The 144179-nt window shown below is 46.3% G+C and overlaps 2 gene segments (V, D, J or C); both read left to right on the top strand.

Annotated features, from left to right (window-relative positions):
• Positions 1-7701: 7701 nt before the first annotated feature.
• LOC137535945 (T cell receptor beta variable 10-2-like) lies at positions 7702-110495 on the top strand. The segment is given in 3 exon segments: positions 7702-7713; positions 106084-106115; positions 109385-110495. A coding segment is annotated over 1 exon segment (261 nt).
• On the top strand, positions 79733-82286 carry LOC137535943 (T cell receptor beta variable 29-1-like). The segment is given in 2 exon segments: positions 79733-79797; positions 81286-82286. Coding segments are annotated over 2 exon segments (396 nt in total).
• Positions 110496-144179: the final 33684 nt, after the last annotated feature.

Genomic DNA, 144179 nt, shown 5'->3' on the forward strand with positions numbered 1-144179 from the left:
CAATCTTGGGAGTTGATGGCAGGTGCCTTCTGAACACTGTACTTTGGTCCAGGGCCGCACAAAATCACATCAACACGACCTTGAACAGACCTGCCGGATGGCCTGCCTCTGCCTTTTGTTTTGTCCATATTGGGGGGAATGAAGTAACAAGTATATACTGACTTGACTAATACAATGTGCAGTCGCACAGATGCAGTGAAAGGTATACACTGACTGCTGGTATAATACAATGTGCAGTCACACAGATGCAGTGAAAGGTACTGACTGCTGGTATTATACAATGTGCAGTCACACAGATGCAGTGAAAGGTATGCACTGACTGCTGTATAATGATGAGACAAATACACTTGAAATCTTATAATGAGAATCTGTTATGGAGGGCAAGTCTGCCATCCATTCAAGTGAAAGGTATGCACTGACTGCTGGTATAATACAATGTGAAGTCACACAGGTGCAATGAAAGGTATGCACTGACTGCTGCTATAATACAATGTGCAGTCACACAGGTGCACTGAAAAGGTATGCAGTGACTGCTGGTGGTATGATACAATGTGACACAGGTGCACTGAAAAAGGTATGCAGTGACTGCTGGTGGTATGGTTCAATGTGACACAGGTGCACTGAAAAGGTATGCAGTGACTGCTGGTGGTATGATACAATGTGACACAGGTGCAATGAAAAGGTATGCAGTGACTTACTTCTGGTGGTATGATACAATGTGCAGTTACACTGGTGCACTTAAAAGGTATGCAGTGTCTGCTGGTGGTATGATACAATGTGCAGTCACACAGGTGCACTGAAAAGGTGTGCTGAATGTGCTGGGCCTGGCACAGTATAGCAATTAGCAAGGGCCAGCTGCGACGAACAGGGCTGTATATGCAATGTCAGTGGGCCACACAAAAAAAAAAAAAACAACTACATCACAAGAACATTAGCTCTCAAAAGAGCTGTTTTGGTGGTGCTTTTCAGCAACAAATTTTAGCAAGGAGCAAGCTAACAAGAGCCTAACTAAGCTTTCCCTATCTCTGCAGCAACCGCTCTCCCTTCTCTCACTAATAACAGCAGCAGGCAGAGTGAGAAAATGGCCAACACTGCTGCCTTTTATAAGGGGAGAGGGCCTCCAAAAGGGAGTGCAGCCTGATTGGCTGCCATGTGTCTGCTGACTGTGATGTAGAGGGTCAAAGTTTAGCCCAATTATGTTATATAGAGGTGGGTCAAACGCGCTAAAGGTTCACGTGCGAACCGTTCGGGCCGTCTCTACTGTCCAAATGAAGGAGCTATTATGGAAGAAAAGTTACCTACAGATGTACTTGGCTAGTTTGCTGACATGCTTTAATCCTTACTTGCTAGCAAGCTGCTCCTGTGTGGACAGATCACAAGCAAATCATTCCAGCCCTCAGCCTGTGTCTGATGACTCAACAAGCAAGGGGATGGGAAAGAAGCAGGAGTAGGGTTGAGCCGAAATTTTCGAAATTTCGCATTACTATAATTACGCATGCGAAATTTGCTATTACGATGCGAAATTATGGTAGGGTAATTGCCATTAAAATCGTAATCGAAAATACCGTAAGCGTAATTTTCAACGCGTAATTTCGCGTTTCGTTCATACCGTAATTTCGTGTTAAACCATAACGTAATTTCGCGTTAAACCATCCCGTAATTTTCGCATTTCTTCATAATTTTGCGAATTTCGTAATTACTTGTTAGCTATAAAAAAATTACTTGTTCGCATTAGCCAATCAGAAGCGAATCAGCGGTAGTCAGACGAACGCTAACATATAAACGCTTTTTTGCGTTAAATAATGTATAAACTAAGCATGCGCAGTTCAAGGGTGTAAACTACGCTTACAAACGTAATTTCGCGATACCCACCGTAACGCGAAAACGGCGCGAAAATTAACACTTACAGTAATATGAACTATCGCGAAATTACGTTATGTAACTACGCTTACAAACGGTTGCATGCAAGGCAAACGTAATTTCGCAATACCCACTGTAATGCGAAAATTACGCGAAAATTACGCGAAATCCTTCTTCATTACGATTATGTACTTACAGCCATAATCGTAATTACACTAATTACGCGAAATTTCGCGAAATCGTAATTAAGTCATTACGCTCATCTCTAGGCAGGAGGGAGAGAAACACTGTGTGTGTGATTCCTTATCTTAGTAACAAGGCATTGCTGGAGGCTAGAGCTTGTATTTTACAGATGTGAAGTTTTGAATAACATCATTTACTGGCTAATTTAAAAGAAAAACAGTAATCTTTCAGCTAGTAAGCATTCTTCAGACTCTATTCCTGTTGACTGTCAGTGTGGAAATACACAGAAGAAGGTAGAGATATTTTTTTTTCAAATATAAGTGTCATCCACATACATTATTTTACAATCCAGATACATTAATTACAAGGGATCTTGCAGGGATTGTGAGGTATTTATGGCAAATAGATAAACCTGAAAATAGTTAACTGTATGTTCCTCAGCGAGGGAGGGGGGTACTCAGAGGGGCACAGTGATTCCCGGGGTGGGCAATGCCCCAGCATGCCCCAGCGTAGCGCCGCCACAGTTGCTTGGCTTACCACAGTACTAGTGAACCTACATTAGGAACATTATGCATCAATGTTGTATGCTCTTCAAGGTTGTTAGTGTTCTAATTTGGGATATTAAATTCGGAAACCTGAAATGAACAGCATACTTCAGCACCGGAGCAAGTGGACAGGGCCATGGGACAATAGTAGTACAGAGGCGCCAACAGGGTAAAAACAATATTTCTTTAAAATGGATAAAATGAAGTAGGTAGTGGTGGTCGTACTCCTCCAAAACAGACACAAAAATTGCAGTTTTAAACAAAAATCAGTTTATTTACATACAACAAACAAGGCGTTTCGCGGGTATATCCCACTTCCTCAGGCAATAAATTGGAGCATATCACCAATGCGGTTCGGTACGTAGCCTGGCGCCGCTGACATTGGTGATATGCTCCTATTTATTGCCTGAGGAAGTGAGATATACCCGCGAAACGCGTTGTACCTTGTTGTTCGGAGTATGTAAATAAACTTGTAAACATTTTTGCTTAAAACAGCAATTTTTGTGTCTGTTTTGATGGGGTAAGCCCACCGCTACCTACTTCATCTTATCCATTTTAAAGAAATATTGTTTTTACCCTGTTGGCGCCTCTGTACTACTATTGCAGTTGTTTCCACCCCTGGTGGATTGGAATTCTTCCTTTTTCCCGATCTACAGAGAGCGACTTCTTAATCCTGAGTGGGGACAGGTCTAATCTCCTCACCTGCCTTCATAGTGGTTACCTGGACGGTAACCCTTGTTTGTGAGTATAACCTTCCTACACTTACCTTCCATACCCAATTTACAATACATACTACACTATACTGGGCTCTTGGCGTCTTTCCTTATATTAGGGCCATGGGACGTTCACTTACTTGCACTTCACGGCCTGCTTCACATGTGTGGTATTCTCTGTAAAGTAATATAGAATATGTGTAGTATGCAGTATATACCTGTAAATGTATGTAAGTCTAAAAATGTATCATCATCATCATCATCTGTTCTACTTTAGCTCCCAGTGGAGCATAGGACATCCATGAGGACACACCTTCCAGATTTAAAAGGCAAGAGAAGCAAGAGTGATATGGAGGCTGACATATTTATTTCCTTTTTCACAATGCACATCGCCTGACTGTCCTGCTGATCCTCTGCCTCTAATATTTTTATCTATAGACCCTGAACAAGCATGTAGCAGATCAGCTGTTTCTGACATTATTGTCAGATCTGACAAGATTAGCTGCATGCTTGTTTCTGGTGAGATTCAGTCATTTCAGTAGCCAAATAGATCAGCAGGGCTGCCAGGCAATGTGTATTGTTTAAAAGGAAATCAATATGGCAGCCTCCTTATTCTTCTGACTTCAGTTCACTTTTAAATGTAAAGGTCCACTGTCATGGAAAATTGTAAAAATTTTAAAGCAATCCTAAAGCCAATTAAAAATAACAACAACAACAAAAAAAGAAACAATGAAGAGGGAAGCTGCACAAAACAGCTTTTATAGGAATTTGATGGACCGCTGAAGCATCTCTATAGTCTGGCACAACAAATTAAAAACTTGTTTTCCAACTCGTTTTGTTATTGACCAAATAGTTATCGTATCTGCTTGTAATTTACAGTAATGATAAAATTACGCAAAAGTAAATATGTTTTATTTAGACTGGCGATAAGCAAATTTTACTGTTTTAGCCACTTGCCGACCGCGCACTCATACCGCGCGTCGGCAAAGTGGCAGCTGCAGGACCAGCGACGCAGTTCTGCGTCGCCGGCTGCAGGCTAATTAATCAGGAAACAGCCACTCGCGCGAGCGGCTGTTTCCTGTCATTTCACAGCGGGGGGCTCCGTGATTAGCCTGCGGGCCGCCGATCGCGGCTCGCAGGCTAAATGTAAACACAAGCGGAAATAATCCGCTTTGTTTACATTTTTACAACGCTGCTACAGTAGCAGCAATGTAGTAGATCAGCGATCCCCGGACAATCAGCGGCCGGGGATCGCTGTCACATGACAGCGGGGAGCCTGTTAGAGGCTGCACAGGACAGATCCGTTCCTGTGCAGCCTCCAATCTCTCGGGGAAGGGAGGGAGGAGAGGGAGAGGGGGAATCCTGAGGTGGAGGGGGCTTTGAGGTCCCCCCCCCCCCGCCACCCACAGCATGGAGGAGCAATCAGACCCCCCCAGCACATCATCCCCCTAGTGGGGAAAAAAGGGGGCGGTCTGGTTGCTCTGCCTGTCATTTGATCTGTGCTGGGGCTGTAGAGCCCACCCAGCACAGATCTGAAAAAGCAGCGCTGGTCCTTAAGGGGGGGGGGGTAAAGGCTAGGTCCTCAAGTGGTTAACATTTGACTGTGTTTTTGACGATATTAGAATTTGACATACGTACTTTGTTGCCTCCCCCTAAGCCTTGTTGGATCTCACTGGTTGGGAAGTAATAGTATACATTTTAACCTCCTTGGTGGAATGATTTGTTCTAGATTTTAGTGTCTAAAAGTGCTGTAATGTTTTATCTGGAAAGAATCAGACCACTAATACAAGCAGTTATAAACAGCTTGAAACTGTAGAGCATTTTAGTGGTAAAAAAATCAGTGTATTTTTCAAAATTAAAATATAATTTTTTGAGATTGTGTATTGTGTATATGGTGTAATAAATTACTTCAGAAACAAGCAACACCCCTTTCCTTACCTCTTTTGGTGATCCTCACAGCCTGGGGCCTATCTTGAATGGGTCAAAAAAAGTGTGGCCATCATGATTTTCACACCCTATAGGATAGCCACATGATGAACACCTGATCTAAAGCTTCACATTATCTTGCCTTCATTGTTGTTGCAATTATTTTCTTAATTTATTGAGAGGAAACTTAAAGTAAAATAAAAGTGGCCAGTTTAACTGGCCAGCCCCCTGTAGTCATCATCGTTCTGCTTTGTTCTACTCCGCCATTGTGCCCCAAAAGCTGGCCAGCTAGGCTGGTGGCAGGCTACTGTACATGCAGGGCCCTGGGAACTCCTCGGTTGTGCTCCCCTGGGCGGGAGAGTTCGGGGTATGCTCAGTATCATTTTTTACGAATTGCACAAACGCAGCACCTTCCATGGGAACATGAAGGGTGTGGCCGCTTTCAGTAGGGAACAGCTGCTGAATTGTTGAGTGTGAAGAGAGTCTGAGAGAGACCAGGGGGATTCCAGGGGCTGTAAGAAGCCTCAGTTAAGTTAAACTGGCCACTGTTATTATACTTTTGGTTTCCTTTATGCTGGGGATACACGGTACGTTTCCCCCTTATCAATCGAGCCGCTGATGGCCCGATTGATAATTTCCGACAAGTCCGATGACCCACCGGATCGATTCACCGTTTGATCCCCGCGGGCGGACAATAGCGGGGAGTCGAGCGGAAGATAAGGAAGCGCCCGCGGGGACGAGCGGGAATCGATCCGAATGGCGGCATGGACGTGGCGGGAGTCGATCCGGCGGCTAATCGAGCCGCCGGGTCGACCAGTATATTCCTACCATTAAGGTCTTCTGTTATTTTAAATGAAACTCCAGTATTTTCTCTGCTGACTTTCAGACTTCTTCTACGTTGCTTGAAGAAACTTGTCAACCAACATTTTCTGTCTTCAAAGTACAGCATTCAAGTGATGGAGGGTCAACAGCTTTGAGTGGGCATGCAACCCTATGTATATGGCCACCCAAAGAGTGTAGCTGCAGCACATGAATTGTTCTTCAAGAGGAACTCAGGTTCTCTGCAAAATGAGGATGACTCACTGTGAGGTAACTGCAGTTCAGCCATATGAAAGTCAAAGAGCACTGTCAACGGACAATGTAACCTTGGAACGAGACCTATAGATTTGAAGAAGAAAAGCGCCATATTCCAGATGAAATCCGGTACTTTTACAACTTTTGTAGATAGTAAACAAACTGTGACTGTGTGAAGGAAGTTCAAGTATATTTTATTGAAGTTTCTTTACAACTATCATGATGACTTAGCACACAATCACCTTTTCCACAGTTTCCTCCTACATCAGAAATGGTCATAATTTCTATGCCATTACCAAATATAGCAAACTGGATGCTGTATAATTATGATCCGAATACTGCCACACTATTTTCTGTATTTCTGCCAAAAGGGTCATTGCATGCCTCTCAGTGCAAACATGACCCCTATTTATGCATCTTAGTTGACCTTCCTAGGGAGCCCCCAGCACTGTAATTTACAAAGTAAGTAATGGTTGGAGAACCCTCCAAACACTAGAGGTCTCTATGGGAGTGAAAGTAGCCTACTAAGTGGTCTGCATGACCCTTTTACAGACTTATAAAACAAAAGCCAAGAAATGTTGATATGAATTGAACCTTAAAAGTCTGTAATTTATGACCGTAATCCAAAATGGAACTCTGCATATTTTATTAGCAAGCAGTTGTCATCCACTTTTTAACTTTTAATTTTATTTTCTTTGCTTTGGCATTAGCTAAATAAGAACCTTCTACATAAAATTTACAAATGTCTTCTTACACAGATTTAGAAACACGATTGTGGTTAGCATTGGACTGGCAAAATAAACCTATAAACCTTATAACCACCAGTCTGGCTTCTCATTGCAGGTAATACTGCACTGCCTGGCCAACTGCCACCCACGCTTCCACATTCATTGCCGGGGAATTAACCTGTACCGGCCGGGTACACTCCTCTCCCAGTGCCATTCCATCTGCCTACATTGCAGTGGTGTAGTAATAGGAGGTGCAGAGATTGCAACCACACAAGGGCCCTTGAACCAGAGGGGCTCCGAGGGACCCTCCCTCAACTGCAGTATTAGCTCTTAATTGGCCCTGTGCTGGTAATGATCCCTTCTATAGATGCTTTGAATAGTGGTAATTATTAACAAACTGTTCCCCATCCCCTGCTTGCACCTCTGACACTGCGGTTGTCCTTGGCAGGTTTTGGTGCGCCCAATCAATTGTTATGTATAGAGTGCTTGGGGAGCCCAATGTAAAACTTGCAGTAGGGCCCATAGCTCCTTTGCTACGCCACTGATACACCGGATTCGATGATGGAATACCCCCAAAGATTTCTTCAACACATTACTGAGGACATCTCTTCAGGCCAAGTCCCCATCGCAAGTGGAACAAAAGTGCTACAGACCTCTATGGGGTACCCCAACATTAATCACCAGGTGAGACCTCTTCATTTGAACCTTGTTTGGTTTCATCCTCATTCACAGTGTGCTGCTCTCCTTTTTTTCTTTTCTAAGATTGGACTTTAACACTCTCACTGTGTGTATTACTTGCAATGTTAACGTTGACCTTAGTATTAAGTTAGGATCACTATTATTATTATTGATTTATAAACCGCCAACATATTCCATGGCACTGTACAAAGTAAGCAACAAACATGGGGTACATAATGTAACGATTGCGGAAACGATCTCCCCGGTCAGCGCACAGCGTGTACGCTGACTCTGAGGAGATCTCCACAAGCGTTCAGACAGAGGAGCCCAGTAATGGTGGAACACACCTGTGGAGGAACAAACCCATCCAGCAGGTGGAGCTGTGGAGCACAGAGAGACAAATCCTCTGAACAGTCCACAGATGACAGACAAAAATTGCTCAATGCGAATGCAGCAATGAGCGAATACATTAACAAGACAGTAACAGGAACAGATCTGCAATAGGTCAGATGAATGTCTGTCAAACTGATAGCAGACTTTGAGGGAACAGACATTCATTCACAGAGCTGTTTAGTGCACAGTAAAGTGGCAAATGCCACCAAGACGGTAGCCCCAGTGGGAGGAGCCCACTGGTGGCAGAGAAATACACGTGTTTAGTGCACAGTAAAGTGGCAAACGCCACCAAGACGGTAGCCCCAGTGGGAGGAGCCCACTGGTGGCAGAGTATTCAAACAAACAGGCGTTGAACACACTAATGCAATAATGAAAATAACAAAGAGGCACCAGTATGTGTAGTGATTGGTGCAAACAGTAACTTGCTGATAGAGGCTCAGCGGTAACCTCTCCAGTGGCGAGGGCCCACTGGTGAGTGAGGATAGTCAGACAGATCAGGTAGGCAACAACCGAGCAGATAGAGGTACAGAATCGTAAGACAGGCTCAGAGTAAGGTTTCAGGCAAGAAGTCGGAAACAAGGTCAGATAAGCAGAGGTACAGAATCGCAAGGCAGAAGGAGCAGTCAGAAACAGGCAAGAAGTCATGCACAGATAAATACAATTGATATGTAATATACTATTGATTACAGCTATCAAAGGTCAATTACAATATACACAATAATATACAATAACTCTAGCTATTTGCAAATATGCCGGGGTCCTGCCGGGTTCAATGCACTAAGATCTAACTGAAGTCTGACCCAGGAATTGCAGTCCAAAGACTAACAAAATGTCGGGCGGGGAAGCAGGAAGTGACATTTATGGATGAACGCACCAATCAGAGACAGACCTGTAAAAGGACAAGGCAGCAATCTGCATTCACTTAGCCTGCATCTCATAAGTTCATGCATATCCATGGAAACAGCATAGCACTTGGATTCAGAATAACAAGCCTCACCACAATGGAATGCGAATGAAATGCAAAATGAACAGATCACTCATTGTGAATGTCAGAAAAACTCTGCAAACAGCAGCCAGCAGAGTCTGGCTGCAGTAGTGTCTGAAGACAAAACAGACCCCACAGAGGAGAGCTTTACACATAATAATACAGACAATGGTGTACACCAATATACAAGATAAATAATTAGTGAAAAAAAAACTAAAAATGATACAAAATATAGAATACAAAATATAGAATTGGTAATGACAGTGATAAAAGTAACATGATGAATAAAATGTATAATGATTTCCAAGATACAAAAGGGGGAGAGAGCCCTGCCCTTGCGAGCTTACAATCTAAAGGGAATGGGGGGAAACAAGAGGAGGGGTAGTACACAACAAATATATAGAGGCTGTGTGTTTTAGGATATCTAGTAGGAGTGCAATTTGGTCTTAGGACAAAGGGAAGTGGCTTAAGGTAGCGCATATGCTTGTCGGAACAAATTAGTTTTTAGAGAGCGTTTAAAGGTAACAAAGGTTGGCGAGTGATGGATGTGTTGTGGGAGGGCAGTCCAGAGGAAGGGTGAAGCGCAGTATAGTAAACATTCATCATACCATCATTATAAAAAAAAACTCCTCTAAAGGTAACTTCATCAATAAATTACATTATGAGCTCAGAAGAGATTTGAATTTTTATACTGAATTCAATCCTGCCTTTTCAAGGTAAGAAACTCAGTTTAGGCGAGCTAGGCATACCTAATTAAATGTCTATTAAAAAAACAAAACACCAAATAATTTTGCTGCTTTAACCACTTGAGGACTCCCTAGTGACCAGGACATTTATTGCTAAAATGGCCACTGCAGCTTTAAGGCCAAGCTGCAGGGCCGAACAACTCAGCACACGAGTGATTCCCCCCATCCTTATCTCCCCACCAACAGAGCTCTCTGTTAGTGGGGTTTGATCGCCCCCCCCCCCCCCCCCCCAGGTGTTTTTTTATTATTTTTAAATATTTATTTTATGAACTTTGTAATAAAATTTACTATTCTTTTAATTTTTCTTCTATTCTTCCCTCCCTCCCTCCTCTGGCCAGCCAATCACTGCGATCGGCTGTGATAGGCTTCAGCCTATCACAGCGGATCGCTTCCCCGTGTCCCAGGGGGACAGCTGTGTCACACGGCTGTCCCCAGTACAGCGCTGCTGCAGATCGCAGCGCTGTACAAAGTAATTCGTTTCACCGTCTAACAGTCTCCCGAGCGGTGATTGCCGCTCGGAGACTGAAGGCGGGGTGGAGCTCCGCCCCAACAAGCAGGAGATGCGACCTCCTGCTAGCCCCATAGACAGCCGTTCATGCCAATCGGCGTGGACCAGTGCTGGGGCTGCCACACTGCTCACGCCAATTGGCGTGGAGCAGTCGGCAAGTAGTTACATTTACACCACAAAGATGAATAAAGTATAGTTAAGCATGATGCTGAACATCACCCTTTAATCTATTGATTATGATCAACCTTGTGGCTTTACTTTATGTAAAGCAAACAAGGTTGAACGTGATGGACACCACAATCTAGGTAACTATGTAAACTGATTCCTAAAACCTATAGGTTTTGATGACCTACTGATAACCTACAGGTAAACAAAGGGGGAGGCAGAGCAGCGACATAAATTGGCCCCTGCATGTGGCACCCCAGCTACAGCCTCTGGAATTAACAACTGTAGAGAGCTTTGGGGGCCACCAGAAATGGCTTAATGGACCACATTTTGCCCTCGGTGCAGACCCACCAGGCTGTTCCAGCGCTGTCCTCTGTAAGGGCTTGTCGACAGCTTGGACTTCGGCAGAAATAACCAAACCCCTGAGTTGGTCCGTGCTACTGCACAGGCGCAGTATGGGCTTGCTCTGGAAAGGCTTGGTGGAGGACAGGGAAAGCCTCTGGAGGATGCAGAGACTTACCCCTCCCGAGGTAAGTATCTCATTTTCTTTCCCTAAACCTCATTGGTTTGTAAGCAACTGACGCAGAACTAATATGTAGATCTGGTGCTTTCACTGTGCAGTCAGGGGCGTAGCAGGAGTGCAGAGGTAGCGACCGCATCGGGGCTTGGGCCAGAGGGGCCCCCGAAGGGCCCTCCCTCAACTTCAGTATTAGCTCTCTATTGGTCCTGTGCTGATAATAATTACTTCTATAGATACTTTGAATAGTGGTAATCATAAACAAACTGTTCCCCATTCCCTTCTTGCACCTCTGACACTGTAGTTGCCATTGGCAGGTTTGGTGCACTGTATCAATTGTTATGTATAGAGTGCTTGTGGGGCCCCATTGTAAAACTTGCATCAGGGCCCACAGCTCCTTAGCTATGCCACTGTGTGCAGTAATCTGACGACACTAACCTCGTACTTATTTCAGGTGTTGTAGCTACTAGCTGGGCCATAAAACACAACAGTATCTCATTACAAAAATAACTTTTTTTTTTTCGCTGGGATTTTTTTCAATAATATAGTGTAGTAATGATTTTGCAGTTATTATTAAAAGCCATATTTTAAATGCTTGGTTGGAATATAATGTTTAGGTGGCCACATTAAGCAATATCGGTGTAGATTTACAAAACTACAGTAACATCTATGTGCGCCCTTTTTTTTTACCCTGATTTACACTCTTAAATGTATCACCGGTGTCGACATGTTTACTGCTGGCAACGTGGAGTAGTAGGGGTGTCTCAGCACCCTAGAGAAAAAGACTCTGGAGACAAAAAAAAAGGCTCCCTTTGTTGATCGGCTATTTGCAATTGGCACTGTTATTGGCCTGAGGAAGCGGGTTTAGACCCGTGAAACGCGTTGCCTGTGCTAAATAAATATTTATTTGTCTATACAAAGATCTCATCATTTAGGTAAGCCACCTCATTTTTTTCAATTTTATCTTGTTTTTAATCCAATTTTATTCACACTGGGGTGCCTCTTTATACAAATTGTGCTTTACTGCTGGCAAGATGCATCACTGGGGAATGTTTATTTGTTGTGTGTTCCGTATGGAGCAGAAAAAACACCTGGTCTCCCAGAATGCACTGGGAGGAGAAGGCTTGGTGACATCATAGCCTAGGTTGAACATCACTGGAAGGGTGGGTTTACATACCAATAATATACAGCAATATACAGGATAAAGGAATGATGTTGAAACCTGGATAATTAAAGAACCCCTAATCTGAGAGGGGGTTTGATTATGCTAGGTGCTGTTGTTTGAATGGTGTGGTTACACATGTCACTGCACCATTCTCTCAGTCCAGCGCCCCAGAGGTCCCTGTTCTAGTCAGCCGAAATCTTTGATTGACTAGAACATTGAATATGGGTGGGGAGGAAATGGCAGTTATCCTTTCCAATCATGCCCACTTATACCACCAACCTTTTAAGACCTGCAAAAAAAAAAAAAAAAAGCACCACCGCACAACTCGCCTCCTCCTGGATCTCTTTGCTGTCTTTCCGTCCTGTCAGCTCTCCCATTCCGTTGCCATGCCTTCTTGTATCTGCTGGTGCTGTGTCCATTTGTTCTTCCCTAAATTTTTGCGCTGCCCGCATGCGCAGTAGGATTCTGTCCTGTCCTTACCCCAGAGCCCATGGCATCCTCAGTCCTGGATTTAACTCACAGGAGCTTATAGGCACAGATGCTCTGGCACCTTTGACTTCGCCCTTCATAAACCTACAAACTCCGCCGAACCACGTCACAAGTGGCCCAGCTGTCACTTCTCACTTACTTGCTTTGCCTGTCATAGGTAGCTACAGGTGCCCCTTAGTATTAGGTAGCCAGAAGCACCCTCAGTATTAAGTATTGGTTGCTAGAGGAATTAAGTAGTGCCCCTGACTGACGGGAGATCTGGTCTGTGGAATGCAGAGAGCAGGGTGAGTAACCGCTCATTCACACACTCATCAGGACTCTGCATAGGGAAGGAAGGAGGGAGGTGCTCAGGGAAGGGAGTGTACCACCTTTCCATCATTAGGCGCCTGTACGCACATGCCTACAGTGCCTTATGGTAAATCCATAGAAGAGAGAGGTCGGAGCACCGGCTTATGCACATAGGAAATTTATTGGTGTTTGCATAGGCAAAAGGACATTTACAGCAAGCAAGGGAGGAGATACCGGCCTTACAGCCGTTTCATGGCAACTGCCGCTTCTTCAGAGACCAGAGGGTAAGGCCGGTATCTCCTCCCTTGCTTGCTGTAAATGTTCTTTTGCCTATGAAAACACCTATAAATTTCCTATGTGCATGAGCCGGTGCTCCGACCTCTCTCTTCTATAGCCATACAATATCGGATCTTCATGAGCACAGCCATAATAGGGGTGAAGCATAGAAGACGTCAGCCGGCATCTGGTGCCTACCTACTCAACCTCCATATACTTATGGTAGGCTGACCATGTGTCCTCTTTTGCCCGGACAGGTCCACTTTTTCAGACCTGTCCGGGCTGTCCTCCTGGATATTTGATCTGTCCGGAGAGCCGAACACACTTGCAGAGATCCATTGAGGCTGAGATGAGCCGAACACTGCGAGTCAGTGGCAGAAGAACAGCTTGCAGAGATCCATTGAGGCTGAGATGAGCCGAACACTGTGAGCCAGCAACAGAAGAACTGCTTGCAGAGATCCACTGAGGCTGAGATGAGCCGAATACAGCGAGCCCAAGGCAGAAGAACCATTTGCAGAGATTCTCTGCAAACGGTTCTTCTGCTGCTTGGGCTCGCAGTGTTCGGCTCATCTCAGCCTCAGTGGATCTCTGCAAGTGGTTCTTCTGTCGCTGGCTCACAGTGTTTGGCTCATCTCAGCCTCAGTGGATCTTCTCTCTCTGCAAGCTGTTCTTCTGCAGCTTGGGCTCCCAGTGTTCGGCTCATCTCATTCAGCTCCTGACTCAAACGGCTCTTCCTCGGGCTAGGCAGTGAGTCAATCCCTTCCTGCTGCTCTGCTCCACCTCCAGCCGCCCCCATCCACTGAGACAGAGCAAATTGCAGAGCAGAGGGGTGGAGACAGCCAGAGACAGCCTGAGTTCAACGGGACTCACGCTGGGCTGATCACTAGGGCTGTATGTGTGTGACATGTAGGAGCAGCTCAGCAGCACAGCCTGAGCCCTGAGTTCAGTCTGTCAGTGTCAGTGAATTGATTCAAGTCACGCTGGTGCTGTGTGGCCAGCCTGTGGGAGCATAAGGGCCTGAGTTAGCAGTGAAGTCACTCTGCTGTGTGGCCAGCCTGTGGGAGCATAAGGGCCTGAGTTGTTAGCAGTGAAGTCACTGCTGTGTGGCCAGCCTGTGGGAGCATAAGGGCCTGAGTTAGCAGTGAAGTCACTCTGCTGTGTGGCCAGCCTGTGGGAGCATAAGGGCCTGAGTTGTTAGCAGTGAAGTCACTGCTGTGTGGCCAGCCTGTGGGAGCATAAGGGCCTGAGTTAGCAGTGAAGTCACTCTGCTGTGTGGCCAGCCTGTGGGAGCATAAGGGCCTGAGTTGTTAGCAGTGAAGTCACTGCTGTGTGGCCAGCCTGTGGGAGCATAAGGGCCTGAGTTGTTAGCAGTGAAGTCACTCTGCTGTGTGGGCGGCCTGTGGGAGCATAAGGGCCTGAGTTAGCAGTGAAGTCACTCTGCTGTGTGGCCAGCCTGTGGGAGCATAAAGGCCTGAGATTCTAAGCTATACTGGGGCCATATTCCTATCTAACCTACACTGGGGCCATATTCCTATCTAACCTTTACTGCGGACATATACCTTGTCCGCACATTTGTGGGGAAATCTGCTGCCAATCTCATTGCATTTTGTGGGAAATTCTTCTGCAAATCTGATTGCATTTTGTGGTTGGCCGGCCCTTCACCATGTGGTCTGGAAAAAAAAAACGTCCCTCCATGCCCACGAAGTTGAACAGCACACTGCTAAGGTCTTGTATATTTGGCCCCACCCATGACCACGCCCACGTGCTGTTGTGATCGTCCTCTTTTTTGGAAATCAAAATATGGTCACCCTAACTTATGGTAAATCCGCTCTGGGCGTCCTAGAGGGAGAATAGTAATCTAGCCCCCCGAAAATGTGCCACTGAGCATGCGCATGAAGGCATCACAATCTGAAACACAGCACCGGCATCTTCATCACTATGATGCTCACCCAGAAGTACTTTCAGGTTAATTTCTGTGTCGGCGTCAAAGCGGTGAAGATGCCGGCAGATATGGGGGGCATGGCGGTGTCAAGGGAGAGCTGACAGGGCGGATAAGATAGCAAAGGGATCCAGGAGTAGGTGAGTTGTGCGGTGGTGCTTTTTTTTTTTTTTTTTGCAGGTCTTAAAACGTCGGTACAGAAGTACTTTAACGTAAAATTGGGTATCCTAAAAATGTATTACATTCTACTGTACGCTGTTGTGATGCATCTTTAAACCCCTTTGACACGATTACCTGCTATTTGTGTAAGGCGGATTGATTTACATCAGCATTCATTCCAGGTTTAATTATTACCAGAGGGCCTGGAATGTCCCCAACTTTCTGAGATGATGGAATGCATTACAAATCTACCATACCGACCGTGCTGGTGGCAAAATCACATCATTTCTGCCTGATATGTATTGCGTATTGGAAAGTTCTGAATTAAAAAAAACAAAAACCTCACATTCAATTTCTGGCTTTCAAAAATCAGTTTTGTTCAGGTAGTCCCCGGTTAACAAACAAGATAGGCACTATAGGCTTGTTTCCAGGGCCGGGCCGAGGCAGAGGCGAGAGAGGCTCCAGCCTCAGGGCGCAGTGTAAGAGGGACGCAGTGATCACTCAGCTATCATTCCCCTGTTGTGTTTGAAGCAAAGAGAAATAAGGAAAGGGGATACATGGCAGTGACTGCAAGTCAGATAACTAGAGATTAAGATGTTGGGGGGTTGGGGGCCCGGGGGCACCTCTTAGGCTAATAGCAATCAGTGTGTGATGGCTGTTGTGGGAAGGATGGAGGGGTGCACTTTGGTGTCTCAGCCTTGGGTGCTGGAGGACCTTGTCCCGGCTCTGCTTGTTCCTGATCTAAATCTGTCTATAATTTGAAACACTGTGCCATCTCTGTCACTTATGCCTCCTCTATGCCCCCTGTGCATCCAGTGTCCCATTCGGTGTCACCTCTGCCCCCCTGTGCCCTCAGTGTACTGCTGCAAAATGTACTTTAACCCACAGGGTTGCATTTACCATAAGGCTCTGTAGGCACTTGCCTACAGGTGCATGATGGTGGAAAGGCAGCCTTCTTTCCTCTCCCCGAACACCTCCCTCTCTCCTTCTCTATGCAGAATTCTGATGAGAGGTTACTCACCCTGCTCTTTCCACTGACGAGATCTCTCATTAGCCAGAGGCAGCTCTAGCTGCTTAATCCTGAGGTTCCTCTAACTATCTAATGCTTGGGGGCACCTCTAACTACTTAGTATTTGACAGCCAGAAGTACCCTCAATATTAAGGTGCACCTGTAGCTACGTATGACGGGGAGGGGAAGCAAGAGAGAAGTGACAGTTGGGACATCTAGAACTACGGTTCGGCGGGTGTTTGTACGTTCATGAAGGGTGAAGTCTAGGGTGCTAGGTCATCTGTGCCTATAGGCTACTGTGAGGTAAGTCGATTTTCTCATAAACTACATGGTCTTTTTGAATTATTTTTTTTCACATTTCACATTTTTGGGTAGTTCCTTTGAGTGAATTGTAGATCGGGTGTTGATAAGTCAGGGACTACCTGTACTTTAACTATTCTATTGATGCATACAGATCTATAACAGACCCTTTAGTTATTTTAGCCTTATAGCTTTAGATTTGTGGTACATCGGACAATAGTTTATGCAGACTACCACCTTCCACCAGTAGATATGAGAACTTATATCAGCAGAACTTTTGTCTAATAACAATCACACTCAGGGCAGTATCTAGGCTAAATTGTACCCAGGGCAAGGGTGTAAAAATTGTGCCCTGGAATTGGACTCGAGAATGTAATTTACAATGCAATATTTAGCACCCTGTATAGGTAGCAAGATATAGGTGCCCCCAGTATAGGTATCCAGGTATAGGTGCCCCAGTATAGGTATCCAGGTACAGGTGCCCCAGTATAGGTTAGCCAGGTTTAAGTGTACCAGGTTAGACAGGTACAGGTGCCCCAGTATAGGTTAGCCAGGTTTAAGTGTACCAGGTTAGACAGGTATAGGTGCCTCCAGTATAGGTAGCGAGGTATAAGTGCACCAGTATAGGTAGCCAGGTATAGGTGTCCCCAGTAAAGGTAACCAGGTATATAAGTGCACCAGTACAGGTAGCCAGGTATAGGTGTCCCCAGTATAGGTGATGTGGGGGGAGCTGCAGGCACACTGGGACTCAGTCGTGGGAAGGGGGACCCGACTCCTCTCTCCCTCTTCTCAGGGCCCATCTCCGTGCTCCCCCCTCCACATACTGTATATATATATATAGAAATAATTCACCTACTTCTGGGCTCCAAGCGAAGTTCACTTGCTGGGACTCCTCTGTCTGCGACACCGCTTACTCTCACTACTTCTACTAATGAGGAAGTAGTGAGAGTAACGGCATTGCAGACAGATGAGGCCTTATTCGGGGCTCTTGTGTAATATTGTATTTATAGGCAACAACTACAGCTTGTTTCTTGTCTAGACAGACTCTTCTATAGTGGCTGGATAGTGTACTGGTTAGTGGCTCTGACTCTGACAAAGGAGACCAGAGTTCTAATCTTGACTCTCCTGTTCAGTAAGCCAGCACCTATTCAGTAGGAGACCTTGGGCAAGACTGCCTATAGAGCGCGCCTCAGTGGCTGCTGCTCTGGCGCTTTGAGTCCGCCAAGAGAAAATCCCAATATATATGTTTCGGGTCTTGCCTTGTCTCTTCTTCAGGCTTTAAAGAGAACCAGAGATAAAGCACCCTCTTGTATTTTACCTTATAAATCAGTGGGAACATGACAGTAAACACCTAATCTGCTCTTTGTTTCATTGTTCTCTGTTTAATCTGACTGTTATCACCTCTGATAAGAATCCCAGACTGAGCACTCAGTCTAGCTTTGCTACAGAAAGATTATAGCTGAGTCTGTGTTCTCTGGTGTCTTTTCAAGCCAAAGCCTGCCCCCTTGTGGCTCTGCTATAATGACTCAGCTATAATTATTCCCTGCAAAGCCAGACTGAATGCTCAGTCCGGGATTCTTATCATAGCTGATAACAGACACGTTTAGCAGTGAGGATGAAACCCTGAGCATGGTAAGTGTTTTCTCTAATGTTCTTACTGATATATATGGTAAAATACACAAGGGTGCTTCGTCTCTAGTTCCCTTTAAAGAACTCTTGCACAGGACAGAAAGAAAACATAGAGAAATGCACCCTGTATATATTTAGAGAGTTTAGCTTGTCTAATTCACCCTCATCTATGACTAATCACAAGTTGTAATTTAATCTCTCCCCTATGTCAGCTGACTGCCATGGCAGATAAGCCCATTTGAAAGCACACCTTCTTAACAATATGCCTGCTTCCATGAAAGCAGGAAGTAGAAACAGGAGAGATTTATTGCAGGATTTGTATCAGCTGCAGCAAAAAAAAACCAACGTTTTTCTTTAAAGATTATTAAGCTCTTGCATATCTTTTAGAGCAGAGAGGAAGTTCTGAGTTCAGGTCCGCTTTAAAGTGAACCTGAGGTGAAAATAAGCTAATGAAATAAACAAATGTTTTTATCTTCGTACCACTAATAATGACTTTTTTTAAAAGATAAGTTATTTTATATTTAAACATTTTCGAAGTAGATTGAATTTTTTTCTTGTCTCTGTTCAATGACAGCCTATTAAGAGTCCCAGAGTTAAAATCCATGAACTTTTGACCTAGTTCTATCTCTGCTCTGTCCTCACAAGTTGTATTCTGCCAGGGCACCCTTGAGCACTCACCTAGTGCCCAGGGGTGCCCCGGATCTCCCAGGATCCTAGCAATACCCCTAGTTTACACATTGCATATTGAAGAAGACTTACTGTATATACAGGTAGTCCCCGACTTACGAACGCCTGACTTAGGAATGACCCGCTGATACGAACAGCGTGGATTCTGTGTTTCCATGGGAACAAGCCAAACATTTTTTTCAAATTGAACTTGTAGTTTTTGAGAAAATCGATTTTAAAAAATTCATAGAAAAAATGGCTTTTAATTTTGTATAAGCAGGTACAGAGACCAGATGTGACACAGAGGGGGACACTGGAGGCACAGGGGGGCACAGAGGAGGCACAGGGGGCAGAGATGGCACAGTGTTCCGACTTAACAACAGATTCAGGTCAAGAACAAACCTACAGTCCCTATCTCGTTTGTTAACTGGGGACTACCTGTATTTGCATATAAGCCGACCCACATATAAACCGAGGTACCCACTTTTCCCTCAGAAACCAGGAAAAAGTGATTGACTCGCATATAAGCCTTCTCCCCAGTATAGCCCCTCCACAGCAGCCAGATGTGCCCCCAGCACAAGTCAGCCCCCTCCCCATATCCAGATGTGCTCCAAGGATGATACAGTTTTGTCTCAAGACACCACTAGATAGCATCATATATATGAGACACAGCGATTGCCACACAGGAAGAATCCCCGATCATTGCACCGCTGACATGTTGCTTGCACACTCCGCTCCACAAGCCAGGGGACACAGGTAGTCTTGAGTAGCACACTCCGCACACTATGTTGCAGGGGATGGAGGCCATGGAAACAACAGGGAGCCAGATGGCAAGAGCAGGATCACTAGTGCACAATCCCTACGCTCCTCTGCCAGTAACAAAATTTGCTCCACCATCTGTTCTGCTTCACTGACTCACATATAAGTCGAGTGGGCAACTTTTCCGCATTTTTTGTGCTGAAAAATTAGGCTTATACTCAAGTATATAAGGTATCTGTGCTATAAAAATGCCCAATGTACCTTGACCAAAGCTTGATTGTGGCCTATCCAACATGCTGTGCATGTGCTATCATTCCCCCCTGTGCCAGCGGCACATCTCACAGCTAACAGCTAATTAATCACATCTATAGTAAACAGGGAACTGTGCGTAATAAGGGTTAAAGTTGTGGCAGGAAACTCTCTGCAGGATTGCATAGAATTGTAATTAGCTGAATCTTTAATTAAATATGTGACACAGGAGAAACAGGGAGAAGTGCCTATTATGCAGCAATAATAGAATAACGCCGCTTACAAATAAGATCTGTGATCCAGGAAGTGCTGGAGTGACTGATGTGAGGTCACAAAAGAGCTTTCTGGGGACAGAATTAGAGAAGTCTTAGGGGCCAATCACACTGTATGTCATTTCCCACTTGCACAAATCTGCGCTATTACACAGGATATAATGGTTGCAGCTGATCATAGATGATCGGCTATAAATAGCAGTCGGTCAGGTCCCGTCCTAAGTGGGTAGGAGGGGTTAGCATTAGGCACTGGGGGGAGATAAGATTTAGACATAGGGGCCTCGGGGGTAGTTTTAGTTCAATGACATAACAATTGCCCCTGCGAGCAACAGCAGGGGGGGGGCAGCTAAGGGGCTCAGCAGTGGCAGCTCCTTGTGTGTGCTCGCTCCCACATGTCATGGAGTGATGGGAGGGCCGCAAGTTAATAGGCTGCATGTCACAGCTACACGGAGCAGTGAAGAGGTCCTGTCCTGACAGAATTAGGCAAAGTATATGCTCCGGTGGCTGCTGCTGCTCTGAACGTTCGTTGGGGGGAGGTGTTCGGGAGGGGGGGCCCTACTTGTTTTATTTTGCCGGGGGCCCACGCTGTGTAAGTTATGCGCGCCTGTTTTTTGGCCGCTAGGATTCAAGTGAGAATGGATAGTGCATAGTAAAATATCAGTAATGTAAATTACCAAAATGTTTTACTAAATATTACTTTTTGAGTTGTGGAACCGCACTCAGTAAACCATAACCTTTCCAAGGGTCAGACGTGCAGAGCCTTCCACCTGGGTACCGCCAGGATCCACAAAGCAGCAAAATACACTGAGGTCCGCACTGTCTTCAAAGGCTATCAAAACTTTATTGTATCAAAAATAACAACACATATTACTGCTGTCCTACAGCAGTATGTTTTATTATTTTTGATACAATAAAGTTTGTTAACCTTTGAAGACAGTGCGGACCACAATCTATTTTGTCATTAAATAATACTGTCACTAAGCATTACTGCATTCGGTAATGCAGAAAACTGCTGATTTTGCCGATCACCTTACCAAATGCCAATTCACTAAACCTATTACCGCACTAAAAAGTAAAATTACAGACTTGTGATGTAAATGACTGACTTCTGTGGTAAATACCTCAAGAAATGTCAGGAAATTGCAATTCATAAAGATTAAAGCATTCGGTAAATCAAACAAAAAGTGTTCGGTTTTAACCTCCAGCTCTGCCCAGCCGATAACTCACACTCTCCATGCAGTAACAATGACAGATGTAGCAGACAGCCAATAGGGAGGGTTTCCGTGTAGCAGCTCCTTATTACAGCTTCTGGGAAGGTTAAGTGCGTCTGGTGGGTTCAGATGCCCCCCATTTTTTGGCTCTTCGCATGATTGGTCTTAACTTCCCTTGGTTGAGCTACGCAGAACTGGGTATTACGGCCTGACGAAGGGCACATACAATTCTATACAAAAGCCCGAAACGAACATGTGTCGTTGCCTTGAAGTTTAAATGCCCACAAAGCTACAACCAATTGTTGTTTCATACCAACCAATGTGCTTTTTAGACCTTGTGATATTGAAGAACCATTTTTCTATTTTTTGTACGTGTGTCAATAAAGTTTTTTCAGAGACTTTCTTTGCCTATTTGAGATTGCATTTTAGCATATTTAGTCCTTTTTAAAGGTATAAACAAGTGTTGAAGGGCAAGGTGGATTGCCCCCAAAAAGGACTGTGTTTTTTGATCCTCCACCATATAAAGGATCGTATCCCAGAATTTGTTTATAAAACAGCCAATAGGGAGAGCCAGGCAGCCAATAGGGAGAACCACACAGCCTTGCTTCTCACCCCATTTAGGGCCCTTTTCCACAAAACGCATGCGTTTGCTGATTCTTAGTGCTAGTTCACACTGGGCGATTTTTTAGCGATTTGCTGATCACTGGCAATCAGAAAAATGCTGCTGCTCATGCAAGTCAATGGCAGTGTTCACACTGTAGCGATCGCCAGTGATTAGCGATTTGCTGAAGGTGCAAGCGATTTTGGAGTGATTGCATTTCAATGTTATAGAATCACAAAACGCAATCACTCCTAAATCGCTTTCCTGTACAGTGAAAAAACAGCTTTTTGCTGATCGCCGGCTAGCAAAACGCTATCAAAGCGCCCAGTGTGAACTAGCCCTTTAAGAGAAACTGTGACCAAGAATTGAACTTCATCCCAATCAGTAGCTGATACCCCCTTTTACGTGAGAAATCTATTCCTTTTCACAAACAGACCATCAGGGGGCGCTGTATGACTGATATTGTGGTGACACCCCTCCCACAAGAAACTCTAAGGACCATGGTACTCCTGGCAGTTTCCTGTCTTTGAACCTTGTTGCATTATGGGAAACAGCTGTTTCCAACTGCTAAAAAAGCAAGCAGCAGCTACATCACCTGGCAGAAGTAAAAATGTCACCATGTGATAAATGTCAGAATGTAAATCAGGGATTTAAAAGATTTTACAATGGGCAAACACTGACTAAATCATTTATACATAATTATTGTAAAAATGAAGCACTTTTTTATTACATTATTTTCGCAGGAGTTCCTCTTTAAGTGCAGCCTGTTTAAAATAAGAAACTTGGGTGGCCTTTTCCACTGCTGCATTCCTGAAAACGCATGTCTGTGCGATTATGATGCGTTTTGCGTTTTATTGTAAAGTATAGGAACGCATGAAAAACGCATCAAAATGCGTTTTGTATTGATTTAACCCCTAGTATCTATTTTCAAAAATCAAGACAACAGTTGTCAATCAGAAAAATGGCAACACAAACGCATAAAAAAACACACAAAAAACGCATATCACAATAGGTGAAAAATGCAAACGCGTTTTGCCCTCTGGTAATCTGGAGGGCAGAATGTCAGGACTGCAGAGCAGAGGAAGGAGACATTTTACAAAGCTTTTCTGCATCCCTTTAGCTGTATACTGGTATACAGAAGAGCTTCCTCTGGTGGCTGCAGTACATCTAATGGGATGCTGGGGCTGCATTGGACAGAAAATACTGACTATGCACACATACTCATAGCTTCCTGTCTGACCTGCTCCACAGCTGGTAAGTGACGCTTACCGAGCAGGGCTTAGTGAATTGAAGCATGTTAGTTCAGTAAATTACCAAAAGTCTGCCTCATGTGGGAAATCTTAGTGAATCTGGTATAAAAATTTAAAATACCGAATGCGGCATTTTACCAAACTAAATTAGTTTACCGAGCTGCCTTTCGTGAATCTATTGCCATTGTCATTAGTGATAAAATATTCTCAAAAATGCAAATTTGCACCGACTTGAGATCAGAGACTGAGCCTAGTAAATCTAGCAGTTGCCTCAGCTTCTGTTGCCCAGGGTTATGACAGATTTGCTTGACTAAGAGAACCAAGACATCAGTCATATGAGCTCATATGGGCAGAGCCCTCTCTCCCATTGTTTGCTTTAGCTGCAGATTGTTTCGTTAGATTACCGTTTGATTTAATTACGGACGCATTTGTTTTTTATTACCCTCCGGATTACAGAGGTTTATCGAGTTATATAACAAGGGCTGCTTTCATAATCGGGGAATTAGAGGGAATTAAGAGATGTGACATAATAACAGAAACCCTGATGGGGAGATTGCGGGCCGGTACGCCCAGCAGAGAGCGACTGAGAGTAAATGCAATGTATAGACACAGCTATGCTCATTATGTCAGGAATGCAGCCTGTAGTGTAAAGGTGTGCATAATAAGCCGCTGCAGTCACTCATACACTTGACTGCACTGAAATTTATAGCTGTCCACCGACACAACTAATTTACACTCAGTACAACAAGAACTGGAACAATACAACTAATAACAGGCTCATGATATATAATAAACAAAGAGGGAGGTGTTATCCTGAAATCAGTGTCCATTCTTTGCCATCTGTATCTGTAGATAGACGGCTCTCAGAGCACACATGAGCCACCTGCTGGATACATTGGGGTAAAGCAGGGAAGGCTCCCTGGAGGTCCAACATAATTTGCCTTTTTAAAACAGAAGGCATTTGCAAGCTTGAAAGTAACACTAAAGTGAAAAATAAACTCGTGATATAATGGATTGTATGTGTTGTACAGATAATGAATAGAACACTAGTAGCAAAAAAAAGAAAAGAGTCTCATATTTTTATTTTCGGTAATATAGTTTTTTTTAAAATAACATTTCATCATTCTTTAATAATGGCAGTTTACAAACTACGCTCTGTATTCTAAATCATGAAACAGAGCAGGGATAATGACCCTTTGTACTTCCCTGCAGTAAAATCTTATCTGAAGTTGTACTACACATACAAATCATTATTTCATAAGTTTATTTTCACTTCAGATTCCCTTTAAAAGGAACCAGAGAAATCACTGCCCCCCCTGCAAAAATTTGGATGGGCCCTCCACCCCAGTTACAGGTGCCGAAGCAGGTGGTTTCGGCACACGGAGCTCACCGCTGGGTGCCCCCAGCACAGATAGCCAGGTATAGGTGTCCCCAGTATAGCCAGGTATAGGTGTCCCCAGTATAGCCAGGTATAGGTGTCCCCAGTATAGCCAGGTATAGGTGTCCCCAGTATAGCCAGGTATAGGTGTCCCCAGTATAGCCAGGTATAGGTGTCCCCAGTATAGCTAGGTATAGGTGCCCTCAGTATATCCAGATATAGGTCCCCTCAGTATAGCTAGGTGTAGGTGCCCTCAGTATAGCCAGGTATAGGTGTCCCCAGTATAGCCAGGTATAGGTGCCCTCAGTATAGCTAGGTATAGGTGCCCTCAGTATAGCTAGGTATAGGTGCCCTCAGTATAGCCAGGTATAGGTGTCCCCAGTATAGCTAGGTATAGGTGCCCTCAGTATAGCCAGGTATAGGTGCCCTCAGTATATCCAGGTATAGGTGCCCTCAGTATAGCCAAGTATAGGTGCCCTCAGTATAGCTAGGTATAGGTGCCCTCAGTATAGCCAGGTATAGGTGCCCTCAGTATAGCTAGGTATAGGTGCCCTCAGTATAGCCAGGTATAGGTGTCCCCAGTATAGCTAGGTATAGGTGCCCTCAGTATAGCCAGGTATAGGTGTCCTCAGTATATCCAGGTATAGGTGCCCTCAGTATAGCTAGGTATAGGTGCCCTCAGTATAGCTAGGTATAGGTGCCCGAAGTATAGCCATGTATAGGTGCCCTCAGGGTAGCCATGTATAGGTTCCCTCAGTATAGCTAGATATAGGTGCCCTCAGTATAGCCAGGTATAGGTGCCCTCAGTATAGCTAGGTATAGGTGCCCTCAGTATAGCCAGGTATAGGTGTCCCCAGTATAGCTAGGTATAGGTGCCCTCAGTATAGCCAGGTATAGGCGCCCTCAGTATATCTAGGTATAGGTGCCCTCAGTATAGCCAGGTATAGGTGCCCTCAGTATAGCTAGGTATAGGTGCCCTCAGTATAGCCAGGTATAGGTGCCCTCAGTATAGCTAGGTATAGGTGCCCTCAGTATAGCCAGGTATAGGTGTCCCCAGTATAGCTAGGTATAGGTGCCCTCAGTATAGCCAGGTATAGGTGTCCTCAGTATAGCCAGGTATAGGTGTCCCCAGTATAGCCAAGTATAGGTGCCCTCAGTATAGCCAGGTATAGGTACCCTCAGTATAGCTAGGTATAGGTGCCCTCAGTATAGCTAGGTATAGGTGCCCTCAGTATAACCAGGTATATGTGCCCTCAGTATAGCTAGGTATAGGTGTCCCCATTATAGCTAGGAATAGGTGTCCCCAGTATAACCAAGGTATAAGTGCCCTCAGTATAGCTAGGTATAGGTGCCCTCAGTATAGCCAGGTATAGGTGCCCTCAGTATAGCTAGGCATAGGTCCCCTCAGTATAGCCATGTATAGGTGCCCTCAGTATAGCCATGTATAGGTGCCCTCAGTATAGTCAGGTATAGGTGCCCTCAGTATAGTCAGGTATAGGTGCCCTCAGTATAGCCAGGTATATGTGCCCTCAGTATAGCTAGGTATAGGTGTCTCCATTATAGCTAGGAATAGGTGTCCCCAGTATAACCAAGGTATAAGTGCCCTCAGTATAGCTAGGTATAGGTGCCCTCAGTATAGCTAGGTATAGGTGCCCTCAGTATAGCTAGGTATAGGTCCCCTCAGTATAGCCATGTATAGGTGCCCTCAGTATAGCCATGTATAGGTGCCCTCAGTATAGTCAGGTATAGGTGCCCTCAGTATAGCCAGGTATAGGTGCCCTCAGTATAGCCAGATATAGGTGTCCCCAGTATAGCCAGGTATAGGTGCCCTCAGTATACCTAGGTGTAGGTGCCCTCAGTATAGCCAGGTATAGGTGCCCTCAGTATAGCCAGGTATAGGTGCCCTCAGTATAGCCAGGTATAGGTGCCCCCAGTATAGCCAGGTATAGGTGCCCTCAGTATAGCTAGGTGTAGGTGCCCTCAGTATAACCAGGCATGGGTGCCCTCAGTATAGCCAGGTATAGGTGCCCTCAGTATAGTCAGGCATGGGTGCCCTCAGTATAGCCAGGTATAGGTGTCCCCAGTATAGCTAGGTATAGGTGCCCTCAGTATAGCCAGGTATAGGTGCCCTCAGTATAGCCAGGTATAGGTGCCCTCAGTATAGCCAGGTATAGGTGTCCCTCAGTATAGCCAGATATAGGTGCCCCCAGTATAGCCAGGTATAGGTGCCCTCAGTATAGCTAGGTGTAGGTGCCCTCAGTATAGCTAGGTATAGGTCCCCTCAGTATAGCTAGGTATATGTGTCCCCAGTATAGCCAGGTATAGGTGCCCTCAGTATAGCTAGGTATAGGTCCCCTCAGTATAGCCAGGTATAGGTGTCCCCAGTATAGCTAGGTATAGGTTTCCCCAGTATAGCCAGGCATGGGTGCCCACAGTATAGCCCGGTATAGGTGCCCTCAGTATAGCTAGGTGTAGGTGCCCTCAGTATAGCTAGGTATAGGTCCCCTCAGTATAGCCAGGTATAGGTGTCCTCAGTATTGCTAGGTATAGGTGTCCCCAGTATAGCCAGGCATGGGTGCCCACAGTATAGCCCGGTATAGGTGTCCCCAGTATAACCAGGTATAGGTCCCCTCAGTATAGCCCGGTATAGGTGTCCCCAGTATAACCAGGTATAGGTCCCCTCAGTATAGCCAGGTATACGTGTCCCCAGTATAGCTAGGTATAGGTGTCCCCAGTACAGCCAGGCATGAGTGCCCACAGTATAGCAAGGTATAGGTGCCCTCAGTATAGCCAGGCATGGGTGCCCTCAGTATAGCCAGGTATAGGTGCCCTCAGTATAGCCAGGCATGGGTGCCCTCAGTATAGCTAGGTATAGGTGTCTCCAGTATAGCCAGGTATAAGTGCCCACAGTATAGCCAGGTATAGGTGCCCTCAGTATAGCCAGGCATGGGTGCCCTCAGTATAGCTAGGTATAGGTGTCCCCAGTATAGCCAGGTATAGGTGTCCCCAGTATAGCCAGGCATAGGTGTCCTCAGTATAGCTAGGTATAGGTGCCCCCAGCACAGATAGCCAGGTATAGGTGTCCCCAGTATAGCCAGGTATACGTGCCCACAGTATAGCCAGGTATAGGTGCCCTCAGTATAGCCAGGCATGGGTGCCCTCAGTATAGCTAGGTATAGGTGCCCTCAGTATAGCCAGGTATAGGTGTCCCCAGCATAGCCAGGTATAGGTGCCCTCAGTATAGCCAGGTATAGGTGCCCTCAGTATAGCCAGGTATAGGTGCCGCCAGTATAGCTAGGTATAGGTGTCCCCAGTATAGCTAGATATAGGTGCCCCCAGTATAGCCAGGTATAGGTGCCCCCAGTATAGCTAGGTATACATAGCCAGTTAGGTGGCCCAGGGTCGCAGCGCACGAAAGGAGAGCAATAGCTACACAGAGAGGCAATAGCTACACCTCGGGCTCGCCCTTCAGCGCTCTCCCCTCCAGCAATAATCGGCAGCACAAGTGGGCAGGGAACAGGGCAATCAGACATTCCTCTTCTCTGCATTCCATGCGACGGAGGTCGGGTCTATAAGCTTTTAATAAGGTGAAGTGGAGAGAGGTCAGAGAAGGTGGCAGGTGGGCCTCTTGACTCACACTAGGCCACAGGCACACTAGGCCACAGGCTGCCATATTTATTTCCTTTTGAACAATACCAGTTGCCTGGCAGTCCTGCTGATCTTTCTGGTAAGTAGGGCCTAAATCACCCACCTGAATAACCTTGTCAGATCTGTCATAGACATCTGAGCTGCATGCTTGTTCTGAGTCTATGGATGGAAGCATTAGAGGCAGAGGATAAGCAGGAGAGCCAGGCAATGAGCATTATTTCTAAAGAAATAAACATGTCAGCCTCCATATCCCTCTCTCTCCGGATTCCCTTTAAGTGTGCAACTGTTGTTTCCCATGTTGCATCACTCCCAAATATGTAAATCCTCTATGGGCCTGAAAGCCAGGCACACATCCAGAGCTTACACATTTCACAGAGCCACATCAATCCAACATGCATACAGCCTGGTTCTGACTTGATGGCTCTGTAACATTTATAAGCTATAGGCTCACTATACCCCCGCCGTCCGTTCTGGATGTGTGCCTGTTTTTCAGGGCCATAGATCTGATTTGTATATTTGAGAATGATGCATTGTGGGAAACCATAGGTGCTCATTTAAACCAGAATTATTGCAAATCTCTTCTGTTTTAAAGTGAATCTGAAAAAAACAAACAAACTGTAACGGTTGGGTGCCGCAACTCAGACGTCTGATTATTTGGTGATCTGCAGAATCACCAACAATACAAATGCTATACCTGATTATGTGTGATCTGCAGAATCACCAATAATACCAGTATAGCTTCAAGGATGATATGAGTGTTGTGCTTGGTGCAACCGTCACTTTAATAGTTAGCAAGGCCTTACCAGAGGGGCTGTTAAGGCACTAACAGTACACCGACTGTACAACTATGAACAGACCTTCCCTGAGGACTGGAGAAGGTACCAACAGAGAGAATAAAGAGATAGACTGACTATTCCTTCCCAGAGGAGCTGGCAAGGAATTAGTAATCAGGTAGCCAGAAAAGCTACGCTAGACCTTTCCAGTGGAGCTGGAAAGGTAATACAAGTGACTCGGATAGTTTCCGGAGGAGCTGGGAAGGTGCTATCAGTCACTACGCAACACCTCACCAGTGGAGCTGGTGAGAATAATGAATAAATAACAAGTGCTCATCAGTGGAGCTGATGAGCCTCAGAAACCAATCAGGCTAGGCCCCTTCAGAGGTGCTGGCTGGCACTAGCTGAAACTAATAAAGGCTAGGCCCCTTCAGAGGTGCTGGCTGGCACTAGCTACAAGGTACTGCTAAATACGGCTAGACCTCCAGGGGTTCTGGGAACGTACTAACAGATACGGTAACTGTATAGTTTGGCTAGCACCTTGTCAGCTTCTCTGGGAAGGTCTATCAGTTACAGAAACTATAATAGAGAACAGTAACTAATAGTTTGGCGAGACCTCACCAGAGGGGCTGGTGAGGTCCTATCAGTACGTACAAGAGTACAAGCCCCAGCAAGCTAGAGATGCAGATACTGTGGAGATAGAATCTCCAGAGGAGTGGGTGATTCAGACTGTACTGCAACCTAGTGATCACCTGAGGAGCAGGTGATTAAGAGTGTACTGCAGCCTAGTGATCACTTGAGGAGCAGGTGATTAAGAGTGTACTGCAGCCTAGTGATCACCTGAGGAGCAGGTGATTAAGAGTGTACTGCAGCCTAGTGATCACCTGAGGAGCAGGTGATTAAGAGTGTACTGCAGCCTAGAGGACACCTGAGGAGCAGGTGTTACAAACAATGCTGCAACTAATGATCACCTGAGGAGCAGGCGATTAAGACAATACTGCAGACTAGTGAACACCTGAGGAGCAGGTGATTCTATACTAAGAATCCCTCACCAGAGGCTAGGCCCCCTGGTGAGGACAGAGTGGTCAGACAGGCAAAGTTTGGTAACAGAGAGGTGAGTATCAGTACAGAAATCATAAGGCGGAAGAGTAATCGATAATCAGGAAAAGGTTCAGCAACTTTAAGGCAGATAGGCGGAAGTACAGAATCAGTAAGCGAGATCAAAGTCAGGGTATAGCCAGAGTCATACACAGATATCAATAACAATTGCAATATAACAGAATCCTAGTCTAGGTGTGAAGTCCTTGGTTTCAACACCTGGGATCTAGTCTAAGGTCTGAGCGCTAGCACATAATGTATTCACGACAACAGACAGCGCCAGACTGAAGCCCGGAGGCTTAAGAAGCAGAGGAGACCTCACTGGCACGCCCCCTGCAGTCAGCCAATCTGGGGCGCCGTGAGGCTCCTCTGACGTCAGCTGACCAGCAGGTCAGCTAACAAGCCTCCTCCTAGCATAAAGGTCCTGTCTGTGCGTGCGCCCGCGCGACACAGCGACCTTATGGGAACAAGACAGTCTTGTCCCCGGCGTCCTAGACGCCAGAGGGACGGGCAGGGGCACAGAGGCAGCCGCAGCAGCGGTACAGTCCGCCGCGGCTGTACTCATTACACAAACAAAAAAAGACAGCCCCTGGGGGGTACTTACCTCAGGAGGGGGATACCTCTGGATCCTAATGAGGCTTCCGACTTCACCAGGCATGGTCGGAATAGCCGATTTCCGTTACAATTCCGCATTCCGACATATAGAAATTCCGTTACCGTTCCATTCCGACGGTATACCGGGGCAGTTCCGCGGAATTCCGATTTATACGGAATTCCGTCGGAAAAATCTCTCTCTCTCTCTCTCTCTCTCTCTCTCTCTCTCTCTCTCTCTCTCTCTCTCTCTCTCTCTCTCTCTCTCTCTCTCTCTCTCTCTCTCTCTCTCTCTCTCTCTCTCTCTCCCCTCCATCCCATGCAGTAGGGAATTGCAGATTTTCAAAACAGCTTATATACCATAGCTGGGATTTGAACCCAGAACCTAGTGTGTAGTAGGTATCTGTCTTACCCTCTAGACCATGACCCACACTACATGCTAAAGCTGGCGGTAGCATAAACCATACTTCCATTATGATCAATTCGATAGAAAAAGTAGCATGATTAAGGATTTGTACTTTTTGAAAAGCATGCTTATATACCATAGCTGGGATTTGAACCCAGGACCTAGTGTGTAGTAGGTATCTGTCTTACCCTCTAGACCAGGGGTCCCCAAACATTTTGGGTTGAGGGCCGGGACAACATACTTCAGACCGCTGGTGGGCCGGAGTAAACATAAAATGATGTAGAAGTCTTTGTGGACCAGACAGTGAAGCATACCCAGGTGACAATCTGCAAGCCAATTGGACAGCAGTGTCACCTGATGTGGAATTTGATTGGAAACCAGCAAAATTTCTGCTTTCTGGCTTCCATGTGGATGGGGGGTGCTGCACTGCTATTCCATATGTGGACCACCAATATTTAAAGATGTAGCTGACTGCATTTATAAGCAATACATTTTCTGTGTGGGGGGCCGGTAAGAAAGCCTTAGGGGGCCACATTCGGCCCGCGGGCCTTAGTTTGAGGACCACTGCTCTAGACCATCAACCACACTCAGGGCCAGGCTTTAGCATGTAGTGTGGTCAGAGGTAGTGGTGCTCAAATACCCCTTTTTAAAATTCGAGTTTGGTCGAATTCGAATAGTAAATTATTCGAGGTCAGTCGAATATTCTAGTCGAATAAATTTTACTATTCGATTCGACCTCGGACTTCGAGCTCACTATTCGAGTCGGTATTCGAGCTCATTATTCGAGCTGACTATTCGAATTGGCCTTAAATAGCTTCCCAACACTTGTTTTGAGGGTGAATGATGCAAGAAACATATTTTTTTCCAAGTAACAACAGCAAGTGATTATGTGGGGATGTTCCTTTAAAAAAAAAAAAGGTGAAAAGAGAAGTTGTGTCCAGAATTTTGTTCAGTACTGTATATACTTCTTCTTCTTCTTCTTCTTTATCTTCTATATCTTCTTCTTCTTCTTCTATATCTTCTTCATCTTCTTCATCTTCATCTTCTTCATCTTCTTCTTCATCTTCTTCATCTTCATCTTCTTCTTCATCTTCTTCATCTTCATCTTCTTCATCTTCTTCTTCTTCTTCTTCATCTTCTTCTTCTTCTTCTTCTTCTTCTTCTTCTTCTTCTTCTTCTTCTTCTTCTTCTTCTTCTTCTTCTTCTTCTTCTTCATCTTCTTCATCTTCATCTTCTTCATCTTCATCTTCTTCATCTTCTTCTTCATCTTCTTCATCTTCATCTTCTTCATCTTCTTCTTCATCTTCTTCATCTTCTTCATCTTCATCTTCTTCATCTTCTTCTTCATCTTCTTCATCTTCATCTTCTTCATCTTCTTCTTCATCTTCTTCATCTTCATCTTCTTCATCTTCTTCTTCTTCTTCTTCTTCATCTTCTTCATCTTCTTCTTCTTCTTCTTCATCTTCTTCTTCTTCATCTTCTTCTATATCGTCTTCTTCTTCACTTATTTCTCTTTTCATTTTTTTTTTTTTAAAGAAATGCAGCTATTTTTGAGCGTAACAACAAATAGCTGGTGGCGCACGCATGTTGGAAGCGCCATTGTATGTGCTCCCTGGCAGTGGAAACACACAGACAGCAGGAGGTAAATTCAGCAGCAGGAGGAGGAGGATGAGTGTGTGGCAGCATGCAGTCAATGAGGCAGGCAGCGTGACATAATAGCCCTGGTACCTAGCGGTGATACCAGGGCTGTAAATAAACACAACAGGAGGTCCCAGACAGCGGTCGTGCAGCCCACATTGTGTCCAATACACAACTGGGACAACACAGTTTTCAACCCGGGCACCTCAGAAAAATTAAACCTTTTTTTGTAATGGTTTTGTAGTTTTGGTTTTACAACCAATTACACAGATATATAGCTATTGTTTGATGTAATAGCTGGTGGCAGAATGGCAGCAGAAGGTAAATCTGTGTACCCTGGCGGTGGGAAACACAGACAGACAGCAGCAGCAGCAGGAGGAGGAATGGAGGAGTAATTATGTGAGCAGCTATTGTTTGACGTAATAGCTGGTGGCAGTGTGGCAGCAGAAGGTAATTCTGTGTACCCTGGCAGTGGGAAACACAGACAGACAGCAGCAGCAGGAGGAATGGAGGAGTAGTGTGAGTGTGGCAGCAGGTAGGCAGCGTGACATAATAGCCCTGGTACCTAGCGGTGATACCAGGGCTGTAAATAAACACAACAGGAGGTCCCAGACAGCGGTCGTGCAGCCCACATTGTGTCCAATACACAACTGGGACAACACAGTTTTCAACCCGGGCACCTCAGAAAAATTAAACCTTTTTTTGTAATGGTTTTGTAGTTTTGGTTTTACAACCAATTACACAGATATATAGCTATTGTTTGACGTAATAGCTGGTGGCAGAGTGGCAGCAGAAGGTAAATCTGTGTACCCTGGTGGTGGGAAACACAGACAGACAGCAGCACCAGCAGGAGGAGGAATGGAGGAGTATTTATGTGAGCAGCTATTGTTTGACGTAATAGCTGGTGGCAGTGTGGCAGCAGAAGGTAATTCTGTGTACCCTGGCAGTGGGAAACACAGACAGACAGCAGCAGCAGGAGGAATGGAGGAGTAGTGTGAGTGTGGCAGCAGGTAGGCAGCGTGACATAATAGCCCTGGTACCTAGCGGTGATACCAGGGCTGTAAATAAACACAACAGGAGGTCCCAGACAGCGGTCGTGCAGCCCACATTGTGTCCAATACACAACTGGAACAACACAGTTTTCAACCCGGGCACCTCAGAAAAATTAAACCTTTTTTTTTTTTTATGGTTTGTTTGGTTTTGGTTTTGCAACCAATATAGCTATTGTTTGACGTAATAGCTGGTGGCAGAGTGGCAGCAGAAGAAGGTAATTCTGTGTACCCTGGCAGTGGGAAACACAGACAGACAGCAGAAGGGCAATACACAGCAGCCCACTGTAGGTGTAAAATGTGTGGCTGCAGGCGACGTAATAGTCAAAGTGAACCAGGCTGGCTTAGTGAGCAGGAGCCAGGAGGTGGTAAAGGGTGGTAAGGCACATTAACGATGGTTCCGGCAGCCAGTTCATGTCCCCCTCTCGCCGACAACAGGGGCCAGGAACTCGCCTTCCACCCACGCCTGGTTCATCTTCAGAAACGTCAGTCTGTCCACAGACTTGTGAGACAGACGTGAGCGTTTCTCGGTGACCACGCCACCAGCTGCACTGAAGCAGCGCTCGGACAGCACGCTGGAAGGGGGGCAGGACAGCACTTCCAGGGCGTACTGCGCTAGCTCGCTCCAGATCTCCATGCGCTTGACCCAATACTCCATGGGATCAACAGGGGCATCGCTGTCAAGCCCGCTGTACGACCCCATGTAGTCAGCCACCATGCGGGTCAGGCGCTGGCTGTGACCGGAGGAGGATGCTGCTGCATGCATCTCCTCTCTAGTCACTGCTGCCGGAGCCTCTACAGTCCTGTAGAGCTCGTGGCTGAGAGACAGCAGGTCTGTGGGGCGCTTGCTGCTGCTGGATGCAGGCACCTGCTGCTGCCTCTGTGCTGGCTGCTGGACAGTGGGGGTGGAAGGCTGGGGGAAGGCTTCCTCCAAGCGCTCAACAAGGGCCTGCTGCAAGCTCCTTATTTGTTGCGCTGGGTCTCCTCCTGCAGGCGGCAGGAACTGGCTCAACTTCCCCTTGAGGCGTGGGTCCAACATCATGCTGATCCAGATGTCCTCCCTCTGCTTCATCTGGATCACCCTGGGGTCCCTGCGCAGGCACGTCAGCATGTGCGCTGCCATTGGGAAGAGGCGGGCCACGTCTGCTGGCACATCGACGTCAGTGCTGTCCTCATCCTCCTCCTCTGCCGCCTCATCCTCTCTCCACCCCCGCACCAACTCAGCTGCGCTGTGCTGATCCCCCTCATCAGCAGCCAGGTCAGGGACCTCCACCAAGTCCTCCTCCTCCTCCCCCTCAGAGGTGGACTGCGCAGCTGGTTGCCGCTCCTGCTGGTCCAAGGCTGCCGCTCCCTGTTCCAGCAAAGCATCGAGGGCCCTGTTCAGCAGAGAAACCAGGGGCACCCACTCGCAGACCATAGCATGGTCCCTGCTCACCATGTTTGTGGCCTGCAGGAAGGGAGCCAGCACTAAGCACACCTGCTGCATGTGCCTCCAGTCATCATCGGGGACGATGGACGGGATGTTGCTGGTCTTGTCCCTTCTCTGAGCTGCGGAAACAGTGGCCAGGGCAAGGTACTGTTTGACAGCGTGCCTCTGTTCAACCAGACGCTCCAACATCGCCAGGGTGGAGTTCCAGCGAGTCGGAACGTCAAGGATCAGCCGATGGCGTGGCAGATCCAGCTCCTTTTGCACGTCTTCCAGGCTCGCACAGGCTGCAGCCGAGCGCCGGAAGTGACGCACAACATTCCTTGCCGTTTCCAGCAGTTCGCCCATCCCCTGGTAGGTGCGCAGGAACTTCTGCACCACCAGGTTCAGCACGTGGGCAAGACAGGGGATGTGGGTCAGGTTTCCCCTGTCTATTGCGGCAACCAGATTGGCCCCATTGTCGGCCACCACCTCTCCGACTCTGAGGCCTCTGGGGGTCAGCCAAATCCTCTCCTGCTCCTGGAGTTTGGCCAACACATGGGTTGCCGTCAGCTTGGTCTTCCCAAGGCTGACCAAGTGCAGCAGCGCTTGGCAGTGGCGGGCCTTCACGCTGCTGCTGAGGCGGGGGGTTTGGCCAGGTGTGCCGGAGGATGGCAGAGGATCGGAGGAACCTGCTGCAGTTCCCCTGACCCTGCGGGGTGGCACCACCCACTGTGTTGCTGCTGCTGCTGTGCCCGCTGCTGCTCTCCCATCCTCACCCCCTTCCACCAAGCTGACCCAGTGGACAGTGAAGGACAGGTAGCGGCCTGTCCCGAAGCGGCTGCTCCAGGAGTCCATGGTGACGTGGACCCTTTCACCAACCGCGTGCTCCAGCCCTCGCTCCACATTGGCCATCACAAAGCGGTGCAGTGCAGGAATGGCCTTGCGGGCAAAGAAGTGTCTGCTGGGGAGCTGCCAGTCTGGGGCTGCGCAAGCAAGCAGCGCACGAATGCCGCTCCCCTCCTGCACGAGCGTGTACGGCAGGAGTTGGGAGCACATGGCCCGTGCCAGCAAGCCGTTCAGCTGCCGCACGCGATGGCTGCTGGGAGGCAGAGCCCTAACCACCCCCTTTAAGGACTCGCTCAAAAGGCTCTGGCGTGGCCTTTTGCTGACACGGGAATCAGCAGACACAGCAGAGGAGGCCACTGAGGACTGGCTGCCAGAACAGGCCTCAGTGTCGGCGGCAGGAGTTGCAGAGGGAGGAGGAGCAGTGCGTTTCCGCACTCCTGCTGGTGCTGCTGGAGGAGCAGGAGGGCGGGTGGCTGCTGTTGCTGCTGCTGCTGCTGAAGGCTGTGCAGTGATGGGTGTGGTGCCACTGCCAGCAGCAGATGCCTTCAGCCTCTGGAACTCCTCATGCTGGTGGAAATGTTTAGCCGCAAGGTGGTTGATGAGCGAGCTGGTGCTGAACTTTAAGGGGTCTGCACCTCTGCTCAACTTCCGCTGACAGTGGTTGCAAGTGGCGTACTTGCTGTACACAGTGGGCATGGTGAAAAACCGCCAGATTGGTGACAGAAACTTCCCCCTACGGCATGGAAGCGCTGCTGCCTGTCTCCCTGTGGTGGTTGGGGGGGGGGGCTTGGGTGCGGCTGGTGGTGGTACTGGCTGATGCTGCTGCTGCTGCTGCTGAGCCTGAGACACCAGCAGGCTGTGGGACGCTGCCAATGCTTGCAATGATGCGCCTCCTTGCAAGGCCCACAAGCGCATCCTCCTCCTCCTCCTCAGAGCTGCTGAGGACGACATCCCCTGGAGGTGGTGGCACCCAGTCTCTGTCTGTCACCGGGTCATCATCATCATGCCCCTCCTGAAACATGTCCTGCTGGGATGATGACCCCCCAAACTCCTCTCCTGATGCATGGATGGGACGCTTGACTGTCGCCACAGTCTTGCTGTCCAATCCCTCCTCCCCCAAAGTGCCCATCAGCATCTCCTCCTCAAAATCGCCAACAACAGCAGACAATACCCTGATGGTGCCTGGGGTAAAAAGACTGCTGAGTGACAGGTCGGCGACTGATGGTGAACTGGCCTCCTCCCCAGGCCCTGCTGGGCGGCTGCTGCGAACAGGGGTGGTGGTGGTGGTGGTGGTGGTGGTGAGGGTGGAGGCCTCGGATGCAGAGCTGATGGCGGGCTGCTCATCCTCCGTCATGAGTTGCACCACAGTGTCTGCATCCTTTTCCTCAATGGGACGTTTCCGACCCGGCTGGAGGAAAATGGGAGCAGGTGCTACACGCTGCTGCTGCTGTGTCTCTGCAGCGTGAGTTGCAGATGCTCCTGCTGGGCGGCGCCCAAGGCGTCCACGGCCAGTGGCTATGGGAGGAATGTTAGCCACTGACGCTGCTGCTGCTGCTGCGGAACTGTGCATGGTGGCGCGCCCGCGGCCGCGGCTTGCCACAATGCTGCTCCCTCTCCTCCAGATTCCCTTGCTGCCCTTCCCCTTGCCCAAACCGCGCTGGCTGCCACTTCCAGACATCTTCAATGTTTTGGGCGTATAGACAAAAGTTTTTTAAAAGGGCGGGTGAAAAGTGGGGTACTTTAATGGAGTGGGTTGGTTGGTGAGGTGACTGAGTGAGTGTCCCCTAGTACAGTAAGTAAGTAGTAACAGTCAGGAAGTACAACTAGCAGTTACAATAATCAGTAGTAATCACAAGTAAATTTAGTGTGTGTACACTCAGACAGTGAGTGCACGCAGGCAGGAGCTAGTAGCCTATGAACACAGTGACTGAGTGTCCTAGACTCCTAGTACAGTAAGAGTAAGTAGTAACACCAGTAAGTAGAACTAACTAATTACAATAATCAATCAGCGATCAGAAGGAAATGGAGTGTGGGTGTGTGTACACTCAGACAGTGAGTGCACGCAGGCAGGAGCTAGTAGCCTATGAACACAGTGACTGAGTGTCCTAGACTCCTAGTACAGTAAGAGTAAGTAGTAACACCAGTAAGTAGAACTAACTAATTACAATAATCAATCAGCGATCAGAAGGAAATGGAGTGTGGGTGTGTGTACACTCAGACAGTGAGTGCACGCAGGCAGGAGCTAGTAGCCTATGAACACAGTGACTGAGTGTCCTAGACTCCTAGTACAGTAAGAGTAAGTAGTAACACCAGTAAGTAGAACTAACTAATTACAATAATCAATCAGCGATCAGAAGGAAATGGAGTGTGGGTGTGTGTACACTCAGACAGTGAGTGCACGCACGCAGGAGCTAGTAGCCTATGAACACAGTGACTGAGTGTCCTAGACTCCTAGTACAGTAAGAGTAAGTAATAACAGTAAGTAGAACTAACTAATTACAATAATCAATCAGCGATCAGAAGGAAATGGAGTGTGGGTGTGTGTACACTCAGACAGTGAGTGCACGCAGGCAGGAGCTAGTAGCCTATGAACACAGTGACTGAGTGTCCTAGACTCCTAGTACAGTAAGAGTAAGTAGTAACACCAGTAAGTAGAACTAACTAATTACAATAATCAATCAGCGATCAGAAGGAAATGGAGTGTGGGTGTGTGTACACTCAGACAGTGAGTGCACGCAGGCAGGAGCTAGTAGCCTATGAACACAGTGACTGAGTGTCCTAGACTCCTAGTACAGTAAGAGTAAGTAGTAACACCAGTAAGTAGAACTAACTAATTACAATAATCAATCAGCGATCAGAAGGAAATGGAGTGTGGGTGTGTGTACACTCAGACAGTGAGTGCACGCACGCAGGAGCTAGTAGCCTATGAACACAGTGACTGAGTGTCCTAGACTCCTAGTACAGTAAGAGTAAGTAGTAACACCAGTAAGTAGAACTAACTAATTACAATAATCAATCAGCGATCAGAAGGAAATGGAGTGTGGGTGTGTGTACACTCAGACAGTGAGTGCACGCACGCAGGAGCTAGTAGCCTATGAACACAGTGACTGAGTGTCCTAGACTCCTAGTACAGTAAGAGTAAGTAATAACAGTAAGTAGAACTAACTAATTACAATAATCAATCAGCGATCAGAAGGAAATGGAGTGTGGGTGTGTGTACACTCAGACAGTGAGTGCACGCAGGCAGGAGCTAGTAGCCTATGAACACAGTGACTGAGTGTCCTAGACTCCTAGTACAGTAAGAGTAAGTAGTAACACCAGTAAGTAGAACTAACTAATTACAATAATCAATCAGCGATCAGAAGGAAATGGAGTGTGGGTGTGTGTACACTCAGACAGTGAGTGCACGCAGGCAGGAGCTAGTAGCCTATGAACACAGTGACTGAGTGTCCTAGACTCCTAGTACAGTAAGAGTAAGTAGTAACACCAGTAAGTAGAACTAACTAATTACAATAATCAATCAGCGATCAGAAGGAAATGGAGTGTGGGTGTGTGTACACTCAGACAGTGAGTGCACGCAGGCAGGAGCTAGTAGCCTATGAACACAGTGACTGAGTGTCCTAGACTCCTAGTACAGTAAGAGTAAGTAGTAACACCAGTAAGTAGAACTAACTAATTACAATAATCAATCAGCGATCAGAAGGAAATGGAGTGTGGGTGTGTGTACACTCAGACAGTGAGTGCACGCAGGCAGGAGCTAGTAGCCTATGAACACAGTGACTGAGTGTCCTAGACTCCTAGTACAGTAAGAGTAAGTAGTAACAGTAGAGTTGGGCCGAACCTCCGATTTTAGGTTCGCGAACCGGGTTCGCGAACTTTCGCGGAAGGTTCGGTTCGCGTTAAAGTTCGCGAACCGCAATAGACTTCAATGGGGATGCGAACTTTGAAAAAAAAAAAAATTATGCTGGCCACAAAAGTGATGGAAAAGATGTTTCAAGGGGTCTAACACCTGGAGGGGGGCATGGCGGAGTGGGATAGATGCCAAAAGTCCCCGGGAAAAATCTGGATTTGACGCAAAGCAGCGTTTTAAGGGCAGAAATCACATTGAATGCTAAATGACAGGCCTAAAGTGCTTTAAAACATCTTGCATGTGTATACATCAATCAGGTAGTGTAATTAAGGTACTGCTTCACACTGACACACCAAACTGTTCACTGAACAGAACAGGTATGCAGTGGCGGGTTCACTGAACAGGTATGCAGTGGCAGGATCAATGAACAGGTATGCAGTGGCAGGATCACTGAACAGGTACGCAGTGGCAGGATCACTGAACAGGTATGCAGTGGCAGGATCAATGAACAGGTATGCACTGGCAGGATCACTGAACAGGTATGCAGTGGCAGGATCAATGAACAGGTATGCAGTGGCAGGATCAATGAACAGGTATGCACTGGCAGGATCACTGAACAGGTATGCAGTGGCAGGATCAATGAACAGGTATGCAGTGGCAGGATCAATGAACAGGTATGCACTGGCAGGATCACTGAACAGGTATGCAGTGGCAGGATCAATGAACAGGTATGCAGTGGCAGGATCAATGAACAGGTATGCACTGGCAGGATCAATGAACAGGTATGCACTGGCAGGATCACTGAACAGGTATGCAGTGGCAGGATCACAGTACAGGTATGCAGTGGGCTGAGGGCTCACTGAACAGAACAGGTATGCAGCCAGGAAGAAGTTAAGCCTAACTAATCTTTCCCTATGAGAGACTGCAGCAGCTCGCCCTACTCTCACTAATGCAGGCACACGAGTGGCCATAACGGCCGCCGCTGCCTGCCTTATATAAGGGGGGGTGGGGCTCCAGGGGCTAGTGTAGCCTAATTGGCTACACTGGGCCTGCTGACTGTGATGTAGAGGGTCAAAGTTGACCCTCAGGTGCATTATGGGGCGAACCGATTTTTTGCGAACTTTTGCCGCAAAACGTTCGCGTGCGACACCCGCACGCGAACCACCTAAGTTCGCGCGAACCACGTTCGCCGGCGAACCGTTCGGCCCAACTCTAAGTAACAGTAAGTAGAACTAACTAATTACAATAATCAATCAGCGATCAGAAGGAAATAGAGTGTGTGTTGTGTGTGTACACTCAGACAGTGAGTGCGCACACGCAGGAGCTAGTAGCCTATATGAACAGTGACAGTGAGTGTCCCTACGGGTACAGTAAGAGTAAGTAGTAAGTAAGTACAACTAACAATAATCAATCAGTAATCAGAAGGAAATAGAGTGTGTGTACACACAGACAGTGAGTGAGTGCACACACGCAGGAGCTAGCTAGTAGCCTATAAACAGTGACAGTCAGTGAGTGTCCTACTCCTAGTACAGTATAACTACAATACTATTAGTAAAGGACAGCAGAAATACTGGTATAGATGAGAGAAATAAACAGAGGACAGCTGCCCACAGAGGCAAGGCCCCCCTGAGGCCTAAACCTGTAAGCTTGCAGCAGCTGCCTGCAGTTCTCTAATGTAACACACAAGCTACTAACTAAAATACAATGTCTATCTAACTAACAACAATATAGGTGTATATGGCAGGTGTAGGTGAGCAAAAACGCTAGGTAAATGACCACAATAGAGCACTTGCTAAGCCAAAGCACAAAGGAGCAACTCTCTCTCTGTACAAGTCTCAGGCAAGCATGGAAAAACCGAACATGGCGGACGCTATTTATAGGGTAGGGGCTGGCCAGGGTCCCCCTCTGTGATTGGCTGCCGTCAGAGGGCCTGGGAGCCCTCTGATTGGCTCTAAGGACATCAATCTGGGCTATGACGCTATTCGAGCTCGGCACCGAGCTCGAATAGCGCCGGTTTGCTCGAATTGCTCGAATAGTGAATGGGCTATTTGAGTGTACTCGGATAGCCCATTCGAATAGCTACAGCTATTCGGAGCTCGAATACCGAGCTCGAATAGCTGAAAAAGAGCTCGAATATTCGAGCTACTCGAATATTCGAGCTCTGCTGAGCACCACTAGTCAGAGGTGGGACAAGGTCCTTCAGCACCCAAGGCTGAGACAGCAAAGTGCGCCCCCCCATCCCTCCCACCCCAGCTGTCACACACTGATTGCTATTACACTAAGAGGTGCCCCAGGGCCCCCCCCCCACACCCCCAACACCCCCAACACCTTAATCTCTACTTATCTGGCTTGCTGTCGCTGCCATGTATCACCTTTTCTTATTTCTTTCTGCTTCAAACACAATTGGGAATGACAGCTGAATGAATTGTGCACCCCCTCCTACACTGCGCCCTGAGGCTGCAGCCTCTCCAGCCTCAGCCTTACTAGTGGGTAAGACAGATACCTACTACCATGCAGTGTGGTTCATGGTCTAGAGGGTAAGACAGATACCTACTACACACTAGGTCCTGGGTTCAAATCCCAGCTATGGTATATAGGCATGCTTTTCAAAAAGTACAAATCCTTAATCATGCTACTTTTTCTATCGAATTGATCATAATGGAAGTATGGTTTATGCTACCGCCAGCTTTAGCATGTAGTGTGGGTCATGGTCTAGAGGGTAAGACAGATACCTACTACACACTAGGTTCTGGGTTCAAATCCCAGCTATGGTATATAAGCTGTTTTGAAAATCTGCAATTCCCTACTGCATGAGATGGATGGGAAGAGGAAGAGATTTTTGTGTTTTCCGGAAAATTCCGTCAGAATTATAAAATTTCCGCGGAATTCCGTTTGAGAGGTATAGGAATTCCGATTTGACTACCGGAATCGGAATTAACCTAATTCCGGCCGGAATCACGGAATTTATAATTCCGCGCAATTTTCCGAGCATCCCTAGACTTCACCCTTTGGAATCCAGCGCTGGCAGCCCCTCAAAAATGTAGCTAATTTTTACACATTATCTTTAAAGGGGAACTTCAGCCTTAACAAACATACTGTCATTAAGTTACATTAATTATGTTAATTAAAATAGATAGGTAATATAATCTCTTACCCACCCAGTTTTAAAAGAACAGGCAAATGTTTGTGATTTCATGGGGGCAGCCATCTTTGTTATGGGGACAGCCATCTTTTTGTTTTGGTTGAAAGGAGGTGACAGGGAGCATGAGACACATTTCCAACTGTCCTGTGTCCTGATCACCCCTCCCAGCTGCGTGCGCTAGGCTTCAAATCTCAAAAAAAAAAAAATTGCACTAAAACAGCAGAACGAGAACAACAAAATCAGAAATCCCATCATGCTTTGCACAGCATCAGGGGAAAAATGTCCAGACAGGTTTCTTCTGTGCAGCTAAAATGAGGCTTGGGTAACAAAAAAAAGTTCTGATGTTGTGAAACTGTTAAAGAAACACCAAGCCTTTTCAGTGCTGCTGAGTAGATTTTTAGTCCGGAGGTTCACTTTAAGAAGGCAAATGTATATTCAGTGTTGCTTTTCAGTAATAGTTTTGTGTTCTTTTTCAGCCCCTTATACTTTCCTAGCGGCTCTGGGTCATCCGGAAGTTCAAATGTGACAAACTGTATTCTGGTGTCTGTCTGTCAACAAAAATATTAATATTATTATTATTATTGCAAAATGTGAACATAATGAATATGATTGTTATTATGCATTGTTATTATTATAGGCTATTATTGTGTATAATTGATATAATTATATGATGTAAAAGAAATTTATGACAGACGTATATGTATCAAGCTATGTAAACAAGCATTCAATAGTATATGCATCTATTCATTTTACTCTGCAAACCATGCTTGGTATCCCCCCCCAAAAAAAAAAACATTAAAAAAAAAACAGAAGTTCCTGCATGCCTGACACATTTTTTTGATCATTCTCTGTTCATCGTAAAAAAAACTGACAGTGAACTGTTCTTATGTTATATATAGCATATAGGAGCTGTTCACACTTGTCACTCTGTAATGGATCCGATGGATCCATTGCGGTAAGCAGGCCGCACTTCTGTGCAGTCCGCAATAAGCCCAGACAGGTGGATGCATTTCCCTTCTAGCCTTTGCGGGAGTGCAGTTTCCCTGGGCTCCAGCCAGACCACAGCAGACATTCAGGCCTGAAACACACCAGAGGAGTTTTTCTGAGCGTTTTGAGTTTTTAAATCTGCTGCTAATGTTATCCTATGTGTCTGTGCACACTGGAGCAATGAGGTTTTGTAAAAAACCCCATAGCATTACATTGGGGAGAGCTTTTAGAGGTTTCAAAACCTCTTCCCAATGTAATGCTATGGGGTTTTTTACAAAACCCCATTGCTCCAGTGTGCACAGACACATAGGATAACATTAGCAGCAGATTTAAAAACTCAAAACGCTCAGAAAAACTCCTCTGGTGTGTTTCAGGCCTCAGAGCAGATCCAAACTGGAAAGACAAAAAACAAAACACACGGACACCGGAAGCCCGTTCTGGCGTAATATTGTCTAGATTGAACTTGGCAAATGTAAGTCTTGTGCGTTTATACTCACAAAGGTGGGTTGCTCCAAGAGGCAACCGCTCGTGTATGCAGGTGGGGGAAAAAAGTCCCCACTCTGCCTTTTCTTGGGTGTTCTCGGTCGCAGATCCAAAAGAAAAATTCAGCTCGCAAAGTGTGCAAGAACAAATGCCCTACAGCCGTAGGGTGTAAAGAGAAGTATAAGATTTTGATAGTAGGAGGCACCCAATTGAGAAAAATATATATTTTTAGCAAAGTTAAAATTTGTTTTGACTGAAAAAAAGTCACATTTACACGAAATAGAAAGAAAAATTTTAATTTCTTGACATCACAGTCATTGTGCTGATTCAGGGCTCTTTCACACCAAGACATTGCATTTGATGCGACGTTAAGGTTGCATAACGTGCCCCTAACGCAACGCATGTTAGCTTTGAAGTTGGACGTTACATTGATCTGCATTATGCGTCTCTTGATGCGTACGTGATGCGTACTTTTTGACGCATGCGGATCGAACGAAAACGGCGCATGCGGGACATTTAAAAAACAAAACATCACTGAGCATGTGCAGTCTAACGAAGCCAAATACGAGTATAACGCACAGCATGCTGCACTTTCATTGAACATGCTGCGTTATACTCCAACGCAACGTTGGCACTGTGAACAGCCCATTGATTTATTATTGCTGTGAGTTGGGCTGCGTTACTGGCTGCTGTAACGTGGGACTTTAACGTCCCACTGTGAAAGCAGCCTGAATTTAATAAACAAAATTTTAATTTTTCTTACTATTTCATGTAAATTTGACTTCTCTTAGCCAAAACAAATTTTAACTTTGCTAAATATATATATATATATATATATATATATATATATATATATATATATATATATATATATATATATATATATATATATATATATATATATATATATATATATAATTCAATTGGGCACCTCCTACTATCCAAATCTTATAATTCAGAGCGGATACTACACTGTCCGTTCCTGCACGTTGCCTGATGGTAGAAGCCAACCGAGCCTAAAGGTAGCCATATACTGGTCGATTTGCCATCAGATTCGACCAACAGATAGATCCCTCTCTGATCAAATCTGATCAGAGAGGGATCGTATGGCTGCCTTTACTGCAAACAGATTATGAATCTATTTCAGCCTGAAACCGTTCACAATCTGTGGTGGTGGTGCTGCCGCCGCTCCCCCGGGCCCCGCATACATTACCTGCTCCGCCAGCGCGACTCCCCTGGTCTCTGCTGTCTTCTTCTCCGCTCTGGTCTGGTCTCCGGGTCCGGCATGCTTCACTTTTTCATGTCTGAGGGAAGTTTAAACAGTAGAGTGCCCTCTACTGTTTAAACTTCCTGCCGGGACAGGAAGAAGTGAAGCATGCCGGAGACCAGACCAGAGCGGAGAAGAAGAAGACAGCGGAGACCTGGGGAGTCATGCTGGCGGAGCAGGTAATGTATTGCAGCTGTAGTGCGTCGGTCGTCGGGCACTCGAACGCCGCTAGCAACGCGCTCCCTACCCGCAGGCGATCGACGGTAATTTCCCGCACGGAGCGATTGACGGGATCGATCTATTTCGGGACAAAATGGATCAAAATTTAGCGTGAACTATGTGACAGCAGATTCAATCCCAGTGATCGAATCTGCTGTCGATCGGCGGGGAATCGGCCTAGTGTATGGCCAGCTTTAGAGTACCTATACATCTAGCGATTTTGGCGGCCAATTGACCAAGAGACAAATCTCTCTCTGATCGAATCTGATCAAAGAGAGCTCTGTTGGCTGCCATACTCCGCAAGCCTATTACTGATCAATATCAGCATGAAAACTTGCGGGAAATGGCCTTGTGACACCGCCATGCCTTGCCGACCCCAGCTGTTGTCCCCCTAATGTATTATATTCACCCTTCCCCCCCTTGCAGTTATATTTTACCTACTGCTGGTGTCCTCTTAGGCCTTGTTCACAGGGCCGGTTCAAGTAACAATTGGGCCCTAGGGCAAAATTAGCCTGGGGGCCCCCCAACAGACACCCCCGACCAAGAAGCATCATTAGAGGCCCTTTGTTGCAGCCAAATTTCCCTCCTGGGCCCCTGAACTGGCTGCTGACCCTCCCCCAATCACCTCCCAACTTAACAGACTCTGCAGAGTCCCTGGGGAGCAACAGTTAAGATGAGAGAGGGACACCTTGGCGGCCCCTACAGGCTCTGGGGCCCTGGGGCAATCTCCTATTTTTTTCTATGGTAGCTCCGGCCCTGCTTGTTTACATAGCGTTCCGCTCGCGTGTCCGCCTGCATTGGCCGGTTTTTGAAGCTTTTTATTTTTTTTGTTTTCTCTGCGTTGGACCGTTTTCTTAAGTGCTTTTCTAACAGCTTTTCCAGAGCAATTGCGTTTTTTCACTGCCTGATGTCAGTCAGGAAGTGAACTCTTTGATCCGGAAAAGAAGAAATATAATCTGTTTATTTTTAAAAACGCAAACACAATTGCTGCACAAGGCGATTGTGTGAGCGTTTTGCTTTTTCCTATACCTTCCATTGAGGTGGAACTGCCTCAAAAATGGCCCACGCACTGCTTTGCTTATCTGAGCGGATCGGAAACAAACCGCTCAGATGTGAACTCTCTCATAGGGAATAATGGCACAAGCGCTTTCAGGGCGACTTTGAAAATTGGCAGCGCTTAAAAATTGTCAAAAACGCCCCTAGTGTGAACGAGCCCTTACTGCTGCAACTGTGCCCCCATGTGCTTGCCGACCTTAAGCACATGGGGCACATCATACATGTGGCCCATGTGCTATATGCCGATAGGCACACGGGGCCTGTATGCGGAAGTACGAGGGCGGCAGAAGCATTGATGGCAAAACATTAGGGGAGGGCAGTGGCCGGGCGTTTCTGTCGCGTTTGTCGTTCACGATTATTTCATGCCGTTACAGTCGTGCACCTGATCGAGCATGTTGGTCCAAGATTTTCCAGCATGTCCAGTCGATACATGTGACTATGACCAATTTCAGGCCAAAATTGATCGCATCATAGCCTCGGCATGCTCTTGGCGGCACCGATTCTCAGCTGATTCGATTATATTTATCTAATCGGATGGCTGAACTGCAGCCAAGTCGAGTAATCGATGGGCACCTTAAAGGTGTACTGTTCCCAAAAAAAAGAGTCAGGGTACATTTCCATTGGTGCGGTGAGATTCCAGTGCGGAAAACGCATGTGCGATTTTGCATGCGGATGTGTTTTTCCATGCGTTTTTCTATGCGATTCCACATGCATTTTGTGGCCAAGCATTTTTAACCATGTCAATGCTGGTGTGCTTTTTACATTGTTTTTACACAAAAACGCATACGAAAACGCATACGAAAGCGCATAGAAAAACGCATGCGTTTTTCCTATTTAATTACATTGTATGCGATTTGCACGAATTCTGATGGCTCTGCCGTGCAGATTTTTTCTGCACAGAAAAACGCTAAGAAATCCTGACAAGTGGAAACAGTCCCATCCACTTGTATTGGTTATGCAAATCTGTATTCAGAAAACGCATGCAGATTCGCTCTAGTGGAAACAGGCCCTCACTTACCTGGGGCTTCACCTGGCCCCCCGCAGACAACCTACCAGTGCCTGCACCGTCCGGGACCAAACGATCCTCTGGTCACCCGCTGCGGCTCATTTCTAGTATTTGCAACTTCTGATGCCGCAAGCCACTGAGCCTGCGCCCACAGGCATTCTCGGCCCTGCTGACGTCGCCGGTACACTTCCTGCACAAGCCTTGTAACATGGCACATATCTGCCGGCAGGAAGATGGATTAGGGAACGCTCGTCGTCAGGGAGATGTTGCTGGATCCAACTTCCTTCATAGCGAGGCGAGTATACAGCTTTATCGGCACCAATTTGTACATATTCCATAGTGTTAATAGTGTTGGGCGAACAGTGTTCGCCACTGTTCGGGTTCTGCAGAACATCACCCTGTTCGGGTGATGTTCGAGTTCGGCCGAACACCTGATGGTGTTCGGCCAAACTGTTCGGCCATATGGCCGAACTAAGAGCGCATGGCCGAACGTTACCCGAATGTTCGGCTAGCGCTGTGATTGGCCGAACGGGTCACGTGGTTCGGGTAAATAAATACCCGATCCACGTCATTTCTCTGCCATTTGTCTGTGGGTTTAGCTTTGGGTAGGCAGGCAGGGTAGTTCTCTCTTCAGCCAGGCTAGCCAGGGTCCCCCGGTCATTGTGTCGCTGCTGGGAATAGTAGTACACCGCTCAGCCACACTATATAGCATTGTGTTTACTGCCACTCTGTGTGTCTGCTGGGAACAGTAGTACTACGCTCACCCTGTATAGCATTGTGCTCTGTGTCGCTGCTGGGAATAGTAGTACACCGCTCAGCCACACTATATAGCATTGTGTTTACTGCCACTCTGTGTGTCTGCTGGGAACAGTAGTACACCGCTCACCCTATATAGCATTGTGCTCTGTGTCGCTGCTGGGAATAGTAGTACACCGCTCAGCCACACTATATAGCATTGTGTTTACTGCCACTCTGTGTGTCTGCTGGGAACAGTAGTACACCGCTCACCCTGTATAGCATTGTGCTCTGTGTCGCTGCTGGGAATAGTAGTACACCGCTCACCCACACTATATAGCATTGTGTTTACTGCCACTCTGTGTGTCTGCTGGGAACAGTAGTACACCGCTCACCCTGTATAGCATTGTGCTCTGTGTCGCTGCTGGGAATAGTAGTACACCGCTCACCCACACTATATAGCATTGTGTTTACTGCCACTCTGTGTGTCTGCTGGGAACAGTAGTACACCGCTCACCCTGTATAGCATTGTGTTCTGTGTCACTGCTGGGAATAGTAGTACACCGCTCAGCCACACTATATAGCATTGTGTTTACTGCCACTCTGTGTGTCTGCTGGGAACAGTAGTGCACCGCTCACCCTGTATAGCATTGTGTTCTGTGTCACTGCTGGGAATAGTAGTACACCGCTCAGCCACACTATATAGCATTGTGTTTACTGCCACTCTGTGTGTCTGCTGGGAACAGTAGTGCACCGCTCACCCTGTATAGCATTGTGCCCTGTGTTGCTGCTGGGAATAGTAGTACACCGCTCACCCACACTATATAGCATTGTGTTTACTGCCACTCTGTGTGTCTGCTGGGAACAGTAGTACACCGCTCACCCTGTATAGCATTGTGCTCTGTGTCGCTGCTGGGAATAGTAGTACACCGCTCACCCACACTAGATAGCATTGTGTTTACTGCCACTCTGTGTGTCTGCTGGGAACAGTAGTACACTGCTCACCCTGTATAGCATTGTGCTCTGTGTCGCTGCTGGGAATAGTAGTACACCGCTCACCCACACTATATAGCATTGTGTTTACTGCCACTCTGTGTGTCTGCTGGGAACAGTAGTACACCGCTCACCCTATATAGCATTGTGCTCTGTGTCGCTGCTGGGAATAGTAGTACACCGCTCACCCACACTAGATAGCATTGTGTTTACTGCCACTCTGTGTGTCTGCTGGGAACAGTAGTACACCGCTCACCCTGTATAGCATTGTGCTCTGTGTCGCTGCTGGGAATAGTAGTACACCGCTCAGCCACACTATATAGCATTGTGTTTACTGCCACTCTGTGTGTCTGCTGGGAACAGTAGTACACCGCTCACCCTGTATAGCATTGTGCTCTGTGTCGCTGCTGGGAATAGTAGTACACCGCTCACCCACACTATATAGCATTGTGTTTACTGCCACTCTGTGTCTCTGCTGGGAACAGTAGTACATCGCTCACCCACCACTGTATAGCATTGTGCTCTGTGTCGCTGCTGAGAATAGTAGTACACCGCTCACCCACCACTGTATAGCATTGTGCTCTGTGTCGCTGCTGGGAATAGTAGTACACCGCTCACCCACCACTGTATAGCATTGTGCTCTGTATCGCTGATGGGAATAGTAGTACACCGCTCACCCGCCACTGTATAGCATTTCTGTACTGCCACTGTACTGCTGCCAGTCAGCGTGTACTTTTACGGATAAGTGAAATGAAGAAGAAATCCTGTGAAAGAGGGAGGGGCAAGGGAAGAGGTGTTCCCCCTGACGGTTCACGTACAGGCCACAGTGGAGCACCGAAGAAAACCAACTCAATACCGCCCATGTTGTCCAGGAAATCAACCCTCACAAATCCAAAAGAACAGGACCAGATAATTAATTGGATGACCTCTCAAGCGTCCAGCAGTGGGTTAAGCAGCACCAGCACATCACGCACGAGGTCCGAGTCCTCAGCCAGTTACAAGGAGCCAGTGGGCACAAAGCAGACACAACCGGCAGCGACACCACGCACACAACTGCCAAATAACCAGTCCGAAGAATTTCCTCAGGACACAATGGGGTATTCGCAGGAGCTATTCCCAGCCCAACAAACTTCCACCTTTCAAAGGTCAATGGAACTGCCAGAAATTTTGTGCCCGGATTCACAACCATTGACTGTGGGAAATGCACCGCGCACTGAAATGAAAGGCGAGTCCGAGGAGTACTCGGAAACCCAAATCCCAGAGCAAGTTGGGCAGGAGGGGTTTCAATTGCAGGAGGTCGGCCGAGAAGATCTTGAAGACGACGTTGGAGTGTGCTGCGCAAAGGTTGTTGTGGGGATCTCTACTCCACGGTGGCGGCCCACAATCACATATGACGAGTTTGAGGAGATGGAAGAGGAGGAGGAGGGTATGGACAATGTTGACAGAGACTCAGATTTTGTATGTGAAGGAGAACATCGCCGTCGTAGCAGCAGCACAGATGAGTCTGTTGAAGAACCCACTGCTGCACGAGTTCGACTTGTGCCACAAGGTAGGCGGCGCGAAATTTCAGGCACCACAAGCGTGGAAGTTCAAGTGAGACAAAAAAGAGGCGCAAACAGAAATCGCCAGCAAGGCAGGTGCTCCAAAGTCTGGCCTTTCTTTGAAGACTGCAGTGAGGATGGTACCATGGTGATTTGCAAGGTGTGCAAGACCCGCCTGAGCAGGGGGAAACATATTAACAACCTCTCCACCACCAGCATGACCCGCCACATGGTATCCAAACATCCCACTCTGTGGCCGCCAGGACAGGGTACCAGCAGCAACACTGGCTCCCTTGGGGTCACCAGACTCACCACCAGACCCTCCTCAGCAGCAGCAGTAGCCCAGCCATTGCGTGGTTCACAACAACATTCACAAACATCAGACGACGCTGACACTGTCACTTTCCGGAATAGTGCTCTTGAGGTCTCCCCCCAGTCATCAAACACAACAACCAACAGCCTTTCAGTGTGCAGCCCTACGGTTCAGTTGTCTGTCTCGGAGATGCTTGAGCGCAAGAGGAAATTGCCAGCAAATGACCCCCGGGCCGTGGCACTAACAGCCAGCATAGCCAAGCTTCTGGCCTGCGAAATGCTGCCAAATCGAGTGGTGGAGACAAACAGCTTCAAGGGCATGATGTCAGTGGCCAACCTACGTTACGTGGTTCCCAGCCGCTACCACTTTGCGCGCTCTGCAGTGCCTGAGTTGCATGAGCACGTGGTCAGCAAAATAACCTGAAGCTTGAAGAATGCCGTTGCCTGCAAGGTTCACCTCACCACTGACACCTGGACGAGTGCGTTCGGCCAGGGTCAATACATCTCCCTTACCGCGCACTGGGTGAACCTTGTGGAGCCTGGCAGCGATTCCTCACCTGCTACGGCGCGCGTGTTGCCCACGCCGCAAACAGCTGCACTGCCGTCCCTCCCACTGGATAACAACAGCACCTACCTCTCTGACTCCTTCTCCTCCAGCTCATCTCAAAGCTGTACCTCATCCGGAAACGCTAACCCAGCAGGATCGTGGAAGCAGTGCAGCACAGCTGTTGGCATGCGTCAGCAAGCGTTGCTGAAGCTGATCTGCCTTGGGGATAAGCAGCACACAGGGGAGGAAATTTGGAGGGGAATAAAGGAACAGACGGATTTGTGGCTGGCACCGCTGGACCTGAAACCGGAAACCGGGCATGGTTGTGTGTGATAATGGGAGTAATCTCATTCGCGCTTTAAGGATGGCTAAGCTGACACACATCCCTTGCCTGGCGCACGTGATGAACCTAGTAGTTCAGCGGTTCCTGAGGACATACCCAGGCGTGGCCGATCTTCTGTTGAAGGTGCGACGAGTGGCCAAACATTGTAGAAATTCCAGTACTGCTTCGGGGGCACTCGCCAAGATGCAGGAGCGCTTCAATCTCCCCCACCATCGCTTGCTGTGTGATGTCCCTACGCGCTGGAATTCTACGCTGCACATGCTAGCCCGCTTTTGCGAGCAGAAGAGTGCAGTGGTCCAGTACATGACGGCGCAGTACCGAGGCGCATCCGGACAGCTGCCAAGCTTCTGTGGATCCGATTTGGCCAACATGTTGGACATCTGCCAAGTCCTCCAAAATTTTGAGCAATCCACGTTGCTTGTGAGCAGTGACAACTCTTCAGTCAGCATTACCATACCACTGTAGAGTTGGGCCGAACCTCCGATTTTAGGTTCGCAAACCGGGTTCGCGAACTTCCGCGGAAGGTTCGGTTCGCGTTAAAGTTCGCGAACCGCAATAGACTTCAATGGGGATGCGAACTAAAAAAATGTATGCTGGCCACAAAAGTGATGGAAAAGATGTTTCAAGGGGTCTAACACCTGGAGGGGGGCATGGCGGAGTGGGATACACGCCAAAAGTCCCCGGGAAAAATCTGGATTTGACGCAAAGCAGCGTTTTAAGGGCAGAAATCATATTGAATGCTAAATGACAGGCCTAAAGTGCTTTAAAACATCTTGCATGTGTATACATCAATCACGTAGTGTAATTAAGGTACTGCCTCACACTGACACACCAAACTGTATACTGAACAGAACAGGTATACAGTGGCGGGTTCACTGAACAGAACAGGTATGCAGTGGCGGGTTCACTGAACAGAACAGGTATGCAGTGGCGGGTTCACTGAACAGAACAGGTATGCAGTGGCGGGTTCACTGAACAGAACAGGTATGCAGTGGCGGGTTCACTGAACAGAACAGGTATGCAGTGGCGGGTTCACTGAACAGAACAGGTATGCAGTGGCGGGTTCACTGAACAGAACAGGTATACAGTGGCGGGTTCACTGAAAAGAATAGGTATGCAGTGGCGGGTTCACAGAACAGGTATACAGTGGCGGGTTGACTGAACAGTACAGGTATGCAGTGGCAGGTTCACTGAACAGGTATGCAGTGGTGGGTTCACAGTACAGGTATGCAGTGGTGGGTTCACAGAACAGGTATGCAGTGGTGGGTTCACAGTACAGGTATGCAGTGGTGGGTTCACAGAACAGGTATGCAGTGGTGGGTTCACAGTACAGGTATGCAGTGGTGGGTTCACAGTACAGGTATGCAGTGGTGGGTTCACAGAACAGGTATGCAGTGGCGGGTTCACAGAACAGGTATGCAGTGGTGGGTTCACAGAACAGGTATGCAGTGGTGGGTTCACAGAACAGGTATGCAGTGGTGGGTTCACAGAACAGGTATGCAGTGGCGGGTTCACAGAACAGGTATGCAGTGGTGGGTTCACAGAACAGGTATGCAGCCAGGGACAAGCTAAGCCTAACTAATCTTTCCCTATGAGAGAGAGTGTGCAGCAGCTCGCCCTACTCTCACTAATGCAGGCACACGAGTGACCGTAATGGTCGCCGCTGCCTGCCTTTTAGTAGGGGGGAGTGGCTCCAGGGGCTAGTGTAGCCTAATTGGCTACACTGTGCCTGCTGACTGTGAAGTAGAGGGTCAAAGTTGACCCTCCATGGTGCATTATGGGGCGAACCGAACTTCCGCAAAGGTTCGCCTGCGGGACGCGAACGCGAACCACGGAAGTTCGCATGGAACCGTTCGCAGGCGAACCGTTCGGCCCAACTCTATACCACTGCTGTGTTTACTGAAGAAGTCAATGTTGAAAATCAAGGAAACAGCTGTCATGGTGCAACTGGGGGAATCTGAAGGAGAAAACGATCAGCGTGATGGTACCAACATCAGGCCATCTGCCTCAGGAAACGCTGGCCCCAGCAGCTATGACGAAGAAGAGGAGGAGGAACAGCTGGAGTTGGAGCAGGAATTTCATGCCACCACTGACGAGGGCCAGAGCGGTGCACGTTGGACTTCCACAATTCAGCGCGAATGGTCAGCAGAAGCAGACCAGGAAGAAGGTGACGACTATGATGCATCACAACAACTATCACAACGCTCACAAGAGGATGATGAGGATTCTGGCAGGACTCTGGCACACATGGCTCAATTCATGCTAGACTGCATTGAACGCGACCCACGCATTGTGCGCATTCTGGACAACACCAATTACTGGGTTTATACCCTTCTGGATCCACGGTACAAACACAATGTTCCAAAACTGCTTGAAGAAAGAGTCAGACAGGTCAAAATGGAAGAATACCAGCAGGCCCTTGTGGAGACTTTAGAGAGGAGATTGACATCCTCCCCCTCCTCTAGCCAGTTGTACGCCGACAGACTGACTTCCGCAAACCCAGGACGACCAGGAGGGCAGCAAACAACACAAGCCGCAGCTAGTGCCCAAAAGGGAATGGTATCGGCAGTGTCCTTGGAGTGGGAAAATTTTCAGACACCCATGCAGCAGCCCACAGAACAGCAAGCGTGCAGATCCACCTCCAACACCGATCGCCTGGAGAAGATGGTCAAGGACTAGATGTCAGATGGCGTAGCTGTGTTGAACAATCCATCTGCACCCTTCAACTATTGGGTATCGAAGCTAGACACCTGGCACGAACTGGCAATGTACGCAATAGAGGTGCTGGCTTGCCCGGCAGCCAGCGTTATGTCGGAACGCTGTTTCAGTGCTGCCGGAGGCATCGTCACAGATCGGCATATCCGCCTCTCCACAGAAAATGCAGACCGTCTGACTCAAATTAAAATGAATCAATCCTGGATTGGAAACGACTATGCAACACTCCTGGACCTCAACCAAGTAACATGAACAATGACCATCTGTGATGGGTTAGCGTTTCTGGTTTATTGAACCTGTTTATTGAACCTCTTATCTTTATTACATTTATGACTGCATGGCGGCAAAAAGCATGCTATCCGCACGCTTCTTGTCCTCATGCAAGGCCTGGGTTGTTGTGTCTAAAAGCGTGGCCTTCTCCTCCTGCGCCTCCTCCTGTTCCATCACGTGTGCTGCTGCTGGGTTAGCGTTTCCGGTCCCTGTTTATGGAACCTCTTATCTTTATTACATTTATGACTGCATGGCGGCAAAATGCATGCTATCCGCACGCTTCTTGTCCTCATGCAAGGCCTGGGTTGTTGTGTCTGAAAGCGTGGCCTTCTCCTCCTGCGCCTCCTCCTGTTCCATCACGTGTGCTGCTGCTGGGTTAGCGTTGCCGGTCCCTGTTTATGGAACCTCTTATCTTTATTACATTTATGACTGCATGGCGGCAAAAAGCATGCTATCCGCACGCTTCTTGTCCTCATGCAAGGCCTGGGTTGTTGTGTCTCAAAGCGTGGCCTTCTCCTCCTGCGCCTCCTCCTGTTCCATCACGTGTGCTGCTGCTGGGTTAGCGTTGCCGGTCCCTGTTTATGGAACCTCTTATCTTTATTACATTTATGACTGCATGGCGGCAAAAAGCATGCTATCCGCACGCTTCTTGTCCTCATGCAAGGCCTGGGTTGTTGTGTCTCAAAGCGTGGCCTTGCGCCTCCTCCTGTTCCATCACATGTGCTGCTGCTGGGTTAGCGTTGCCGGTCCCTGTTTATGGAACCTCTCATCTTTATTACATTTATGACTGCATGGCGGCAAAATGCATGCTATCCGCATGGCGCACGCTTCTTGTCCTCATGCAAGGCCTGGGTTGTTGTGTCTGAAAGCGTGGCCTTCTCCTCCTGCGCCTCCTCCTGTTCCATCATGTGTGCTGCTGCTGGGTTAGCGTTTCCGGTCCCTGTTTATGGAACCTCTTATCTTTATTACATTTATGACTGCATGGCGGCAAAAAGCATGCTATCTGCACGCTTTTTGTCCTCATGCAAGGCCTGGGTTGTTGTGTCTCAAAGCGTGGCCTTCTCCTCCTGCGCCTCCTCCTGTTCCATCACGTGTGCTGCTGCTGGGTTAGCGTTGCCGGTCCCTGTTTATGGAACCTCTTATCTTTATTACATTTATGACTGCATGGCGGCAAAAAGCATGCTATCCGCACGCTTCTTGTCCTCATGCAAGGCCTGGGTTGTTGTGTCTCAAAGCGTGGCCTTGCGCCTCCTCCTGTTCCATCACGTGTGCTGCTGCTGGGTTAGCGTTGCCGGTCCCTGTTTATGGAACCTCTTATCTTTATTACATTTATGACTGCATGGCAGCAAAATGCATGCTATCCGCACGCTTCTTGTCCTTATGCAAAGCCTGGGTTGTTGTGTCTGAAAGCGTGGCCTTCTCCTCCTGCGCCTCCTCCTGTTCCATCACGTGTGCTGCTGCTGGGTTAGCATTTCCGGTCCCTGTTTATGGAACCTCTTATCTTTATTACATTTATGACTGCATGGCTGCAAAAAGCATGCTATCCGCACGCTTTTTGTCCTCATGCAAGGCCTGGGTTGTTGTGTCTCAAAGCGTGGCCTTCTCCTCCTGCGCCTCCTCCTGTTCCATCACGTGTGCTGCTGCTGGGTTAGCGTTGCCGGTCCCTGTTTATGGAACCTCTTATCTTTATTACATTTATGACTGCATGGCGGCAAAAAGCATGCTATCCGCACGCTTCTTGTCCTCATGCAAGGCCTGGGTTGTTGTGTCTCAAAGCGTGGCCTTGCGCCTCCTCCTGTTCCATCACGTGTGCTGCTGCTGGGTTAGCGTTGCCGGTCCCTGTTTATGGAACCTCTTATCTTTATTACATTTATGACTGCATGGCAGCAAAATGCATGCTATCCGCACGCTTCTTGTCCTTATGCAAAGCCTGGGTTGTTGTGTCTGAAAGCGTGGCCTTCTCCTCCTGCGCCTCCTCCTGTTCCATCACGTGTGCTGCTGCTGGGTTAGCGTTTCCGGTCCCTGTTTATGGAACCTCTTATCTTTATTACATTTATGACTGCATGGCGGCAAAAAGCATGCTATCCGCACGCTTTTTGTCCTCATGCAAGGCCTGGGTTGTTGTGTCTCAAAGCGTGGCCTTCTCCTCCTGCGCCTCCTCCTGTTCCATCACGTGTGCTGCTGCTGCTGGGTTAGCGTTGCCGGTCCCTGTTTATGGAACCTCTTATCTTTATTACATTTATGACTGCATGGCGGCAAAATGCATGCTACCTGTGCAAAGAAAACAGACATTTCCCGCATTTTAAAGACAGTTTTCCCTTTGAAACTTTACAATCGATTTTCTCAAAAACTATAAGCTCTTTTTGCTAAAAAAAATTTCCCTCTTGTACCCACTCCCAAGGTGCACATACCCTGTAAATTTGGGGTATGTAGCATGGAAGGAGGCTTTACAAAGCACGAAAGTTCGGGTCCCCATTGACTTCCATTATGTTCGGAGTTCGGCGCGAACACCCGAACATCGCGGCCATGTTCGGCGAACGTTCGCGAACCCGAACATCCAGGTGTTCGCCCAACACTAGACTTAATTACTGCAAGGCGACAATTCTAATTACCTTATTTTCTCTCTGAATGCCAAACCAAGGTGACTCAACTGGGACAAAAGACAAAGAGCCTTTTACACAGGAACGTGTAATTACTCTATGTAGCTCCCATCTCACATGGTGTAATGGTGAACTACATCAGGATGACATTGTTCCAGCTCCTTACGGGAATTATACAGATGAAAGTTGTGATTAAATTCCTAGGCAGCTTGACTCACCGCAATAAATTTTTTAATATGTTAATCAAAGAGATCATTATATGTAAGACTGTTAAGGTGGACAAATGTGTAGCAATCCTGTTGTACAACTAACAAAGAGATTTTCCACCTGTGTTTGGAATGATTGGTAAATAGGGCAAACATGCGCTAAGATTCCATTGTGTCTGCCAGAAGCATTCACGTGTCGGCCAATGCACCGACCACTCTTTGTTTAATGACTTTATGTGCGATTAGCGAAATTACGAAATGTTTTCCATTGATGTAATGGATCTCAATGGCATCACGTTGTAGTTACAATTTTGAGCAAAACTGCGTTTTTCAGGCCGGTTTCACATCGGCAACCAGTGTTTTCATTGTGGTGTAATTAGATTATCGTGCCAAAATGCAAAAAACAAGCTTCGTAGATACCTGCCCTAAAGGAAACCAGAGCTCAGTAAAAATAAAAGTGTTATACATACCTGGGGCTTCCTCCAGCCCAATCCTCATGGATCGCTCCCACGCCGCAGTCCTCAGCCTCCTGCAGCACCGGAACCAGGTCTCGTAACTTCCTCCAGTCATGGCCAGTCTGACGCAAGAGAAGTGCAGTCTCTACGTATCTCTCCAGCAGCCGCCGGAGAGAAACATAAACAGCGCACTTCACTTACGTCAGACTGGCGGCGACTGGAGGAAGTTACGGGACCTGGTACCGGTGCTGCAGAAGGCTGAGGACGGCAGTGTAGCAGCAATCCGTATGGATGGGGCTGGAGGAAGCCCCAGGTATGTATAACACTTATTTTTACTGAGCTCTGGTACACTTTAATAAGCGTTAATGTAATTCTTGATGCCAAAAACACCCTAAATGAGGCCCTCTACTGCTCACTTCCTGTGTCGGAAATACATATTGCAAGCGATATGTTCCGCAAACAGGATGACCGTCATTATAAATTTGGCGTCCACACATGTGCACCGCAATGCTAACTTATCTGAATCTCCATTGACTCGCATGACTTCCAGGCAAGGTGCATTACCGAAGATGCTGTCCCATAACACGCATATCCAAATTGACATTGCGTCAAATTGGATACTTTTGTTGCATCACACTGCATCCAGTATGAAATGTGCCATATGGTGCCCATACACGGTACAATAAAAAGGTTCGATTTTCCCGAATGAAAGTTGAAAATATTTTTGTTCTCGATCAACAAATTTGAATGATTATCCCGTTTTTTTGAGAAAAATCTGATCGGACATACTACACTATTTTGGGCTCTCGGTGTCCCTGTGTATTTATCCGATCCGCTGTGACTGTCATAATTGCTGTGCGTCACTCAGCGGCGTCCGCCTAATTGCGCACTTCTACCCACCTCGTGAGATCGTGGAAACAGTTGCTCGTTGCTCACAATTTCTGATATTAAAGGCTAAGCAATGTGTTTATAAAGGCTTATCTACACAAGAGGGTTCCTCGGGCTAGGGTGGGCTACACTTGCTAAAAAATGGGAGGGGGGTGGTCTGCTAAAGGGGCCTACTTCTGTTGGTATATGCAGAGTGCAGCAGTGGAATCAGGGCCGGGCCGAGGCAGAGGCGAGAGAGGCTCCAGCCTCAGGGCGCAGTGTAGCAGGGAACGCACAACTCACTCAGCTATCATTCCCCTATTGTGTTTGAAGCAGAGAGAAATAAGAAAAGGAGAGACATGGCAGTGACGCCTCTTAGTGTAATAGCAATCAGTGTGTGATGGCTGGGGTGGGAGGGATGGAGGGGCACACTTTGGTGTCTGAGCCTTGGGTGCAGGAGGACCTTGTCTTAGCTCTGAGTCATACATTATTTGTTTTCAGTGGATATACACGTCCTACTCACTCCTCTCTTCAGCCATAGCAATACAGTCTATGTCCTTGTGGCTCCCGCCCCTACATATCAGGTGACATGCATTAGGCGCTGTGGGGGCTGCACAGGGGGTCCAGCCAGCTCAGTCTTGCTGTTTAAGCCCTCTGGGTTCTTGGTACGCCCCTGACCATGCCCATCTTCCACCATAAGTGCAACCACCATAACTTTTATTGCCTCTTTACAAGTGTGGCCACAACAACACCTGCTGTGTTGGGGGCCCTGTATCAGAGAGAGGGAAGATACGAAGTGGAGGTACCCCACGGCTCTGAGACTCCTCCCACTACAGGGGCTTCTCCCTTACTAGTCATGTCTCTTTAAACCAGTTATATAATCCTGTCAGTCGTTAGAGTTGGACCCAGAGCCGGTTCTAGACTTTTTGCTGTCTGAAGCAAACTTGTGAGGATGCGCCGCTTCACCCCCCTCCCCCATCTCCCCGAATGATCGCACAGCAATTTACTCTGCTTCATTTAATGTTCTCACATGACATGCTGCAGCTCAATACAATAGCACACTGGCTGACTGTGAGTTAGTGACAAACAAACTGCTCACCCTCAGCCACTCCATTCCTTCTCAGTCAGGACAACAGTGCCACCTCCTCCCTTCTGCTGTGAAAGTCAAATGACACACTGCTGCTCTCCTGCCTCCCACCTCGTCAGTCACTGTCAGACTCCTCACACAGCACAACAAGCTGCTTTTCCCCAATGATGACCTCTTCACCTCGCTCTCCTCTTGCTTCTCCTCCTACTCTGACTGCATGCTGTTAGTGTAAACACAGTACAAACATGCCGCCCCTGTAATCTCTGCGTCCGATGCAAGTGTTTCACCTTGCTTCATGAGAGAACCGGCCCTGGTTGGATCATAGCAGTAATAATCCAGCACTTTCTCTCTGGTGACGCTCTCTCTCCATATCTAAAATGTTCTCCTCCATGGATTTCCTAGAAAATTAGATGTTTTTCAACACTCTTCTTTATTCCCCTTCTCTGTACACTGTATTTTACATGTTGTAGCTACAGTCTATCAAGGCAAGGTAGCAGCTATGTATTAGTGGTAATTGCAGGGAGACCAGGAGAAGATGAGAACCTGAAGACAGCTATTATGAAGCACAGGGAGTTATCCAGCATTCACAGAGGTGAAGGAGAGATTTTGCAGGTAAGTTGTATAAATGACAAAGGGAAATGTTCAATCAAAGAGTAGCTGTGGGCAACATATGAAAAACAATATTTATGTATGAAGTTAAAGTTGGACGAAACACCATACTACCGGTAACTGAAAAAAAAAAATCATCCAATAAGAAATGACTTATTTAGCTTATCCTGTTGTTTTTAGTGTTCATTGTCAGATTTATGAGAAATGTAATAGGAAAAAAAAAGAAAATAATATTTCTGCTTGTTTCCATCTTTGCTGTTTTTTCTGTGATGCCAAATGTGACATCACTTCTGCCCTTTTCTTTCTTTTTCTTTCTTTTTCTTTCAACCCAGCTCAGTCTTAATTTATCCTCCCTACTGCCACAGCTTACTGTCCCTTACACAGCAACCATCACCTACATAACAGGCTTACATCACTGTGCAAACTCTTAAAATGGAGGTGGGGAGGGGAGGAAGGAGGTGATACAAGGACCTTCTGATAATTCATAGTGTCCCTATCTTATTCAAAATAGGAAGCCTTCTGTTAGAACTGGTGCGCACCAGTGATGGGCAGATATTTACCGTGATCACGGATTAGCCGTGATTGACAAGCATTGTTTCACTATTCGGCTTCGGTATTTGACACCGTGATCAATTCTGAATCACAGAAATCGGCCACGGAAATTCTGTGATTATAAATATTCGGAATGCAATCACGGTCGTGATCGCGGGGATCACCCTAAAAATCAATTTGTGATTATCTCCCACCGACTTTAGCAGTTAATTGCAAAGCCCCCCAGGGGCGTCTCTAGCCATTTTGTCACTCCAGGCGAGAAATCCTGTGGCACCCCCCCCCCCCCCCGTGATTGCCCCCAGTCCCATACCCCGCACCCCTCATTGTGAACACCACTCCTGTGGTGAACCCCACCCCCAAGACCCCCGAAAATCATAATGCAGCAGCGTTTCACCAGAAAATGTATTTATTGCGGCATGGGTTCACCAGAAAATAGTTGTTATGCAGCAGAGCATTTCACCATAAAATATACTTATTGCGGCATGCACTCACACACACCACACACAGTACACACACACACACTATACACACACACACACAGTGTACACACACACACACACACACACACACACAGTACACACACTGCACACAACATACACACTATACACAGTACACACACACACACACACTAGACATGCACAGCACAGTACACACACTATACACACACACACACACACACACACACACACACACACACACACACACAGTACACACACTGCACACAACATACACACACACACACAGTACACACACTGCACACAACATACACACTATACACACACACACACACACACTTTAGACACGCACAGCACAGTACACACACACACACACACACACACACACACACACACACACACACACACACACAGTACACACACTGCACACAACACACACACACACACACACACACACACACACACACACACACACACACACACACACACACACACACACACACACACACACACACACACACACACACACACACACACACACACACACAGAGAGCACACTATACACAGCACACAGTAGACATACACTATACACATACAGAGATAGGAGGAGTGGAGTGAGACTGAGAATAGCCTGAGATGGAGCAGTTTATCTGTATTGCAGTCCCACATTACACAGAGACTAGTTGCTGGTAATAGGACTGCTGTCCCTGCCAATCTCTTACACAAGTCAGCAAGCAGCCCTCCTGGAGTCTAGGGACTGTCAAAACTTTTCAACCTGTTTAAGACCTTATCTGCACATGCAGTCATTATAACAATGGAGAGAGACCAGACAGATTTTTTCCCACTGACCCTCCAGACGAGTTCTACATCATGCTGTGTATATTTACCAGCTAGCCTGCCCTCTAATTGCACTTTTATCAGCTAGCCTAGTATTTTACATTGCCTTACATCAACAAACCTGAATACAGCAGACACAGGACCAACCCTAAATCATTGAATGAAAGGCGGCCTGGGGGGAAGTCAATGCCTGGCTGCTACACAGTCTCTACATCCACGCAGTTAGCAGTAGCAGAGAGAGAGGGACTGAATTCTCAGGAGTTGGACTCAGGAGCTGATGATGCTGTACTCCTCGGATCCCTGACTAGGATGAGTGCCTTCTCTCACTGACTCATTCATTACTGTGGTTCTTTGAATCATTGAGCTGAAGTCCAGTCAGCCCCGCTGCTGCTGTGTAAACTGACACCTGAGTCAGCTGAGAGGCATTTCTTCTCTCACTACTCAGTGCAGAAGCGCCCTTGCCTCTTCCTGTCGCCTTAGGCGAAAATTTATAGCTGCCTAATGGCTCGGACGCCTCTGAAGCCCCCTTACATGGTAGGAACACCAAATATGCCAGATGTTAAGAAGATTAGTGGGAACAAGAGGAACAAAACATTTTTCAAAAAGACCTTATCGTTTTTGAGGAAATCGATTTTAAAATTTCAAAGGAAAAAAGTATACATTTAAATGCGGTAAATGACAGTTCTTAGTGAAACAATTCCCGCTGAGGCACCGACTTTAGCAGTTAATAGCAAAGGCCCCTTACATCCTAGCAACTCCAAATGTGCAGGATATGTTAAAAGCATAGCTGCCTTCCAAGTAGCTGACCTGGGTTCAATTCCTGGCCAATGTATGTGAGGTTGCTTTTGACATCCTACAAATCCCTAAGCAAGCTCATTTTTCTCTTGGGTATATCACAATAGTACATGCTAGGCTGGCTTCAGCATGTAGTGTTGGTGTGGGATAGTGGTGAGCATAGCTGCCTTCAAAGCAGTTGACCTGGGTTTGATTCCCAGCCAATGTATGTAAGCTGGCTTTTGACATCCTACAAATCCCTGGAAGACAAGACTAGACAGGAGGAGGAGGAGGAAGTTTAGGCCTGCAATTTAGCACTGAATGTGATTTCTGCCCTTAAAACACTGCTTTGCGTCAAAACCAAATTTATTTCCGGGACTTTTGACGTCTATTCCACTCGACCATGTCTCTCTTCAGATGTTAGACCCCTTGAAACATCTTTTCCATCACTTTTCTGGCCAGCATAATTTTTTCTAGTTTTCCAAGTTTGCCTCCCCATTGAAGTCTATTGCAGTTCGCAAAAGTTCGCGCGAACTGAACTTTTGCGGAAGTTCGCGAACCCGGTTCGCGAACCGAAAATCGGAGGTTCGGGCCATCTCTAAACATGTCCTGCAAATTTGGTGTTGCTAGGATGTAATGGGCCTTTGCTATTAAAGGGAACCTAAACTGAGAAGGATATACCTTTTTCCTTTTAAAATAATACCAGTTGCCTGACTCTACTGCTGATCCTCTGCCTCTGATACGTTTAGCCACAGCCCCTGAACAAGCATGCAGACCAGGTACTCTGACTGAAGTCAGACTCGATTAGCTGCATGCTTGTTTCATGTGTGTGATTCAGCCACTGCTGCGGCCAAAGAGCTCAGCAGGACTGCCCCGCAACTGGTATTGTTTAATAGGAAACATTCATATCTCAGTCTCATCTTAGTCTAGGTTCCCTTTCACTGAAGTCGGTGGAAATTGTTTCACTAAGAACTGTCATTTACTGAATTTAAATGTATACTTTTTCCTTTGAAATTCTAAAATCGATTTTCTCAAAAACTATAAGGTCTTTTTGAAAAATGTTTTTTCCCCACTGTTCTTCTTAACATATCCTGCAAATTTGGTGTTCCTACCATGTAAGGGGCTTTGCTATTAACTGCTAAAGTCGACGGGTTTTGGTGGCATTTTAATCATGAATACTTTTTTTGTTTGAAATTTTAAAATTGATTTTAAAAGCTCTTTTTGAATTTTTTTTTAAGTTGTAGTAAGTTGTAGCCACATCTCACCTTTATAATCCATGCAATTTTGGTGATTGTAGCATGTATGATGCCTTTGCTATTGGCTAAAATGCTTTTCCGTGATCACGGCCGTGAATTTCCGTGATTGCCTCATTCACGGGAAAAATCCGGGTCGAATTTGTGAGTCTGTTTCAAATCTAGAAATTAATCACACCATTTCCGGATTTTTTTTTAACCACAGCCGAATAGGTTGAATCCGTGATTGGGGTGTATCCGAGCATCACTGCTGCACACTACAAGAGCTTTTCTAAGTGCTTTGTGATCTTAAAGAGGAACTCCAGTGAAAATAATGTAGTAAAAAAAGTGCTTCATTTTTTACCATAATTATGTATGAATGATTTAGTCAGTGTTTGCTCATTGTAAAATCTTTCCTCTCCCAGATTCACATTCTGACATGTATTACATGTCATTGACATTGTTACTGTGGGCAGGTTATGTAGCTGTTTCTAGCTGTTCTGGCTGTTACAGACAGCTGTAAACAGCCATTTCCTGTCTGTGAACATTGTTACATTGTGGCAGTTTGCCCAGAGTACCGCAGTACTCAGAGCTTCTTGTGGGAGGGGTTTCAGCACAAAATCAGTCATACAGCGCCCCCTGATGGTCTGTTTGTGAAAATCATTATATTTCTCATGTAAAAGGGGGTATCAGCTACTGATTGGGATAAAATTCAATTCTAGGTTGGAGTTTCTCTTTAAAAGCTCTTGCTAATGTTATCCTAGGTGTGTGTTCACACTGGAGTGATGCGATTTTGTAAAAATCCCCCATAGCATTGCATTAGAAAGAGCTTATAAAATCTCTAGCATTTTATAAGCCTTTGAGTGTGCACCAGCCCTTATTTGCACACAGAGTTTGTTGCTGTAGCTACAAAAACAAGGTAAAGAAAAAACCTTCCCACAATCCCGCTGGCACTGCAGACCAGGTAAAAAAAAAAAATGTGGGACATATAGGGACAAGTTTTAGGGGGAAAAAAATTACATAAAACATTTTTTTTACATATATTTTTGGGGCACTAACTTATTTATTTTTTGTTTTTCAGTGTAATATCTCTCCATAAAGGAACTTATTGTACTTATTGTACATATTGGCTTTAATTACATATCTTGTATATTTCTGCAGAACAAATAAACATGGCTGCACTTCCTGTATTAGGATCACAGTGAGAGTGACTTACTGTGATTCTCTTCCTCCTGTTATCATCTGATTAACAGTTTCATTATAATTTGACAACAGCCATCAGAATATGGCATTAAAAGCTGGATATAAGCAAAGCCTACAGCTCAGCTTAAGGGCAAGAGTAGTCCTAGGACCATCAGGAAGCTATTAGTGGAGGTGGCTGCATCAGCCTCTGCCAGAAGCCCCCCTACTATTGTGTCAGGGCACAAGAGAGATTTGGTGCTCTACAGAGTTTAACTGAGATTTGGTGCCATACAGAGATTCACTGATATTTGGTGCTCTTCGGGGATTCACTGAGATTCGGTGCTCTACAGAGGTTCATTGAGATTTGGTGCTCTTCGCGGATTCACTGAGATTTGGTGCTCTACAGAGGTTCACTGAGATTTGGTGATCTTCAGGGATTCACTGACATTCGGTGCTCTACAGAGATTCACTGAGATTTGGTGCCATACGGAGAGTCACAGAGGTTTGGTGCTTTACATAGATTCACTGATATTTGGTGCTTTACAGAGATTCACTGATATTTGGTGCTTTACAGAGATTCACTGAGATTTTTAATATACAGAGACCACCAAGATCTAGTACGCTACAGAGATTCACTGAGATCTGATGCTCCACAGAGATTCACTGAAATTTTGAAATCTACAGACATTACTGAAATGTTGTGCTCTACAGAGGTAACTGAAATGTGGTGTTACTGAGAGATCATTATGATTTACTGTAGTTCTCTGCAAAGACCTCTGAGATTTGGAACTCTGTAGAATTCAGTGAGATCTTGTGCTCTGCAGACATCTTCAAGATGTGATGCTCTGCAAAGACCACAGCTATTAGGGGTTCTGCAAATTCCACTGAAATGTGGTGCTCTGCAAATACCACTCAGAGTTGGTGCTCTTGGTTATCATTGACCACTTTTGTCCCGGCAACACCACTGTTGCATCGTGCCAAACTTATACACCTTGTGCCCCATAGCTGCAAATTTACATTGCAGACTTTGCGACTGCCAATGTTTAGTGGTAACCATCACACCAAAATAAATGTTTTGGGACAAAAAACAAAATGCAAACTCTGCATTCCATGTTACTGTCTGATACGATAATACAGCTGTATAATGAATGATACACGGCTATTTGCAATTTGATAAAGGGCATTACTGCTAGAAACAGCAGTCTGTCATTGCTGCCCTGCTTTTCACAATAAAAGAGCAGTAAGCTTATTTCTGGCAGTGCTAACCCATAGTTCGATTTCTGGACCTGTGTACCCCTGGGGTAAGGGTCTGGGCATGCCGCCACGCTCACTGGGTGCTCCTTCACTACCTTCATTGGTATTGAATGATACACAGCATATATAATTCCAAGCGCTTGTGCAAAAAATAATTTAAACCTAACTCATAAAATGACATATAATGAGTAAAGAAATAGTGACATCCTGTGGATGTTACACATTACTGCAGTGTTTGAAATAAGTGCTAATGTCGTGTCTTCCTGAAAATAAGACCGTGTCATATTATTTTTTGCTCCTTTGGCTTATTTTCAGGGGATGTCTTATATTTCTATCAGGAAGTGTCTCTAAGCAGAACATTTCCTGTTCCTTTGTACTAAGCTGTTCCTGTGCAGTGTGTCCTCCTGCCTTCTCCACTGTGCCACCTCTTCCTTTGCTGGATCCAATGTACTGTTCAGGCACCTGCCCTGCCGTCCCTACACACAGCTGATAATCTTACTGTGTGCTATGACAGGACCCGTGCCTGATGATTGGCACTGCACCGCTGTTTCCCCCTGTGCTGGCTGCCTCTTCCTCCTCTTTAACTGCGCTAGGGCTTATTTTCAGGGTAGGGCTTATATTTTGATCATGCTTAAAATTCCAGCAATGGCTTAGTTATTTTCTGGGTAGGGCTTATTTTTGGGGTATTTAGCCTCTATTCTTCCCCTGATTTAATTTGTTCCTATTCACTTCATGTCATTAGAGTTGGGCCGAACCTCCGATTTTAGGTTCGCGAACCTGGTTCGCGAACTTCCACGGAAGGTTCGGTTCGCGTTAAAGTTCGCGAACCGCAATAGACTTCAATGGGGATGCGAACTTTGAAAAAAAATAATAATTATGCTGGCCACAAAAGTGATGGAAAAGATGTTTCAAGGGGTCTAACATCTGGAGGGGGGCATGGCGGAGTGGGATACATGCCAAAAGTCCCGGGGAAAAATCTGGATTTGACGCAAAGCAGCGTTTTAAGGGCAGAAATCACATTGAATGCTAAATGACAGGCCTAAAGTGCTTTCAAACATCTTGCATGTGTATACATCAATCAGGTAGTGTAATTAAGGTACTGCTTCACACTGACACACCAAACTCACCGTGTAACGCACCGCAAACAGCTGTTTGTGTAGTGACGGCCGTGCTGGACTGGTGCGCACCATGGCGAGAGTGCAGGTTTTGGTGGCTTTACAGCCCATATGGTCGCCTGGCTGATGTAGCTGAATGACAGAACAGTGACTGTCCAGCTGATCAAATTTGGTCTGACCACAATGAGGCAACGACCTTATTATCGTGGGTGTGCCCCCCGAGACACTCATCTAGGCGCCGGTCATTGCTTCATTGTGATACGCAAGCCCCTTCACCACGGCAAGGTAATGATCACGAAGGGGAATGGGCGCATGTACATGCCTTTTCTTTTGTTGTTGCAGCTGCCCGCAGTGCAGCCAGAAAAATTAGGCAGTCATGTACACGCACCAGAAAAATTATTACAGCGGCCGCTGCTAGCAGCGGCCTAAAAAAATCAGCAATCCGCCTGGAGTCCCGGACCCTGTTGGTGGTGGCGGAGAAGGTAGTCAAGCGGCCTGCAGGCAGACATGCTGTGTGGAGGGACTGGGAGCGACTTAGTCTTCTTGGGGCAGGCCAGGCAGCCAGTCACACGGCGTGCAGGCAGAGATGCTGTGTGTGCGGTGGCGGGTTCACTAAACAGAACAGGTATACAGTGGCGGGTTCACTAAACAGAACAGGTATGCAGTGGCGGGTCCACTGAACAGAACAGGTATGCAGTGGCGGGTTCACTAAACAGAACAGGTATTCAGCGGCGGGTTCACTGAACAGGTATACAGTGGCGGGTCCACTGAACAGAACAGGTATGCAGTGGCGGGTTCACTAAACAGAACAGGTATACAGTGGCGGGTTCACAGAACAGGTATGCAGTGGCAGGTTCACTGAACACAACAGGTATGCAGTGGCGGGTTCACTGAACAGGTATACAGTGGCGGGTCCACTGAACAGAACAGGTATGCAGTGGTGGGTTCACTAAACAGAACAGGTATACAGTGGCGGGTTCACTAAACAGAACAGGTATACAGTGGTGGATTCACTAAACAGAACAGGTATACAGTGGCGGGTTCACAGAACAGGTATGCAGTGGCAGGTTCACTGAACACAACAGGTATGCAGTGGCGGGTTCACTGAACAGGTATACAGTGGCGGGTCCACTGAACAGAACAGGTATGCAGTGGCGGGTTCACTAAACAGAACAGGTATGCAGCCAGACAGGAACAAGTTAAGCCTAACTAATCTTTCCCTGAGAGACAGTCTGCAGCAGCTCGCCCTACTCTCACTAACGCAGGCAGCACACGAGTGACCGTAATGGCCGCCGCTGCCTGCCTTATATAAGAGGGGGTGGGGCTCCAGGGGCTAGTGTAGCCTAATTGGCTACACTGGGCCTGCTGACTGTGATGTAGAGGGTCAAAGTTGACCCTCCATGTGCATTATGGGGCAAACCGAACTTCCGCAAAGGTTCGCCTGCGGGACGCGAACGCGAACCACTGAAGTTCGCATGGAACCGTTCGCAGGCGAACCGTTCGGCCCAACTCTACATGTCATGTCAGAATCCAGTAGTAATATTGGTTCCTTTATTTAAAATATATACATAAATATATCATTTTATATTATTAGGAGATCAAGTAATTTTCTCCTATCTGTGGTAGTAGGTAGTAGTATTAAACACATGCGTGTAATTAATCCGGGAAATTTAGGCACAGGGTAAAGCCAAAAAATGGCTGACGACGCTCCTGCAAAAGTCCCGGTGGCGTTAATCATTATTCCCCCTCCAGGCCGCCATTGACACTGGGGAAATACATCATTCAGCTGCCAGCTATTTTTATCATATTTTGGGCTCCATCTTTGGACAGCGCCCAAATTACTGACTGAGGGACGCTATAGCCGTAACTCACATTCAATTTTACAGTACTATCTAAACTGCGTACTTTGACATACGCAAATAGTGTAAGTTGTATCGTGACATGTGCAAAGTGCATAAGCCCTGCATGCATCCAACACATATACGACATGCAGAAACACCGCAATGGAGCAATGCTTTTATTGGATACAGGGCTGGTTATCTGGTAAGGCCACAAAGGCCTGTGACTTGGGCGGCTGCAGCCCAAAGGGGCGCCTGAACTTAAAAGAGGGGTTGCAGTACAACCAGTGTCAGCAGCACTGCTTTAGAAAAAGAAGCTCTTTATGGTAAATATGCAATTAAAATCACATGTCAGAGAAGAGCTTGAAAGAGGGGTTACAACATATGAAAGAGGAGGTTAAAAATTGGGAGCAATTCAGGAAAAAAGGGAAACTGATGCCCAAGGGAGCTGTATATGAAAGAGAGGTGCTGCATACATGGATGATACACATGGAAGAGGGGGCTGCACAAGGAATGGGAGGGGCGCTACTGCACAAAAAGACGAGGCACAACTAGTGTTGGGCGAACAGTGTTCGCCACTGTTCGGGTTCTGCAGAACATCACCCTGTTCGGGTGATGTTCGAGTTCGGCCGAACACCTGATGGTGCTCGGCCAAACTGTTCGGCCATATGGCCGAACTAAGAGCGCATGGCCCGAACGTTCCCCGAACATTCGGCTAGCGCTGTGATTGGCCGAACGGGTCACGTGGTTCAGACCCGAACGCGCTCTGATTGGCCGAACGGTCACGTGGTTCGGGTAAATAAATACCCGAACCACGTCATATCTCCGCCATTTCTCTGTGGGTTTAGCTTTGGGTAGGCAGGCAGGGTAGTTCGCTCTCCAGCCACGCTAGCCAGGGTCCCCCCCCAGTCATTGTGTGTCGCTGCTGGGAACAGTAGTACACCGCTCGCTCAGCCACACTATATATAGCATTGTTTACTGCCACTGTGTACCTCGCTCAGCCACACTATATATAGCATTGTTTACTGCCACTCTGTGTACACGGCTCAGCCAGACTATATAGCATTGTGTGTACTGCCACTGTGTACCTCGCTCAGCCAGACTATATAGCATTGTTTACTGCCACTCTGTGTACACCGCTCAGCCAGACTATATAGCATTGTGTGTACTGCCACTGTGTACCTCGCTCAGCCAGACTATATAGCATTGTTTACTGCCACTCTGTGTACACCGCTCAGCCAGACTATATAGCATTGTGTGTACTGCCACTCTGTGTACACCGCTCAGCCAGACTATATAGCATTGTGTGTACTGCCACTCTGTGTACACGGCTCAGCCAGACTATATAGCATTGTGTGTACTGCCACTCTGTGTACACCGCTCAGCCAGACTATATAGCATTGTTTACTGCCACTCTGTGTACACGGCTCAGCCAGACTATATAGCATTGTGTGTACTGCCACTCTGTGTACACCGCTCAGCCAGACTATATAGCATTGTGTGTACTGCCACTCTGTGTACACCGCTCAGCCAGACTATATAGCATTGTTTACTGCCACTCTGTGTACACCGCTCAGCCAGACTATATAGCATTGTTTACTGCCACTCTGTGTACACCGCTCAGCCAGACTATATAGCATTGTGTGTACTGCCACTCTGTGTACACCGCTCAGCCAGACTATATAGCATTGTGTGTACTGCCACTCTGTGTACACCGCTCAGCCAGACTAAATAGCATTGTGTGTACTGCCACTCTGTGTACACCGCTCAGCCAGACTATATAGCATTGTGTGTACTGCCACTCTGTGTACACCGCTCAGCCAGACTATATAGCATTGTTTACTGCCACTCTGTGTACACGGCTCAGCCACACTATATAGCATTGTTTACTGCCACTCTGTGTACACCGCTCAGCCAGACTATATAGCATTGTGTGTACTGCCACTCTGTGTACAGCGCTCAGCCAGACTATATAGCATTGTGTGTACTGCCACTCCGTGTACACCGCTCAGCCAGACTATATAGCATTGTTTACTGCCACTCTATGTACACTGCTCAGCCAGACTATATAGCATTGTGTGTACTGCCACTCTGTGTACACCGCTCAGCCAGACTATATAGCATTGTGTTTACTGCCACTCTGTGTACACCGCTCAGCCAGACTATATAGCATTGTTTACTGCCACTCTGTGTACACGGCTCAGCCACACTATATAGCATTGTTTACTGCCACTCTGTGTACACCGCTCAGCCAGACTATATAGCATTGTGTGTACTGCCACACTGTGTACACCGCTCAGCCAGACTATATAGCATTGTGTGTACTGCCACTCTGTGTACACGGCTCAGCCACACTATATAGCATTGTGTGTACTGCCACTCTGTGTACACGGCTCAGCCACACTATATAGCATTGTGTGTACTGCCACTCTGTGTACACCGCTCAGCCAGACTATATAGCATTGTGTGTACTGCCACTCTGTGTACACCGCTCAGCCAGACTATATAGCATTGTTTACTGCCACTCTGTGTACACGGCTCAGCCACACTATATAGCATTGTTTACTGCCACTCTGTGTACACCGCTCAGCCAGACTATATAGCATTGTGTGTACTGCCACTCTGTGTACACCGCTCAGCCAGACTATATAGCATTGTTTACTGCCACTCTGTGTACACGGCTCAGCCACACTATATAGCATTGTTTACTGCCACTCTGTGTACACCGCTCAGCCAGACTATATAGCATTGTGTGTACTGCCACTCTGTGTACACGGCTCAGCCACACTATATAGCATTGTGTGTACTGCCACTCTGTGTACACGGCTCAGCCACACTATATAGCATTGTGTGTACTGCCACTCTGTGTACACTGCTCAGCCAGACTAAATAGCATTGTGTGTACTGCCACTCTGTGTACACCGCTCAGCCAGACTATATAGCATTGTTTACTGCCACTCTGTGTCTGCTGGGAACAGTAGTACACCGCTCACCCGCCACTGTATAGCATTGTGCTCTGTGTCGCTGCTGGCAATAGTGGTACACCGCTCACCCACCACTGTATAGCATTTCTGTACTGCCACTGTACTGCTGCCAGTCAGCGTGTACTTTAAGGATAAGTGAAATGAGGAAGAAATCCGGTGAAAGAGGGAGGGGCAAGGGAAGAGGTGTTTCCCCTGACGGTTCACGTACAGGCCACAGGGGAGCACCCAAGAAAACCCACTCAATACCGCCCATGTTGTCCAGGACAACAACCCTCACAGATCCAAAAGAACAGGGCCAGATAATTACTTGGATGACCTCTCAAGCGTCCAGCAGTGGGTTAAGCAGCACCAGCACATCACGCACGAGGTCCGAGTCCTCAGCCAGTTACAAGGAGCCAGTGGGCACAAAGCTGACACAACCGGCAGCGACACCACGCACACAACTGCCAGATAACCAGTCCGATGAATTACCTCAGGACACAATGGGGTATTTGCAGGAGCTATTCCCAGCCCAACAAACTTCCACCTTTCAAAGGTCAATGGAGGAACAGCCAGAAATGTTGTGCCCGGATTCACAACCATTAACTGAAATGCACCGCGCACTGAAATACAAGGCAAGTCCGAGGACTTTGAAACCCAAATCCCAGAGCAAGTTGGGCAGGAGGGGTTGCAATTGCAGGAGGTCGGCCGAGAAGCTCTGGAAGACGACGTTGGAGTGAGCTGCGGAGAGGTTGTTCTGGGGAGCTCTACTCCACGGCGGCGGCCCCCCACAATGGCATATGACGAGTTTGAGGAGATGGAAGAGGAGGGTATGGACAATGTGGACATAGACCCAGATTTTGTTTGTGAATGAGAACATCGCCGTCGTAGCAGCAGCAAAGATGAGTCTGTTGAAGAACCCACTGCTGCACGAGTTCGCCTTGTGCCATAAGGTAGGCGGCGCGCAATTTCAGGCACCACAAGCGTGGAAGTTCAAGTGAGAGGCAAAAGAGGAGCAAACAGAAATCGCCAGCAAGGCAGGTGCTCCAAAGTCTGGGCTTTCTTTGAAGACTGCACTGAGGATGTTACCATGGCGATTTGCAAGGTGTGCAAGACCCGCCTGAGCAGGGGGAAAAGTATTAACAACCTCTCCACCACCAGCATGAGCCGCCACATGCTATCCAAACATCCCACTCTGTGGGCAAACGCGGCAGGACAGGGTACCAGCAACACTGCCTCCCTTGGGTTCACCAGACTCACCACCAGACCCGCCTTAGCAGCAGCAGTAGCCCAGCCATTGCGTGGTTCACAACATTCACAAACATCAGACGACGCTGACACTGTCACTTTCCGGAGTAGTGCTCTTGAGGTCTCCCAGTGTTCATCAAACACAAAAACCAACAGCCCTTCCGTGTGCAGCGCTACGGTTCAGTTGTCTGTGTCGGAGATGTTTGAGCGCAAGAGGAAATTGCCAGCAAATGACCCCCGGGCCGTGGCAGTAACAGCCAGCATAGCCAAGCTTCTGGCCTGCGAAATGCTGCCATATAGAGTGGTGGAGACAAACAGCTTCAAGGGCATGATGTCAGTGGCCATCCCACGTTACGTGGTTCCCAGCCGCTACCACTTTACGCGCTCTGCAGTGCCTGAGTTGCATGAGCACGTGGTCAGCAAAATAACCCGAAGTTGAAGAATGCCGTTGCCTGCAAGGTTCACCTCACCACTGACACCTGGACGAGTGCGTTCGGCCAGGGTCGATATATCTCCCTTACCGCGCACTGGGTGAACCTTGTGGAGCCTGGCAGCGATTCCTCACCTGCTACGGCGCGAGTGTTGCCCACGCCGCAAACAGCTGCACCGCCGTCCCTCCCACTGGATAACAACAGCAGCACCTACCTCTCTGACTCCTTCTCCTCCAACGCATCTCAAAGCTGTACCTCATCCGGAAACGCTAACCCAGCACCAGCAGCAGTAGGATCGTGGAAGCAGTGCAGCACAGCTGTTGGCATGCGTCAGCAAGCGTTGCTGAAGCTGATCTGCCTTGGGGATAAGCAGCACACAGGGGAGGAAATTTGGAGGGGAATAAAGGAACAGACGGATTTGTGGCTGGCACCGCTGGACCTGAAACCGGGCATGGTTGTGTGTGATAATGGGAGTAATCTCATTCGCGCTTTAAGGTTGGCTAAGCTGACACACATCCCTTGCCTGGCGCACGTGATGAACCTAGTAGTTCAGCGGTTCCTGAGGACATACCCAGGTGTGGCCGATCTTCTGTTGAAGGTACGTCGAGTGGCCAAACATTGTAGAAATTCCAGTACTGCTTCGGGGGCACTCGCCAAGATGCAGGAGCGCTTCAATCTCCCCCACCATCGCTTGCTGTGTGATGTCCCTACGCGCTGGAATTCTACGCTGCACATGCTAGCCCGCTTTTGTGAGCAGAAGAGTGCAGTGGTCCAGTACATGACGGCGCAGTACCGAGGCGCATCCGGACAGCTGCCAAGCTTCTGTGGATCTGATTGGGCCAACATGTTGGACCTCTGCCAAGTCCTCCAAAATTTTGAGCAATCCACGTTGCTTGTGAGCAGTGACAACTCTTCAGTCAGCATTACCATACCACTGCTGTGTTTACTGAAGAGGTCAATGTTGAAAATCAAAGAAACAGCTGTCATGATGCAACTGGGGGAATCTGAAGGAGAAAACGATCAGCGTGATGGTACCAACATCAGGCCATCCGCCTCAGGAAACGCTGGCCCCAGCAGCTATGACGAAGAAGAGGAGGAGGAACAGCTGGAGTTGGAGCAGGAATTTCATGCCACCACTGACGAGGGCCAGAGCGGTAGCAGGAGGGCAGCAAACAACGCAAGCCGCAACCATGCAGCAGCAGCCCACTGAACAGCAAGCGTGCAGATCCACCTCCAACACCGATCGCCTGGAGAAGATGGTCAAGGACTACATGTCAGATGGCGTAGCTGTGTCGAACAATCCATCTGCACCCTTCAACTATTGGGTATCGAAGCTAGACACCTGGCACGAACTGGCAATGTACGCAATAGAGGTGCTGGCTTGCCCGGCAGCCAGCGTTATGTCGGAACGCTGTTTCAGTGCTGCCGGAGGCATCGTCACAGATCGGCGTATCCGCCTCTCCACAGAAAATGCAGACCGTCTGACTCAAATTAAGATGAATCAATCCTGGATTGGAAACGACTACGCAACACTCCAGGACCCCAACCAAGTAACATGACCAATGAACATCTGGGATGGTTTAGCGTTTCCGGTCCCTGTTTATTGAACCTCTCATCTGTATTACATTTATGACTGCATGGCGGCAAAAAGCATTGCTGCTATATCCGCACGCTTTTTGTCCTCATGCAAGGCCTGGGTTGTTGTGTTTCAAAGCGTGGCCTTCTCCTCCTGCGCCTCCTCCTGTTCCATCACGTGTGCTGCTGCTGCTGCTGGGTTAGCGTTGCCGGTCCCTGTTTATGGAACCTCTTATCTTTATTACATTTATGACTGCATGGCGGTACAAAGCATGCTATCCGCACGCTTTTTGTCCTCATGCAAGGCCTGGGTTGTTGTGTCTCAAAAAGCGTGGCCTTCTCCTCCTGCGCCTGCTCCTGTTCCATCACGTCTGCTGCTGCTGGGTTAGCGTTGCCGCGTGGTCCCTGTTTTTTGAACCACTTATCTTTATTACATTTATGACTGCATGGCGGTACAAAGCATGCTATTCGCACGCTTCTTGTCCTCATGCAAGGCCTGGGTTGTTGTGTCTCAAAGCGTGGCCTTCTCCTCCTGCGCCTCCTCCTGTTCCATCACGTGTGCTGCTGCTGGGTTAGCGTTACCGGTCCCTTTTCCTGGAACCTCTTCTCTGTATTACATTTATGACTGCATGGCGACAAAAAGCATGTTACCTGTGCAAAGAAACATGACATTTTCCACATTTAAAAGACAGTTTTTCCTTTGAAACTTTACAATCAATTTTCTCAAAAACTATAAGCTCTTTTTCAAATATTTTTTTCCCTCTTGTACCCACTCCCAAGGTGCACATACCCTGCTAATTTGGGGTATGTAGCATGTAAGGAAGCTTTACAAAGCACGATAGTTCGGGTCCCTATTGACTTCCATTATGTTCGGAGTTCGGCGCGAACACTTGAACATCGCGGCGATGTTCGGCGAACATTCGCGAACCCGAACATCTAGGTGTTCGCCCAACACTAGGCACAACATACTTGGCCGAGAGGCAAAAAAGTATAAATCTTTCCATGGGTACATACAGTAGTGTAATTCATAGTATGGAGTTTACACTTATGCATGCTATCAGTGCAATGTAAAATGTAACGTCCTGTTGTGTCAAATTTATACCTCGTTGGATTTGTCACATTCCTCTTTATGCACAGAAGCGGCCGCACTGCTCCTGCTCAAGTACAGCCCCACCTGTGCAGTGCTGCTGCGCTCGTGCATAAGGAGGAGCTTAGTCGCAAATCTTCAGGAGGGTTTTCGGCAGCCGTGGTTGTCGGGAGGAGGACGTGGGAACTGGGAAGCCTCTGGAGGATGCGGTCTTCCCTCTTTAGGTAAGAATCTATTCTATTGCCTGATGTTCACTTTTGGGGAAAGAAGGGTGTAAGACTGTAATTTATTACATGTACAACATATTTATTTTATTATTTTTATTGTACTGCACAACTGTGCAGTGTGATAAAGCTATCGAAAAAAAAGTGTTGTACCATTCACTGTTTTAACTTCAGATCCAATTTATTACAATTTAATATTATTATTATTGTCGATTTATATAGCACCAACATATTCCATGAGGCTGTACAAAGTAAGAAACAAACATGGTGTATACCATTGTCTGTACAAAATAATACAGACAATGGTATACACCAATATAGAAAAATACAGAGTTGGTAATTACAGTGACAACATTAATATGAATAAATGTGTAACAAGTAACAAAAGAGTGAGAGATCCCTGCCCTTGTGAGCTTACAATTTAAAGGATTTAAAGGAAATGTCCGAGCAAAATTAAAATAAAAAATCCACTTACCTCCAAGCCCCTGCATCTGTCCTGTGCCCTCGCTGCAGCTCCGGTGGCTCCCGGCCCGCTCCAGGTGCAGATGCCGACCTCGCCAGGACGGCATCCGGGTCGGCTTCTTCTGCGCTCCAGCATGTGACTTACTGGTTGCGCTGGCATCATCCGGACTGTACTGCGTAGGCCAGTCCGGATGACGTCAGTGCGACTCTGAGAGCCGCTCGCGCAGACGCAGTGGAGGGGACCCTGGGCCACCAGCGGTGAGCGGAGCTGCAGCGAGGGCACAGGACGGCTGGCAGGGGCTGGAGGAAGCCCCAAGTAAGTGGATTTTTTGTTATTTTCAGCTTGCTCTGACGTGTCCTTTAAAGAGACTGAAACAACATTAAAAATGGCTTTTTACCCTATAATCAACATGGGCACGTTTGCCCCTGCTAAAACGCAGCTATCCCGCGGCTAAAAGAGGGGTATTTACCCCCCAAATCCTCCCCTGCAAAATCCACGACCAACTTGGTTGTAGATTTTGCTCTTCCTGGAGGCAGAGTTAATGGCTTTAGCTCTGCCTCGATGCGCGTCTATCAGCAGCATATCTCCGCCTCTCCCCGCCCCTCTCAGTGAAGGAAGACTGAGAGGGGCGGGGAGAGGCGGTGATCAGCGCTGATAGACGCGCTGAGAGGCAGGGCTGAGGCCATTAGCCCTGCCTCAACAGGAAGCGATCCCCGGACACCACAGATGGGATTTTGGGGGTAAAAACCCCTCGTTCTGCCGCGGGATAGCGGCGTTTTAGCAGGGGCAAACGTGTCCATGTTTATTATAAGGTAAAAAACGATTTTTAATATCGCTTCAGAATCTCTTTAAATGGACAGTTTAAAACAGTGCGGTGTGCAGTCCTCAGGAGGACGTACTATATGCAGCAGGGTGCCCTTCCTGCGATATATAGTTCCTCAGTTCCTCAGCAGCTGATGAAATTACGAGTAATGGAATTAACTCCTCCTTTTGTTGCATTGCTCTGTAATGTAGGACAGTCCCCACACAACATGACAGAGCCACATTCATTCACACTGTGCAACTTCCTGCCCAGGCGTCACACGACTCCAGCACCCACCACCAGGAGAGATGGTGCCAGTCTCACTCCTGCTCTGCTTCATCGTAGGCTGCTTCTGCTGTACGTATACAAACTGTTACAGGGTTATTTCCAGGGCTGGAAAGGAAAACTTCCATGAGAGGCATAAGGAGGCTGACATACTAATTTCTTTTTACCAAATGCAAATTTCCCGGCTGTCCTGCTAATCTTCTGGAATCAGTAATGCCTGAATCACACACCTGGAACAAACATCGGCTAATCTAATCAGACATCAGTCAGAAACCTCTGATCTGCATGCTTGTTCATGGTCTATGGCTAAAAGTATTAGAGGCAGAGGGATCAGCAGGACAGCCAGGCAATGTGCATGGTTTAAAAGGAAATACATATGTCTGCCTCTCTATTGCTTTGACTTCAGGAGTGCTTTCATCTTCATTCGTTGTTGCAGTGTTTCCATCATGGACTTGGGTCCTAATTTACTAAACTATTTGGGATTGGAACGTGGCCGGTGGAAAAGGGCTTTTAAAGCAAACCCAAGGTGAACCTCGGGTGAAAAATGTAACTACACCCAACCCAACCCTAACTTTCTTCTAATGTTTACCCCTTTCTCATGCCTAACCTTAACCTTCCACCCTTAACAACTAACGCCAGCCTCCTTTTTCCCTAACCCCAGCCTTCCTAACCTGTGGGCCTGACTTAATCCAATAACCCAAACCAACATGCACTTCACATTGTTTGCTTTGGCTTCAGCATCCAGGCATCTGCTAATACTGTTATATTGACCACGGAGCCTGCCACCATGCCGTCTCCTGTCAATAACACTGTTGAAACCAAGCAGGACATGCTGATAAGTTTGGGAGCATTGCACTACTAATGACAGAGTGGGCCAACATCCCCTGATTTCCTCCATCACAGGGAAGAGTTACAACGTATGTAGAAAAATAGAGTAAAAGACTGTACACCTTGAAAAGGGAAGCACAGACACAACGGTAGCCAAAATAGCGTGATATGTCACCAAACAGATTATGCAGAGAAGTAGAAATCGTAGTGGGTTGCACATAAGGCAGGTGGAGATTCACAATCACAACCCCATCTCCACTCGAGTGTCCAGGAAGTACTGGAAGCAATCTTTTTGCTATGGAAAAGACACCAGGTACCAATCGTGGTGGCGCCACGTGGGACCAAGAACACCTCTCCAATGGAGAGCGAGGAACACAGGGGGGATAAAAAGGTGCCCAGAAATCTATAAAATTAGATTAAAAACAATTAAAGTGGAAAAAGGAGGTGGCTTACCTCAATAAAGACAACTTCATATAGAAATGAAATTTATTATGCACTGGCAATGCATTTCATGGGTCTGAGTCCACTTCCTCAGGCTAAATAATAGTGCAAAACACTAAGCATAGCCAAGCAGGGAGCACTATGTACACCAATGAAAAAGCCACCTCCTTTTTCCACTTTTAGCTATGTTTACTCTAATTTTATTTACCTCTAGGTGCCTCTTTATCCACCCTGTGCAAAGTACGGAAAAAAGCCTTCAACCCCTTTCTTTGCTGATTTCCCCTCATCCAGCAGGTACAGTCCTATCAGCTGATGTTGTGCAGACTCCTCTCCTGACCCTTCCAACCAAAGGAGTGAAAGTGGAGCTGAGATGTGTTCATGAGGACAACGCATACCCTATGAAGTTCTGGTATCGCCAAGTGAAGGTGGGACAACTCATGGACCTCATTGGGTACACCTACAGAGAGCAAGAGCCAACAATGGAGGCCGAATATGGAGGAGAAAAATTTAAGATCAAGCGCAAGAGCGACATGGAAAGTATTCTGGAGGTGTCTGATGTGTCGGTCCAGGATAATGCTGTCTATTACTGTGCCAGCAGTCCTCACAGCGAGAGAGACAGGGGGCAACTCTGTGCATAACTCCAGCAGCAAGACCCCCCCATAACACTTCTCCCAGCTGTGGAGAGACACACAAAAACAGTTATACACAAACCACAGCAGAGAGCCAAGTTGTCAGTTTCCTGATAACTCAATTCCAGAAACTCTTCAAGGTGATGTGGAAATGTGTAAGATCAGTGTCTGTGCAGAACCTGCAGGGGAAGCTGTGTGTCCTATGAATGGGAGGGAGATATGCAGAGCAGGAGGTCTTCAAGGAGCAGCAATTGGTCAAGAATTTTCAGTGTTTGTCTGAAGAAGAGACCAACATCAGGAGATGACTGTATGCAGAACAGATTGTTACCCAAGATAATCACTAATATTTGTTTGAATAACAACAAAAGTCTACTGTGTCACACAGAGCCGGGACAAGGTCCTCCAGCCCCCAAGACTGAGACACCAAAGTGCGCCCCTCCATCCCTGCCACCCCAGCCGTCACACACTGATTGCTATTAGACTAAGAGGTGCCACAGGCCCCCCAACCTCCCCAACACCTTAATATGTAGTTATCTGGCTTGCAGTCACTGCCATGTATCCCCTTTTCTTATTTCTTTCTGCTTCATACACAATTAGGAATGACAGCTGAATGAATTCTGCGCTCCCTCCTACACTGCGCCCTGAGGCTGGAGCCTCTCCAGCCTATGCCTCGGCCCGGCCCTGGTGTCACATAGCTTAAAGTGAAATAAAACTCTGACATCACATTCAATAAAAATGTGTTTTCCTACTTTTTACTACACAAACAGTTACCATATTTTGCTTTTGTGCACAAGTAATATTGTTTGTCCACAAATGCCGAGTTTGCAAAGTACAGTTTACCTGCTCTGAATCTGCCATTGCATTTTATTGCATAGTTGCTGTATTTATATATTAATATCTATCTAGTAAATACAAAGCGCTGCACTGCAGTAACTTTCTGTTAGCACTATTTTAATAAAATACATAAAACAAACCTCCACTTAAAGAGAGTCTGAAGCGAGAATAAATCTCGCCTCAGACCTCTTAGATAGCAGGGGCATGTGTGCTCCTGCTAAACCGCCGCTATCCCGCGGCTTAACGGGGGTCCCTGATCCCCCAAATCTCCTCCGTACAGCCGGGGAGAGCTTCCTGGTTGGGGCAGGGCTAACGGCCGCAGCCCTGCCCCACGCGCGTCTGTCAGCGCGTATCTCCGCCTCTCCCCCGCCCCTCTCAGTCTTCCTTCACTGAGAGGGGCGGGGGAGAGGCGGCGATGCGCCGCTGATAGACGCGACTGGAGGCAGGGCTGCAGCCGTTAGCCCTGCCTCCAGGAGCGACCAAGTCTGCGACCAAGTGTTGCAGTGGGGGGTTTGGGGGTGAAGGGACCCCCGTTTAGCCGCGGGATAGCGGCGGTTTAGCAGGGGCACACATGCCCCTGCTAACTATGAGCTGTGAAGCGAGATTTATTCTCAGAGTCTCTTTAAAGGACTATGCCAGCGAAAAAAGTAAGCAGTTAAAAGCTGATAGAGCTGACAGGTTTTGGGCAAATCCATCTCCTCATGGGGGATTCTCTGGGTTTTCTTTTATTTTCAAAAGCATTTCCTGCTAATGGTGCCCATACATGGTACAATGTTTTCATTTTTTTGGATTAGATAATTGTGTTTGATTATTCAGTTAGATCGAATATTAAGATTTTTCCAACATGTCCAATCAGATTTTATTGAAAAAACGGGATAATCGATTATTTTTTCTTGATCGAAAAAAAGATTATTTTAAACTTTGATTCGATTTGATCGTTTAGGTCGAATAAAAGGTAAAATTGAACTTTTTTATTGTACCGTGTATAGTCACCTTTATGGTAGCCATACATGGTATACTAAAAATGTTTTCGATTTTCCAGTTTTTTTCTTTTATCAAAATGATTGCATCGAATAAAAGTTGAAAAGAATCTTTTTTTTTTTTTATCAAGAAAAATGAACGATTAACCAGTTTTTTCTACAAAAATCCGATCAGACATGTTGGAAAAATCTTTATATTCGATCTAACGGAATAATCGAACTAAATTATCTAATTAAAAAAAAGAAAAGAAATGAAAAGTAGTGTGCAAGTTAGTAGAGACGCTGGATGGTATCTGACTATTTTGGCAAATAAACAGCCATACAGGAAATGCTTTAGAAAACAAAGAAAACTATTGAGGTGATGGACTGGTCCAAAACCTGTCGGTTCTGTCAGATTTTAACTGCTTATTTTTTTCGCTGCAGTGTAGAGATTGCCCGAACCTCCGATTTTCGGTTTGCGAACCGGGTTCACAAACCTCCCACGAAAGTTCAGTTTGCGCGAAATTTCGCGAACCGCAATAGACTTCAATGGGGAGGCGAACTTTGAAAACTAGAAAAAATTATGCTGGCCACAAAAGTGATGGAAAAAATGATCACAAAGGGTAATTGGCACATGTACATGCCTTTTGTTTTGTTGTGCAGCCAGAAAAATTAGGCAGGAATGTACACGCACCTGAAAAATTATTATAGCGGCCGCTGCTAGCCTTAAAAATTCAGGAATCCACCTGGAGTCCTGGACCCTGTTGGTGGTGGCGGAGAAGGCAGTCAAGAGCCTTGCGGGCAGAGGTGCTGTGTGGGGAGCGACTTAGTCTTGGGGCAGGCAGTCACACGGCGTGCAGGCAGAGATGCTGTGTGTGGGGACTGACTTAGTCATGGGGTGGGCAGTAGCCCTCCGGGATCCATGCCTCATTCATTTTGATAAAGGTGAGGTACTGAACACTTTTTGTGACTTAGGCGACTTCTCTTCTCAGTGACAATGCCTCCAGCTGCGCTGAAGGTCCTTTCTAACAGGACACTTGAGGCAGGGCAATACAGAAGTTGGATGGCAAATTGGGACAGCTCTGGCCACAGGTCAAGCCTGCGCACCCAGTAGTCCAAGGGTTCATCGCTGCTCACAGTGTCTACATCCACACTCAGGCCAGGTAGTCGGCTACCTGCCGGTCAGGCGTTGGTGGAGGGTGGATCCGGAAGGGCTAAGGCGAGGCGTTTGACTAAAGAATGTATGCATGTCCAACATCACCATAAGATCGCTGGAGCATCCTGTCCTTGCCTGTGTGGACAAGGGAGAAGGATTGCTGGCAGTGGTACCTTTATTGCGTTGTGCTGTGACATCACCTTCAAATGCATTGTAAAGCATAGTTGCCAGCTTGTTCCGAAAGTGCTGCATCCTTTCTGCCTTCAGGTGAGTTGGTAACATGTCCACCACTTTGTGCCTATACCGAGGGTCTAGTATCGTGGCCATCCAGTAATTGTCATTCCCCTTGAGTTTTATTTATACGGGGGTCCCTCAACAGGCTTGACAGCAGTCGTACTATCCATCTCCTCTTGCTTTTCCTCAGTGACATCAGGTAAGTCCTCCTCCTCCCCCCAGCCATGAACATACCATGGGAATGTTGAGCAGCACAAGCCCCCTGCGATGCCTGCTGCGGTTGTTCTTCTGCCGCTGCCTCTTCCTTCTCCTCCAACGAAACACCTTCCTCATCATCCAAGTCTAACTTCTCTTCCCCACATGACTCTTCCTCCTCTTCCTCCTCCCCCCTCTGTGCTGCGGCAGACACATTAAAACATTTCAAAACCGCTGAGCCCCCCTGGGGTGATGGCACTATGGTGGCATCAGCAGCTGACGTTGAAGGGCATGTTGGCTGGCTGTCCATAGGTGGCGATACATGGCACCAGACACTGCCACCAGCTGTTTTTGACAACGAGCTTCCCCTGCTTCTTTTCAGGAACTCGTCTCCTCCTACTCCTCTCTGACTCCCCCTCTGAACTGTCCCCCTGTTCATCTCCTCTATTGGGAACATACATGGCATCCGTATCATCATCATCATAATCATCCTGCCCAGCTTCGCTTGCCTCAGACACCTCCAAAACTGCACCAACAACAGGTACTTCATCATCCTCCTCCTCACACGTTACGTCCATAGTGTCACCTAACTCAGACATATGAGGTGGTGTAACTTGCTTAGCGCCTTCATCTGGTTGTAACAATAATGGCTGTGCATCAGTGATTTCCCCACCAAATAACAAATTAACAGGTGTGCACGGAGTGGTTTATCACACTGCGTGCACTCACGTAGGTAGGTGGGTGCACTGAATTGAACAACAGATAGGTATACGCAGTGATGGATATTACAATGTGCACCTGTCACACACAGACAGGTACCGGACAGGCACAGTGACACTGCGCGCGCTCAGGTAGGTAGGTGGGTGCACTGAACGCAACAGGTAGGTATATGCAGTTATGGGTATTACAAATGTGCACCTGTCACACACACACAGGTACTGAGCAGGTACAGTGAAATTGCACGCGCTCACGTAGGGATGTGGGTGCACTGTGAACAACAGGTAGCTATATGCAGTGATGGGTATTACAATGTGCACCTGTCACACACACACAGGTAGCGGACAGGCACAATGACACTGCGTGCGCTCATGTAGGTAGGTGGGTGCACTGTGAACAACAGGTAGGTATATGCAGTGATGGGTATTACAATGTGCACCTGTCACACACAGACAGGTACTGGACAGGCACAGTGACACTGCGTGCACTCACGTAGGTAGGTGGGTGCACTGTAAAAAACAGGTAGGTATATGCAGTGATGGGTATTACAATGTGCACCTGTCACACACAGACAGGTAGCGGACAGGCACAATGACACTGTGTGCACTCACGTAGGTAGGTGGGTGCACTGTGAACAACAGGTAGGTATATGCAGTGATGGGTATTACAATGTGCACCTGTCACACACAGACAGGTACTGGACAGGCACAGTGACACTGCGTGCACTCACGTAGGTAGGTGGGTGCACTGTAAAAAACAGGTAGGTATATGCAGTGATGGGTATTACAATGTGCACCTGTCACACACACAGGTACCGAGCAGGTACAGTGACATTGCGCACGTTCACATAGGTAGGTGGGTGCACTGAACACAATAGGTAGGTATATGCAGTGATGGGTATTATAATGTGCACCTAGCACAGCAGTAATTATACCCCCAGGGGCCAAAGACCAGCTGCAGCTGACTGACAGGGCTGTATATAATGCAAGTGGGCCACAAAATAAAAAAAAAATAGATCACAAGAGCAAGATTAGCTCTCAAAAGAGCTGTTAAGGAATGCTTTTTTAGCAATAAGAATCAGCAAGGAGCAAGCTAAGAAGCCTACAAGAGCCTAACTGAGCTTTCCTTATAGGTCTCTGCACAGCAGCTTTCCCTTCTCTAATTAATGCAGGCACACGAGTGAATGAAAAGCCTGATGCTGCCTGCCTTTTACATGGGAGGGAGTGGCTCCAGGAGGAAGTGTAGCCTGATTGGCTACAATGTGCCTGCTGACTGTGATGTAGAGGGTCAAAGTTGACCCTTATGAGGCTCGATTTACAAAACGGTGCTAACTTTAGCACTGGCCCTTAGCACGTCTAAACTAAGTTTAAATGTGAGTAGTAGTGAGTTTTGCGCGCGCATTGCACAGAGCGCAGGGCGCTCCGCGCGAAGTGCCCACTAAAGCCTATGGGACTTAGCGCACGCATAGGACTTTGCGTGCGCAAAACTTTGCGCGCAGTACTTAGCGTGCGATCTGATTGAGAAAAACGGTGCTAACCTACTTAGCACCCTGGTTAGCATGCCTAAAGACTTTAGACGTGATAAGTAGGTTAGCACCGCATAGTAAATCAAGCCCCTGATGCACTATGGGGCAAACCGAAGTTCTAGAAAAGTTTGCGGTTCTCCGCGATCTCGAACCCAGGAAGTTCGCCGGGAACCGTTCACAGGAGAATCGTTCCGGCCATCTCTATTGACAAGTTTGAAAATTCGAGAAAACTTAGGTGAAAAAGTGAATTGCATATGGGCCATTGTGTGTAACATGTAAAAAACACTTTCTGAGAAGCTGTCTTTGCTCCAGGCACACTCACAGCTCAGGAACAACTCATTAGGAGATTTTAATATATAATTAAAAGCAGTTAAAATAAAATGCAATGTAGTAGTTCAGGGCAAGAAAAACGACCCTTTCGAAACTTACAATTTGAAGACAGACAATATTACCTGTGCACAAAAGCAAATATGAGAACTGTATGAATAATAAAAAGTAGAAAAACACATTTTTATTGAACGTTAGAAGTTTTAAATCAGGATAAATTATCCTGATTTAAAACTTCTTGCTTTTACTGATGGCTAACACGGTACAATACCCTACTGCTACTACTTATTGAATGTTATGTCAGAGTTTCAGACCACTTTAAGGTGGCCACACACCATACAAATGTTTTAAATATCTTTTCAATTCAAGAATAGCAATCACTTTTTCTGACTGATTGCAACATTGTAACAAAAATCTGACCAATGTACCGCACACATATGTTACATTTTTCCTCTATTATGATAAAAATGATTGGAAACTCTGAGAAAATTGCTTGGGAGTATATACAGTGGTGTGAAAAACTATTTGCCCCCTTCCTGATTTCTTATTCTTTTGCATGTTTGTCACACTTAACTGTTTCTGCTCATCAAAAACCGTTAACTATTAGTCAAAGATAACCTAATTGAACACAAAATGCAGTTTTAAATGATGGTTTTTATTATTTAGTGAGAAAAAAAACTCCAAATCTACATGGCCCTGTGTGAAAAAGTGATTGCCCCCCCTTGTTAAAAAATAACTTAAAGGTAGTTTATTACACCTGAGTTCAATTTCTGTAGTCACCCCCAGGCCTGATTACTGCCACACCTGTTTCAATCAAGAAATCACTTAAATGGGAGCTATCTGATACAGAGAAGTAGACCAAAAGCACCTCAAAAGCTAGATAACATGCCAAGATCCAAAGAAATTCAGGAACAAATGAGAACAAAAGTACTGTAATTGAAATCTATCAGTCTGGTAAAGGTTATAAAGCCATTTCTAAAGCTTTGGGACTCCAGCGAACCACAGTGAGAGCCATTATCCACAAATGGCAAACACATGGAACAGTGATGAACCTTCCCAGGAGTGGCCGGCCGACCAAAATTACCCCAAGAGCCCAGAGAAAACTCATCCGAGAGGCCACAAAAGACCCCAGGATAACATCTAAAGAACTGCAGGCCTCACTTGCCTCAATTAAGGTCAGTGTTCACGACTCCACCATAAGAAAGAGACTGGGCAAAAACGGCCTGCATGGAAGATATCCAAGGCGCAAACCACTTTTAAGCAAAAAGAACATTAAGGCTCGTCTCAATTTTGCTAAAAAAACATCTCAATGATTGCCAAGACTTTTGGGAAAATACCTTGTGGACCGACAAGACAAAAGTTGAACTTTTTGAAAGGTGCGCGTCCCGTTACATCTGGCGTAGAAGTAACACAGCATTTCAGCAGAAGAACATCATACCAACAGTAAAATATGGTGGTGGTAGTGTGATGGTCTGGGGTTGTTTTGCTGCTTCAGGACCTGGAAGGCATGCTGTGATAGATGGAACCATGAATTCTACTGTCTGCCAAAAAATCCTGAAGGAGAATGTCCGGCCATCTATTCGTCAACTCAAGCTGAAGCGATCTTGGGTGCTGCAGCAAGACAATGACCCAAAACACACCAGCAAATTCACCTCTGAATGGCTGAAGAAAAACAAAATGAAGACTTTGGAGAGGCCTAGTCAAAGTCCTGACCTGAATCCTATTGAGATGTTGTGGCATGACCTTAAAAAGGCTGTTCATGCTAGAAAACCCTCAAATAAAGCTGAATTACAACAATTCTGCAAAGATGAGTGGGCCAAAATTCCTCCAGAGCGCTGTAAAAGACTTGTTGCAAGTTATCGCAAATGCTTGATTGCAGTTATTGCTGCTAAGGGTGGCCCAACCAGTTATTAGGTTCAGGGGGCAATTTCTTTTTCACACAGGGCCATGTAGGTTTTGAGGTTTTTTTCCTCACTAAATAATAAAAAATATCATTTAAAACTGCATTTTGTGTTCAATTATGCTATCTTTGACTAATAGTTAACGGTTTTTGATGAGCAGAAACATTTAAGTGTGACAAACATGCAAAAGAATAAGAAATCAGGAAGGGCAAATAGTTTTTCACACCACTGTATTAATAAACTGACAATCTACCTCACACCATTCAATGTTCATAGAAATTGATCAGAAAAATCCAGCAGTCCCAATCGACTTATATATCGATCGACTTATATATCGCAGTCCCGATCGACTTAAGGTGGCCACACACCATACAATTAAAAGATCCAATTTTACACCAATTCGATTATTACGATCGGTTGTCCCGAAAAAAAATCGAAAGCTTTTTTTTTTCATTCGTTTGGTCGAAATTTGATCGAATTTACCGTTTTTATTTGATAAAAAGAACATCGGGAGTGTTGGATTTTTCTGATCAATTTTTATTAAAATTGAATGGTGTGCGGTAGATTGTCAATTACTTGATGTACAGACCCAAGCAATTTTTTTTCTAAGATTTCAATCATTTTTTTCATAATTGGGGAAAAATTGAACACACGCGTGTGGTACATTGGACAGATTTTTGAAATGTTACAATCAGTCAGAAACATTGATTGCAATTCTTGATTAAAAAAGATATTTTATAAACTGTATGGTGTGTGGCCACCTTTATGTATCGACTTATAAAAACAGGAATTTCTTGCTTGAATGAAAACAAAGCTTTCGATTTTTCTGGAAATCTGATCTTTTTTATTGAATTGCAGTAAAATTTGATCATTTTATTGTATCGTGTGTGGCCACCTTAGGCGAGCTGAGTATTAGAAGTTGGGTGTGTATCATGTTCAGGGCCGAGGCAGAGGTGAGAGAGGCTCCAGCCTCAGGGCGCAGTGTAGGAGGGGGCACACTACTCACTCAGCTATCATTCCCCTATTCGTTTGAAGCAGAGATAAATAAGAAAAGGGGATACATGGCAGTGACTGCAAGCCAGATAACTAGAGATTAAGGTGTTGGGGGCTCTGGGACGCCTCTTTCTTAGTCTAATAGCAATCAGTGTGTGATGGCTGGAGTGGGAGTGATGGAGGGGTGCACTTTGGTGTCTCAGCCTTGGGTGCTGGAGGATCTTGCCCCAGCTCTGATCATGTGACTCCCTTAGAATGTAGCATACGGTATAATTTCCTGTACAGATGACAGACAGGCTGAGCTTGGCCTCCTGTGTTACAGCCATACGGCTTCACATCCTGAATATGACACGGATTGTTCTTTTCCTCCTTCCCCTGTGCTTTCTGCCATGTAAGTAACACTGATAATTATTTTTTTTCTTTTTGTTACTGTTTATTTATAGAGTAAGCCTTTGGGCTTGATTCAGTAAACGGTGCTAACCCAGTTAGCACGCCTAAAGACTTTGGGCGTGATAACTAGGGTGCTAACTGGGTCAGCACCGTTTATTAAATTTACATCGCGCTCAAAGTCCCACACTGAAAACTTTGCGTGCCCACAGCACGGTGTGCGAGAAATGTCGCATCGCGTTGCGACGAAAATGGTGCATTGATGCACCTATAACTTTAACGTCACATGGTGCGACATTAAGGTCGCACGCAATGCGACCTTATAGGCGCATCGGGTGCGCTGTTTTCGCGGTGCGCGCACAAAGTTTTGCGTGCGGGACTGTGTGCGCGATGTGAATTTAGTAAAGGGTGCTAACCCAGTTAGCACCCTAGTTATCACGCCTAAAGTCTTTAGATGTGAATTTATCATGCCTAAACTAACTTAAGGCATGATATAGGGCTTTTCACAGGCGTGCTAACACTTAGCACGGTTTACTGAATCGAGCCCTTTGTGTGATGTTTAAACTATTTATTATTTGTGACATGGCTTTTTTACATCTATCATTATGCTGAATGATAACACTATTGCCCTTGTTGCTGAAAGGCAGATAATCTGTTTCTCTGCTTATCTCCTAATTACGGGTCAGCTGCTTTATTTTTCATCTATAATTTAATATGGAAATATAGGTAAACTAGTATTAGCACCCCAAGAATGACCTCCGTTGACATGTATAGAAAAAGTAAAGCAGTGACAAAAGGCAGAAGTGCTGGAAAAGTATTTAACTAAAAACAGGAAATGCAAAGTGAAAGTAAACGTGAACTGAGAAAAAATATTTCAAATAAACATGATGTACCTGCAAATGAATATTACATACTTACCGCACCCTCGGTTCCTCTTAGATGCTCACCGTTTTCTTTTTACAACAATTCCTTCCAATTCTAATAAGATCTTGTGAAACATGTCACTCAGGAAGCTTAAAGCCTCACTAAATCAGCTGTTGTCAGGTATAACTGAAAGGACAACTGATGTGCAAGGTAATGTCCATGTTTCCCTGTGGCTTTTATGGGGTCATTGTCATAGAGGACTGAGAATTCCATTAATCACAGTGGACAGACAGGACGCGGGAGAGAAGTAAGAGATTGATAAGCAGACTACGTGGGAGGTAAGTATGATGTCTGTATGTTTATTTTGATTTAGATTTTTCAGTTCAGGTCTGCTGTAACCTTGGGCAAATCCACACTGGGGTGCTCCGAAATCTCGCATGTATTTTCGGCCGTTGGATTTTGGACATGACGCACATTCATATGCAAGAATGCATGTGCGATTGTCCACAGTAGCGCAATATATATAAGAATGCACGGGATGTCCTAAAAATCTTCTACTGGCTGTCCAAATATAAATTGCGTGCACGCCACAAATGTGATTTCACACGAAATGTAAACCACCATGAACCACCCATTGATTGACATTGGGTATGTATCTGTTTGCGTTTCCCAATCAGTGTTGCTCACGCATTTTCGCATCGAGAATGGCATTTCCAATTTTGAAAAAAATTCCCGAACATACATTGTATTTTCATAATATGGCAAAAATTTGTAAAAATGCTAATTTTTTTTATTTTTATAGCAAAAACTTGAAAATAGTTATTTCACTGCAAAAACACACACAAAACAAACAAACAAACAAACAAACAAAAAGGCATTTATTTTAGCACAAAAATGCAAAAAAATCGTTTACGTTATTACAAAATGATTTTCGATGGCATTTTTGCTCGAAAGTCAAACTTAGCATTATTTTTGCTAAAATGAATGCGAAAAAAAATGCGGCATTCTTGCTCATCACTGTTCCCAATGTGGTAAAATGCACACAAACTTGCCCAACTGTGAACCCTGACCCTGAAATGATTTTATTTCCTTTTTGCGTAATAGATCTTGTTATACAATGCTACATTAATATCCCCACAAACATAAATGCTCAGATATAAATACTATCTTCGTTCCAGCGGTCTCATTGGCTGCGGATGTAATCCAGACCCCTCAACTGTCCGTTCCTCAGTCTATGGAGAAGATATCCTTCACATGTGTACATGACGACACCAGCCAATACACGAAGCTTTGGTATCGGCAGAAGATGGGAAAGGAGTTTTTGCTTATAGGATACTCGACATACACTGATAAGCCTGTGATGGAGAGCGGATTTACTGATGAGAGAATAATTATAACCCCTGAGAAAACAGAGAGGAGTATCCTGACCATCCATAACGTCACAGGAGAAGACAACGCACTGTACTTCTGTGCAAGCAGCATGCACAGCGAAACATTAGCCCAGAGACAGTGTGCAGAACCCACAGGCCCCGCCCTGATCATCTTCTCAGTTATAACTTATAAATATGCCACAGGAAGCCTGGAGGGGAATTAATGAGGACAGGTGGCAGTGTCTGTACAGTAAAAACAGAAAATGGAATTGGGAAATCTGGTAGCAACATGTGCATCCGGCCTAGAGAGACTCTAAAGGTTAGATACAAATTTAAAGGAAACCTGGGCTTCCTCCTGCCCAATTCAGGCCACTGGCTCCCTTCATCATCATCCCGGGCCACCTCAATCCTCTTCTGTCAGTCCAGGTATATCTATCAGTCGCCACATACAGCACATGCGCAGCCCGGCCGTGTGCGCTCCCTTCACGCTTCCATCGCCAAGAGTTTTCTGCGCCTGAACAGTACTAGATGTACAGGGACAGACAGTGGAGGATCAAGGAGGCACAGGAAGATGTTGAGGGAGCCAACAGTCTGGAGGGGGCCGAAGGAAGCCCCAGGTATGTATGGATACTTGTATTTTTGTCTAAGGTATACCGTAAAGCAAACCTGAACTGAAATATAAAAGTCAAAATAAACATTCACAGGTAATACATACCTCCTATATAGTCTGCTCATCAACTTCTTTCTCCATCCTCCATTTTAAAAGTGACAATGACCCTGTAAAGCTTTCGGGTCAGGACTCTGTTCACAAGTAATATCGCCAGAGCCATAGGAAAACATGAATGGTCATTACCTTGCACATCAGTTGTTTTTTTCAGTTATAACTAGCAGCAACTGATATGGTGAAGGGCCCAAAGGCATTTGGCTTCTGGAGAGAAAAGTCTGACTAGATCTAGTCAGAACTGGAAAGAATTGTTGTTAGAAGAAAATGGTAAGCTTCTGAGAGGAACTAATGGCAAGGTAAGTATGTAATATTCATTTGCAGATGAACTAATCATATCATATCATTGTTTTATTTACCTGGGGTTTCTTCCAGCCCCTAGAAGTGTCTGTGTTCCTCGCCACAGCTGCTGTTTTCTCCAGTGTCCCTCAGTCAGCCTGTAATGGATCGCTTCTGCCCATGCGCATACACACAACGCTCCCTGCAACATAAGCGCAATCACTGGCAGCAGCATGGCCCTGTGCATGCGCAGAAGCCACAAACTCGATGGGGTCGGCGATCCATTACAGGCTGCCACCGGGATGCTGACGAAGACTGCAGCTATGGCGACTGGCGAGGGAACACTTGTGTTGAAATGCACACTTCATGTTTCGGGGTCCACCCCCTTTCTCAGGTGTACACCTGAGGAAGGGGTTGCACCCTAAAACATGTAGCCACTCAGAGCTGGGACAAGGTCCTCCAGCACCCAAGGCTGAGACCCCAAAGTGCGCCCCTCCATCCCTCCGCCCCAGCCATCACACTGATTGCTATTAGACTAAGAGGCGCCACAGGGCCCACAACCTCCCCAACACCTTAATATGTAGTTATCTGGCTTGCAGTCACTGCCATGTATCCCCTTTTCTTATTTCTTTCTGCTTCAAACACAATTAGGAATGACAGCTGAATGAATTCTGCGCCCCCTCTTACACTGCGCCCTGAGGCTGGAGCCTCTCCAGCCTATGCCTTGGCCCGGCCCTGTTAAGCCACTAGCTAGGAAGCCTCAGCACTTTTTAACTTTTTCCCCTTTAGATACGCTTTAATATTTCTTTTTTAAATAGCAGAGAACAGTGGTGTTTCTTTTTTCTCTTGACTTCATTAGCACTTTGCTGAAAATGGTACGCAGGTAGAACTTGTTCGAATTTAAGTATGATGTGCTTGAATTCGGAGGCCTCAGTCACTTTACATAACTGGTTTAGTAAAAGGACTTGCTCTGCAGAGTGTCTTTTGGAGGAGAATTTCTCTTAGAGAGAAATAAAGACATTTGGAGGAATTAGAAACGTTCTATGTGTAGGTACAAGGCCGTAGCACAGATATCCAGTGTGTAGGCCGGACGAGATGACTACAAACAACATAAACATGAGACATTGTTATGAAAATATTCTCACAAGTACATTAAACAATACTGTAGGATAAAGTGTAGATAGGTAGGCACTAGATGCTGGCTGTGCAGTAGACTCACAGTGTTTGCCCCCTTTCCAGAGTTGTGCTCACAAACATGTATCGAACTTGTCAGAAAGAAGAAAGATGCAACTGCCGCTTTCTCAAAGGCAACAGAGGTATCTATATCTATACCTCTGTTGCCTTTGAGAAAGCAGCAGTTGCCGCAAAACGGCTGTTAGGCCGGTATCCTCACCTATCCTACTGGTATGCCTGTTTTGCCATTGTGATTGCAATAATCCTTAGCAAGCAGAGCTGGTGCTCCATCTTTTTTCTTTCTGACAAGTACATTAAACAATGTTCTCCTAAGAACAAGGGAGCAGGTCATTGGAAAATGGAATTTTCCAGTGCATGCGCAGTAAAGACTGTGCTTGTCATGCTATCACGTGTTCTTATCAGCCAATAGCAGGCGATGGGTTATGGATACATCCCTGCTGGATGATGTCACATTTAACTCTTTAGAGGCTAGTACAAAACAGCCAATAGGCTCCACAGAGCCACTTCTGACTTTCAACTTTCACCTCAACTTTACTTTTATCACTAACTTCCATTACCTGTATGCTGTATATATACTCTAAGTGCAACTAGCAGAGATGTACCATAAAAGAAAGCCTGGTCTATTCACAAGGGATAGACCAAGTTTGCATGGAACGCATAAGATTCTACCGATTGCTTTGCTGAGGTAACATGTAACGGAGATAAGATTGCTGAACCCATCTGTATATCTGTTTACTGAACAACCACCTTAACCTTTGACGACGTCTAAGCAGTTCTGTCTCCTGTGCTGTTGCTGTGATGAGTGTCAAGTTATCACACTTTCTGTGATATGGTGCCGAACAAAAAAAAAAAACCCGTTCCTACTTTCATAAACCAGACAGTATAAAAATCAGGACTTCAGAAATTGAGAATAAAAAAATGTATTAGATTTTTTTTCCATAAAAAAACATCCAAATATAAATGGTGTTTCCACCCTAGCCCACCAGGTGGCACCACAAAACAATATATTGCTAAATTATGAGGTTTGTGAATTGTACCAGGTGCAGCAATATCTCTGTGTCACATACCTTTAGGGCAAGCTGCAGATAACATTCTGCCTTTTTTTTCTTTTTTTTTTACAATCTCTAATTCTAGTTAGCTTTGGCTGATTGATCGTATTAATATCACACACTTCTACGTGGTTATAAAATGATTTATAAACAGTCACTTAATAATTTTATTTAAATATATGTAAAAACTCACTGGGCCTTTTACCTCTAACTATGTTTGCACGCACTTGTTTAGATTTAGTTTGAAGATAAAGTAAAGGAGGGCACCCTTCAGGATGATGGGTCTCTCGCCATCCTCCATCGACGCCTGGATCTTCCACCAGGCGACCCGGTAACTTTGCAAGTTGAGGCGTACCGCGCATGTGCAGCATGGCAGCGTGTGCGCACCTCAGTTTGCTCCCATCACTGGGAGAGTTCTTCACCTGTGCAGTATTACTGTGCAGGACGCTGAACACTGCCAGCCACACAAGCGTGACTGTGGAGCATGAACAGCCGGACGGTGCCTGCGCTGTCTGGCACCGACCAGTTACCGGGCCACCTACCAGGGGATCCAAGCAGAAGTAGAGGAGGATGGCGAGGGACCGATCAGCCTGAAGGGGGCTGGAGGAGGCACCAGGCATGTATACATTTTTTTACGCCATCTCAGGTACACTTTAATATCTGCAGACACCTCCAGCACTAAGTGAGTCCTTTCCAAGCTGTTATTAAGAGTGTTGATTATACATGACTTTTACTTTAAAGAGACTCCGTAACAAAAATTGCATCCTGTTTTTTATCATCCTACGAGTTCCAAAAGCTATTCTAATGTGTTCTGGCTTACTGCAGCACTTTCTGCTATCACAGTCTCTGTAATAAATCAATGTATCTTTCCCCTGTCAGACTTGTCGGCCTGTGTCTGGAAGGCTGCCAAGTTCTTCAGTGTTGTGGTTCTGCTATGAACTCCCCCTTCCAGGTCCCTCTATGCACACTGCCTGTGTATTATTTAGATTAGAGCAGCTTCTCTCATCTTTTACAAGCTGGATAAATTGTCCTCTGAGCTGGCTGGGCTTTCACATACTGAAGAATTACAGACAAGGGCAAAGCTGTTTGCAGGAAGAAACGAGCAGCCTGAAACTTCAGTGCATGAGAACAGGGGGAAAGAAACACACAAATGATCTCTTGAGATTCAAAAGGAAGGCTGTATACAGCCTGCTTGTGTATGGATGTATTTTCTATGTGTGGACATACTGTACATCAACCTACTTCCTGTTTTGGTGGCCATTTTGTTTGTTTATAAACAAACTTTTAAAAACAGTTTTTAACCACTTTTAATGTGGCGAGGAGCAGCGAAATTGTGTCAGAGGGTAATAGGAGATGTCCCCTAACGCACTGGTATGTTTACTTTTGTGCGATTTTAACAATACAGATTCTCTTTAAAGGAGTTATCTCCGGTCTCCGCGAACGGTGCAGAGGCCGACACTGAGGTCGACCTTACTGCGCCTGCGCAATCCACCGCTGTCAATCAAGCCCACATTGTACGCGGCTTACTGCGGAGAGGAGCGGTTGGCGTGTGACAGTTGGCTGCAAGGGGCTGGAGAAAGCTCCAGGTGAGTAAATATATATATATATGTGTGTGTTTATAGGGATACTGTAGGGGGGTCGGGGGAATATGAGTTGAACTTACCCGGGGCTTCTAATGGTCCCCCCGCAGACATCCTGTGCCTGCGCAGCCACTCCCTAATGCTCCGGCCCCGCCTCTGGTTCACCTCTGGAATTTCAGACTTTAAAGTCTGAAAAACACTGCGCCTGTGTTGCCGTGTCCTCGCTCCCGCTGATGTCACCAGAAGCGTACTGCGCAGGCCCAGTATGGTCTGTGTCGGCGCAGTATGCTTCTGGTGACATCAGTGGGAGCGAGGACACGGCAACACAGGCGCAGTGGTTTTCGGACTTTAAAGTCTGAAATTCCAGAAGTGAACCGGAGGTGGGGCTGGAGCATCGGTGAGTGGCTTCGCAGGCACAGGATGTCTGCGGGGGACCATTAGAAGCCCCAGGGTAAGTTCAACTCATTTTCCCCCGACTCCCCTACATGACACTATGGGCTTGATTCACAAAAGGGTGCTAACACAGTTAGCATGCCTAAAAGCTTTGGACGTGCAAACTAGGGTGCTAAGCAGTTTGCACGTCCAAAGCTGTTACTGATTGCGCGTTAAGTTGGTGCGCCCGAAACGTCGCACCATTTGCATGTAATATAGCTTCTCACTCTATTTCATTTCGCATGCACCGCACAGCGCTAACTTTGCGCGTACAAACGCTTGCGCGCATATTAGTGTGTGAAGTGGCCGTTTTCGCGTCATAAGTGCCTTTTCACTGGCATGCTAACACTTAGCACCCTTTAGTGAATCAAGGCCTATCACTTTTAACAAAAGCAGCATTTTTGGGGATGACAGCTGGTATGGGGCTTTGCTATTAACCGCTAAAGTCGTCATGAAATTACCATATTTTTTAGAGACGCACTTTTACTCCCCCAACAGTGGGGAGAATAAGTCACTGCGTCTTATGGTGCAAATAGTACAAATTTGGACTGATGCCAGAAACATGCCTTACATAAATAAAAGGTAAAAAGCCTTTTTTAAACTGGCTTCAGTGTCTCTTTAAAGAGAACCCGAGGTGGGTTTGAAGAATGTTATCTGCATACAGAGGCTGGATCTGCCTATACAGCCCAGCCTCTGTTGCTATCACAAACCCCCCTAAGGTCCCCCTGCACTCTGCAATCCCCCATAAATCACAGCCGTGCTGTGAGGCTGTGTTTACATCTGTAGTGTCAGTCTCGGCTGCTCCCCCGCCTCCTGCATAGCTCCAGTCCCTGCCCCCATCCCTTCCCTCCAATCAGCAGAGAGGGAAGGGATGCAGGTGGCTGTGATTTATGGAGGGATTGCAGAGTGCAGGGGGACCTTAGGGGGGTTTGGGATAGCAACAGAGGCTGGGCTGTATAGGCAGATCCAGCCTCTGTATGCAGATATCATTCTTCAACCCACCTCGGGTTCTCTTTAAGGCTTTGATATTCTCATCAATGATAACTATAGGAGGAGCTGTGCATGCATTGCTGAGGACATTTAGCAGCTTGTATTGTCTCTTCCTGTTTACAATCCTCATCAGGCCTCAGAGTTAAAGAGTTCAGATGTTGAATATGATACTACGGATTCCACAGTTTCTCCTCCTTCTATGCTGTGTGCCATGTAAGTGATGCTAGCAGTTACATTTCATAGCTGTTTGCGTAATGTGTGAGTTTTACTTTAAAATATGAGTACTATTATACACTCTAAACCGATCTCCCTGAACTCGTGGTGTGTCTGCCTCCAGAGTAGATTATAAAAACGGTGAGGGATATTTTCCATCTCTTAGATTAAATTTAAAAATCACAGTTAAGGATAAGAAGAGAAAATATGGTGTTTAGCTAAGAGCTGTACTTATATTAATAATAGTTTGCAATACATGCACAGAGACATTTGGCCCAATCCAGTTCATTTTTTCTCCTGTTTTCTCCCAGGTTATATTTTCACATTTTATCATTGAATGTATTTTAATCCACCAGCAAGCCAAAAAATGTTATAGTACTTTTTCACCCACTATTTGGTACTTTTTCTGAAAAGTTATTAAAAAGAAAATGAAAAATGATCTTCTAGGACAGTGATAGGCAAACTTGGCTCTCCAGCTGTAAAGAAAGTCCCACAATGCATTTGCCTTTATGAATCATGACTGTGGCTGACAGACTCCTGCAATGCATTGTGGGGAGTTGTAGTACCTTAACAGCTGGAGAGCCAAGTTTGCCTATCACTGTCCTAGGAGAAAACTTAGGATGAATTGTGAATTGGACCAGGCCCCCATTTAATATTAATGTGAAGGTTGACAGGAGGTTAAGTCTTGATTCTACTTTCATAACCCTTTTGGACTGCTGGTGGGAAAGGACCTCAGTATTCTGATAGGAAAGCTCGGGTCTATAAGAAGACATCGACCTTTACTCAGTTCACCTTTTCTCCTATGTTTTCTCCCAGGTAATGTTTTTACACCTTATCAAGTAAAATCCCTTTTAAGCCTCCAGCAAGCAAGAAAATACTCAGAATAATCATGATAGTACTTTTGCACTTTTTAGTAATTTTTCAATTTCAGAGTGCTGAAAAGTTATTTTAATCAGAAAAAGAAAAATAGGCCCTTACGCAATTTTCTTTTTCACCTGAGTTTTCTCCTGGATGATATATTCTCTCTTTGTCATAAAATGCCGAGCCACCAGCAAGCCACCAGAAGTCAATTCTCAAAATATTTTTGATAGTTCTTTTTTATCAACTTTAAGGTACTTTTTGAATTGTAAAATGCTTAAAAGTTATTTTAAAGAGAATATAAAAATAATCTCCTAAGAGATGACTCAGGAGAAAGAGTAAATTGCATATGGGCCAGGATCCTACAGTAGGAGAAAACTGTAGGCCCATTGACCCTGAGATGCAGCTTTACAAAAGTACTGTAATGAATTGTTACTGGGGGGTGGGGGTTCCATAATCCTTGGTTACATCACCACATTTTTAATCAAGAACAAAAAAACAAACAAAAAAAAAAACAAACACAACAACTTTGTAGTGGGCATTTTTGCATTTCCCAGTTTGTAAAGATGGAGAAAACCTTGACTGAAAACAATTTTCTGCCACGTTATTGGAAAGATCTTATGAAGCAATACATTTAAGATGGCCACACACGATTCAATAAAATGATCCGATTTTACAGCAATTCGATAAAAACGTTCGGATCTCCCGAAAAAATCGAAAGCTTTTTTTTTCATTCGACTGAAAGAAAAAGGGTTTCGGATTTCCCGTTTTCTTCGATTTTTATGGATCCGGAATGCCACATATTTTTCTTCAATCTTTCTAAAGATTGTATGGTGTGTGGTAGATTGCCAATTTATTAATATACACACCCTAGCAATTTTCTCTGAGTTTCCAATCATTTTTATCATAATTGGGGAAAAAATTGAACATAGGTGTGTGGTTCATTGGTCACATTTTGAAATGTTACAATCAGTCAGAAAAATTGATTGCAATTCTTAAATTGAACAGATATTTAAAAAATTGTATGGTGTGTGGCCACCTTTACACATTATTTGTTTTTAGAACTAACAATTTTTTTTTAAAGAACATACCTTTTGAAACTGTTTTTATTTTATAAAAGTGATGAAAATGGAAAATATATTTAAATATCTGAAACTATTGGCAGAAAAGGGCCTTCATACCTCTAATGTGTTTCTGGAACCTTATTGTTCACACGTGCATACTATAGTAGATATATTGACGATATAAAAGTGATGTTTGTGTCCCATCAGTCTCTCTGGCTGTGGATGTAATCCAGGATCCTCAGTTGTGTGTGGCTCATTCTAAGGAGAATGTATCCTTCACTTGTGTGCACGAGGACTCCAGCCACTACTGGAAGTTTTGGTACAGGCAGAAGATGGGGAAGGAACTCACGCTTATAGGATACAATTCATACACAGGAAAACCAGATATGGAGAGTGAATTTAGGGATGGAAGAATAACCATCACCCCAGAGAAAACCGAGAGGAGTATCTTGACCATCCGTAGTGTCACAGCAGAAGACAACGCACTCTACTTCTGTGCCAGCAGCACCCACAGCGAGAGAAGAGCCCCGAGACAGTGTGCAGAACCAACAGGCCCCTTCTCAGGGTCTTTTCAGTTAGAACTTCTGAATAGATCACAGAAAACCTCAGTGCGAGGCAGAAGGCAGGTGCAGGATTTGTGCACTCCTAACACACATGAGACTGGGCAGGCTGTTTGTAAAATATGCGGGCAGAATAAGGTGAACTTGTAGTTCATATAAAAGTTGGCATGTAGTTTATAGCAAAGACAGTCATCTTAAAGAGAACCAGAGCTGAAGCTCGCATTCAGAAACATATACTTAGCTAAGGAGAGGAAGCCCTCTGGATCCTCTACAGCAGGGGTGTCAAACTCAAATACAAAGTGGGCCGAAATTGTACACTGGGGCCTAGTCACGGGCCAACCTCAATGTCTACTGGCCACCTTCCTCCCTTATAAAGTTCTTTGATGTCTAGAGGTCCTCCCTCCCTTATACAGTTCCCTTGCGTCTAGAGACCCCCAGCCTCCCCTGTAAAGTTCCCTAGTGTTTAGTTCTTTCCCCCTACCTCACCATATGGCCTCCTTGGTGTTCTAGGGCATCACCGCCATGGTGTTCTAGGGCTTCACCGCCAATATAGCTACCCTGGTGGTCTAGAGTGGGCCAACCATAATGCAAAGTGGGGAAACCACTTGAGGGCCAAATTTAATGGCTCTGAGGGCCAAATTTGGCCCACGGGCCGGAGTTTGACATGTATGCCCTAGAGCCTAGGTTCTCAACGTGTGGTACGCATACCTCAGGGGGTACTCGGGCTTGATATACTTAACAAAGAATAACAAATTTAGAATTTTAGTAAATGATAAATCTTATTTAAAAACAACACCAAATTAGTGGTTTAGCTGATTAAAAGCAATTGTAAATGCTTGGAAATAGTTTAGAACCAATGATCATGTACTAGAATTAAATATATACCGGAATATGTCAAGGGGTACTTGTGATAATGTTTACTATGCTAGGGGATACTTGGTGAGTACATGGTTTTAAAAGGGGTACATACCAATAAAATGTTGAGAAACACTGCTCTAGAGCAGTGTTTCTCAACATTTAATTGGTATGTACCCCTTTTAAAACCCTGTACTCACCAAGTACCCCCTAGCATAGTAAACATTATCACAAGTACCCCTTGACAAATATATATTTAGTTGTAGTACATGATAATTGGTTCTAAACAATTTCCAAGCATTTACTGTTGCTTTTAATTAGCTAAAAAACTAATTTGGTGTTTTGAATAAGATTTATCATTTTCTAAAACTCTAAATTTGTTATTCTTGGTTAAGTATATCAAGCCCGAGTACTCCCTGCAACCATCAGAAGTACCCCCTGGGGTACGCGTACCACACGTTGAGAACCTAGGCTCTAGAGCATACATGTCAAACTCCAGCCCGTAGGTCAAATCCGGCCCTCAGAGCCATAAGATTTGGCCCTCAGGTGGTTTCCCTACTTTTCATTATGTTTGGCCCACTTAGGACCTCCAGAGAAGCTGTATTGGAGGGTAAGCCCTAGATCACCAGAGAAGCTATACAAGGAGGGGGAAAGCACTAGGTACCAAGGAATTGATGAGGGCCACTAGACACCAGGGAACCATTTAGGGGAAGGAGGGGGCACTAGACACCAGGGAATGTTATAAGGGAGAGAGGTGGCCACTAGACATTGAGGTTGGCCCACAACTTGGTCCTAGAGCTCAATTTCGGCCCACTTTGTATTTGAGTTTGACACCCCTGCTCTAGAGGCAGGGCCTGCACATCCATTAAGGTAAAGGGGGCAATTGAGTATGTAGGGGCCTCCAATGCCCCTTTAAGAATATTTGCCCAGCGGCCACTAACCTGGTACTTTGACGTGGACGTGTAACTGTGTGTGGTGCCAGTGCAGACGGTGGTGGTGGAGGTGAGGCGGCAGGAGCAGGCAGTTGAGGGACGTGGTAAGTATGCATACAGTGGCGTAACTACAATTCATGGGGAGCCCTGCGAAACTTTTATGGGGCTCCCAATGCTCACACCTCTTCCCTTGCTTTCCTTTGGTGCCCTCCACAACCTTGGGGTGCATCTCATAGGGGTCATCAAACAAGTGTGGCCATCATGATCTTCACACCCGTAACAAGTGTAGCCACAAAAACTCCTGACCTGAAGTATAGTCCTCTGTATCGGAAGAAGGGAAGGTTAGTAGTTGGGGGCCCAAAAATAGCTCTGGGCTCCCCTGCGATCGCAGGTGCTGCTCCCCTCTAGTCATGCCCCCTGCCTGCATACATTACCTGATTGCATCATGGTTTCCATGGTTCATCTTCCTGCTTGGTGCTGTGTCACATGGCTGGCTGCAGCGGCGTTTTCCCTGATGTGATGCAGGCATCTGACATCACGTCATTCATGCCTGCAAGGAGAAGAGAGGCGCCCTGCTGTTGGCGGGGATCAGGGGGAGGCTGGAGTAGCTGTGGCTGGAGTGGATAGAAATGTCTGATAGTCTGATTGGTGACTGCATATTTGGGGGATGAGTAGGTTAGATGCTGCAATTTGAGGGGGTGATCTGGAGGGGGGCAATCTGGGGGTTTGGCAGTGTGGGGGGCCTGGCAGTGATCAGGCGCTGAATTGTGGAGGTTAGGAGGCCCCATCGGAGCATCAACTCTTTCCAGAAGGTTTCCTTAACTCTTTCTCAGCTCTTTCCAGAGGGTTCCCACGCTGTCCTCCACTGGTGCCTGGTCATTTTCGAGGGGGGAGCAACGAACGCTCAGCAACGGGGGACTAGAGGGCAGCGGAGGTCCAGAACAGTAGCTTCGATCTCCTTAGGGAAATATGTCTTTTTGTACCCAAGGTTACCCTTCGGTACAAAAATAAAACAAACAAACAAAAAAATCATCCTTATTGTTAAGTTTCCCTTACCTAGTTTTTTTTTGTTTGTTTTTTTTTAGCACTTTTTCATTTGCTCGGTGCTGAAAATATAGCTTTATTCCCCTTATCAGATTATTTCATTATTTTTAGACACCCCCCCCTCCAATTCTTGCTTGTAGGGGGGTAGTTGCTCCTTCAAGGACCACTATTGTGAAAATGGTAAAATTGAAAATACATGTAAACACATACAAATGAAAAGTATGCTTCTTCCAGAGAAAAAAGAGCCATAAATTACTTTTCTCCTATGTTGCTGTCACTTACAGTAAGTAGTAGAAATCTGACAGAACCGACAGATTTTGGGCTAGTCCATCTGAGGAGATGGGCTATTCCAAAACCTGTCAGTTCTGTCAGATTTCTACTACTTACTGTAAGTGACAGCAACATAGGAAAAAAGTATTTTATAGCTCATTTTAATCTGACAAAAATATACTTCTTATTTGAATGTGTTTGTATGTATTTTAAATTTTACGATTTTCGCGATAGTGGTCCTTTAAATTGTCAGTTTGATTTGTTGACATCTCATTAATACATAATTCAATTTGTATACTACTCTAATATTGTGGCCACATTTTTGTCTGTCGAGTGTTACTTACCAGTCACTGATGAAGCACTCCTTAGGTGGGTGCAAAATGGCTCTTACCCCTCTCTCCCCCCAGTGGACAGGCCCGGATTTACATCACAGGAGCCTATGGGCACAGATGTCCTGGCACCCCAGACTTTGCCCTCCATAAACCTATAAACACCCACCAAACCGCACCACACGTGTGCTGGCTGTCCAGCTGTCACTTCTCCCTTACTTCCCTTGTCAGTCATAGGTAGCTACAGGTGCCCCTTAGTATTAGGTAGCCAGAGGTAGCCAGAGCTATCCGCTGTATTAAGTGACTAGAGGTGTCCCCAAGTATTAGGTAGCAAGAGGGGCACTTGGGGAGGGGAGTGAGCGGCCTTTCCGTCATAAGGTGCCTGTAGGCACATGCCTACAGTGCCTTATGGTAAATCCGGCCCTGCCAGCCAGTGGATGTTGTCATTGATTGATGTCATTTTAAGGAGGAGGTTCTATTTTTTTTTATATTATGGAGGTGCTCTGCTGCCTTTTTTTTATGTTTACTTACCACTCACATCAGGAATCTTACCTTCTGCAATGCTGCGGGATGGTTTACTACAGCAGTAAAGGAATACTCTGTAGTTTACATTTTTTTTTTCTTTCAGACTGGCAAGTAGAGCCCTGGAGAATGAAACATGTATGTATAATATCTCATAGATTGTTATTTTGTGTTTTTAAATGTACAACGCACACTAGATAACTTAATAAATGAAAATGAGACACTATATTTTCCTGTACATTCCAGCAAGCAATACAACTTTCTCTGCTGATATAATTGCCCCATGTTATGGGTGGCACGGTGGCATAGTGGTAGCCAGGCGCTGGTTTGAATCCCAGCCAGAGCACTATCTGCATGAAGTTTGGATGTTCTCCCCATGTCTGTGTGGGTTTCCTCCGGGCATAAGTTAATTGGCTTCCCCTAGACTACGATACATACACTACATGATACATACATAGACATGATGACTATAGTTGGGATTAGATTGTGAGCCGCTCAGAAGGACAATTAAGTGCAATATACTCTGTACAGCTGTGTGGAAGAGCGTACATACTATTGCGCCGCCAGTGTGCTGGGTGTGCCGAATGACTGCTGCCAAATTCTCAATGACCCCTCCGAGTCATTTGCAACTTAAAAAACTTCCGAGGCCAAAAATCGAAAATTTGATCATTACCTGTTTAATATTTGAATCCATAGGGGAGTTCCTCCGCGCCCTCCGTTCTATTCCGCCGCAAAAGTATTCTTTTTATTGCCCCCAGGCTGCGACCCGACCCCACAGCACGGGTCGTCTCCTATGCCACACTCAAGATGGCCGTCGCAAAGATCTGCTGCTGCGCAGTACGCATGGCGGAGAGTGCGGCTGCGCAGCTCTCCGCCCTCGCCCAGCTGTCACACTAGGGGGACGCTGACAGCGAGTACGTGGCTGGGCGAGGGCAGAGAGCTGCGCATCCGCACTCACCGCCATGCGTACTGCGCAGCCACGGATCTTTGCGGCAGCAATCTTGAGTGTGGCATAGGAGACGACCCGTGCTGTGGGGTCGGGTCGCAGCCTGGGGGCAATAAAAAGAATACTTTTGCAGCGGGATAGAACGGAGGGCGCGGAGGAACTCCCCTATGGATCCAAATATTAAACAGGTAATGATCAAATTTTCGATTTTTGGCCTCGTAAGTCCTTTAAAGGTAGATGTAATTTGGGCTCCAGCAATTGCTGAAAACCCAAATTACCCTTACACACCTTGCGCACCAGCCCCGGACTGCCCATGAGGTGGGGTGAGGCAGGTTGCTCAGGCGGAGGAAGTCAGGGGGCTCCCGCCTCGCCATGGGGGGGGGGGGGGGGGCACTGAGCTGGAGGGGGTAACAACCAGGAAGGGGGAGCAGCGTGCACAGCGATGGGGAGGGGGATCAGACCCCTCCCCCCTTTCTCACCTGGGGCTCCCCTGTTTTACCTCCCCCTCCAGCAATTTGCCCAGCATTTAAGCCAGCAGAGAGCGGGGAAGCAATGACTCGCCTTCCTTCTTCTGTTCCAGGCGTTGAGTTCCAATGCTCACCTCACTTCCTGCTATACCGCCCACTATACATAGTACAGTTGGCGGGCACTGCAGGAAGTGACACATGCAGTGGAACGCAACAACTGGAATGGAAGAAGGAATGTGAGTTATTGCTTCCCTGCTCTCCGCTGACTTAAATGCTGGGCAAATAGCGGACAGGGGAGCCCCAGGTGAGGGAGGGGCTGCTCCCCCTTCCTGGCTGCTACCTCCTCCAGGCTACCTATACTGGGGAAAAGAATACTACCTGTGGGGGGAGGAGATGCTTCCTTACAAGTTTTCTCAGGCGACAAAAAGTCTAGAACGGGACCGGCTGGGCACTATAACATTGCTGCTATAGCAGCGACTAGTTTCGGCACTCGGTGCTGAGCGTCTTGCACTGAAATAACCTTCTTCAGTGGAACTTTATAAATAATAATAATATATGGAGGTGGAGCTGTGTATAGATAATGATAACCTATGGTGTTAAGTGACTCGCATTCACTGTAGCATGCATTGTCACATCCTGTTCAGCTATCAGCCAGCTTGGCCTCACGTTGCAGAGATCAGTTCCTGAATATGATACGGGTTGTACACTTCCTCCTTCCTCTGTGCTGTCTTCCTTGTAAGTGATGCCATGAATTACCTTTCTGTAGTTATTAATTATCAGGATAGCTTTCAGACTGCATCTTACTGAAAAATATTATATACCAGGGGTGCCCATTAGGTAGATCGGGATCTACAAGTAGATCGCAAAGGACTTCATGGTAAATCCCAACCACACTACATTTTCCATTTTGTATATACAACTGTGCTCCTAAAATTGTACATAGGTAGATCATTTTGACTTGCTAATTCTGAAAGTAGCTCACAAGCCGAGAAAGTGTGGGCACCTGTGCAATATGCTATACACTGTAGCAGATGGTACCACCTGCACTCACCCTTAACACATGAAGGAATATGTGAATGCTATTAATAAGGGTGACAAAGGGGCGACAAAACGGTGTCAAATGTTACTTATTTGTTGTTTTTTTTTTTTGTTTTTTTTGCTTCTTTATTCAAAGTAACTGATACCAGAGGTCTTTTTTTTTTTAATTCAAAGGTAGAAGTTGACCTCGGCTGCCCTGGTACTGAGATGGGTTGCAGGTGCTGCTCCTTTAACTCAGTGGCGCCAGCAATCCTAAGTGACAGATAGAAGAAACAACGGAGCGCTCCTTGGTGCATTAACTTTTTAATATCAATAGACACGCAACATAGATACACACTGTAAGTTGTTTCTTCTATCTGTCACTTTTTTTTTAATTGCAAGGGTTAATAAACCAGCGCTTTTAACTATACAAATAAATCAGCCGGCCAACAGTCTAATGTAGCTGTATATTTTCTGAAGAATAAACAAAAGCCAAATACTTCTCTTTGGCTGAGGAAACATTGCTGATGACATAATTGGGCTGAAAAGTTCAAAAGGTTAATATTTGTTTTATTTTACAGCTGAATAAAGCAGATTTCATCTCACACTAACAAGGATGTTGTTTCTTAACCATAGAAATTCAGTCTTTAAACTAAAAATAAGAATTAGAGGCACTAGTCATGTTCTATTTACCCTGACCCTTGATACTACACATTTAAGTAATTATCTCATAAGTTTATTTGAAGTCCAGGTTTGCTTTAAATAGATTGTGCAATTTTCAGGTGTACAATGTACACCTCCATCCTCAAGCCTTCGGTAACCCTGATGGGGAAGGCTCTTAGTATTCTGAAGGTGAATTGTAAACTATATATGAGTTATTCCACAACTTCAATGTTATCAAAGTGCTCACCTTGCATTATCATATGTATAATGTCCAAGTTATATTGATGGCATAAGTATCGTTTCTGTCCCTTAAGTTTCTCTGGCTGCAGATGTAATCCAGAATCCGAAGCTGCTTGTGACTCAGCCAATGAACAATGTGACGATGACCTGTGTTCATGAGGACACAAGCCACTACTGGAAATTTTGGTACCGGCAGAAGATTGGAAAAGAGCTTGTGTTTATTGGATACACAGCATCCCTGGACAAAGCAACGATGGGAAGTGGATTCGAGGATGGGAAATTTATCATCACTCCTGAGAAGATTGAGAGGAATATCTTGACCATCCGTGAAGTCACAGCAGAAGACAATGCACTCTATTACTGTGCCAGCAGTACTCACATCGAGTGAAGAGCCCAGAGACAGTGTGCAGAACTAGCAGGCCTCTACCCAATAGTGTATTCTTCTCAGAGCTTATGAATACCACAGGAAATCGTGGTGGGAATTCTTGAATTCAGGTGCAGCATCTGTGCAGCAAAAAGAAAAATTAGACAGTGCACTAAATATGTGCAATGAGCTTGAGCTTAAAGAGAACTTGGGGCCTCAGATTAAAAAATAATAATTATTATTGATTTTATTTGATTGGAGAAGAGATTTGGTTATTTTCAGTGTTATAACCAGGGCCGGATTTACCATAAGGCACTGTAGGCATGTGCCTGCAGGCGCCAGAAGATGAAAAGGCAGCTACTCCAATCCAATCCCCTAATGCCTCCCTTCTTCTCTATACAGAGTCCTGATGAGAGTGTAAATGAGAGGTTACTCACCCAGCTATCTGAATTCCACTGGTGAGATCTCTCTTCGGTGGGGGCACCACTAGCTACTTAATACTGAGGAAACCACTGGCTACCTAATGCTAAGGTACACCTGTAGCTACAGGCAAGGAAAGTAAGGGAGAAGTCACAGCTGGGCCAGTCAGCACACTTGCGGTGCAGATTGGGGGGGTTTGGAGGTTCATGGACGGCGAGTATAGGGTGCCAGGACATCTGTGCCTATAGGCTCTTGTGATGTAAATCCGGGCCTATTTATAACCATGGCTGTTTCTGAATTAGGCACAACAACCTGTAACCTTCCCTTCATTTGGCACATACTTAAACACATGATATGTAAGGGAGTGGAGCAGCACCCTGAAATCGCAGAGGGCCCCAGAGCTGTGGGAGAGGGGGGGGGGGCAACTACTAACCTAGCCTTCCTCTGATACAGGGGATTCACCAAGGGGAAGCAAGGGAAGGAGTGTGGACATTAAAGGGAACCAGAGAGGAAGCTGAATAAAAAATAGGAAACGGTTTTATACATACCTGGGGCTTCCTCCAGCCCCATAAGCCTGGATCGCTCCCACGCCGCCATCCACCGCTGTTTCTATCGCTGGTACCGGGTCCCGTCACTTCCGGAGGACGCGGCAAATTGTCCGCATCACAGGGGCTCCCTCCATACCCTTACACATGCGGCTGCGCAGTATGCAGCCGCATGTGTAAGTATATAGAGGGAGCCCCTGTGATGCGGACAGTGGTGCTCAGCAGAGCTCGAATATTCGAGCTCTTTTTCAGCTATTCGAGCTCGGTATTCGAGCTCCGAATAGCTGCAGCTATTCGAATGGGCTATTCGAGTAAACGCGAATAGCCCATTCACTATTCGAGCTATTCGAGCAAACGGCGCTATTCGAGCTCGAATACAGAGCTCGAATAGCGTCATAGCCCAGATTGATGTCCTTAGAGCCAATCAGAGGGCTCCCAGGCCCTCTGACGGCAGCCAATCACAGAGGGGGACCCTGGCCAGCCCCTACCCTATAAATAGTGGCCGCCATGTGCCGTTTCTCCGTCCTTGCCTGAGACTTGCATAGAGAGAGAGTTGCTCCTTTGTGCTTTGGCTTAGCAAGAGCTTTATTGTGGTCATTTACCTAGCGTTTTTGCTCACATACACCTCCTATACACACCTATATTGTTGTTAGTTAGATAGACATTGTATTTTAGTTAGTAGCTTTTGTGTTACATAGAGAGAGACTCAGACAGCTGCTGCAGGCTTACAGCTTTAGGCCTCAGGGCCTTGCCTGTGTGGGCAGCTGTCCTCCTGTCCTCTGTTAGTTTATTTCTCATTAGTATTTAGACAGTATTAGATAGTATTAGACAGTATTTCTGCTGTCCTCTACTACTTAGTGATTGTATTTTGTATTGTAGTTATATACTGTAACTGTACTAGGACACTCACTGACTGTCACTGTTCATAGGCTAGCTCCTGCGTGTGCTTGCACTCACTGTCTGTGTACACACACTCTATTTCCTTCTGAATAGTTATATACTGTAACTGTACTAGGACACTCACTGACTGTCACTGTTCATAGGCTAGCTCCTGCGTGTGCTTGCACTCACTGTCTGTGTAGTACACACACTCTATTTCCTTCTGAATAGTTATATACTGTAACTGTACTAGGACACTCACTGACTGTCACTGTTCATAGGCTAGCTCCTGCGTGTGCTTGCACTCACTGTCTGTGTACACACACTCTATTTCCTTCTGAATAGTTATATACTGTAACTGTACTTGGACACTCACTGACTGTCACTGTTCATAGGCTAGCTCCTGCGTGTGCTTGCACTCACTGTCTGTGTACACACACTCTATTTCCTTCTGAATAGTTATATACTGTAACTGTACTAGGACACTCACTGACTGTCACTGTTCATAGGCTAGCTCCTGCGTGTGCTTGCACTCACTGTCTGTGTAGTACACACACTCTATTTCCTTCTGAATAGTTATATACTGTAACTGTACTAGGACACTCACTGTCACTGTTCATAGGCTACTAGCTCCTGCGTGTGTGTGTGCACTCACTGTCTGTGTACTGTACACACACTCTATTTCCTTCTGATTACTGATTGATTATTGTAAATTCTACTTCCTGACTGTTACTACTTACTTACTGTACTAGGGACACTCACTCACTCTCTGTTCATAGGCCAGCTCCTGCGCGTGTTTGCGCGTGCGTGCACTCACTGTCTGTAGTGTACACACACTCTATTTCCTTGTGATTACTACTGATTATTGAAACTGCTAGTTGTACTTCCTGACTGTTACTACTTACTTACTGTACTAGGGAGTCGGGACACTCACTCAGTCACCTCACCCACCAACCCACTCCATTAAAGTACCCCACTTTTCACCCGCCCTTTTCAAAAACTTTTGTGTTTACGCCCAAAACATCGAAGATGTCTGGAAGTGGCAGCCAGCGCGGTTTGGGCAAGGGGAAGGGCAGCAAGGGAATCAGGAGGAAAGGGAGCAGCATTGTGGCAAGCCGCGGGCGCGGGCGCGCCACCATGCACAGTTCCGCAGCAGCAGCAGCGTCAGTGGCTAACATTCCTCCCATAGCCACTGGCCGTGGACGCCTTGGGCGCCGCCCAACAGGAGCATCTGCAACTCACGCTGCAGAGACACAGCAGCAGCAGCAGCGTGTAGCACCTGCTCCGATTTTCCTCCAGCCGGGTCGGAAACGTCCCATTGAGGAAAAGGATGCAGACACTGTGGTGCAACTGATGACGGAGGATGAGCAGCCCGCCATCAGCTCTGCATCCGAGGCCTCCACCCTCACCACCACCACCACCACCACCCCTGTTCGCAGCAGCCGCCCAGCAGGGCCTGGGGAGGAGGCCAGTTCACCGTCACTCGCCGACCTGTCATTCAGCAGTCTTTTGACCCCAGGCATCATGAGTAAATTGTCTGCTGTTGTTGGCGATCTTGAGGAGGAGATGCTGATGGGCACTTTGGGGGATGAGGGATTGGACAGCAAGACTGTGGCGACAGTCAAGCAGCCCATCCATGCATCAGGAGAGGAGTTTGGGGGGTCATCATCCCAGCAGGACATGTTTCAGGAGGGGGAGGATGATGATGACACGGTGACAGACAGAGACTGGGTGCCACCACCTCCAGGGGATGTCGTCCTCAGCAGCTCTGAGGAGGAGGAGGAGGATGCGCTTGTGGGCCTTGCAAGGAGGCGCATCATTGCAAGCATTGGCAGCAGTAGGCAGGTCCCACAGCCTGCTGGTGTCTCAGGCTCAGCAGCAGCAGCAGCATCTGCCAGTACCACCACCAGCCGCACCCAAGCCCCCCCCCCCCAACCACCACAGGGAGACAGGCAGCAGCGGTTCCATGCCGTAGGGGGTCGTTTTTGTCACCAATCTGGCGTTTTTTCACCATGCCCACAGTGTACAGCAAGTACGCCACTTGCAACCACTGTCAGCGGAAGTTGAGCAGAGGTGCAGACCCCTTAAAGTTCAGCACCAGCTCGCTCATCAACCACCTTGCTGCGAAACATTTCCACCAGCATGAGGAGTTCCAGAGGCTGAAGGCATCTGGTGCTGGCAGTGGCACCACACCCATCACTGCACAGCCTTCAGCAGCAGCAGCAGCAGCAACAGCAGCCACCCGCCCTCCTGCTCCTCCAGCAGCACCAGCAGGAGAGCGGAAACGCACTGCTCCTCCCCCCTCTGCAACTCCTGCCGCCGACACTGAGGCCTGTTCTGGCAGCCAGTCCTCAGTGGCCTCCTCTGCTGTGTCTGCTGATTCCCGTGCCAGCAAAAGGCCACGCCAGAGCCTTTTGAGCGAGTCCTTCCAGGGGGTGGTTAGGGCTCTGCCCCCCAGCAGCCGTCGCGTGCGGCAGCTGAACGGCTTGCTGGCACGGGCCATGTGCTCCCAACTCCTGCCGTACACGCTTGTGCAGGAGGGGAGCGACATGCGTGCGCTGCTTGCATGCGCAGCCCCAGACTGGCAGCTCCCCAGCAGACACTTCTTCGCCAGCAAGGCCATTCCTGCACTGCACCGCTTTGTGATGGCCAATGTGGAGCGAGGGCTGGAGCACGCGGTTGGTGAAAGGGTCCACGTCACCATGGACTCCTGGAGCAGCCGCTTCGGGACAGGCCGCTACCTGTCTTTCACTGTCCACTGGGTCAGCTTGGTGGAAGGGGGTAAGGATGGGAGAGCAGCAGCGGGCACAGCAGCAGCAACACAGTGGGTGGTGCCCCCCCGCAGGGTCAGGGGAACTGCAGCAGGTTCCTCCGATCCTCTGCCATCCTCCGGCACACCTGGCCAAACCCCCCGCCTCAGCAGCAGCGTGAAGGCCCGCCACTGCCAAGCGCTGCTGCACTTGGTCAGCCTTGGGAAGACCAAGCTGATGGCAACCCATGTGTTGGCCAAACTCCAGGAGCAGGAGAGGATTTGGCTGACCCCCAGAGGCCTCAGAGTCGGAGAGGTGGTGGCCGACAATGGGGCCAATCTGGTTGCCGCAATAGACAGGGGAAACCTGACCCACATCCCCTGTCTTGCCCACGTGCTGAACCTGGTGGTGCAAAAGTTCTTGCGCACCTACCAGGGGATGGGCGAACTGCTGGAAACGGCAAGGAACGTTGTGCGTCACTTCCGGCGCTCGGCTGCAGCCTGTGCGAGCCTGGAAGACGTGCAAAAGGAGCTGGAGCTGCCACGCCATCGGCTGATCCTTGACATTCCGACTCGCTGGAACTCCACCCTGGCGATGTTGGAGCGTCTGGTTGAACAGAAGCACGCTGTCAACCAGTACCTTGCCCTGGCCACTGTTTCCGCCACTCGGAGAAGGGACAAGACCAGCAACATCCCGTCCATCGTCCCCGATGATGACTGGAGGCACATGCAGCAGGTGTGCTTAGTGCTGGCTCCCTTTCTGCAGGCCACTAACATGGTGAGCAGGGACCATGCTATGGTCTGCGAGTGGGTGCCCCTGGTTTGTCTGCTGAACAGGGCCCTCGATGCTTTGCTGGAACAGGGAGCGGCAGCCTTGGACCAGCAGGAGAGGCAAGCAGCTGCACAGTCCACCTCTGAGGGGGAGGAGGAGGAGGACTTGGTGGAGGTCCCTGACCTTGCTGCTGATGAGGGGGATCAGCACAGCGCAGCTGAGTTGGTGCGGGGGTGGAGAGAGGATGAGGCAGCAGAGGAGAAGGATGAGGAGGACAGCACTGCCGTCGATGTGCCAGCACACATGGCCCGCCTCTTCCCAATGGCAGCGCACATGCTGGCGTGCCTGCGCAAGGACCCCAGGGTGATCCAGATGAAGCAGAGGGAGGACATCTGGATCAGCATGATGTTGGACCCACGCCTCAAGGGGAAGTTGAGCCAGTTCCTGCCGCCTGCAGGAGGAGACCCAGCGCAACAAATAAGGAGCTTGCAGCAGGCCCTTGTTGAGCGCTTGGAGGAAGCCTTCCCCCAGCCTTCCACCCCCACTGTCCAGCAGCCAGCACAGAGGCAGCAGCAGGTGCCTGCATCCAGCAGCAAGCGCCCCACAGACCTGCTGTCTCTCAGCCACAAGCTCTACAGGACTGTAGAGGCTCCGGCAGCAGTGACTAGAGAGGAGGTGCATGATGCAGCAGCATCCTCCTCCGGTCACAGCCAGCGCCTGACCCGCATGGTGGCTGACTACATGGGGTCCTACAGCGGGCTTGACAGCGATGCCCCTGTTGATCCCATGGAGTATTGGGTCAAGCGCCTGGAGATCTGGAGCGAGCTGGCGCAGTACGCCCTGGAAGTGCTGTCCTGCCCCCCTTCCAGCGTGCTGTCCGAGCGCTGCTTCAGTGCAGCTGGTGGCGTGGTCACCGAGAAACGCTCACGTCTGTCTCACAAGTCTGTGGACAGACTGACGTTTCTCAAGATGAACCAGGCGTGGGTGGAAGGCGAGTTCCTGGCCCCTGTTGTCGGCAAGAGGGGGACATGAACTGGCTAAGAACCATCGTTAATGTGCCTTACCACCCTTTACCACCTCCTGGCTCCTGCTCACTAAGCCAGCCTGGTTCAGTTTGACTATTACGTCGCCTGCAGCCACACATTTTACACCTACAGTGGGCTGCTGTGTACTGCCCTTCTGCTGTCTGTCTGTGTTCCCACTGCCAGGGTACACAGAATTACATTCTGCTGCCACTCTGGCACCAGCTATTACGTCAAACAATAGCTATATATCTGTGTAATTGGTTGTACAAACAAAACCAAAAAACCATAAAAAAAAAAAAGGTTTAATTTTTCTGAGGTGCCCGGGTTGAAAACTGTGTTGACCCAGTTGTGTATTGGACACGATGTGGGCTGCACGACCGCTGTCTGGGACCTCCTGTTGTGTTTATTTACAGCCCTGGTATCACCGCTAGGTACCAGGGCTATTATGTCACGCTGCCTGCCTGCTGCCACACTCACACTACTCCTCCATTCCTCCTGCTGCTGCTGTCTGTCTGTGTTTCCCACTGCCAGGGTACACAGAATTACCTTCTGCTGCCACACTGCCACCAGCTATTACGTCAAACAATAGCTGCTCACATTACTCCTCCATTCCTCCTGCTGCTGCTGCTGTCGGTCTGTGTTTCCCACTGCCAGGGTACACAGAATTACATTCTGCTGCCACTCTGCCACCAGCTATTACGTCAAACAATAGCTATATATCTGTGTAATTGGTTGTACAAACAAAACCAAAAAACCATAAAAAAAAAAAAAAAAGGTTTAATTTTTCTGAGGTGCCCGGGTTGAAAACTGCGTTGTCCCAGTTGTGTATTGGACACGATGTGGGCTGCACGACCGCTGTCTGGGACCTCCTGTTGTGTTTATTTACAGCCCTGGTATCACCGCTAGGTACCAGGGCTATTATGTCACGCTGCCTGCCTCATTGACTGCCTGCTGCCACACACTCATCCTCCTCCTCCTGCTGCTGAATTTACCTCCTGCTGTCTGTGTGTTTCCACTGCCAGGGAGCACATACAATGGCGCTTCCAACATGCGTGCGCCACCAGCTATTTGTTACGCTCAAAAATAGCTGCATTTCTGTAAAAAAAAAATTGAAAAGAGAAATAAGTGAAGAAGAAGACGATATAGAAGAAGATGAAGAAGATGAAGAAGAAGAAGATGAAGAAGAAGAAGATGAAGAAGAAGAAGAAGAAGGAGAAGAAGAAGAAGATGAAGAAGAAGAAAATGAAGAAGAAGATGAAGAAGATGATGAAGAAGAAGAAGATGAAGAAGGAGAAGAAGAAGAAGAAGATGAAGAAGAAGATGATGATGAAGAAGATGAAGAAGAAGAAGATGAAGAAGATGAAGAAGAAGAAGATGAAAAAGATGAAGAATATGCAGAAGAAGATGAAGAAGAAGAAGATGAAGAAGATGAAGAAGAAGAAGAAGAAGAAGAAGATGATGATGAAGAAGATGATGATGAAGAAGATGAAGAAGAAGAAGATGAAGAAGAAGAAGAAGAAGAAGAAGAAGAAGAAGAAGAAGACAATATAGAAGAAGAAGAAGATATAGAAGAAGATATAGAAGAAGAAGATATAGAAGAAGAAGAAGATAGAAGATAAAGAAGAAGAAGAAGAAGAAGAAGAAGAAGAAGAAGTATATACAGTACTGAACAAAATTCTGGACACAACTTCTCTTTTCACCTTTTTTTTTTTAAAGGAACATCCCCACATAATCACTTGCTGTTGTTACTTGGAAAAAAAGATGTTTCTTGCATCATTCACCCTCAAAACAAGTGTTGGAAGCTATTTAAGGCCAATTCGAATAGTCAGCTCGAATAATGAGCTCGAATACCGACTCGAATAGTGAGCTCGAAGTCCGAGGTCGAATCGAATAGTAAAAATTATTCGACTCGAATATTCGACTGACCTCGAATAATTTACTATTCGAATTCGACCAAACTCGAATTTTAAAAAGGGGTATTTGAGCACCACTAGATGCGGACACTTGGCCGCGTCCGCCGGCCGACTGGCCGACTGGCGGTAATGACGAGACCTGGTACCGGCAGATACAGGCAGCAGAAGGCGGCGTTGGAGCGATTTGTGTGTATGGGGCTGGAGGAAGCCCCAGGTATAACAATAACAATAACAATAATATTTATATAGCGCTTTTCTCCCTGGGGACTCAAAGCGCTGTATAAAAGCTTTCCCCTAACGTCTCTAGTTCCCTTTAAGGGCGGGAGGTGACACATCAAAATTCTCTAGGGGGCTAAACGAATTGTAGTTATGCCATTGATTATATGGAGAGAAAAAAGAGAGAGAATGAGTGTAAGCCAATTCAGGGAATCACAATGCCCCATTATACAAGGTGGAATACACTGTCCTGTGCACTGCACATTGCTTGAAATAGAATATAATGAATACAGAGGGTGAAGTAGTGCGTCCTGTACACGTCATTTGTGTAAAGCTCAGTGAACTCTATGTGCGTTGCCTGCACAAGTTTACCGGTGGTTAGTAAACCTATCCCACTGTCACTTCCTGCACAGCTGATAGACTGAGATTGGCCTCGTGTTGCAGACATACAGCTTCACATCCTGAATATGATCGGGTTTATACTCCTTCTCCTGTGCTGTCTGCCTTGTAAGTAATGCTGATAATTATAATTTTTTTTCTTTAACTGTTTATTAAAGCGGAATATAACCCTGCATTTCAACTTTGCTCTAAAACATTATTTACAGTATATTATATGCAACCAGCATTTTTTTTTACTAGACCAGCATTGGAAGGGTTACACAGAGCTTTAAAGTTCCTGGAGATTTCTGCAGACGCATCCGAAGCGGAAATAGATACATTTTGTTTACATAAATGTATCTACGTGTTGAATGTGACTCACTCTCTCTGACTGAGAAGGAGCTGGAGGACAGCCAAAGAGTGTGTAACATTTCTCAATAGATACATTTACCTAAATAGAATGTAACAATCTGAACTTCTGCATATCTCTCCACGGAACTTTAAACCTCTGTGTTTAACCCTTCCAATGCTGGTCTAGTAAAAAAAAAATATGCTTTTTGCATATAATATGCTGTAAATAATGTTTTAGAGCAAAGTTGAAATGCAGGGTTATATTCCGCTTTAATAGGTCTAGCCTTTGTTTGAATATGAACTACCAGTATTTATCATTGCGTGCTACAGCAAACAGGCACATCTCAAGCATTGCAGCTGAGAGCAGCAAAGCAACTCATAACAGTTATACTTAACTCAGGATAACCATTAAAGTAAATAATCATCGTCATCTTCATCATCAAAAATATGGGATACAAAAAAAGATCCCACTAAGTGGCTTATTGCTTGCCTTATTTATATTTTTGTAACATTGGCCTCAATTCACTAAGCAGTTTAGACTAGTCTGCAGATGGTTTTTAGTCTACTGATGGTTTGGTCAGTTGCATCAAAGGGGAATTTACTATTACCAAATGTTTTAGACCTGTTTTTAGACCTGGTCTAAAACAATTGGCAATTATTTAGGTAAAGCAGGGGAAATGATTAAAAGATGCAATTCACAAACGAGTAGCTAGGACTGACATCCTTCTCCTCTGATGAGCTCTCCTTTGCATACAATTAAACTCCTACATAATTAATTCAAAATGTTCCATCCTCACGTCTAAAATACCTCACAGAATTACTTTACAGAAATCAGCTGGTCTAATCACTATAAGAAAAAGTGGGTGAGGTTACTCCTTGTTTGTCTTTCTGAATTGTGTAATTACTGACTGTTAGACCAGGTCTAAAAACAGGTCTAAAACATTATACCAAACCATCAGTAGACTAAAAACCACCTGTAAACTAGTCTAAACTGCTTAGTGAATTGAGGCCATTGTGCAGAAAAATGGGCCCATTTTGGGTGGTTTCTGAAAAGGGTGGGGAGATGCAAGGCTTGCAGGTGGTCATCGCCAGGGTCATCGCCATGGCACACAATAGAATAAACATGGCTAGGTGAGAGAAATAAAATAAAATAGGGCACCTTTATGTGTTCCAGAGGATGTTTTCAAAGTTGATCTCTCTCTCTCTCTCTCTCTCTCTCTCTCTCTCTCTCTGTCTCTCTTCATCTGTGCGTATATATATATATATATATTTGTTCAATGCTAGTAGAAACTAATAAGATGGAAGTACTAAATGACTTAACTGAAAACGTTACACATTTGTAAGGAGAATTGATTTCTTGAGGCACACGGTTCCCATTCCCACATGTGATGCAATCTGATTGTACAATCAATCTCTGAATATAATGAAGTATCAACTAAATTTAACAGTTTTTTTTTTTTTTTTTGGAACCGTTCATTTTTGTTTGAAAAATAAAAATAAAATAATTAAGTCTACTGAAATCAATATGGCTGGTTTGATTGCACAGAAATTGTCAGAGCACATTGCAATGTGTATAGTCAACAGCTAAGGGACTAAAACTAGTCCCTTATAACGTAGGCCCCGTGTTACCTATGTCAAAGTATGGATTCTTACAGTACATTTTTTTTTTTTGCAATACATTTTTTATTGAATTTTAACAATAATAAAAAACTACAGAACGTAAACTGTGAAAATATTATGAAACATAACTTAAAGGGAACCTAAACTGAGAGGGATATGGATTTTTCCTTTTAAACAATACCAGTTGCCTGGCACTGCAGCCCTGCTGATCTCTTTAGCTGTTGTAGTGGCTAAATAACAGACCTGAAGCAAGCGTGCAGCTAATGCAGTCTGACTTCAGTCAGAGGACCTGATCTGCATGCTTGTTCAGGGGCTGTGGCACAAAGTATTAGATACACAGCATCAGCAGGAGAGTCAGGCAACTGGTATTATTATAAAAGGAAAAATCCATCTCCTTCTCAGTTTAGGTTCCCTTTAAAGGAGAACTGTAGTGAGAGGGATACAGAGGCTGCCATATTTATTTCCTTTTAAGCAATACCAGTTGCCTGGCAGCCCTGCTGATCCTCTGCCTCTAATACTATTAGCCATAGACCCTGAACAAGCATGCAGCAGATCAGGTGTTTTAGACTTTAAAGTCAGATCTGATAAGACTAGCTGCATCCTTGTTTCTGGTGTGATTCAGACACTACTGCTGACAAATAGATCAGCAGGGCTGCCAGGCAACTGGCATGGCTTAAAAAGGAAATAAACATGGCAGCCTCCATATACCTCTCATTGCATTTGTCCTATAACACAGAATCAACATATACTGTACTGGCCTTAGTCACAATATGACATTTATATGTGTGTTATATCTTTTACATTTTTATGAAATTTCAATAGGAAAGGTAAACGCACTAATATTAGCTAATGTCATACCATTGTGAGTAGCTGTGTACACCCAGGATTATCTCTTTGTTAATTTGGTAAAAACATCCAGCTATTTCCATAAATAGCTGGGTTATAAGTCAGTATTACACTTACTGCTGCACTTAGAGCTCTGGTTGAATAGAAAAAGGACTGTAAAAAGTGTTGGAACTATCAGCATGAATAATAATAATAATAATAATAAAAATAATAAATAATAATAATTAAAATGTGTATTTTAAAAATACATATGTTCAAAGAACATGAATAAATAATAACTAAATTCAAAGTTCTTGTTAATACATTTAGTTTTCAAGGCTTACTTGGCTAGATTTTGGAATGAAAAATGTTTTACAGTAGAAATTAATAACTAGAAATGGAACTGGTGCCAGGCATCCAACAGTTGGCATAAAAGCCATCTAGGTCTCTATATTTTCACTTGTACAGTAAACTAAAAAGTACCAACCTTTTATCAGCAGCTGTAATAGATGCTAACTCACTGGCATTGAAAGATATGCTGATTCATTATATTGCGAACACTTGGAAAAGCTCAGTTGTATTGATGGCATACATTATCTCCGTCCCAGCAATCTCTCTGGCTGCGGATGTCATCCAGACCCCACCGCTGTATGTGGCTCAGTCTATGGAGAAGGTATCCTTCACATGTGTACACGAAGACTCCAGCCAGTATAGAAAGTTTTGGTACAGGCAGAAGATGGGAAAAGAGCTTGTGCTTCTCGGTTACTCAGCATACACAGATCAAATTGAAATGGAGAGTGGATTTAAAGATGGAAAAATTACCATCAGTCCTAAGAAGGTAGAAGAGAGTATCCTGACCATTCGTGAAGTCACAGCAGAAGACAATGCTGTCTATTACTGTGCTAGCAGCACCCACAGTGAGAGAAGAGGGCAGAGACAGTGTGCAGAACCAGGAGGCCCCTCTATGATATATTTTGCCTTTAGAGTTTATTACTATGCCACAGGAAACCTTGGTGGGAAGACAGGTGCATTATTTTTACAATGCAGAGATGGAATAAAGCTCCGTCAGCTTGTCTTAGTCCAAAGCTTAGACAAAACTCATAAGCAGCATGGTGGTATAGTGTATTGAAATCTCGCTTTGCAGCACTGTGTCTGTGTGGGTTTTCTCCGGGCACTCTAGTTTCCTTCCACATCCTAAAAACTTTGGCTTTTCCATAAAATTGGCCCTAGACTACAATGAACTCTGGTAGGGATTAAACTGAGAGCCCCTCTGAGGGACAGTTAGTGACATAGTTATAAGTACTCTCTGAGGTTCTTAAAATAAGAATGGCAGAAAACTCTCTAAAGTTCTTAAAATAAGAATGGTTGTTCTACATAAAGATGGTCTAGGCTATAAGGTGATAGCAAACACCCTGAAACTGAGCTGCAGCATGGTGGCCCAGACAAAAGCAAGTTATCTTGGTGCGCGGCGCTCAACGTCGGGCACCGAGACTGGGCACGCCATAGCAGCAATGTAATGCTGCGCGGGGTGCATAGCAGTCATTTGGGGCTCAGGCGGTTGCCAGATCCCGAATTACGTCTCCCTCTGAGACGCGACAACGTTAAGGAGGAATAGTATTCGGCATTCGGCTCGCCCCGCCCTAAATTTCCAGGCGCCGTAACAATATGTACTCGGCCAAGACCATACAGTGGTTCAGAAGGACAGGTTCTACTCAGAACAGGCCTCGCCATGGTTGACCAAGGGCATTGAGTGCATGTGCTTAGAGTCATATCCAAAGGTTGTCTTTTGCAAATAAACACTTCAATACTGGCTACTGTGTGTACACATTCATATGGGATGTACATATGTCCCAGAGTAGAATACAATTTAACCGCTTCCCCTCCCCCGGGACGAGTAACTACGTCCCTGCAAAATGCCACAACTTAGTGCAGGGACGTAGCTCCTAGGTCCCTCCCCGCCGCACGTTCCCGCTCGCCCCCCACACTCGTTACCGCCGATCGGTAGCTGCTAGATCAATGAATGGGAACGGCAAGGACATCTTGGGGCCAAAAAGTAAAATTACATCAACATTTTTTTAAATTAACCCCTGACCTCCCACACTCCCCATTAGCTACTAACATTTTTTTTAAAATTAAAGTTACATAAACATTTTTTTATAAATAAAAAAAAAGTACATAAATAGTTACCTTAGGAACTGAACTATTTTAGTATGTGTGTAAAGAGGGTATATTACTGTTACTTTATAAATTACTAGTGACTTAGACCGTTTAAAAAGGGCTAGGTCTGTCACTAATACCAACACGCGCATGCGTGCACCCGCTGCGCACGCATGGCCAATGCACGTGCCTGCCGCACGTGCCCGACGCGCGCGCACGCACACCCGCCCATTCTGGCCCCGTCCTCCTCCAGCTCTCTGTGTCTGTCCCTGCACATGCACAGTGCAAAAAAGCACTGACACAGGGACGGACATTAGGGTTTTATTATATAGGATGGGCTTGCAATTAGGGATGTACACGAAATTGAAAAAATGCACCTTTATTTCCAACTAAAATATTGGCACCATACTTTGTATTAGGAAAAATGTTAAAAAACTGCAATAACCGGGACAAATGGGCAAATAAAATGTGTGGGTTTTAATAATGGTAGCATGTATTATTTTAAAACTATAATGTCCGTAAACTGAGAAATAATATTTTTTTTCAATTTTTTTCTTATTATCCCCGTTAAAATGCAGTTAGAATAAAATAATTCTCAGCAAAAAATACCCCCTCCCCCGGGGGACAGTTCAAGGTCCAATGGGGTCCCGGGGCAAAGGTAACCTGGGGTCCCCCACCAGAAAACTCAGCCACCAGGACTCCCCATTTACCCTCTTAAAGCCTATGTGCTTCCAGGGGTCATTGCACAATTTGTATTGTTATTTAGCTGTCCCGGCAGCCTGCATGCTGCTACCGTCTTCTTCCCGCTGTCAGCCTCATGTGACCGGCTCATGTTATGTGTACGCATAATGACATGTGCCAGTCACAAGAGGCAGGCAACGGGAAGACCAGGAGCAAGAACAAACAGAACATCGCACTGGCTGCTGGGACAGATGAGGTGCCAGTGCTGCAATTGTGTAGGGGCCTCAAGAACGCGTAAAAATTAAGAGGGAGGTCAGGGGCCTGGCAGCACTAGTTGTAAGCAATTTCCTACCTTTCCTTAATGGAAGCGTCATCACTGGGGACTGGGTGTATGCATGCAAAATGAAATTGAAGCCTGTTATCTAAACCTTACATTTAAGTGACCCTGTAGTTGGCGGAGTGGAGGTGGGATATACATACAAGATGAGTTTGAAGCTTATCTAACTTATCTAAACCGTTTAGCTAGGATTCATCTTGTATGTATATCCCCCCAACTGCAGGGTCACTTTAATTTAGGTTTAGTTAGTAATCTTCAAGTTCATATTTGCCAGTGTATCCCCAGCATCTCCCACCCCCAGGAGAACAGATACTGTGCACAAAACAGGAGCCTGCAGCTGAGTCAGGCTGACATCCGTGGCGTTGGGGGAGCGGCAGACGGAAGCGTGTGATGCAGTAACAGCATCACATGCGGGGAGCTATGGAGACGAGGATGCCAGAATTAGGTAATGTATTGCGTCCCAGCCTCTCTACCCTGCCCTGAAAGCCTGCACTGCCGCCAGGCCACACACAGACAAACGGCGGCAGCTGGACAGAGTACGTGGCGGCCATTGTAGACATCTTAGGCTAACGAAGGGGGTCCCCAGGGACTCTGGGCCCTGGAGCAAATGCCCCCTTTGCCTTACCTGTAGCGCCGGAGCTGCCCCCCCCCCATTAGGAAAGCCTAATTGGTGTTGAAAAAACAAGATATAGATGGTTTAGTTGTGATAAGTAGTAATAAAATTATAGGCAAATGAATGTAAGGAGAGCTGACAGGTGCAAATTGCTCTGTTTTTTTAAGGGGAAAAACCCTTGGAGGTGTAATGTTTACATGTCTTTCTTTCCTTGTAGCTTTCACTTACATAAGTGTTATTCTGATGGTCCTGACCCAGTCAGGTTGTGAACTAGTCAATTTCCTCTTGGGCTCCCTTATTTTTAAAAGCATTTACTGAACAGCAGTTGCTCAATCACAATAGTGTGCAGATGAGTAGGCAGGCATGGCAACACCTTTGTATAGATCCTCCTCTGCTGCCCTGCAATCTGCTAGGATGGATCCCCTTGCCCAAAAGTTCTTTCATTCTGCAGGAAATTTGAAGGAAGTTCCAGTGGTGTGAATCCACTTTATTGTCTTTGTTATTTCTCTTCACCATAGAGAAGTCCATGTTGCTTGACCATGGTTTAAAAAGTGATGCCCAAAATGATCCTCAAATATTATTTCTGAAAACAAAGTTCTAATGAGTGTTGCAAGCTTAAAGTCCATGGGGTACCTGTTAAAAAAAATAATCCAGATACTTACCTAAGGAGAGGGAAGGCTCTGGGTCCTTTAGAGCCTTCCCGCTCCTCTCTCGGTCCACTCATTGCAGCGCTAGCTCCCTCTTTGAATCCTACATCAGAGGAGGCTTTGGACGTCTTCGGAAGCCGAGTGCTCCCAAAAGATGAGTGGCTCTGTACTGTGCCTGCGTGAGCACGAGAGAGAGCGTGCTCATGCAGGCGCAGTGCGGAGATGACCATCTTTAGTAGCACTTGGGCTCCCAAAGACTTCCGAAGCCTCCTTCGGCAGCGGAAAGCAGTATTTGACCAATTTGGTTGAAAACTGCTACGGGGGAGCCGGTCCTGGAAGGAGGGATGCGTGAGAGAAGCGTCAAGGCTCTATAGAACCCAGAGCCTTCCCTCTTCTTAGGTAATTATCTGGCTTATTTTTTTTTACAGGTTCACAATCACATTGACTTTAAATCAAGTAAACTAAGGACCCACTGGGCAGTTAAATGAGAATGGGTTAAGTACACAAATCCAGTGAACTCTGTTGTCAATAAAATTTGAACTATAAAAAGACACAATGATGATGATGATATGGTATACTGACTGTTGCTTTTCTCCCAGTAGTGTCCCTGGCAGAGGATGTCATCCAGACTCCACGGTCTCTTCTGGTTCACTCTATGGGCAGTGTGTCCATAATGTGTATCCATGAAAACTCTGGCTATGCTGCTAAACTCTGGTATAGGCAGGAGAAGGGCAAGAATGAGCTCACTCTCATTGGTCACACCATTAACACGGCCGAAGCCACCATGGAGAAAGGCTTTAATGATGGCAGGATGATCATCCATCCAGAAAGAGTGACAAAGAGCATCCTGAATATCACCAAACTCTCTGTACAAGACAGTGCTGTGTATTACTGTGCAAGTGGTACACAGTGACAGAGCCTGACTAGGGGGAAGTGCACAATCATTAATCCCTAGTGATGATACTTTGAGAAACATAAGATGCTAGTGAATGACACAGCACAGCACAATCCACTAATACCTCAATAAAGCAGTATTGACTTATTACTTGAGATGGACAGTCAGATGCCATTAATTCCAGATTTGCAGATTTTCAGCCAACTGTATACAGCTTGTGATTGAACCAATCAAATGCACTTCTTGTTAAGGGGCCCATACACCTAACAATTTTTACAGCAGATTCGTTCACTGTGGTCAAATCTGCTGTGAAATCTTTGCGCAACTGCTGACAGAACGATCAATTTCCGTCCGAAATCAATCGTTCACGTCGATTCCCGTCGATCCGTCCGTGCGGAAGATTTTGCTCGATCGACGGCGGGTCGGGAGTGCGTCGATAGCGGCGTTCTAATGCCCGACGACCAACGCAATACAGCGACAATACATTACCTCCTCCGGCCGGCGCGAGTCCCCCCGGTCTCCGCTGTCTTCTTCTCCACGCTCTGCTCCAGCTTCACTGAATTTCCTGTCCTGGCAGGAATTTTAAACAGTAGAACGCCCTCTACTGTTTAAACTTCCATGGATGTGAAGTGAAGCCAGCCGGTCCGAACCCCGGAGCCCAGAGCGGAGAAGAAGACAGCAGAGACCGGGGGACTCGCTTCGGCCGGAGCAGGTAACGTATGCGGGGGCGGCGGCGGCGGCAGCTCCACAGAGTGTGATCGGTTTCATGCTAAAATCGATTCACAATCTGTTTGCAGTAAAGGCAGCCATACAATCCCTCTCTGATCAGATTCGATCAGAGAGGGATCTATCTGTTGGTTGATCTGATGGCAAATTGACCAGTGTATGGTCACCTTTAGTTTTACAATGGCCCAATTAAGCTGCAATTAATTTGCATTTAATTTGCACTAAAGCTGGACTTATTCATGTCTTGTTGACCATCTCTAGTTAGTCGTATATATAATAAATAATAATAATAGGATTGGGAGAACAGCCCAATCCTGGAATAGAATCTAGATAGCTTGGGGTAAAACACAAATTCTCAGAAATTTCGAAAACAAGTTAGTGAGATATTTGTGGTTTTGTGACATCACTTCCTCTGCAGGTGTCACCGCTGTTCCAGCCTGAGTTGTGTCACTCTCACTACAGACCTTGAGGATGGCATCCGTTCTTCAGCTTTTCGCCACTCTGTGGTGGCTGCACTGTAAGTTGAAAAGGTTATCCTTCACGTTATAGCAGGTGTTCTTATAGTTTTTTTTTATGCACTTGTTTATTTATTAATTTAGCAGCACCTTTTTTTTAACCAATTTTTTTTTTGTATCGTTGCTTGTATCCCTGTTTTGAAGATTTTCCTTCACTTCCTTTTCCTGGAACAAATGATGCCATGAGAGAAAGTGAGGAAAATGCCAAAATGCATAATTTTCATGGGAACGGGATATGAAGACTAACTTTCCAATTTGGAGCAATTTCCTCTAATTTCTTGTTGCATCTCTAGAACAAAAATGAAAATACATGCATCTCCATTGGGGAAACAGACAGCAATAAAGCATTTAACCCTCCTCTAGTTTATGAAGAAAATAATATTTCTGGATTTTAACCAGCCGTGCCTCTTCTTGTAACTTTTTTTCATCCGTTTTCTAAATATCCCATTTTTCAAAATAACAGTTTTTCTGAAGAGAATGTACATTTTGTTTCCCTCAATGATAGATTTAAATTGTTTGTTTATTGTGTTTTTTATAACGTATTATTTATTAACATATTACATTAAACTTTCGAAAAAACAATTGCCTATTCTGAGTTCATAAACCTGTGACACCCAAGGAGTGCTCTATTTATTTTCAACATTTGGGCCCATATGCAATGATGATTTTCTCCAGAGTTTTTTCCCAGTAGATCATTTTTAACCTTCTATTTAAAATACCTTTTCAGCACTTTGCAGCGGAAAAAGTACCAAAAAGTAGGAGAAAAAGTACTATCAAAATTATTTTAAGTATTATCTTGCTTGCTTGTGGTTTGAAAGGTATTCTATAGACAAGTTTGAGAATATCACCTAGGAGAAAACTTAGGAGAAACAGTAAATTGCAAATAGGCCCTGCAGTTGTTAAACAGCAACGTGGGCCTAGGCTAGACCTAGAGTCGCTGTTATAATGTTAAGAAAACTTAAGATTTAACACACAAGCCACACAGGATACAATAAAACATTTGATTTTCTATTTTTTTTGTCAATTGCATAGAAAAAACATAATGTTTTTATTTTATTTTTTTCAATAGAGAAATGGGATTGAATTTTTTTTCCCTGATATTTTTCATTCAGCTGTTTAATTTTTCAGAACATTAAATGGTGTCGGATAGATTGCAAATTTCTTGGTTTTTAGTATTTTAGTATTTAATCATGTTTTTTTTTTTTCATAATTAGGGAACTATTGAACACACTTGCATGATACATTGATCAGATGTGTCAAAATAATAATCATCTGAAAAATTGTAATTCTCTAATATTAATATATATATATATATATATATATATATATATATATATATATATATATATATATATATATATATATATATATTATTGTATCATGTGACCTCAAACATTTTGGTACCTAGCTATCAACTGAAAGTTTTTGATTTCGATAAATAAAACGTTTGGAGGCATCACAGCCATAAACTGCAAGAAAGAGCAGAGTAATATTGATGACATACACACATCTGACCCTTTTGCTGTTTCATCAGTGTCCATGGCTGCTGATGTCCTTCAACATCCGAAATTTCACTTGCCGAGTCCTGGGGACAATGTGACACTGACCTGTGAGCACAGGGACTCCCAGTATCTTATGAAGTACTGGTACCGCCAAGAAAAGGGCAAGGCACTGACCCTCATAGGATACACATCTGTGACAAGCCCAGCCACCATGGAGAAGGAGTACACTGATGGAAGGCTGACTATAACACCAGTGACAGCAGAGAAAAGCTTACTGGCTGTCCACAAAATTTCTGCCCAGGACAATGCCATTTACTACTGTGCCAGCAGCACTCACAGCGAGCAAAGGATATGGCAACACTGTATATATCTAGAATGGAATGCTATAAATCCTGCAAGATGCATGATTGTCTTACTTTCTGTACCTTGCTGTTAGGGATGGTCAGGCTAACAATTCTGAGTTGATGTTACAGTGTTGCTCACAAAATGTTGCCAAAGTCATTTCCACATCAAAAATTTGATTTTCAATTTTGAGAAAATTTATTTTATTGCAAAAATGTGAAAAATCAAAGAGATTTTGCAAAATTATTTTCGATGGCATTTTGAAAGTCAAATTACGGTAAACATTATTTTCACAAAAATTAATGTGAAAAGAATATTGACATTTTAGCTTATCACTGTTGATGTAAATGTTTTACTATATGCAAATTTAGGAAGCCTGGAAATGGCCTAGCTTCTGCACAGTCCCGTTTCTATGGGCGGGCAACTAGTGCAGTCGCCAGGGTCGCTGGATTGAGCGGCAGGAGGGGGGCGCAGCGGCAGGTGGAGCAGGCATAGTAGTAACAACTCACCTTCCACCAGTGGCGGACATACGGCCGTGCAGGCCGTGCCGCCGCACGAGGGCCCCTGAAGTTCCGTTTTCTTCAGGGGCCCATTAAGTATTTTTTTTTTTTATTTTTTTTTTATTATTTTATTCCCCGGGGGGCCCCCCGATTCCTATCCTCCCTCCCTCCCTCCCTCACCTCGGGGGGCCCCCCTCCCGATATGCGCGGCGGGAGAGCGAGCGAGCGAGCGGCAAATGCAGGAAGTCTTCAGGGCTCTCCAGGCATCCGCTAGAGGCCCAGCCGCTTAGTCTCCAATATGTCTCCAGTTGGAGACATTTTGGAGACTCAGCGGCTGGGCCTCTAGCGGATGCCTGGAGAGCCCTGAAGACTTCCTGCATTTGCCGCTCGCTCTCCCGCCGCGCATATCGGGAGGGGGCCCCCCGAGGTGAGGAAGGAAGGGAGGGAGGGAGGATAGGAGTCGGGCCCCCCACCCGGATAGCTACCCACCCGGCTACCTAACCACCTACCCACCCGGCTACCTACCTACCCACCCACCAGGCTTCCTACCTACCCACCCGACTACCTAACCACCCACCAGGCTTCCTACCTACCTACCCACCCGGCTACCTACCCACCCACCAGGCTTCCTACCTAACCACCCACCCAACTACCTAACCACCCACCCGGCTACCTACCCACCCGGCTACCTACCCACCCACCAGGCTTCCTACCTAACCACCCACCCAACTACCTAACCACCCACCCGGCTACCTACCCACCCGGCTACCTACCCACCCGGCTACCTACCTACCTACCCACCCAGCTACCTACCTACCTAACCACCTACCCGGCTACCTACCTAACCACCCACCCGGCTACCTACCTAACCACCCACCCGGCTACCTACCGGGCTAGTTACCAACCCACCCACCAGGCTACCTACCCACCCACCAGGCTACCTACCTACCCACCCACCCACCAGGCTACCTACCCACCCACCAGGCTTCCTACCTACCCACCCGGCTACCTACCTACCCACCCGGCTACCTACCCACCCACCAGGCTTCCTACCTACCCACCCGGCTACCTACCTAACCACCCACCCGGCTACCTACCTACCCACCCACCCGGCTACCCACCCACCAGGCTTCCTACCTACCTACCCACCCGGCTACCTACCTAACCACCCACCCGGCTACCTACCTAACCACCCACCTGGCTACCTACCGGGCTAGTTACCAACCCACCCACCAGGCTACCTACCCACCCACCAGGCTACCCACCCACCCACCCACCAGGCTACCTACCTAACCACCCACCCGGCTACCTACCTAACCACCCACCCGGCTACCTACCTAACCACCCACCCGGCTACCTACCGGGCTAGTTACCAACCCACCCACCAGGCTACCTACCTACCCACCCACCAGGCTACCTACCTAACCACCCACCCGGCTACCTACCGGGCTAGTTACCAACCCACCCACCAGGCTACCTACCTACCCACCCACCGGGCTACCTACCTACCTACCGGGCTAGTTACCCACCCACCCACCAGGCTACCTAAACTCACCCACCCACTAGGCTACCTATCCATCACACCACCTAATCTAGGCGGCCACAACTTGAAGTATAACACTACTCAATTGAGGAGACTCCAGGGTACCCTAACTGAATATTGCATCTTTTATCAAACCCAGGATTCATCGCGTGCTTAAATATACTTTAATTTAGTTACCTGCAAAATCAATACAACAACAGTGGCTCACAAACATTAAAACATCCTAAAACCAATAACTGGCACTGGTGCTGCTTCTTACTTAACTCCCACTGTCACTGTGATATTGTCTGCCACATCGATCACCCAGCCGCAGCCTATGCAAATCGATGGGTTACACAATCACATCGGACAATTGTGGGCCCTCCACCCGGCGCACACCATGAGGCCTCCACATGCAAATTATATAGTGCACTTTTTCCTGGGGACAGCTAGCTGAACAGTTCAATCTTCTTTCACCATACTTTAGCTTTCAAAGACCTTAGAGCAATAGATGTGATATCAATGCACTTTAGATGGCCTCTTCCGGGGGGACAGATGCAATACAGTCCAATGTACTCCTACACATGTCATCTAAGGCAGTTCATTCAATCTATTTCGCTTGCCCGGACTCTGGCATTACTCATGGTGCCTCTTAATCACTACAGCAGCTCATCTCCCGCTCTTCCGCCCGTTAGGGCTGCACTAATAAACTTGCATTCAAAATGTGTTTTACTCACAACCTTCACGCCGTACTGCGCTTTTCCGAGGGAGCTCAGCTCAGGGCTCCTGTGGTTCTGGATGCCCGATGCCACCTCCGCATCACCTCTCCGCGTCTCCTGCACTGGCTGCTTGTAAATTTCCTGTAGAGGTTCCTGGCGTGGCCCGGCGTCCCGGGATCTCGTGAGCGCTCACATGTGCCAGTCAGGCCCCGCCCGCTGACGCGTTTCGCCCCGCCCACGGGGCTTTCTCAAAGCGAAATGGGGATGGAGTTCCCTTCAGCAGTGCGGCCTTTAAACCTCCTCCCCTTCAGGTTGAAAGGTCATCCTGTACTCTGGCAGCCATCTTATATGTGGTAAAAGGGGGCAAACAGCGGAACACTCTAACTTTTCTCCAAGTGATTTCAAACCACTCAAGACTGGTTGTTGTCTTTTTAGCCATGTATGATCTGTCCCCCCTGTATATATATACACTTAATTCAGGAAGTACACCATGTTGAGGTCAGAATTTAAGCCTTCCGGGATTCTAGTTCCCAACCGATAAATCCATGTTGCCTCAATTTTATATAGCTCATTCTCTATGTCCCCTCCTCTGTGTGACAGCTTTTGTTTCACAATTCCCTTGAAGCGCAGTCCAGAGGGATCTTTATTGTGATAGCGGGCAAAGTGGGTCCCCAGAGGGCTATCCTTCTCCGCCTTTTCAATATTTTTAACATGTTCCCCTATTCGGGTGCCCAAGCGGCGTTTCGTTTTTCCCACATATAACAGATTGCAGGGGCATTTTATACAATAGACAACTCTTTCAGAGTTGCAATTGATGTTATCTCTAATATTAAATTCTCTTGTACCCATCGCATTTGTAAATATTCTTGTTCTTTCCACCAGGCCACAAACATTGCAATCACCACAGCTGAACATTCCAAATTTCTGAGGAAATTTATTTAGCCAGGTCCCCTTTTCCTTACTTATGAATTCTGATCTCACCAACTCATTTTTTAAGTTTTTCGCCTTTCTGGCCTTACCTATCCACCCAACCACCCATGGGAGCTGCGCGCCGGATGGAGGCTGGGACAGGAGGTCTGCTGCTGCAGGTGAGTAAATGTTTTTGTTTTATTTATATTAGCAGGTGTATGTTCTGGGCAGGTCTGCCACATGATTGCATGTATTTTCTGGGCATATCTGCCGACATGATTGCACGTATTTTCTGGGCATATCTGCCGACTTGTTTGCACGTATTTTCTGGGCATATCTGCCGACTTGATTGCATGTATTTTCTGGGCATATCTGCCGACTTGTTTGCACGTATTTTCTGGGCATATCTGCCGACTTGATTGCATGTATTTTCTGGGCATATCTGCCGACTTGATTGCACGTATTTTCTGGGCATATCTGCCGACATGATTGCACGTATTTTCTGGGCATATCTGCCGACATGATTGCACGTATTTTCTGGGCATATCTGCCGACATGATTGCACGTATTTTCTGGGCATATATGTGTATTTTCTTGAGAAAACCTGCACAATTATGTGAATTTTCTGGGGAAAGGGTCACCAAAACTTGGGCCCACTGTCTTTGCGTTGCACTTTTCAAGGGAACCTGAGGTGAGAATAATATTGAGGCTGACATATTTCTCTCCTTTTAAGCAATACCAGTTGCCTGGCTGCCGTGCTGGTCCCCTGCCTCTTATTCTTTCAACCATAGACCCTGAACAAGCATGCAGCAGGTCAGGGGTTTCTGACAATATTGTCAGAACTGAGAAGATTAGCTGCATGCTTGTTGCTGGTGTAATTCAGTTTATTACTGCAGCCAAATAGATCAGCAGGGCCGCCAGGCAACTAGTATTGTTTAAAAGGAAATAAACCCTCACCCCGGGTTCGCTTTAAGTTACAGTTAGCTCCGCCCTCATCCGGTCATTGCCACGCCCATTTTTTTCAGGCTCTATCCACTATTTTTTGCCGCGGCGCGCTTCGCGCACCGCAGGTTGTAGCCACGCCCATATTTTGCCGCGGCGCGCTACGCGCGCCGCAGGTCATAGGGGGCCCACAATTACAATTTTGCACAGGGGCCCACTGCTGGCTGTGTCCGCCACTGCCTTCCACCACTGTTCCCCCGCAGCCTCTATCTCCTTCCTCTCACGGTGTCCATTGCATGTCATCACAGGGAGGCACTGTTACCAATACGACAGACGCCTGGGAGGAAGGAGATACAGACTGTGGGGGATCAGCGGCAGAAGGTGAGTTATAACTACTATACCCACTCCACCCACCTACCTATCTAACCTATACTGGGGGAAACTACCTAGCTAACCTAGACTCGGGGCACCTACCTATTTAACCTATACTCAGAGCACCTACCTATCTAACCTATACTTGGGGCCCCTACCTATCTAACCGATACTAGAGGCACCTACCTATCTAGCCTATACTGGGGGAACTGATTTACATTCTGACGTATCCCATGGTGACATTTTTACTGCTGTGATGTGATTGGAAGGAGATGCTGCTTGCTTTTTTGGCACACAAGAAGAGGTCCACACTTGTCAGTTTGAAGTTTCCTTTATTATAGACATATCCAAAATACAAGTTCGGCAGGCATCAAGTAGCTGACATGTTTCGGACTAAACGTCCTTAATCGAGCTATGATTAAGGACGTTTAGTCCGAAACATGTCAGCTACTTGATGCCTGCCGAACTTGTATTTTGGACATGTCTATAATAAAGGAAACTTCAAACTGACAAGTGCAGACCTTTTCTTGTGTGCAGTATTCTCTGGTCCTGCCAATCAGGTTGAGCACTGCAGTTGAAGTGGTGGAGTGGAGCGGTGTTCACTTTGCAATTGAACTTGCTTTTTTGGCAGTTGGAAACAGCTGTTATTTCCCACAATGCAACAAGGCTCCCACAGTGTGATGTCAGAACCATGGTCCTGACATCACACTGTGGGAGGGGTTTCACCACAATATCAGCCATACAGAGCCCCCTGATGATCTGTTTGTGAAAAGGAAAAGATTTCTCATGGGAAAGGGGGTATCAGCTACTGATTGGGATGGAGTACAATTCTTGGTTACGGTTTCTCTTTAACTCATTTATATCTCATTGGCCCTACTTCCAGGGGCGTAACTAGAGGGGGCAGTCCCCTGTGATCACGGGGGGGGGGGGGGGGGGCAGTGAAGGGCCCCAATGACTAACCATCTCTTGCTCCCATACAGGGGTCTATCCTGCAGATCAGGTGTTTTTGTGGCTACACTTGTTATGGGTGTGAAGATCATGGTGGCCACACTTGTTTTATGGCCCTTGTGAGATGGGCCCCCAGTTGGAAGGGTCAACAGAGGGAGGCAGGGGAGAGGGTGTAAACATGGGGCACCCCATCACAGTTTTGCCCATGATTTGTAGCTACGCCACTGTGTGAGTAGCAGTTGTACTAATGCTAAGTCTTATTCCATGTAGCATTTTTTTTTTAAATTAAAGCCAGCTCAGAAGAATTACTTATGTTATCCTAATGTTCTCCGGCCACGGAATGCCTTAAAGTGAACCTCCAGACTAAAAATCTACTCAGCAAAACGGGAAAGGCTTGGTGTTTCTTTAACAGTTTCACAGCATCAGAACTTTGTTTTTCTTACCAAAACATCATTTTTAGCTGCATGTTTATCTAAGGTCCACCCATCAAAGAAAACTGCCTGGGCTTTTTTCCCTGATGCTGTGCAGAGCATGATGGGATTTCCTATGTTGTTATTCACGTTGCCTAGCAACTGGGAGGGGTGATCAGCACACAGGACAGTTGGAACTGTGTCTCATGCTCCCTGTCACCTCCTTTCAACCAAAAAGATGGCTGCCCTCATGAAATCAAACATTTGCCTGTTCTTCTAAAACAGGGTGGGTAAGAGATTATATTACCTATCTATTTTAATTAACATAACTAATGTAACTTAATGACAGTATGTTTGTTTAGACTGGAGTTCCTCTTTAACCTATTTTGGTTTCTGGACGTAGAAACTACGTCCAGAAACCATGTGCGCTACCGCGCGCCCCCGCGGCCGATCGCGCGCGTGCACGCGCACTCCCGGCCGCGGATTCGGTAGTCAGGGAATCAATGTATCGGACTATGAAGTCCGATCACTGATTCCTCTCCCCCGCTGAAAAAGCGACAGCTTCTCTCGGAAGCTGCGCCTTTTCTGGCCATTCACTTCCTGATGCGCCACTCTAAGCGTATGTTACGCTTAGAGTGACGTCATGTAAACAAACTCATGGCCGCCATCTTGTGGCCAAAAAGTAATACTACACCTGAAAATAGAAATGAATGAAAAACAACACACATTTACATTATGAATCTATTGTTTACCCCCCACCCTCCCAAAACTACCCAAATAAAATGTTTACTATAAATAAAAAAAACCATTACAATAAAAAAAATAAAAAAAACATGTAAATATTTACCTAAGGGTCTAAACTTTTTAAATATCAATGTAAAGATGACATATTTCTATATTTTTTTTATTTTAAACTTGTTAATAGTGATGGATGCAAAATGGAAAAAATGCACCTTTATTTCCAAATAAAATATTGTCGCCATACATTGTGATAGGGACATAATTTTAACGGTGTAATAACCGGGACATATGGGCATATACAATACGTGAGTTTTAATTATGGAGGCATGTATTATTTTAAAACTATAATGGCTGAAAACTGAGAAATAATGAATTTTTCCATTTTTTTCTTATTCTTCCTGTTAAAATGCGTTTACAGTAAAGTGGCTCTTAGCAAAATGTACCCCCCAAAGAAAGCCTAATTGGTGGCGGAAAAAACAAGATATAGATCAGTTCATTGTGATAAGTAGTGATAAAGTTATAGGCTAATGAATGGGAGGTGAACATTTCTCTCGTGAAAACCACGGAACCTGAATGGGTTAAAGTGAACCGAGGTGAGAGTGATATGGAGGCCAGTAGTGGGCCGAAATTTCACATATGCGAAATTTCGCATTGAAATTCGCATTTATGCATCGTAATTGTAATGCAAAATTTCAGGGAAAATCATAATTAATTTTATTATTATTAAATAAAAGTAAAGTTAAGTAATAAAATGGCTACATAGGTTAAGGAGAATAGTGGGTACAAGTCAAAAAAAGATTTTTTCAAAAAGACCTTGTAGTTTTTGAGAAAATCGATTTTAAATATGCAAAGAAAAATGGTTTTTAAACTGTTCCTTTTTTTTGTTCAACAAAAACATTTTTCTTTGCATTTTTAAAATCGATTTTCTCAAAAACTACAAGGTCTTTTTGGAAAAAATTTGACTTGTACCCACTGTTATGTAGCATTTTTGGTGTCACTACCATGTATGGGGGGGTTTGCTATTCACTGCCAAAGTCGGTACAAAATTACGCGAAAATTACGCAAATTTTTAGGCGAAATGATGAATCACTATGTGAAATCAATTGCATTTACAAACCGTAATTATGTATAAGCGTGAATGCGAAAATGTGCGCAAAATTTGCGTAATCGTAATTAGCTAATTACGGTCATCACTGATTGAGGCTGCCATATTTATTTCCTTTTAACCAATACCAGTTGCCTGGCAGCCCTGCTGATCCTCTGCCTCTAATTCTTTCAGCCATAGGCCCTAAACAAGCATGCAGCAGATCAGATGTCTCTGACAAAAATCTGCCAAAATGACCTGCATGCTTGTTTTAAGCCCCGTCTACAAGAGGCGATCCGGCAGCTCGATTAGCCGCCGGATCGCCTCTTCCGCATCCTCGCGCGTACCCGCTCGCCCGTGTGTGCGTCGGATTCGATCCCCCGCTAGTCCCCGCCGATGCCGCTTATCTTCCGCTCGATTCCCTGCCATTGTCCCCACATGGGGAACGAGCAGGGAATCGGCGGCGGCAAAATCGGACCTGTCGGAACTTATCAATCGAGCCGCTTCAGCGCCTCGATTGATAAGATACATCGCGGATACATCGCGGCGTGTAGACGGAGCTTAAGGTGTGATTCCAAATAGATCAGCAGGGTTGTCAGGCAAGGCAACTAGTATTGCTTAAAGAAAACCTGTACTGAAAAAAGTTCCCCTGGGGGGTACTCACCTCAGTAGGGGAAGCCTCTGGACCCTATCGAGGCTTCCCCCGTTCTCCTGTGTCCCACGGCGATCTCGCTGCAGCCCACAGAACGCACAGCCGACAATTTGTCAGGCTGTGCAATATTTACCTTTCCTGGCTCCAGCGGGGCGCTGTTGTGGCTCTTCCCATGGAGATAGGTGAAAATAGCCGATCTCCGTCGCGTCCGCTCTACTGCGCAGTAGTGTTGGGCGAACAGTGTTCGCCACTGTTCGGGTTCTGCAGAACATCACCCTGTTCGGGTGATGTTCGAGTTCGGCTGAACATCTGATGGTGTTCGGCCAAACTGTTCGGCCATATGGCCGAACTAAGAGCGCATGGCCGAACGTTCCCCGAACGTTCGGCTAGCGCTGTGATTGGCCGAACGGGTCACGTGTAGTGTTGGGCGAACATCTAGATGTTCGGGTTCGGGCTGAACATGGTCGCGATGTTCGGGTGTTCGAGCCGAACTCCGAACATAATGGAAGTCAATGGGGACCCGAACTTTCGTGCTTTGTAAAGCCTCCTTACATGCTACATACCCCAAATTTACAGGGTATGTGCACCTTGGGACTGGGTACAAGAGGAAAAAAAATTTAGCAAAAAGAGCTTATAGTTTTTGAGAAAATCGATTTTAAAGTTTCAAAGGGAAAACTGTCTTTTAAATGCGGGAAATGTCTATTTTCTTTGCACAGGTAACATGCTTTTTGTCGGCATGCAGTCATAAATGTAATACAGATAAGAGGTTCCAGGAAAAGAGACCGGTAACGCTAACCCAGCAGCAGCACACGTGATGGAACAGGAGGAGGGCGGCACAGGAGGAGAAGGCCACGCTTTGAGACACAACAACCCAGGCCTTGCATGAGGACAAGAAGCGTGCGGATAGCAATTTGCATTTTGTCGGCATGCAGTCATAAATGTAATACAGATGAGAGGTTCCAGGAAAAGGGACCGGTAACGCTAACCCAGCAGCAGCACACGTGATGGAACAGGAGGAGGGCGGCGCAGGAGGACTGACTCTGACTCTTTCTTAAAGCAGTTTTGGAACATTGTGTTTGTACCGTGGATCCAGAAGGGTATAAACCCAGTAATTGGTGGTGTCCAGAATGCGCACAATGCGTGGGTCGCGTTCAATGCAGTCCTAGGCCGAAGAGGTCATAGCCTAGGGTCACAAAAACCTGTTTATTTGGGCTATTTCAATGGTAGTGATTCTGACGTACATAAATCTCAGCCATGGCCGTTAGCAACGTCTGAATTTCACGAAATGTCTCATGCAGGTAGAAGACATATTGTTAGACTCAGCATCACTACCATTGAAATAGCCCAAATAAACAGGTTTTTGTGACCCTAGGCTATGACCTCTTCGGCCTAGGGGCCCGAAACTCACCAGTCATGTTCCCCCTAAGGGTCCCTACAATGCTAGAAAATTTGCCACTGCTGAGCAATTGCCCTTTAAAAAGATGTGAGATTTTGGAAAGTGAAATAGGGAGGCAATGAAAGCCTATGGGGGATTTTACCAATTTTGGACCCCTGTAACTCTGGTTTGCAGAGATGTAGGGACCCCATCTTTGGAATCCAAGTCTAACAATATGTCTTCTACCTGCAATTCAGACGTTGCTAATGGCCATGGCTGAGATTTATGTACGTCAGCATCACTACCATTGAAATTGCCCAAATAAACAGGTTTTTGTGACCCTAGGCTATGACCTCTTCGGCCTAGGACTGCATTGAACGCGACCCACGCATTGTGCGCATTCTGGACAACACCAATTACTGGGTTTATACCCTTCTGGATCCACGGTACAAACACAATGTTCCAAAACTGCTTGAAGAAAGAGTCAGACAGGTCAAAATGGAAGAATACCAGCAGGCCCTTGTGGAGACTTTAGAGAGGAGATTGACATCCTCCCCCTCCTCTAGCCAGTTGTACGCCGACAGACTGACTTCCGCAAACCCAGGACGACCAGGAGGGCAGCAAACAACACAAGCCGCAGTGCCCAAAAGGGAATGGTATCGGCAGTGTCCTTGGAGTGGGAAAATTTTCTGACACCCATGCAGCAGCACACAGAACAGCAAGCGTGCAGATCCACCTCCAACACCGATCGCCTGGAGAAGATGGTCAAGGACTACATGTCAGATGGCATAGCTGTGTTGAACAATCCATCTGCACCCTTCAACTATTGGGTATCGAAGCTAGACATCTGGCACGAACTGGCAATGTACGCAATCGAGGTGCTGGCTTCCCCGGCAGCCAGCGTTATGTCGGAACACTGTTTCAGTGCTGCCGGAGGCATCGTCACAGATCGGCGTATCCGCCTCTCCACAGAAAATGCAGACCGTCTGACTCAAATTAAAATGAATCAATCCTGGATTGGAAACGACTACGCAACACTCCCGGACCCCAACCATGTAACATGAACAATGAACATCTGTGATGGGTTAGCGTTTCCGGTCCCTGTTTATTGAACCTCTCATCTGTATTACATTTATGACTGCATGGCGACAAAATGCAAATTGCTATCCGCACGCTTCTTGTCCTCATGCAAGGCCTGGGTTGTTGTGTCTCAAAGCGTGGCCTTCTCCTCCTGCGCCACCCTCCTCCTGTTCCATCACGTGTGCTGCTGCTGGGTTAGCGTTACCGGTCTCTTTTCCTGGAACCTCTTATCTGTATTACATTTATGACTGCATGCCGACAAAAAGCATGTTACCTGTGCAAAGAAAACAGACATTTCCCGCATTTAAAAGACAGTTTTCCCTTTGAAACTTTAAAATCGATTTTCTCAAAAACTATAATCTCTTTTTGCTAATTTTTTTTCCCTCTTGTACCCACTCCCAAGGTGCACATACCCTGTAAATTTGGGGTATGTAGCATGTAAGGAGGCTTTACAAAGCACGAAAGTTCGGGTCCCCATTGACTTCCATTATTTTCGGAGTTTGGCTCGAACACCCGAACATCGCGGCCATGTTTGGCCTGTTCGGCCCGAACCCGAACATCTAGATGTTCGCCCAACACTACTGCGCAGGTGCAGGAGACTTGCGCCAACGCAGTAGAGCGGACACGACGGAGTTCGGCTATTTTCGCCTATCTCCATGCAGAGAGCAGATACTGCACCTGCACTGGAGCCAAGGAGGTAAATATTTACATCGCCGCCACTCCGGAAGGATTTTCGCCGCCACCGTGGGACCGAGGAGGACAGGGGAAGCCTCAATAGGATCCGGAGGCTTCCCCTACCCAAGGTGAGTACCCCCCTGGGGAGTTTTTTACTTTACAGATTTTCTTCAAAGGGAAATAAATATGTCAGCCTCCATATCACTCTCACCTCGGATTCACTTTAATGTACCAGACCTACAGATCTAATCTTCTGTCTTTCCAGCATTAGGCATGGCTGTGGAGGTAATGCAGGAGCCCAAATTCCGCTTGGCACATCCCGGAGAGAATGTGTCACTAACTTGTGAGCACAATGATGCAGCTTTCCAAGATAAGGTCTGGTACTACTGGAGGGAGGGATCCGCTCTTCAGCTTATTGGATACACAGCCAGCTCCTATCAGGTCACAATGGAAAAGGAATTTGAGGAGAGAAAGGTGAAAATCGAGCTGATCACTGCTCAGAAGAACATCCTTCATCTACATCTCTGGTGTGTCTGCAGGAGACAGCGCAGTGTACTACTGTGCCAGCAGAACCCACAGCAAGAGAAGAAGAGGGGGAGACTGTGCAAAATGATTCCCTTTCTGTCCTTGGCTGTTGTAACCGGTAACAGTAAATTCGGGCGCCTGAGGCTAGTGGACAAATCGGGCGCCGCCATTCACTCCTATAATAAATATCGTTTAATGGGCGCCCGATAGGAAAAAAGGGCGCCGGAGAAAAATAACGTTTTAAAAGCGGCGCCCGGAGACTTAATGTTTTATTACTGCTTCTCATGATTACACATTATTTAATGATTTATACATTTTTAAATATTATTTTTAAACGAAAAACAGTACAATATTTTTTTTCAAACATTATTTTTAAACGAAAAACAGTACATTTTTTTTTTTTTTTTTTTTACATTATTTTTAAACGAAAAAACCAACAGGGGGGTCTTAGGTTTAGGCACCAACAGGGGGGTCTTAGGTTTAGGCACCAACAGGGGGGTCTTAGGTTTAGGCACCAACAGGGGGGTCTTAGGTTTAGGCACCACCAGGGGGGTCTTAGGTTTAGGCACCAAAAGGGGGGTCTTAGGTTTAGGCACCAACAGGGGGGTCTTAGGTTTAGGCACCAACAGGGGGTCTTAGGTTTAGGCACCAACAGGGGGGTCTTAGGTTTAGGCACCAACAGGGGGGTCTAGGGGTTAGGGGTAGGTACAGGGAGGGTTACTTAGTAATTTTTTTTTTAAACGTTATTATACGTTTCACTATTTAAACAAAAGATTAACGTTTTTACAATTGCCGATTTAATGCACATTATTTAATGATTTATAACTTTATAAAACATTAATTTTAAACGAAATACAGTACAATACATTTTTAAACGTTATCCATGCTTATCGTTAAAAACCCGGCGCCCTTTTTTCCCAGCGCCCCTTTTTAACGTACGCGTTGTAACCAGCATCCTGCTAACTGCACTAGAGTTCTCAATGCTCTAAGCTCTTCTAGGGCTATTATCACCCACCTACGCTGGTCAATGTGCGGAGTGTAGAGGCAGCTAGCCTAGGGGCAGTGGAGCTTCTTTCACCTAGACACCAGCGCTTCCTCCCATATCTTCTCTCCACTATCGGGGCTTCTCTGTGTCTCTTCGCTTCGCTGTGTCTTTTTAGCTTCTGTAAGTGTTTCACTAGAGTTCTCAATGCTCTAAGCTCTTCTAGGGCTATTATCACCCACCTACACTGGTCAATGTGGCTAACTGGTCATCAGATAGATCCCTTTCAGATCACTAGCTGATCAGAGAGGAGTCTATCCAATTGACTCCCTCGACACACTGTATACAGGTATACAGATTTTCATTCGATTTCAGCATGAAATCTATTAAAAAATCTGCATGCACTGACTGCCCGATCCCCAAGTCTACCAGTTTCTCCCCCCACTTCTCACCCCTCCCCCCCCACCCGTGCTGTTCAGAGGCGCACAGTAGCACATACTTTATGTGACCACTAGAGGCTGCAGGTATTTTGGCCAGTGTGCGGAGTGTAGAGGCAGCTAGCGTAGGGGCAGTGGAGCTTCTTTCACCTATCCACCAGCACTTCCTCCCATGTCTTCTCTCCACTATCGGGGCTTCTCTGTGTCTCTTCGCTTCGCTGTGTCTTTTTAGCTTCTGTAAGTGTTTCTCATGTGACTTAAAGGGAACCTAAACTGAGAGGGATATGGATATTTCCTTTTAAACAATACCAGTTGCCTGGCAGTCCTGCTGATCTCTTCGCCAGAGGTGGCCTTAGAGTACGCGGGGCCTGGGGCGAGTGTCATATGCGGGGCCTAGAGACATATGCTGTGGATACACACGTTGTGGAAGCACACACTCTGTATAGGTTAGATAGGTAGGTGCCTCCAGTATAGGTTAGATAGGTAGGTGCCCCGCAGTATAGATTAGATAGGTGCCAGCCTGC

This window comes from Hyperolius riggenbachi, chromosome 10, assembly GCF_040937935.1.
Source record: "Hyperolius riggenbachi isolate aHypRig1 chromosome 10, aHypRig1.pri, whole genome shotgun sequence".
In the NCBI taxonomy this organism is placed as follows: Eukaryota; Metazoa; Chordata; class Amphibia; order Anura; family Hyperoliidae; genus Hyperolius; species Hyperolius riggenbachi.